We start from the raw sequence: 144,179 nt of genomic DNA, 5'->3' as shown, positions 1-144,179 counted from the left end.
GCTGTAGTGATTAGCATTAAGAGGATGGGTTAGGGCCGTGTTTCTTCATGTATTCGGTGAATGTTAATGGTAGTTAACAGGTGCAGACAGACAGAGGCTAACCGAACTTAGCTATCTCAGTAATGTTGAGGCCAAAAGTTCTTCAGAAGGTAAACGTGACAAAAAGAAAGGATGGGGTTTAGGTTGTAATGCTTTCCAGTGTCTCTGTAATGTTGGTTGACTTAATTAGATTGTGTAGAAAAAATTGGCAGTGTGGTGCTAAAGGCAGGAAAATAAATATTCACAAGTTAGCTAGATTTTCCTGGTGAGTCTACAGCACCATTTTGTTCATTAGAAGAGTGGAGGTCACATTTCCAAAATGACACAATTTGGGATTCTGTAACACAATTTCTCAGTTAAAGCCCAAAGACATTTGTCCATATTTTATAGCTAACAACCAACCAACAGTCTTTTTGCTCTTTTATAGCTTTTCCAATAAAGGGAACTCCTGTCTTCCCAGATGGCAGGGAGATTTGTAAGAAGATGCATCAACTCTTATGTAAACTCAAATGTAAAACTCCAGTTCTTACATCTGTCAAATGTTTAAATGATTTTAATAAATGTCACCTGAATTTCATGTAATTGTTTGTTTATTTTATGAGCTTTTTAGCAGAATTGTTGCATACAAACAAATAGCATTTTAGGATAATTGTAGGGAAAAAAAGTATAAACAACACATCTGTGTTATTTTGTGTTATTTTTTAACACATCTTTGTGTGGAAATGTTCTAATACACAGCATGTGTTAAATGTACTAACACACTGTGTTGAAAGCAACACAAAATATGTTGTCCATAACTAGACACGCAGCTGTGTTAAAAATTAACACATGATCGAACGAAGGTTCGTATCAATATGTTTATCCATAAAACCATTACTGTACACTAGAAAAAGCAAAAGTGTGCGATAACAATACAGTTTACAAGACACTGAACGCACCGCTATCTTCATTAGCTTTGGCTTACTTGTTTGTAATGCCCACTGGATGGTAAGTTGGTTACTCAGTTTTTTGGATGTTTTAAACATCCAAAAAACTTTCAAACATTTAATCTCCTTCGATCAAAATCTGATGTTTTCGTCTTAAATATATGACTTATTTGAGTCATTTACTTCAAAGTCTAAACATAAACACCACTTTAGCAGCTCCAGCAATACATTTCTGAAAATCTTGTTGTGTATAAATAAAGGAGATACCATGTTGACATATTTGTTTATAATGTGGTATATTTTACATTTTCAAAGGGTAAAAATAACCCTGAAAATATTAACCCATTTATGAAATAAAATGAATCCAACATTTTTGTAAAAATGTCATTATTCTTTGGGTTGAAAAACAACCCATTTGCTGGGTTAAAATTAACAACCAAACTAGATGGGTTAGTTTAGCCCAAAATGTGTTCTGTCCTATAATTTTTCCAGCCGTTAGGATAAAAGTAACTCAGTTTGGGTTGTTTTTAAGACAGTGTTTTTTAGAGTGCAGTATCAAAATACTGAATTGTTTTTATCCTCATTAGAGAATAGTATCAGGATTTTGAGTTCTTCTTATCCTCAAGAAAGTATTATTGCCCCGAGTGATTATCCACCATTATCATTAACTGGGAATAATTTCAAAGCAAATGTGAGGACAGTGCTTTGGATGCCTGAATGTATACTTTAACCACGTGGAGAAGGCTTGATGAAAATTGATCCTTTTTGGTTGGTTTGGTATTCAAGGTTTCTATGAACAATAAGGTTCATGAATGGGTGTTTGGGGTCAATTTTTTTTAATAGAATGCAAAAGGATACAGTTTAGGAAGGTTACCTTAAATTAGGAGAATATGGCACTAATAGCACTCTTGCAAACAACCACCTCCATGAAAAAAATAGTGAGGAATCTGAGGGTGCAGTGGTGCAGTAAAAAAAAAAATGGTCTAGCCAAACATGTTCCAGCTTGACAGTGCCACTGTGCAGAAAGGTTTTCCAAGGTTAGAGTGGATGAACTGGCATGCTGACTATACCCCAGGCCCCCTGGCCTGGCATTATTGCCTAATCACAATAATGTTCTTGTTTTTTTGTGCAGAATGTAGTGGAAAGCCTTCCCATAAAAGTGGAGGTTATTTTAACAGCAAAGTGGGGACTAAATCATAAACTGGATGCTCACAAACCTTTGGCCATATAGTGTATTAGCTCACCTTCTTTACAGGATATCATTTGGTTGTGTGTAGTTAGCCAGAGAGAAACCAGAACAATGGGATTCTGTAGGGGATTTTGTGTCCATGAACAAGACACATTTTTCCTGCTCCACAGCAGGTTATGAACTCTGGAAAGTACTGTATTTGGACTGTGAGCACCAAGAGAGACATACTGGAATTGTACTTTTCTTATTTTCAATTATAAGAGTAACAGGTTAGCTCACCTAGTCACATTGTGTGTCCTTGGGTTGTAGAAAACCCTTGGTTCTCAAAATATCCCTTATCTCCACAGTACAAGCATAACCCACCTTGTTTTCAGTGCTCCTTCTTCTCAAAACATAGTTTTACATTCTTGACTTCTATGTGCTCAACATTCAGGGAAATTCCTTCTGGAACTTTTGTTGTAGCTTTATAGGCCAAGTTTCTGCCCGAGGTCCGAGGTCGAAGAGACGGCCTCCCAAGCCAAGTTTCTGTCTGAGGTTGAAGAGACTGCCTCTCACGCCAAGTTCCTGTCCAAGGTCGAAGAGACAGCCTCCCAAAACATGCTCCTGTCTGATGTCAATGAGGCGACCTCCCACAACACGTTCCTGTCGGAGGTCAACGAGATTGACGATAGGACCTTCCATGCCAAGTTCCAGTCTGAGATCGACAATGTGACCTTCCACGCCAAGTTCCAGTCTGAAACTGACGTCACGACCAACCAAGTTATGCTCATGCCAGAGTCTGTTGACACGACCAACCAGTTTCTGCTCATGCCTGAAACTGACATCATTACCAACCAAGTTCTTCTTATGCCCGAAACCGACATGACGACCTACCAAGTTATGCCCACGCCAGAGTCTGTCGACATGACCAACCGAGATCTCCTCATGCCTGAAACCGACATCATGACCATCCAGGTTCTACTCATGCCTGAAGCTGACATCACGAACAACCAACCACGCCCGAGTCTGCTAACACAGACAACCAAGTTCTGATCAAGCCCGATTCTGCTGACACGGACAACCAAGTTCTGCTCACACCCGAGTCTGTTGACACGGACAACCAAGTTCTGCTCACACCCGAGTCTGTTGACACGGACAACCAAGTTCTGCTCACACCCGAGTCTGTTGACACGGACAACCAAGTTCTGCTCACGCCCGAATCTGCTGACACGAATAACCAAGTTCTGCTCACGCCCAAGTCTGTTGACACAGCCAAACAAGTTCAGCCTGCAGAGTCGATGGAGGACGACACTCCGCTTTCCTGCTCTGCTGAGGACATCGCTCTGCCTTCCTCCTCAGCTGAGGATACCACTCAGCATCCCTGCTCAGCTGAGGATGCCGCTCAGTCTCCCGGTTCAGCTGAAGACATTTTGCCCAAAGGGCCAGGACCGCCAGGGGAGGGGAGTGTGTTCTGGTGCGCACTTGGGGGGGAGTTCTGTGACGATTTCCCCTCGAGCTAGCTCTACAGTATTGCAGCGTGCTCAGAAACCCGAAGTGTGAGCTCGTTGCACGAGCTCGTTGTGCGAGCTCAAAGCGCGAGCCCGATGAGCTCTTAGCGAATGCACACTTTTGGGTCTTCAGTGACATTGACTTTGTTTACTTTGTAAACGTGCTTTTGTTATGGTTTATGTCCTGTCTCTGCCCCTCGTGTCTCTTTGCACTTCACGTAGTATTGAGTGTTATCACCATACCAAGCATTAGTACCCTATTCCTCATTTAGTTTCATGTTCTTTGACATTGTTTCTCATTTCTCGTTCTTGATTCTAGCCTTGCCCAGTTTATGCCTGTTTACCAATTGCCTGACCCATTGCCTGTTTCTTGACCTCGCCATTGTCTCCTGTTTTAGATTTGTCTGCCTGTCTCTCTCTAAATAAACTCTTATCTGCACTTGCATCTGTCCTAACCTTCATTACGTGGATTACATGACACAAACTGTTCTCATTTTATTTTATCTCTTATTTTCTCTTACTTTTTTCTTTTTATCTAAACTTTCAGTCTTGCCATGTTTTGTGTGCAATTCTAAGCTGTTTGTTCATTGTTCTCTGTCTTTGGGCTTGTATTTTGATTTGCTTTGTTAATGTTTTTATGCATAGGTCAAGGCATACCTGGGATGCAGAATGCTGATGGCTACCTCCTTGAATCTTTTTGTGTTATTGTGTTTTGTTTTGTTATTTTTACCTTTTGTTCTTCTGTCATTCTGCCAAATGAACTCTGGACTTTGATTCCCCAGTAGTCATGTTCTTTCAGTGATTTCCAAATATATGCATTTTTGTGTCTCAGTGTTCTGAAAATCTGAAAAGAGAGTTTATCATGATATTTGTGACTAGAGGTGAAGCACTGTGTAATGTTTTGTTTTGTAAAGGTTTGTGAAGTTCTTTTATAGTTTTGTTCCAGTGGCTTAAGCAAAAGCAAAATACAATGAGGTTTACTATTACTTATACCATTGTATAATAACAGTATACTGTATAAACATCTGGAAATGTCTGTAATTTAAAAAAATAATGACAAGGGCAAATTATGTTCACTTATTCTTCCTCAATTTCTGCCTTTACTTTTACACTCCCATCTTCCTCTATCATTCCCCACTGTATAGCAATACAGGAATATTTAGTTATTATTCTTCATGCCTAATAATTATTTTTTGAAAAAGCCTTGGCTGGCAGGTATAGAAATGTCATACAGTAAATGAATGTGTCTTTTTGGCGATGAGAGATTGTAATGCATAGATGCAGTATACTTTCTAAGAAGCGTAGGTGTATATCTGTGTCTTTGCTTTTGCATAATATTTTTTATTTAATTTCCTCTTCCATAGAGAGGAATGATGTTTTTCCTGCTAAGGTCAATGGCTTTGTGTTTGAGGTATTTGTAATGACAGTAAAATGTATTTAAAGGTTTGTCCCAATGGCTTAGACTAAAGGCAACTTACATGATTTAGAAATATGTGCAATAATGTAGGCAATTGTGAAAAACTGTGTAAATGGCCTTTACTTGCTCCTCTATGAGCATTAGGGCATCACAGCCATGAATAGCCAGAGTCCGTGACAGCATGTACCCCTAGGCTGCCAGACTCATAAACAACAACCACCCTCTACCACTTCCACCTCCATCTTCCCCTTGCACACACTGACACATTAAATTAATAAAATGCTGTGCCATGTACTTTACAGGATGTACCTGACATCAACAGAGTTTACATCAACACTTAATTGGCACATTGCCTTAAGTTGCATACTCCAGTCATGTAAATGTGACCTAGACTACTTTAACTATATTTTCTTACCATCACATATGTTTGAACCGTAGTTTCACAATATTACATAAAGATCTTAACACAAGTCTATACAGTCTCTGTGTAAGCCAGTGTAAAATATTTGGTCTATGAGAACTTTCTGATCTTTTTCTTTAATATTGTCTTATCTTTTATTATTTATCCCTAATTTCCTACTGAAGCATTTGCGAGAATAGGCAAACTACAATGAACTTATATGACCATAAAGTTCTTCAATCTTGAATCTAATTCAGTTCAATTCATTCATCCATCCATCTTCAACCGCTTACTCCTTTTCAGGGTCACGGGGAACCTGGAGCCTATCCCAGTTCAACTGAGAGGCAACCCACCACCTCAGTCACCCCCTCAATGAGTCCATCTCTCTCTGCAATTTCTCTGCAATCATTAACACTAATGGTACAGATCAAACACTCAGACCATGTTTCTGTCCTCCCAGCACAGATTAACTCCGGAGCAGCGGGAAACTTCATAGATCATAACACTGTTCTGAAGCTCAATGTACCCATTCAACCTCTGCAACATCCCATCAATATTTGTGCCATAGATGGAGGGGCCATTGGAAATGGAACAGTGATGTTATGTACAAAACCCTTTTGGCTTCAAGTCAGTGCTTTCCATCTGGAACACATTTCCTTCCCAGTCATGGTCACCACCAAACATCCAATTATCCTCAGGCCTTCCCTGGATGTACCTTCATGACCCTCAGGTCTCATGGAGTGACTAGGTGATCACAAGGTGGTCCTCCCACTGCCTTCATCAATATTTGCAACTTCCACATCTTGTCCTTGCTTCAACCATGGTGGAAAGCTCTGAAACCTCGTCCACTATTGGCATCCCCACAGAGCATCACGAGTTTCAAGAAGTCTTCAGCAAAGCAAAAGTGAGTGGTTTACCCCTTCACATGGCTTTGCCATTTAACTGTTACCAGGTACAAAGCCACCACACAGTTGTATTTACCCCCTCTCTTTAAAAGAACAAGAAGCTATGTAGGATTATGTTCAGGTGGCACTGCAACAAGGCTACATCCATCCCTCCACCTCTCCAGCATTTTTTTGTGGAGAAGAAGGAAGGAAGGCTCAGCCCATGTGTAGACTATTGGGGGCTTAATCAGATTACCAATAAGTACTATTATCCTCTCCCTCTGGTTTCATCCACACTAGAACAGCTCAGAGCAGCCAATATTTTCACTAAACTTGACTTTCGAAGCACGTACAGCATACCCCCTCCCTTGAAATCATTGTTCAGCATGTCAAGCAAGTCCTGTCCCATCCCCTCCCTAATCAGCTCTATGTCAAAGCAGAACAATGTGAGTTTCATGTTTCCACAATCTCATTCTTGGGATATATCATTGGCCCTGAAGGACCTGTGGACCAACCACAGTCAAAGAGCTTCAAAGATTAAAGGGTTTTGCCAACTTTTACAATAGGTTCATAAGGGGCTTCAGTACCATTGCTGCTCCCCTCATGTCTCTGCTAAAGAAGGGACTCAAGCTGTTATCCTGGTATGTCACAGCCAATGAAGCCTTCAAGAATCTTAAAATCACTTTCACCACTGCTCTAATCCTGAAGCACCCTGACCCTTTAAAACCCTTCGTCATGGAAGTGGATGCCTCGGAGTCTGGAGTCGGAGCGGTGCTTTCTAAAAAGGTTTGGGGACAAACCTAAACTCCACCCAGTGGCCATTAACTCCAAGAAACTGTCTCCAGTGGAGATGAACTATGTGAAATTCACCTTGAAGGTGATGCATCCCTGGTTGGAGGGCGCAGTTCACCCATTCATGATCTTCACAGACCATAAGAACCTTGAATACCTGAAAACTGCTAAATCTCTGAACTCATGCCAAGCCCAGTGGGCTCTGTTTTTCACTTGGTTTAATTTCACACTTTCATATTGACATGGCTCCATGAATACTAAGGCTGCCTCACTGTCCCATCTACATCCCTCCACTGACAAAGATCCAAGCCCCGAAATCATACTACCCAGCTCCTGCTTTGTTGGGACTATCACTTGGGACCTTGAAGAAGTACTCTGTCGTACACACTCCTTCCATATGATCTGTGGGGTGCAGGTTCGTACCACCCAGTCTGAGAGGTATTCTCATCATCAAAGCACACACAACACCAGCTACTGGGTATCTGGGGGCCCAAAGACCCTATCACCTGTTGATCATCTGCAAAGTACTTGTGGCCTACCATGATCACCAATTATCACTGGTTCATCTCCTCACGCACAGTTTGTGCCCACGCTAAAGTGCCATGTATGCTGCTCTGCCCTTACCCACACCTCAACCGTCCTTGTGCCACATAGCCATAGATTTCATCACTGACCTCCCTGAGTCAGACAGTAACATAGTAATAATGATCATTATAAACAGATTCTGCAGAATTAGAATTTAACCATGTGTTTCGCTATTTTAGAATTCCATAGGACATAGTAAGTGACCAGGGCAATGCAACCTTGACTAGGATAAAGCGATTAATGAAGATTAAATATTTTGCTTATTTGACATCTTTGAATTTGATCTACTCTGAACTCTGCACAAGCAATGCTTGTGCTAATAAATGTATAAATATTCAGTTATGTTGTTGCTGTGAGTGATAAATGTCCTGCAAGTTTTATATTTTAAGCCAATCAGTCCTGAAGGTGATAATTCGTGGTACAGATTGGGTTTCTCTCTTTGTCCTGTTTGCTCATAATCATTCCATGGCTGATTACATTATTGACCAGTTTGGTCTAATTTTGTTTGAAAGATGTTTTCTTTTTCTTCCTCTTTTCTTTCCCTATCTCTTACCTTATGTGCTGTTTGTTGCTCCCATTTTGTCTCTACTGAACACTTTTGTGACCTTCTGTATTGGAGAATTGAGTGAAAAAATTGACTGATTGCGTTTGTTTAGGTGAAAACTCCTGTAGTTCATTATCACTTTGAATTTTGCCACATGATTCATGCATTAGGAGAAATGGTGGTCTCACAATGACTACTGTGCTTACACACTACGAACTGTGTTGTGTTTGGCAAAATGAATGAAACTGAATTACAAACTTAGTTAGCAATTGGAGTGTGTGTCCAGTCTTGTAACTTCCTAGGGTTAGTGTATTGAACAGATCACTTTTGTGCATTTGGTCACATGGTGACATATAAACTCTAAGTAGTATGCTTAACCCTAATACAATTCCTATCTTTGCACTGCTACTTGATTAATTTATGAAATTAACAAGATCCTGGTAAAACATTCTACTTTTAAAACAGTTACAAGATGTACATAGACCAAAGAAATCACAATCCAGGAACAAATGGATAATTTATTAACATAATTTATTCAAAGGTCTAAAGGGAAATTAATAAAAAATATATATAATATATATATAATATATATAAAATATATATATATATATAATAATTTTAAAATATATTTTGATTTTTAATTTCATTACGTGATTTGACTACAGAATCATCAACTTTCCATATAAGGAACTTCTCTGGTCTACACACCCTGTGTCATTTAACTAAATTTTTATGTGTAACTGTCATGTATCAAAGAAGGAACTCGGGACTTAAGTTCCAGGCAGCCACAGCACCACACTACATCAATGTCACATGACCACCTGCACCTGAATCACGTTTCTGTTAACAAGCACTCATATATATATATATATATATATATATATATATATATATATACACATATATATATATATATATATATACACACACACATATATATATATATATATATATATATATATATATATATATATATATAACAGTGGCTATATATATATATAGCCACTGTTTGCACTGCTTCCTTGACTCATGTTGTCTTACATTACCATTGTCCATGTTACCGTGTTTTGTTTCTGTTAGTTTATGTTTAGTCCTTGCCACAGTGTTTTTCATTAGTCATAGTATCTTTTGTGTTTTATTGGTATTTAATAAAGCGTTTAAAATTCCGCACCTGCATTCGTCTCCACCTTTGAACCATGACAGTTACAGGGAAAATGTAATTTGCAGATCAACATGATTATTATTGATTTGTTTAATATTAATTTACCTGTATTTCTAATTTTACCACAATTTTACACATAATATGCTGCACTTAGAGAACCCTCTGAAAGCAACAGAAATGTCAGAGACGAATCAGAATGACAGAAATAACAACAGAATAATTTAGAAGGCCATGTAGTTTATTTTTCTACAATAGGTAAAGAAGCTGAAGCTGCCAAAGAAGTTTCTGGTCTTTGTCTACATACCACTCTTGAATCTCTGATCATGTCTTCCATCTCCATTTAGTTCAGCTGTTTAACTTCACACTTCAAGTGTAAGCTACATCTCATTGTGTTTCACAAGTGCAGTGAAAATCATTGGCTATCAGCTGTTCTCCACACAGACCTGTATTCATCTACCGTGAGAAAGAGGGTTGGGAAAATCATGGCTGAAGCGTCACACACCAGCCACCCTCTATTGTAGTATTTCTCTTCACAGGAGAAACCAAGAATAAGAGCCCTAAGTACAACCAGTTGATGCTTGCACGGCTTCCTTCCTCATGCCATAATCCTCCTGAACAACCCACCTCTCTGAAAGCAAGCCCCAATGAATTTAGATGACAGCCATGACCAACTGCAATTTTTTTGTATCTTGAGCATTTTTGCACCTGCAGAGCCTTGGTCTAACTGCAGCATAATGCTAATAATGATGTGTGAAACTCTAAAACAAGTATCCATTAAGAACATGGCTGCTCAGAATATGCACCTTTGCTGCATTGTTGCAGAAAGCATAAAAAGTGCAAAAAAAAAATTTGGCTGCTCAGCCCCCTAACGTTAAAAAATTTAATACATTTGCTGCATGGGCAAATGCTGATGGTCAACCATTGGAACATTCTGGCAATCAGAACAACATGCAAGTGTGAGCTGACAATAGCAACTAATGTGCTGCAGGCTAAAGAAAATTAAGAATGCCTTAGCAAATCCTAACACTTGACTATTCACTTGACACAACCCCTTGAATGCCTAACCTCTTTCTTTGGTGATTCACCCAAGCAAGTAACTGTGCAATCTCAAAAGGTATAGTTCAAATTTTGCAATCAAATTTGTTCAACCCCCATTGCAAATCAGGTTTATTGTCAAACAAAAGATATTGAAATAGTTCAACGCAATGAATGCTTCAAGTGGTTTCCCCAAATTCAACCTAAAAATACAACTTATAATGATTTCTCCAGTTTCAAAATTATTCACACCAGGTGCGCTTGGGCTGGAACACATGAAATACCTGAATTGGCTAAGGCCAGAAAATTTATGAAATACCTGGTCAGGGAAAAAAAAAATAAGCTATCAATGGCTAAAACCAGATTTCTGAGAAGGCAGGTTGTGAAAAACCCTTGAGTGACTGCAAAAGACCTGCAGCAAGACTTGGTGGCAACAGGCACTGAGGTTTCTGTGAGCACGGTAAGGTGTGTACTAAACGCAGAAGGTTTCCATGCCAGGACTCCAAGATGTACACCACTACTCACGAGCCAAAAGCATGAGAAAAGTCGGCTCAAAATCATATAAATAAGCCACAGAAGTTTTGAGATTCTGTTCTGTGGAGCGATGAAACAAAACTGGAACTTTTTGACATGATCAGCGGTATGTCTGGAGGAAGAAGAATGAAGAAGAACACTCTGTCCACAGTCAAGCATGGTGGTGGCTCGGTGATGCTCTGGGGCTGCTTTGCATCCCCTGGCCATGGAAATCTGCACTGTGTGGAAGGTAAGATAGATTCATTGAAGTATCAGGAAATCCTAGGAGAAAACGTCATGCCGTCTGTGAGGAAGCTGAAACTTGGCCGTTATCGGACCTTCAACAGGACAATGATCCCAAGCATACCTCAAATTCCACCAAAGCTTGGTTGCAGAAGTAGTCCTGGAAGATTCTACAGGGCCATCACAGTCTCCTGACTTGAACCCCATCGAAAATCTCTGGTGGGATTTGAAGAAGGCGATTGCAGCATGCAAACCCAAGAATATTACTGAACTGGGGTCCATTGCTCATGATGAATAAGCTATGATTCCCCAGGAATGCTGCCAGAAGCTATGCATCTCGTTTGCAGCAGGTCATAACAGCAAAAAGGTGCTCTAGTAAGTACTGAAGATGCTTGCCATGAAGGGGTCAAATAAGTTTGAAACTGGAGAAATCATTATAAGTTGCATTTTCAGTTGAATTTGGGGAAATCATTTGAAGCATTCATTGTGTTGAAATATTTCACTTGCTTTTGTTTGATTTGTTCATTGCAAACAGCAATGGCAAATAAGCAAAAAGTCTGTAAATTTTGACAATAAACCTGATTTGCAGTGGGGGTCGAATAATTTTGATTGCAACTGTAGCTACCAGTTACATCCAAGACCTATCATGTGTGTTTATAAAAGTGTCTTTTGACATGACAGTGAAGAACCTTAAAACAATCTATTTTAATATTAGGTTAGGCTATGCTACAGTTATTGAGTGCAGCCTTTCACTCCACCTCTACCACCATGCTTCATATTAGTGCCCCAAATAAGTTGGTGGATGTTTCAGAATTTCTGTTTGCCCTGGTAATTCTAGCTTTCTAAATCAAAGCACTGGTGCTACTTGATCATATCTGAGCCCTGCCTTACAATCATTAGGCAGCAGAAAAATTACATACTACTCAATCAAGTCAATGATTTAATTAAGAAATTATTGGTGTACAAAAATAGCTGATTTAGCTAATTAGCTAATTTTTCTTTCACCTTTAGCACATTTTTTATTTGATTGTTTATGTGAAAACAGGTAATAAATAAAACAGGCCAATCATGAGTCTGCAGGGCTCGACAGAAACGAAATTGTGTAATAGTGTTGCCCTATGATAAATAGGGCAACAACTAAAATAACTAAAATAGTTGTTGCTGCACTTTCATTCATGTTATTTTGGACAGATGTAGGGGGCCATTTTAAAGCAAATTCCCAGGCTGATTTTTGTTCATATTCATCTTTGGAGAGTGGGTATTTTGCATGAAATATTCTTTAAAATAAAAATAAGATGTAAGATAAACAACTGTGAAAAAATGGACTCATGTCAATAATTCAAATCACTGATATAATATTCCCTTACTAGACGTTTCTCCATTCTATTAGGCTTTGGCAATAGGTAAATGTAGCTTAGACTACTTCACTGATGTGCAATATATACTTAGTATCTAAGCAATCACTGTGAAAGAGTTAACTGATTATAGTTTTTCTCAGTTTACATTTACATTTAAGGCATTTGGCACATGCCCTTACCCAGAGTGACTTACAGGATGGCTTTGTAATATATATCAAAAACATATCCTCATGCTAGTTCACTAGGTCAGGGACTAAGAGTACCACAGTCTAATACCCTGTTGGGGGAATTTAGTACAGTATGAAAAGAAAACACAAGATTAACATTTTTAAAAAAGATTTACAAAGTGGTAATTCTAATGCTTGGTGAAGAGGTCTTTAGTCTTCATTTGACATCCAGTGACCCAGTTGTTCAGATAGCCAGGCTGAGTTCATTCCATCACTTGGGTGGCAGAGAAGAGTCTTGATGCACATCTTCATTCAGTGTGGTGCAGAGCCTGATGTGATTTAAGGCAGGTGAGCACTGGTCTGATGCTTCAGTGTTTAAAATCTGATCTGGGCAGCTATAGGAAACCAGTGGAATGGTCATAGCAGTGGAGAAGTATGGGAGAATTTGAGTGTCATCAGCATAGCAGTGTGATGATATGACCTCACTTAGAGAGAGCTATAGTGTGAGAACAGAAGAAAATCATGCACTGAGCCCTGTGGGACACCAATGGAGAGTATGCATAGAATATATGTGGACCCCTTCTATGTTACCTGATATGATCATCCCACCAGGTAAGAAGCTGAACTAGTGGCATGTAACTTCTCAGAAACAGCCACAAGGGCAGTTTCTATGGAGTATGCTGCTTTAAATATAGACTGGTTAGAATCTTGGAGGTCATACTGGGTAAGACAGAGAGACAACTAATTGTAGACAGCATATTCAAGAATTTTAGAGAAAAAAAACATTTACAAATATTATATAAAGAATATTTGGTTCCCTATGGAATGTTTATGTTGTTATAAAGAACAATGTTTTCATAATTTATCTGAATCACCTGAAAATGTTTGCCACAATGTCATGATGAACTGATTCACCTTAGGACTCACTGGAAAGGTGTTTGACATTGATCTTGTGCAGCCTGCTGATGGTGCATGTTGACTACCAGGTAATAGCAGTGCACTGTGCACAACAGATAATGTTCAAGAGGTTTGCCATCATGGATTGATTGGCTTATAAATTTAGGTAATCTGCCCTTGGGCAGTAACCCTGCATTTAACCAGAAGGTCACCACAGGTTCATCTGTCCACCAACTTATAAATGTAAATGGTAAATGGTGTGCATTTATATAAGCACCTTTTAACCTTAGCGGTTCTGCAAAGCACTTTACACTGTTTCTCATTTACTCATTCACACACCAATGGCAGCAGAGCTGCCATGCAAGGCGCTAGCCTGCCATCAGGAGCAACTTGGGGTTCAGTGTCTTGCCCAAGGACACTCTGACATGTGGAGGCATGTGGACCGGGGATCGAACTGCCAACCCTGCAATTAATGGACAACGTGCTCTACCACCTGAATCACAGCCGCACCAAAAGAAAAGCTTATTACCAAAGCATGCAGTTATTCTACTCTTTTTGCTGAAGTGATCGCTAGCAACAGCACATTTCAGTTTGAAATATTGCAAAGCTTTATAAGGAGGATCATTTAGGGACTCCAACACAAGGGAGCCAAGATGAACAATTTCAGCCAACAATTTCAGATTGTTCATACACCTAGAAGGAGACTCAGATAGCTTTCACAGCTTTGTACTTTGTTAATCAGTAGTCTTTGGACATGGAAGTTTATGATTAACAGACTGTTTAGGGTCTAAATCTTGTAGGGGATGTGGAAGCTGGGAAAGGAACCACAAAGAAAGAGAGAGAGAGAGACAAAGAGAGAGAGAGAGAATGGCACTGCAGAGAGAATCAGGGGTTAATGGAGGGAACCTGACTCCAGTGGTGTTAGCAATCAGGCTAACACAGTAAACTAGTTATGAACAAGCCTCAACACACTATTGACAATTCTGCTTCTCTTGGCAGAGCATGTGGACCAGTCTGAATGGAAATGGTGAAGGTGGGTCTGGCATGGCAGGGGAGAAGGTGTGCAGAAGGAGACCCCAGTGCAGCCCCTGTGTTGTGCATTAGTAATCCAGATAAAGTAATAATCTCAACAGTGAGCAGCACATCCCAGAGGACCAAACATTCAGCGGAAATACAAGGGGAAATGGAGAGTGAGGTAGAACCGCTCTGGCCACTCTAGCAGCACAGATTCACAGGTCTGCAGGTCATTAGATAGAGAGAGATCTGAAAAACTCAGATGGCCAAGGGAGACCACACCCCACAACTAATGATGGCCTTTTTGCCAAAACATCCTATTTCTCTGGAAACATTGTGTACTGCACTAAAAGTTTATTATATCTACTATTATTACAGGAGTATACTGCAACTGCAATTATGTAAATCATATGTTATGGCCATCAGATTCATCAGAACTCAGACCAATTTAACACATATGTGAGGTTTTGGAGTAATGAGTTAGACATTGGTTTAAACCACTATCATCAATTTCTGCAAGCATTTTCTGCAAGGGGTATATATATATGTAGTCCCTAAATGATCCTCCTTATAAAGCTTTGCAATATTTCATATATATATATATATATATATATATATATATATATATATATATATATATATATATATATATATATATATATGGGGGATGGGGGGGTGGTACAGTGCCTTCCACTAATATTGGCACCCTTGGTAAATATGACCAAAGAAGGCTGTGGAAAATTGTATTTATTGTGTAACCTTTTGATTTTTTGTTTTTGTTTTAAAAATTTACAGAAACATTCTGCTCTCATGGATATCAAACAATTGCAAACAAAACACAGGTTTATCAAAAATAATATTTGTTAAACACAGGTGTGCAACTATTATTGGAGAATACATGGCAAGGGATCTGAGACCATTCCTCCATACAGAATCACTCCAGATCCTTCAAATTTTGAGGTCCATGTTGGTGGCCTCTCCTCTTCAGTTCACCCCACAGGTTTTCTATGGGTTTCAAGTCAGGGGACCGGGATGGCCATGGCAGGACCTTAATTTTGTGGTCAGTAAACCATTTTTGTGTTGATTTTGATGTATGTTTTGGATCATTGTCCTGCTGGAAGATCCAACCATGGCCCATTTTAAGCTTTCTGGCAGAGGCAGTCAGGTTTTCATTTAATCTGTTGATATTTGAGATCTGTTGATGACGCCATGTATCCTAACAAAATGTCCAGGTCCTCTGGCAGAAAAACAGCCCTAAAACATTAAAGAGCCACCACCATATTTAACCAGGGGCAAGAGGTACATTTCCATATGGCTACCACCTCTGGTGTTTATTGCCAAAAGGCTCTATTTTGGTTTCATCTGACCATAGAACCCGATCCTATTTGAAGTTCCAGTAGTGTCTGGCAAACTGAAGACGCTTGAGTTTGTTTTTGGATGAGAGTAGAGGTGTTTTTCTTGAAACCCTTCCAAACAACTTGGATGTTTCTTCCATCAACTTGTGGTGATGTAGGTGACTTTGGAATGTAGTTTTGGAGATTTTCTGACCCCAAGACGCAACTAACTTCTGCAATTCTCCAGCTGTGATCCTTGGAGATTTTGTGGAAACTCGAACCATCCTCTTCACAGTGCGGTGAGACAATATAGACACACATCCTTTTCCAGCTTGATTCATAACATTTCCAGTTGGCTGGAACTTCTTAATTATTGCCCTGATGGTGGAAATGGCCATTTTCAGTGGTTGTGCTATTTTCTTATAGTCACTTCTCATTTTGTGAAGCTCAACAACTTTTGCCGCACATCACTTCTATATTTCTTGGTCCTACCCATTATTATCATTGGAATCCCTAAGGGAGTTTGGCCTATGTGTTACCTCATATGTATACCCCTGTGAAACAGCAAGTCATGGTTGAACAATTTCCTGTTCCTAGTCACCCAGGTGTACTAATTTTTTATTTTTTAAATATCAGTGCAAATATACTTCAAATATATTTTTCTCATATTAATTCAAAGGGGTGCCAATAATTGTTGCACACCTATATTTATTTATTTACTATCTATTTTTTTTTTACATTCCAATTAGCAGATGTTTGTATATTTTATATTTTATAAATGATTACACTCAAGCTCAAAACCTGATGGCCCTTGCTAACTAATTGGTGTTATACAAAATATCCTAGTCACTTGATAACTCTGCTTACAGCTTATTTATTTTAAATAAGCTGTAGCTATCTTAGGGTCTTTTGGGTGAGACCAAAAAAAGTAAATTTCCTTAGACATTAGTCAGCGTTTCTTTAAACTTTGTAATCCAATCAGCCACTTGCAGTTTCACAGCATGACTTAAGTACAAACAAGTACAGACAAAGTCTTTAGCTGTCTGGCCACCATAAGCCATCAAAACAGCTTCAGTGCACCTGTGCATATAGTGGATATAAAAAGTCAAAAACAATCCGAAACATTTTAGGGAAAAATAGGAGAAGAAAAAAAAAAAACTTACAATAACAGTGTTGCATAAGTTTGTACACCCTTTTATAATTGGTGATGAGGCTGTGTTCAGAATGAACCAATCACATTCAATCTCATGTTCAAAAGTAGTTATCATACAGCTGTCATCAATGAAATTATTTTCATTAATCGCAAATACAGATCAGCTATTTCTGTAGGATTTCTTCACATATTCTTGGATTTATCTGACTGCTGAAGCCATGGTCTGCACAGAGCTTACAAACCTTGAACAGGGTCTCACTGTTGAAAGATACTGATCAGGAGAGAGATCCAAAGAAATTCCAAAAAATTAGATGCACCATGGAATACCATGAAGGCCATCATCCACTAGTGGAGAAAATAGAGCACCACAGTGACATCACCAAAAACAGGATGTCCCTCCAAAATTAATTAAAATATATATATATATATATATATATATATATATATATATATATATATATATATATATATATATATATATAACAAGACAAAAACTTACCAGGGAGGCCACCAGGAAACCTACAACAACATTAAAGGAGCTGCAGGAATATCTGACAAGTACTGATTAGTCTCTGCATGTGACAACTATCTCTCATCTTCTTCAAGTGTCTGAGCTAGGGGGTAGGGAGGCTAGACATCCAAGCTCAAAACATCCAAGCTCAACTAAATCACCCCAAACTATGTGGCAAAATATGTTATGGTCTGATGAAACCAATTCCAAAAGGTATAATAATTCCATAATTAGGTATGTTTGCTGCAAAAAAAAGCACAAGGCCAAAAGTACACCATACCCACAGTAAAGCATGGTGGTGGCAGCATCATGCTTTAGGGCTGCTTTTCTTCAACCAGACCTGGGGTTTTTATCACAGTGAAGGGAATCATGGATAGCAACAAATAACAGTCGGTTTTAGTGCAAAACCTTCCGGTGTCTGTTAGTAAGCTGAAGATGAAAAGGAATTTCCCCTTTCAGCACGACAGTGACCCAAAGCATACATCCAAATCAACAAAGGAATGGCTTAACCAAAAGAAGATCAGTGTTTTTGAATGGCCTAGCCAGAGCCCAGACCTGAATCCAACAAAAATCTGTGGGGTGACCTGAAGAGCACAGGAGATGCCCTTACAATCTGACAGATCTAGAATGTTTTTGCAAGAAAGAGTGAGAAAATATTGCCAAGTCAAGTACCATGCTCACAGACTGAATGGTGTAATAAATAAAAAGGTGCTTCAACAATGTATTAGTTTAGGTGTGTGCACACTTATCCAACCAGCTTATAGTAAGTTGTTCACTTTTCCTTTTTTCCCCTAAAATGTTTCTGATTGTTTTTCACTTAATTTTTATACGTTGTATTTACACACTGAGGGTAGAAAAAGTTCTTACGGGATTTACCTTGGTTTAATGTTTTTTTTACATCACAAAAACCTGCCATATTAACAGGGGTGTGTAGAATTTTATAGCCACTATAGATTCTACAAGTCTCTCAGGCTGTACTAGAGGAATGAACACCATCCATCCATCCATCCATCCATCTTCAACCGCTTACTCCTTTTCAGGGTTGCGGGGGAGCCTGGAGCCTATCCCAGGGAGCATCGGGCACAAGGCGGGGTACACCCTGGACAGGGTGCCAGTCCATCGCAGGGCACACAATCACACACACATTCACACACCCATTCATACACTACGGACACTTTAGACACGCCAATCAGCCTACCATGCATGTCTTTGGACTGGGGGAGGAAACCGGAGTAACCGGAGGAAACCCCCGCAGCACACAGAGCCGCTGGAATCGAACCCCAGCCCTGGCGGTGTGAGGCGCACGTGCTGGAATGAACACCATTCTTCAAAAAAACTATATTCCCTCAATTGGTGTTGTGATGGTGGTGGTGGTGGACAAAGCTGTCCAAAATCTACCATAGGTTTTTTTCTATTGGGTTGTGATCTAGTGACTGGTAGGCCATAGTATACGTATGATTTACATTATTTTCATACTCATTCAGTGACTTGCTTTCTTTCTTTTTTTTTCTTTCTTTCTTTCTTTCTTTCTTTCTTTCTACCTTCTCTCATCTTTCATGATCTTCCTCTCCATTTTCTTCGCTCATTCCATTCCACCAGTTTTCTGTCTCTCTCATTCATCCCCCTGCACACAAACACACATTCTGTCCGTTCCAATCTCACTCTTGCCTTTGCTCCCCCTTTCCGGGCTTGCAGGACAACATTATATATTCCAGTCCAATGCTTTGCATGATTTGGGGAGTAGATGAAGCCATATCCCTCTCTCCTCCTCTGCTTCTGCACCCCCTCGCTCTTCTCGCCTTGTTGTTTAATGTTTCAATTTGGAGGAAGCAAACATTCAATCAGACAGATTAACTGTTTAATGCATGTCATCAGTCAAACTGTCTACAAGAGGGGGCCCTTTCACCTCACCCCCAACTCTCTCTCTCTCTCTCTCTCTGTCTCTCCACACACACACACACACACACTCACACACACAGATTTGTTCTAAGGCTTTGCTCTTCTAACTCTCGTGCTCTCAGTGGCAGCACATACCTACATACCCTCATCCAGCCTTGTCCCAGACAGCAGCAAAACACAGTATAACCTTATACATCTGGCTCATAGTTTCTCTGACACACATGTACCTGTTTTCAGATGTTTTCCTGATATATACACAAGTACTTCATTCACACTGTGCATTCAAATGCAGGTCCACTGTTGAGATGATCAACCTCATCTCTCTCTCTCTCTCTCTCTCTCTCTCTCTTTCTCTCTCTCTCTCTCTTTCTGTGTGTGTGTGTGTGTGTTTATATGAGAGAGCATAACAAATATAAATGTGTGTATCTTACACACACACACATGCAAAAACACAGGCAGCAGATGCCTGTGGATAGGGAAATCAAAGTGACAGGGAAGTAGAAAGAATCAGGGGTGAGAGATTAGAGGAAATGAAAAGAGTAAAAAGGAAAGGCAAAGAGTGAGAATGAGAGGTGGAGTGTGGAAGAGGTGGAATGGACTGTAAAATAGGTGCAGATAGAGACACATTCTTTACAGGGTGCTACGAACACGTTTCAATGTCAATACAATATAGCTATGAAGTCCCAGATGCAGTAATGATTTCCAGGACATTTTAAATTTCTCGCAATTTTATAACTGTTTCCCTAAAAACGATTAACTTAAAATACTGTTTATTCTACCATTGGTTTGCAGAGACAAAAAAAGAGTGTACAATGTATGTTGATGTATTGAACATGCATACAAAAAGCAGTAATGTAAAAGTACATGCATTTATATTGAGACATTGTTTCTCTCTGTGTATTTCTCTTACACTCTCATTTATTCATCACATCTCCAACCAACTCTTTTGGTGTCTGGATGACCACAGCTCTAAGGGTGTCTAAACCAGGTAAGTATTGACAGTTAGCTCAAATGACTCCCAGCCCAGCAGTCAATGCTAAGATAGAGGAAAAGGGGACAGAATTCAATGACAAGAAAGAGATACAAGTTGGGGGTGGGGTTAGGGGGTGTAGGAGATTAAGCAATATTTATCTCGGAACTGATTCATTATCAATTTACACCGTATTGTTCACCAGGGCTGTTGCTAAGACAATTTTAGGTAACCTTAGCCCACCCCCATTATTACAATTATCAATAGCTATAATCTTTAGCTATAAATTACTATACTGTGTCATCACATATCCAAATTCACAGTATACCTTGACTGTGTTACTGGCTAACTTTTCTGGTTGAAAAGTAGTTCTCAACTGCCAATTGCTTGTGACAGGTGTGACAGTATTGTGCCTAAACATGTATCAAGATAACCATTAGGCCTCATTCAAAATACACAGCCAGAATGAACTAGTGAGTACAGGGTGAAGACACCTATGAAAACATGAAATTGTTAGAAATTATCATCAATATAGCTATCTAATGAGTTTTGCCTTCTTTTTGACCTCATTGTTAGCATTTTAAAATACATCTTGTGATTCACTTGGGCACATCATCAGTGATGTAATCTAGGATCATCAGGTATTTTGGGTCTTTCAGCATCAGACATGCCCCACTGGCACTGTTAATGCATGCTCAGTAGCACTAGATGTGTATGGATTTCTTGTTACACTTTACTACCACACAGACATATCTGCTTAACACAACCAGAGCCATACCGGTCTCCCCAGCTAGCTAGCTAACTTTAGGTTTACATGAGGCTAAGAAAGGGGGCTATATAATAAGTTTTAGTCTTAAACTTTAACCAAATATTTGAGCAATATATAATGTCTATTCTTTGCTTTTAAATATCTCTTCAGAATCTGGAAACAGTCACATCAACAGCCGTAAATTGTTGCGTAAAATAAGATAATATCACTGAATAGGCTACAATGTGGTGTTCATAACACATTTTTACTGTTTATCCCACAATTCTTCAACCTGTAGATGGATATGAAATGTCTTTAGGAGATGTAGCAGCTCTGGCCAGTCAGGTGAGAAGATTTTGTCAGTTTAAACAAAAAAAAAAATTAACAGATTGATCTCTCATTAAGCACTGAGTTCTTGAACATCTAAGGTTTTTTTTTTTTTTTTTTAAAAAAAAAAAAAAAAGAGAGAGAGAGAGAGAGAGGAGAGAAAGAAGCTGAAGAAACTGACAAGGCTGAAGGAGCAGGGCTGATCTCTTAGTGATTAAGAAAAAAAACAGGTGGAATTTGTTTAAGCTTTCAGTTAAAATGAATACTTAATATGATGTATTGTCTCAGGCGGATGACGCGGTCACACTCTTTCTGATTGCTGGTTGTTGATGCCAGACTGTTTTTACAATGTTCACCTGTCCACTTTCAGTGAGTATGTGCCCACTGTAGCCTCATATTCCTGTTCTTGGTCGACAGGAGTGTAAGGCAATCTTCTGCTGTTGTAGACCATTCACATCAAGGTTAGATGTGTTGTGCATTCTGAGATGCTTTTCTTTTCACCATGGTTGTAAAATGTAGTTATTTGAGTTACCGTAGCCTTCCTGTCAGTTAAAACCAATCTGGTTATTCTCCGCTGTCCTCTGTCATCAATAAGACGTTTCTAATTTGTGTAAACTCTAGAGGCTGTTGTGCCTGAAAATTCCAGGAGATCAGAAATACTCAAACCAGCCCATCTGACACCAACAAGCATGCCACGGTCAAAATCACTGAGATCACTATCTTTTCACTTGTTTGATTACATTAACTGAAGCTTTGCACCTGTATCTGGAAGAGTTTCTGCATTGAGCTTTTCCACATGATTGCCTGATTAGATAATTGCACAAATGTGCAGGTGTACCGGTGTATCTAATAAAGTGGATGGTGAGTGTATATATTCCATTTACTGTATATAACTTTCTTATTAATTGTTCTTGCCTATTGCTATCCAGGGATAACTGATTGTAAAATCAATACTCACAGTTTGTTGTCACAAGAAAATCCACATCAAACATGCAAATGGACAGAGTGGCATTTACTATATATCTGATTATTGGGCTCAAAGGACAAATATACACACAGTCTCCATACAGTGGGAGTGTTAGTACAGTGGTGTGAAAAAGTATCCTGATTTCTTCTGTTTTTGTGTATATCTCATACTAAATAGTTTTAGATCTTCAAACGAAATACAACATAAAACAAAAGCAACCCGAGTAAACACAATACAGTTTTTATTTTTTTTTTAATAATTGAAGCCAAAAAAAGCTATCCAACACCTATCACCCATGTGGAAAAACTAATTGCCCCCATAAACTTCACATCTGGTTGTGCCACCTTTAGCAGCAATAACAACAACCAAACTGCTTCCAATAACTGGAGATCAGTCTTTCACTTACTTCTATTCAATTTCAATTCAATTTTATTTGTATATCGCTTTTTACAATAGATATTGTCTCAAAGCAGCTTTACAGAAATATCAACACGGTATACAGATATTAAAAGTGCGAATTTATCCCAACTGAGCAAGCTGGTGGCAACAGTGGCAAGGAAAAACTCCCTACGATGTTAAGAGGAAGAAACCTTGAGAGGAACCAGACTCAGAAGGGAACCCATCGTAATTTGGGTAACAACAGATAGTGTGGAAAAAGTTCATTATGGATTTATATGGAGTCTGTTTGGCCTTAGAAGCAGCCGTAGTCCCAGCAATCTGGAACTGGAGTAGATGAGAGCTCCATCCAGATTTAGGACATCCGAAACGGATCAGGCAGGTCCAGAGAGCAGAAAGGATCAGGATCTCTAGTATCTAAAATCGTGTGTGGCTCGACAGAAAGAGAGAGGGAGAGAAAAGATTATTAGGATTGTGCTTAGCGCAACAGAAAGTCTAGTCAGGGTAGGCTTGAGTAAACAAATACGTTTTCAGCCTAGACTTAAACACTGAGACTGTGTCTGAGTCCCGAACACTAATTGGAAGACTGTTCCATAACTGTGGGGCTCTATAAGAGAAAGCTCTTCCCCCTGCTGTAGTCTTCCCTATTTAAGGTACCGTCAAATAGCCTGCATCTTTTGATCTAAGATGCAGGCGGATCATAGAAAACCAAAAAGTCGCTTAGATACTCTGGCGCGAGACCATTTAGTGCTTTATAGGTTAATAATAGTGTTTTATAATCAATGCGAGATTTCACTGGGAGCCAATGCAGTGTTGATAAGATCGGGGTGATATGATAGTATCTTCTGGTTTTAGTTAGGACTCTAGCAGGTGCATTCTGGACTAACTGGAGTTTGTTTATGCACCTACTGGAACATCCAGACAGTAAGGCATTACAGTAATCTAGTCTAGAGGTGACGAATGCATGAACTAATATTTCTGCATCATGTAGTGACATTATATTTCTTATCTTAGAAATATTTCTGAGATGAAAGAAGTCTATCCTAGTAATATTATCTACATGAGCATCAAATGATAGGCTGGAGTCAATAATCACACCAAGATCTTTTACTGCTGCACATGATGAAACAGAAAGACCATCCAGAGTAACTATGTGATCAGAAAGCTTACTTCTAGCTACACGTGATTCTCATACAAGTACTTCTGTCTTATCAGAATTAAGTAAAAGGAAGTTAATAAGCATCTAATCTCTAATGCCCTTTACACATTCCTCAACTTTATTAAGCTGCTGTGTGTCCTATGGCTTCGCTGAAACATACAACTGTGTATCATCAGCATAACAGTGGAAGCTAATTCCATGTTTACGAATAATTTGACCTAGAGGTAGCATATATTTAGTAAAAGGCAGTGGGCCTAAAACAGAACCTTGTGGAACACCAAATTTAACCTCGGTATGCGTAGAGGAGTCTCCATTTACATCTACGAACTGATAATGATCAGTCAAATAGGACCTGAGCCAGGAGAGGACTGTTCTCTTAATGCCAACAACATTTCTAATCTATCAAGGAGAATAGTATGATCTATAATATCAAAAGCTGCACTAAGGTCAAGTAACACAAGCAGCGAGACACAACCCTGACCAGAGGCCAGTAGTAGGTCATTTACTACTTTAACTAACACTGTGTCTGTGCTATGATGAGGTCTAAATCCTGACTGATACATTTCATGAATGTTGTTCCTATGCAAGTATGAGCATAGCTGCTGTGCTACAACCTTTTCTAAGATCTTTGAGATGAAGGGGGGATTTGATATAAGTCTATAGCTGGACAGTTGAGAGGGGTCAAGGTCAGGTTTTTTAGTCAGGGGTTTAATAACTGCTAATTTAAGTGATTTAGGTACATAGCCAGTGCTAAGGGAAGAATTGATTATATTTAAAAGTGGTTCAATTACTCCAGGACAAATCTGTTTAAAGAAATATGTAGGTACAGGATCTAGTATGCAAGTTGATGAATTTGCTGAAGAGATTAATGAAGCTAGTTCGGTCTCTCTAAGAAGAGTAAAACATTCTAAACATTGATCTGATATTGCTATATTATCGTCTATAGGGTTAGTTATAATACCGTCTGATTTTAATTTAATAGCCTGAATTTCACATCTAATATTTTCTATCTTACCAATAAAAAATTCATGAAATCTTCACTGCTATGTAATGATTGAGTGCTTCTTTCTGTAGTGGTTTTATTCCTAGTTAATTTTGCTACTGTGTTGAATAGAAATCTAGAATTGTTTTTGTTATCTCCTGTTAAGGTGGAGAGATAGACTTTTCTAGCATCTCTAAGAGATTTTCTATAGTTCAGTAGGCTCTCCTTCCATGCTGTTTGAAATACTACCAATTTGGTTTGACGCCATTTATGTTCTAATTGTCGAGTGGTCTGTTTTAAGGTACGCGTTTTATCGTTATACCAGGGTGCTAGTTTTTTCTCTCTAATTAATTTTCTTTAGAGTGGAGCCTATCTATCTAGCGTGTAGCGGAGTGTTGACTCTAAGCATTCAGTCGCCTGATCGAGTTCTATCGGATCAGACGGTGATCCAAATCTAATTGATGTCTCTGCGAGGTTATTTATGAATCTCAGTGCAATAGCTGATGTGAAAGTATGTTTTACGCAGTACCGAGGCAAGGTGGAAATATTATGATCAATACGTATTATGAACGAGATAAGATAATGGTCTGAGACAACTTCAGACTGCGGAATTATTACAATATTTTCTATATTTAATCCGTATTTTAGTATGAGGTCAAGAGTGTACCCACCATTATGAGTAGGTCCGATTATGTTCTGATTAATCCCTACTGAATCTAAGATGGACACCACCGCTGTTCTCAGAGGGTCTTCTGGGTTATCAGAATGAATATTAAAATCACCGATGATTAATGCTTTATCTACAGAAACAACCAGGTTTGAGATAAAGTCTGCAAATTCACTAAGTGTTACGAATCTGGACTGGAGGCGGATGCAGGTGCAGGTCAAAGTCTTTATTAACAGTAGACAAACAAACACAGGAAATGCGGTCTTCACCAGGAAAACGAGAAACTGGTATCGTGGCTTGAAACTAGAGCAGGACATGAATCCAGACCGCTTAGTATGCTAACGCATTCACTATCATAATCAAACATAAATGGGAAACACATCAGCCGTTTGGTACAAACCATACAAACTATCCCAAGTATAATACTGCGCGAAGTGCGCAGTCACACGAGGGGTTTAAATAGCAAACATAATCAAACCAAAACATGGACACCTGGGGCAGATCAGAGACATGATCAAACTTAATTCAATGTCCAAGCGGGAAGCGAACAAAACAAAAGAGTCACGTGACCAGTCAGAAGCCGTGCCGCAGTGCCATCTGCTGGCCGTGGCATAACAGAACCCCCCCCTCCAAAGGCTCTCCTCCCGGAGCGCCAAAAAACCCCCCTCCAACAGGGGTCCTGGGCCCCGATGTAAACTGTCTGATGCTGTGTTGGAAAACAAGGCGGCCTCCGCCAGGCAGCAGACTGGCGGAGCACCACCCCCACCGGGATTGAAAGTCAGGGCACCGCCCCCGGCGGCGCTGGAACGCTGGGCGCCGCCCCCGGCGGCATTGGAACGCTGGGCACCGCCCCCAGCAGCACTGAAATGCTGGGCACCGCCCCGGCGCTGCTGGAAGGCTGGGCGGAGTCCCCAGCGGGGCTGGAAGGCTGAGGGACGTCCTCAGCAGGGCTGGAGCTCAGGGCAGCTGCCTCGGCCTGGCAGGGCAGTGGGACGGCCTCCTCAGCTGGGCTGGACAGCCGGACGGCCTCCTCAGCCGGGCAGCGGGACAGCCTCCTCTGCCGGGCAGGGCAGCGGGACGGCCTCCTCAGCCGGGCTGGACAGTGGGACGGCCTCCTCAGCCGGGCAGGGCAGCAGGACGGCCTCCTCAGCCGGGCAGGGCAGCGGGACGGCTTCTTCAGCGTACAGAAGCTCCACAGCCGAGACCTCCCCGTAGGCCTCAAGCTGTAGCTCTGAGGTCGCCATGTTGACCTCAGGCGGGAGCTCCACAGCCGAGGTCTCGCGGTAGGCCTCTGGCTGGAGCTCCAAGGTTGCCGGGTTGACCTCCGGGGGGGCTCCACAGCCGAGACCTTGCCGTAGACCTCTGGCTGGAGCTCCACTGTCCCCATTGCCCCCCCAAAAAAAAAGTTCTCGGCTGGTCTTCGGTTCCGGGCTGGGCAGCGTGGTGCAATTCCCCTGCAGTGGGAAGCTCCAGGAGTTCGGGTAGCTTTGCTGGCTGCATGGCGTTGTATAATTCCCCTGCAGTGGGAAGCTCCAGGAGTTCGAGTAGCTTTGCTGGCTGCGTAGTGCGGCGTAGCTCTCCGGGAGCAGGGGCGTGGGAACTTGCGCAGGTGGCAACGTGGCACATGGGCCGGCTTTCTGCAGCAGCTCTCGTTGCGTTATAAGGCGATCGAGCCAAGCAAGTTCCTCGGTGAGCTGTTTGCTCTGTTCCCAGAACGAACGACGCCACGCCTCAAACTCGGCCGCTTCGGCGGCGCTCATGATGACCTGCTGCTTCCGCATTATGGGCACAGTATTCTGTTAGGAATCGGGACTGGAGGCGGATGCAGGTCAAAGTCTTTATTAACAGTAGACAAACAAACACAGGAAACGCGGTCTTCACCAGGAAAACGAGAAACTGGTATCCTGGCTTGAAACTAGAGCAGGGCATGAAACCAGACCACTTAGCATGCTAACGCATTCATTATCGTAATCAAACATAACCGGGAACCACATCAGCCGTTTGGTACAAACCATACAAACTATCCCAAGTATAATACTGCGCGAAGTGCGCAGTCACACAAGGGGTTTAAATAGCAAACATAATCAAACCAAATCATGGACACCTGGGGCAAATCAGAGACATGATCAAACTTAATTCAATGTCCAAGCGGGAAGCGAACGAAAACAAAAGAGTCACGTGACCAGTCAGAAGCCGTGCCGTAGTGCCATCTGCTGGCCGTGGCGTAACACTAAGAAATTCAGTATATGGCCCTTGGGGTCTGTAAATAATAATTAGAGGAATTGACTTATTTTTTGTGGCTACTTAAGTTATACTGGTATAAAGAATTTCAAAAGAATTAAATTTATGACTAGGTTTTTGTGTGACGCCTAGATTTTGACTATGGATGAGACCAACACCTCCTCCTCTACCAGTTGAACGGGGCTGATGTATATAACTATATCCAGGAGGACTGGCTTCATTTAATGCTATGTACTCGTTTGGTTTAATTCAAGTTTCCGTTAAACACATTAAATTACATTCCTGATCGGTAATGATTTCGTTAACAATAAGAACCTTAGACGCAAGAGATCTAATGTTTAATAGTCCTAGCTTCAGATTAAAGGTGCTTGATGTGCATTCGGTATGATCTAATTTTATGTTAATTAGGTTACTAAAACAAACTTTCCGAAATTTTCTAGGTATTTGTATAGCTCAGGGAACAGACACAGTCTCTATAGAATGTACTACAAGTGTTATTGTTAATTGAACTATTAATTGAACATTGCTTATGATGAACGTTGTTATTGTAGGAAGATGTACTTACGGTAGGCAGTTACTTGGTGTGTAGCGCCTTGGAGATGTTGTCTGACAGCAGTTCCGTTCCGAGGCTGCTGGGGTGCAGGCCATGAGGACGAAACAACCTAGGACGCTCCCAGAACAGATTCCAGTTATTAACAAACAGTAGATTCTGTTCATTACACCAAGAAACTAACCAGCCATTCAAAGCAAGAAGTCTACTGAACTTTTCAGCTCCACATCTGTATGTGGGAAGAGCTCCAGAGACGATGATCTTCATGGTGGTTGATATGCCTCGTACCGTCTCAATCAGGCTGGCGAAGTCCCTCTTCAGAACCTCCATCTGCCGCAGTCTGATGTCGTTTGCCCCCGCGTGCAGCACGACTGCTCCAATGCGCTCGTCCTTCTTCAGGATCCCGGGTACCTTCGCAGCAACATCAAGGACATGAGCACCAGAAAAACAATGTGTGTGCACCTTACCCTTTGTTAAAGCGACACGGACGTTTCGCACAATGGAGTCCCAGACGATCACAGCGTTTGGTCTGGTCTGACGGAGAGGGGTGAAGCGGTTCCTGGTTGGGATCTCGAACACCAGAGGTGGGGAGGTCCTCGCGCAGGGTATGGCTCTCGCCTTTCGCTGCTGGTGCACCCAAGGTCCGTGGTGAGTCGGCGCCGGCGTGACGGAGACCTCGGCTGGAAAAGTCTTGGGTGCACGGTCCCTGCACAGAGAAACACACGGCGTAGAGAGCCTGGGAGTGGTAATACCATGCTGCGTGCTTACCTTGGATGTGTAGGCAGAAGCACAAGATGTTTCCAGCACAGTTCTTCTATCCAGCAGCTGGGCCTGCTTGTCGAGTAGGCCACAGATCTGTTTCTCCACATCCTCCAGTTCCAGCAGCACCATGTGCAGCTCGAGCGAGTCCTCATCTGCACTCAAAAGCGGAGAAACAACAGACATATTTGCTTTTACAAAACAGCACTAAATTAGATAAATGTGAAATGTAAACAAGGCTAGCGGTAAGATGATGCTAGCGGGCTACAAGCTAGTTGCGGATGTTTGTAAGAACCAATAAAACTTAGCGACAGCAAATGTTACATTTATTTTATCTAAAGTAGTATCAGTGATATTTGTAAACATTGTAAAGATAAAAAGAAATAATGTAAGGTAAAAAATATATATATATAATTTTATAGTATAGAGATTAGAAGAAAATAGCGTCAGCTCGATGGACACTGCTTCCTGCGACACTTCCTGCTTCCTCGGTCTCCATGCCACATCTAGGACTAGGACTTACTCCTATGCTTTGGATTTGCAGGGTTTGCTCCATAATCCAGTTGTGCTTGAGTTTAAATTTACGAACTGAAGACCGGAGATTCTCCTTAGGATTTTCTGGTAGAGAGCAGAATTCATGTTTCCCTCAATTATTGCAAGTTGCCCAGGCCCTGAAGCAGCAGAGCATCCCCACACAATCACACTTCCACCACCATTCTTGATCATAGGTATGATATTCTTTTTGTGGAATTCAGTGTTTGGTTTACACCAGATATAACAGGACCCCTGTCTTCCAAACAGTTCCACTTTCGACTCATCAATCCACAGAACATTCTCCCAAATGGTCTGAGGATCATCAAGGTGTTTTGGCAAAATTCAGACAAGCCTTAATGTTTTTCTGGGTTAGCAGTGGTTTTCACCTCGCCACTCTTCCCTGGATGCCATTTTTGCCCAATGCCTTTCTGATAGTGAAGTCATGAACAGTGACCTTTATTGATGCAAGAGAGGCCTGTAATTCCTTTGATGTTGTCCTTGGCTCTTTTGTGATTTGCTAGATGAGTAGTTGCTGTGCACTTGGAGGAATTTTGGAAGGTGGGACACTTCTGGGAAGGTTTACTACTGTGTTGGGTTTTCCATTTGGAGATAATGGCTCTCACTGTTGTTCTTTGTAGTCCCAGAGCCTTTGAAATAGCTTTGTAACCCTTCCCAGACTGATGTATTTCAATCACCTTCTTCTTCTTCATTTCTGGAATTTCTTTCAACTTTGGCATATTGTGCTACTGGGTAAGACCTTTTAACCAACTTCATGCTGTTGAAAAGTTCTATTTAAGTGTTGATTTGATTGAACAGGGTTTGTAGTAATCAGGCCTGGTTGTGTCTAGTTAGGTGAACCCCATTATGAATGCAGTTTAATAGATTTGGGGAATTAGTAGCTATGGGGGCAAATACATTTTCACACAGGCCCAGTTGGCATTGGATAACGTTTTTGCTTCAATAAATAACATTATCATTAAAAAACTGTCTTTTTTTAAACGTTTATTCAGTTTGCCTAGCTGTTTTATGTTAGATTTTGTTTTAATTTTTGAAATAATTTAGTATGAGATATACACACACAAAAAAAAGAAATCAGAATTGGGGCAAATACATTTTCACTCCACTATATTTAATGCCTGTTCCATCCTTACTCCACTCTCTCATTTCTTTATTTCCATCATGCCCCTGTCCCCTGTTATCGTTTCCTTCCTTCTGGGCCTGTTTCTCTTTGTAATCTACTTACATATTTGTTATCCCTTCCTCTTCACCTCCTCTCAGTCATTTCATCATCTGTATCAGTTTACATGCTACTGTATTGTTTTCCTTTTCTTGCTCCCCACAGCCATTCTCCATCTTTTGTTCTTTCTTTGCAGTGTTTAAATGTGTACAAATGCATTTGTTTTTCCTCCCCTTCTTTGAATTTTCACTGTTTACAACATCATTCTCCACTGTAAAACAACCATAACTGACAACCTGAATGTTCCTTAGTATACAACAAGATTATGAGCAGTAAAGAGAACAAACCAGCACCCCAGAAGGCACTTTAAGTACTACAAATGAAAACAAGCTTGTTCATTTTTATATTGCTTGTCTTTTGCACATCTTGTTCAAAAAGGTGTTTACTTGATTCTGTTTCAGATCATATGATAATTCTCACACCCCCCTCTCACCCATGCTACTGTACTTCTTGGCAGATTGCCTCTTTAATTAAAAGCAAAAGAATGCTGTTTTTTATACCTCACTGTAATATGCACATTTGTTCTACACTGCAAAAAATCTTAGCAAGTGAAAATATAGTTTAACTGGCAATTATAATCAAATTTAATATTTAATATTATAGGATTATTACTAATGTTTCCTATTATAAGATTACACTAAACCAAATATATGATTATTAAACTAAAAGTCTCGAAATATCTTATTTTTGCTTTATTATTATATTATAATAGGAAAAACTAGATAAACTTGACGATATTCAAGATTTTTTTTTGCATTTTTTTGCAGTGATAATAGGTAGATTTAAGCACAGGACCTGTTTTCTTGCCTTGTAGCTTATTATCATGTCTAAATATATTTACATATCCTACATGTACATAATCGCAGACCATTTTTACTTCTTTGGAGAGAATCCTGTGTCTTGACACTCCAACTGTTATTATGAAGAAGACTGGGGGAAATGTCCAACAAACAAGGAACTTATTTGCTGTAGTGATAAGTGAAATGCCTCATATTAAGACTTAGAGCAGGAACAAGCACAGGCATTTTGTCAAGAAAAAGGGAAGAGGAAAAGAACATGTTTTCTTACCTTCTGTTACTCCAAGAAGACAAATACATCAAGCAGGGCATGTTCACAGGAACAACCTCACTGGCTGACAAACACCTTTCCCCTGAAAATTTGTGAATTCAGCTTCCTGCCCCACACTCATGCTTCTGCCGGAAACAGATGGTTGCCGGAATTGTCCTCAAGCAATGTTCTAAAACTGTTTGTCAAGAACATGGTTGACAAGCAGTCAGGGTATTGAATAAATTTATTCTATTTAGCATTTTTTTGAAGACAATCACCAAACTGGAGTTGCTTTAGTCTCAGTAGAAAAAAATAACCAATAAAATATTTACAAGTCAGCCTACAATTATGTTATGTTAATATATTATGTTATATTACAGTTATGTTAATATAGTAACACTGATTGCATACCATACAGCATGCATGACTAAATATTTTAACTACTTCTGGTAAACACAAGGATAAATCATGGAAAGAAAAAGTTCTGTTTATATTTCTAAAATGGCCTGAGATGCCTATGGTCCTGAAAAATAACTTCCGACATCCACTCTTTCTCAATGGGCCTTTTACTTTTCAGATTTTACTACAATAAATATAGTCTTCAATTACAATATTTACCATTGATGGCGATCACAAGTAAGTATGAAGCAGCATGGTATTGAAATACAAAATTTGCTCTCTTTTACCATCCATCTATTTCAATTACCCTGCTGTAACCCCCAGCTCTCTGCTGTGTATGCACTGCTTATTCTAGCATGATACTGACACTCAATACTTTGATCTGGAACATGCAACCCTGACAGTCTGGCCTCTGCACAAGGGACTAATGTGAATGACCTGGCATAACCTTGACCACCTATGCCGCAGCCCTGAGTTTAGATCACAGTGACCCGGACAAACCCCGTTCCTGTGAGAATTCACTTGATCACTTCTTTAAATATCCCACTGCACATGGTCATGCTTCTTTTTTTAAGTCAAGAATTAGAACTATGTACTGTATATTAATACATGTTACCAAACCAAAACACCCACCAAAGATTTATCTTAAAACAAACAAACAAACATACATAAACAAAAGCCTAACCATATCTTTAAACTTTGCCAAACCAGCTGAGAACATTATTCCATATACATGTGTTCCCAAGAACTACTCAGAGTAATGGATGTCCAGCACCTTATGGACTTGTGGACACCTTATGGAAGATGAAACAGAGGACTAGATTTTTTTTTTTAGCAAAAACAAACAACACATATTACCAATTACTCACTTTAAAAAAGCATGCACAAATCATTTAGATTATACCACTGTTGAATGTTAGTTAGATACTTTAGGCCTATACAAACCAGGTGTTTTGGCAAATCAAAGAGTTAAACACTTTTCATAGAATTTGGTATATGCTGGAGCTTGATATTGAGGTAGCTACCAAAATATCCACACTGAACAAGTTTTATTTTCCTATTTAGTACTGTATATACATGTCTCTAGTACAAAATACAGCCTATGTGTCTTAAATTGTACATATATTATTGTGTCTAGTGTCTGTATTGTCTGTAATGCACATTCCCTAATCAGATCTGATTATAGACCACCAGTAGACTATTTGATTTCCTCTTTGCTTTTAATTGTTGCCCAAATATTCTAGTGTGTCCATATACATTAGAAATTCACACAAGTGGATGACATCGATGGAAAATAGGCAAAAAGAAAAAAAATGACAGCATTTTATTTGTATAGCGCTTTTCATAATGGACACTGCCACAAAGCACTTTTACAGAAATATATCAATTTCAGATCTAAAATTAAAATTTGTCCCTATGCACGGTGGCTTAGTGGTTAGCACGTTCACCTCACACCTCCAGGGTCAGGGGTTCAATTCTCACCGTGGCCCTGTGTGTGCAGAGTTTGCAGGTTCTCCCCATGCTGCAGGGGTTACCTCCGGGTACTCCGGTTTCCTCCCCCAGTCCAAAGACATGCATGGTAGGCGGATTGGTGTTTCCAAAGTGTCCGTAGTGTATGAATGGGTGTGTGAATGTGTATGTGATTGTGCCCTGTGATGGATTTGGCACCCTGTCCAGGGTTTACCCCGCCTTGTGCCTGATGCTCTCTGGGATAGGCTCCAGGTTTCCCCGTGACCCTGAGAAGGATAAGCGGTATAGAAGATGGATGGATGGATGGAAATTTGTCCTTAATGAGTAAGCCAGAGGCGACGGTGGTAAGGAAAAACTCCCTGAGATGACCTGAGGAAGAAACCTTGATAGGAACCAGACTCTTCATCTGGGTGACACTTGATAGTGTAATTATAAACAATTACCTTATATAACTGTATGCTACACGATAAAACAAACAGTGCAACTGTTTAATCAGGGAATTCACCACAGTCTCAACACAAAGTCTGTTCTGCTGAAATCATGAACTGTCTACCGATGGAGACCAGAGCGCAAAGTCTGTTTGTACAACTGTAGTTCAAAACTGTCACCGCAACCGCAGTCCCAAGACACCGCACCAGAACTGCCTGCACCAATTGCAGTCTAGTGCCATCTCCATGGATTCCAAGTGTCCGCAGGCTGTCCATATGGGGCCATCTTCAACAACAGTGACTGGCCTCCAAGCGACAAGAACCCCAGAAGCAGGGTACCAGGATAGTCCAGGCTGGCCTGGAGAGCAGAAAAGGTCAGACCCACTGCTATCCCAGGAGCAACATGTAGAGCACTATGTGTGTTTGTGGGGGCATGGTTTTTTATGTCTTGGTAGGGGTCAAAAGTCCCAATAAGAATGACAGTTTTGACCTTGTGGGGATAATTGACTGGTCCCCATGAAGAAAACTGCTTTAAAAAAAAACAAACATAACACAAAAACACAAAAACTGTAGCTTTAATACAAATTTAAAAAAATAAAAGAAACAAACGGTTTCCTTTTGGTTACTGAGTTTAAGGTCAGGGTTAGATTTAGGCGAAAGCATACTGTAGGATTAATTAGCTCAGTCAGTGGAAGTGTAAGGTCCTCACAAGGATAGTAAGACGTGTGTGTGTTTGTGTGTGTGTGTGTGTGTGTGTGTGTGTGTGTGTGCGTGCGTGCGTGCGTGCGTGTGTGTGTGTGAGAGAGAGAGAGAGAGAGAGAGAGAGAGAGAGCTCTTTCCCCTCCACCTCCTCTTTGCAAACACCTCTGTTACTCTCATTCTCCGCTGAAAAAAAACGGCAAGGAACCGCGACGCGCAGGGCCGCACATAGCTGATCAATATTCGATTTAGTTGCTAATTTAGGGCCTTTCTATAGCTGTCATCCCGTGATGTATGAGTCCTAACCCGAGGTCGCCGTGGAAAAGAAGAAGAAGGGGAAAAGAAAAAAAATCAAACACCAGTCAACTTTTCACTTAACAATAGACCGGCTTGAATATTATTTATGGACGAAAGCGCCACTTTATGGGTGAATAGCTCCTATCGCTGAATGATGAACCAGACTTGTAGGCCTAAATGCACAACATACAGTGACATGGTCTTACACAGACACAATGGAGCGAAGTAATGTAAACAACAGCCTGGGATGGTGAGAATGTGCAGAAAAGATTGAAAACACTGATTTTCTTCTGTTTTTAAGCGACATTTAGTGTTACTGTCACGTGCGGGAGCCTATTATTTCCCATAGCTAACATGCTTTTGAAGGAATGCAAACAGCAGGTCAAATACGACTGGAACCGTCCTGCTGAACGCACACGCTGAGAGTGCATAAGCATGCACACATGCAAACATAACATTAAAGTATTATCAGATAGATCGAGTGCAATATCTACACAGGACGCACTCTCTCTCTCTCTCTCTCTCTCTCTCTCTCTCACTCACACACACACACACATACACACACACTCTCTCTCTCTCTCTCTCTCTCTCACTCACACACACACACACACACACACACTCATTCACTCTCTCGCGCTCTCTCTCTCTCACACACACACACACATACACACATACATAAAACAAGCGCGCGGCTAGACACGCACGCGCACGCACGCTGCTTTATTTCGTTTATTTTGCCCCCTAATGTCTTCCCGATCGATCACTGTTCTCAGGATGTTATCAATAATTTGAAAGCTTGATTAACTTCAGAGTTTCCATAACAATTCTCGGCGTTCATACTCCCTAGAATTTTTAATTAACACTTGCTTAATTAGTTCGAGATCGTTTAGGACTAAGATGCTTCGCGGAGGCGGGGTGGTGATGGGGGGATTAACATAAAATCTCGGCTGATAAATTGATATATTATCGGGAAAGAAATGTTGTAGGAATTTCTTAGCGGAACGAATCATAAACAGACATCAATCAAAGAAACAGCTCAAGACAATGTAGACAATGTGTAATAAAGAAGTGGCCCGTTATTTAATTATTTCACGCCTTTGCGGCAATTTCATGAACTGGAATCATTAGGACGGAGTTTTACAGCATAATTTTTCTCCTCTGAATAAACATTAATATAACTAATTAATATCAGACAAGCACAGATCATTAACAAATGGCTTAAGTATTACTGCCCGTGTTAGTGTTAGAAATAATTTGTCTATCATTGTTATTGTAGTGCTTGAGGCCTTCCTAGTCCCATTGACAATAAAAAGCTCTAACCTCTGCTAAATGGTCAAATTGTCATTAGATTTTAATTGTGATTAAACCTTCCTGCTCATTCATCTTAATTGCTGTGCACATAACACCTATGCCTCCAAGAAAGCAGTAATATGGAGACCTGTTTGTTGTGTTATTGGGTGCTCAAGCAAATCAATGGCTCAGCCTGGCTTTCAGACTGAGGTTTCAATCAAGTGTATCAATCAAACTGGATTATAATAATTCTACTTAGGCTAATTAGGTCTTATCAGACAGCAGCTTTAAGTATATTAATGATGATATTGCAAGTGATACACAAGAATGTCTCAATGTCAGTCTAATTAATAGGTTGCACAAAAGAACAAGGCTCCATCTTCTATCTGTCTTTAAGGTGGGGATCACATGTTATTCAAATATACTTATTTGCACAAGACAGGCTTTAGGGGCCATCTGTGGTCCTTGACTCATTAGTATAATGACATGAAAGAGTTAATCATTCAGTTATTAAAAATGGAGAGAAAAAAAGGTTGTTTTAATGACACTATGGAATACTACTATTGGTCAAAACATATACAGTATTATGGAAATTATCTCTCTTTATGCCTGTATAAAACTCACAGGCACAGAGTGAACATATTTAACTGTACTTACATTGAATGAATGCAGGTGGTTATATTGCGTGTGGTCTTTGATTGATACTGTTCAGACACATGGGCATGTCAAACCTGGACGTTTGATTACACTCTATATTGCCTTCAAATAGTGTAGAACAGATGCCAGCATAATAGAATGTTAATGAGGTGGGAATTAAATGAATGGGAAAGAAGGAATGGGGCATTGAAGGGGTTGACTAGTGAAATGGACTGACCAGACCTTCACATCTCACTCATGCTCATTCACCATCGAGGGCATCTGCAGCGGCAAAAAGCCTACAGGTAATGATATTCAAGTAGCCTAGATGAGCTGGCAGTCAGAGAAACATATCAAATTAGGAAAGGAGTGGTAAAAGATATATGGTACATGCATAATGAATACATTTAGCATTAAAAAAGAAAAATAAGAACAGTTAGGTGCAGGGATAGGCTACTTAGTAGAACCTAGAAGACTTTTAAAAACCTATAAAGTACTTGATGTTTTATTGGAGCAAAGCAACAATTATTTTTACTTTGTGATTGTATTTTGCATGTTTGGTTTTTTTTTTAGAAAAAAAAATGATAATGTTTTTCCCAATCCTCCACCAACATTAACCCTTGGGGCTCTGAGAGAGTGAGCTTTGGTGTGAGAAAGTGAGAGAAAAGCTAGGCATGGGATAGAAATGGAGGTGAGAGAGAGCGAGAGAGAGAGAGAGAGAGAGAGAGAGAGAGAGCGAGAGAGAGAGAGAGAGAATAGGGGGTTTAAAGTGTTGATAATTTAAATAAACCCTTTGGCAGACTAAAACTGGCAGCTAGCTTCCCCTCTGCACACATGAAGAGGAAGCAAAACAAAGAAAAGGGAAAAGAATAAGGGCAGAAGGAAGGGTGAAATAAATAGATATGTAGAGGTGTCTCCACGTGTGTTTGGCACCAGTGGGTGAGTGAACTAAAGGTGGCAGCAGATCATGGAAAGGTGGAAAGAGAGATATATGCTGGAAGACAGAATAGGAAGGCAAGTGGGAGCTGGTAAATCAGGCAAAGTGAGGTACGCTATAGTAGCAGAGATATCAAGGAGGCACTGATAAGACATTCTAAAGGGTTAGATTAGACTTGTTAGAAATACAATTTTTCAGTGCATTCATACAAATAAATGAAGAAATCCTGTAGTGTCCCAGATCATAGAAAGGTTTTTCAAGTTCTATAGGTTTAAAGTGCCATGTTATTGGTATTTATAAATGTTTGCACTTTGTAAGTCTAGGCAGTGATAAAGATAAGATAAGGAAAGATAAGTGGTAAACTTTAATAAACTGATTTTGTATATGAGTGAGTGTAGCAAGTCTATTGTCTTTGGTGCCAGCATTCGTTGGTCTCTTTCAACAACAATCTACTCTTAACCAGAGGACAAAATTAGCAAGTATTCATGAATGCTTTTATATGTTAACATACATATATATGACAATATAAAGATAAAGCAGATAAGACAAAGCAGATTTCTGATTGGTCAGAAAGTGTTAATTAATTTTTTTTTATAACCGCAGCTCTGAGCTGGCAGTATTTCGAATCTCAGGTTTATATTAAAGCACTCATTTTAATTCATCATTGTTCCTATAGTGACAATTCATTCAGAAATTTGTACGCTGGTTGCTCCACAACATCTCAGGCTAATAATAAAATCATTAAAATTTATTGTTATTTAACAAAGAAAATGTATGGTGAATTATATGGTGAAATGTAAGGAGACATTTATTTAACATTTATGGAAACAGTCTAAGACACTTTATAGCAGTCAATTTGTTTTCCACCATGTGAAAGTCTTCAGGAAAGAAGACTTTGCACTTTCCAGATTCTCAGTAACATGACCAACTGCATTTTTTATCTTATTCATTTCCAGTGAGAGAAAAGAGAGAGGCTGCTGAGGGAACGACTATTTATACTGTAGCTGCTATTAAGTGATAACAGGAACTAACCTGTCTCACAGATGCTGCCTATTATTAAATGTAACTATAAACAGTTAAAGTGCAATATGTCTGACTAATAAACTAAAAATTGTAATCATTGGCAAATTGCTGTTGTATAAGAAGAATAAAATATATATCACACCACCCTATGTAGATTATTTTATATAACAACATGGCTTGTGGTGGTTTATTCCTTACTTGTTTCTACCTTGATGTGGGCATACTGTACATTCAAACTCTTGAGCTCAAACAAACCTGTTGTAGTAGGCTACTCACAATTTATTATAGACAGGTGAAGTGCACTTAGGAACCAGTGTTTGATTTAATTGAGGCTTTATTGGTAACATATATATTATAACACAGTAAAATTCTTCACATACCCCAGCATGTCAGGAAGCTGGGGTCAGAGTGCAGAGTCAGCCATGATACAGCGCCCCTGGAGCAGACAGGGTTAAGGGCCTTGCTCAAGGGCCCAACAGTGGCAGCTTGGCAGTGCTGGGGCTTGAACCCCCGACCTTCTGATCAGTAACCCAGAGCCTTAACCACCAAGTCACCACTGCCCTTCTATTTAGCTATTCTTCTCCCGATTTCTTCTGTTTTTGTGTATATCTCATACTAAATTGTTTCATAAATTAAAACAAAATCTAAGACAGTAAGGTCTACGCAGAACTCCAATTCCCAGAATACACCGCTGCCTACAAACATGGCGGCCACGGACTACAACTCCCAACTCCGCACACCTGCACGCTCCAGGTCTCCAGAGTATTAAGGATAATCAGCTGTTGCCAATCACACACACGCCAGCCTTTGTAAGGAACTTTAGTCACATTGAACTTTGTGAAGTAATGCTCAGTTGTATTTATGCTGACTTACCATGCTGTTAAATATCTTTCTTTTCTGGTGTTTGACTTTGCTGGTATCATGGTTTTTGTATTCTGGTTCGCCTTTGATATCCTGTTTGCTGATCGCTTGACCTTTTGTGCCTGCCTTGACTCTGAATCAGCCTTTCTATTCGGAATTGTTTGCTGGACATTGTTTTAATAAACTGTCTAAACTGCACTTCCATCCATTTCCGCCTCTCCATCGTGACACAAAGGCAACCTGAGTAAATACAACACACAGTTTTTAAATGATAATGTTATTAATTGTAGCAAAAAAGATATCGAATACCAACTGGGTCTGTTTGAAAATGTATTTGCCCCCATAGTTATTAATACCTCAAAACTATGAAACTGCATTCATAATGGTGTTCAGCTGGACTAGATGCAAACAGGCCTGATTATTGCAAACCCTGTTGAATCAAATCAACACTTCAAAATAGAACATTTTCAACAGCATGAAGTTCATTAAATGGTCTTAACTAGTAACAGACTATGGCATAATTGAAAGAAATTCCAAAAATGATGAGGAAGAAGGTGATTGAAATACATCAGTCTGGGAAGGGTTACAAAGCTATTTCAAAGGCTCTGGGACTCCAAAGAACCACAGTGAGAGCCATTATCTCCAGAAGTGGCCGACCTTCCAAAATTCCTCCAAGAGCACAGCAACTACTCATCCAGCAAGTCACAAAAGAGCCAAGGACAACATCACAGGAACTACAGGCCTCTCTTACATCAATAAAGGTCACTGTTCATGACTCCACTATCAGAAAGACACTGGGCAAAAATGGCAGCCATGAAATAGTGGCGAGGCAAAAACCACTACTGGCTGTGGACTTATGAGTCTAAAGTGGAACTGTTTAGAAGACAGGGGTCCCGTTACATCTGGCACAAAGCAAAATAAAGAATTCCACAAAAAGAACAGCATACCTACAGTCAAGCATGGTGATGGCAGTGTGATGGTGTGGGGATGTTTTGCTGCTTCAGGGCCTGGGCAACTTGCAATAATTGAGGGAAACATGAATTCTGCTCTCTACCAGAAAATCCTAAGGGAGAATGTCTGGTCTTCAGTCCATTGGTTAAAACTCAAGCACAACTGGATTATGCAGCAAAACGATCAGTACGTTTACATGGACAACAATAATCTGATATTAACCCGATTAAGACAATACTCTGATTAAGAAACTACCACATAAACAGCAATTTACTTATTAACTTAATCCAACTAAAGTCATACTCGAAGTAAACACAAATGGAATTAAGACATGTGGAGTATTCCTGTTTTAGTCGCATTACGTGCATTACAGACATGTACACACCTTAATCACACTATTAACGTTGTGTGTGAGTTTTCACCGCATTTTGTGACAGGACACGTACACACACGGCAGTGCTCAACCGTTTGACGGCAAACAAGAGAGCACAGCTGCGTCCCAAACTGCGTACTTACCTACCATACAGTAGGCAAGATTCATGTATTTCAGCTACTATATAGTAGGTAAGTACGTAGTTTCGGACGCAGCCCATGGCTTCAAGCAGTCATCTATTTGCACGTATAGTATGACAAATAATTGTCTGCACTTGAAGCTTACGTAAAATTAAAAATGAACCACCCAAAACTGTATACGGTACAATAACAAAGATGAACTGTATTTTAATACATGAAATTCTGGAGGGAACGTCGGACGGAGTGGCGTGGGGACGTAATGACGTGTGCCGTTAATCGATCATTGTTCTATAACATGTAAAACCTGAACATGAAAGGAATAATCTAAAAGCAACTCATGTAAACACCTTAATCACAATATTGTCTTATTCAGAATAAGGTCAATAATTAGATTGTTGTTGTCCATGTAAATGTAGTCAATGATCCAAAGCATAGGAGTAAGTCCTAGTCATAGAAGTAAGTGAAAGACTGATCTCCAGTTATCAGAAGTGTTTGTTTGTAGTTATTGCTGCTAAAGGTGGCAGAACCAGATTTTAAGTTTAAGAGGGCAATTAGTTTTTCACATGGGTGAAAGGAGATGGATAACTTTTTTTGCTTCAATAAAAATAATAAATAATAAAATATAAATAAATAAATAAAAACTGTATTGTGTGTTTACTCAGGTTGCCTTTGTTTTATGTCATATTTCTTATAAGATATACACAAACACAGACGAAATACTTTTTCACAGGACTGTAAATGTCTACACATTACTACATGTTATACTAAAATTATTCTGAAACATGCATGGTGTTTTTTATTGTAAAACATTCAGTTACTATATATTTATAACATTATTTTGTATACTTATGCAAAACATTCAGCCAATATCTGCTGTCAATCATGCAAGAGACAAGCAGACTGAAATGACCTGCTCAGTATACAATAAATGCTAGAAAGTGAAATCTAGGGGATATTTTCAAAGTATGCGGATACGAATTAGTTGGTTCAGTTTTTATGTTGACACTACTTCCTAACAGGTAGGTAGTGCACTAACTCACTGCAGAATGAGTCACAGAGAGCAAGAGAAAGGCAAGGTAAATGACCAGATTGTTCTTCAAAAACTATACAACAGCTGCTTCCCAAAAGTAAGGAACTCTAATTTGCTTGATAGTTTTGCATTGCTTAATAATTTGCCAGCTACCCAAGTGAAGTTACTACAAATAATCTAGTCCTAATTGATTATTAGGTAGCTATTTAACTATATCTAACTAGATAACATTTGCTTGTTATAGCTCTGTTCTGGTCATGAATTTAATTAATATTGTTCCTGATGGGTCATTTGATTAAACAGCAGGGGCACCAATGGGAATTTCAAGCTTCCTTCCCCCCTTTGGTCCCTTTGGTCCCTCAAATGGTATTTGGTATTTTGAGATAATCCCTCCTGCTCCTTTATGGTACCTCTGTTAACCAGTTTATATTTGCTAAATTACTGATGAAAATTTTAACCAGTGGTCCAAAAAAAAATGCTACAAAATAAAAATAACATTGTAAGGATTTTGTGAACACACTATCAGAAAATTTAGTGCTTTGTTCATACTGAGTTTGAGAAATTCAACTTGAATTTGCTTTTTCCTTTGTTCTGTGTCACTAACCAAAAATTCTGCTAGCCCAGCCCACAGGTAACACAGTATTAAACAGTGTCAAATGTGAAAAGCACAGCTTTAGCTTAATGTAAAAGGCCCTAAGTGGTGGTGTGGACACTGGTGTGTATGGAGTGATGGGAGATGGTCAGCTGTGGGATGAGGGGTCACCAAGAGACCTACTTTGCTTCAAAGTAAAGAAATAAAGACCCTTCATTTTTCCATATTTGAATGAATTTAAGATACCTTGTAAAACTTAGCTATTGATTTAGCTTAGAATCTCTAAGAAAATTGTGTTGACTAATGTTAAGAAACCATGTTTGCCTCACACCTCCAGGGTTGGGGGTTCAAATCCTGCCTCCGCTTGTGTGCATGGAGTTTGCATGTTCTCCTTGTGCTTTGGGGGTTACCTCCGGGTACTCCGGTTTCCTCCCCCAGTCCAAAGACATGCCTTGTAGGCTGATTGGCATTTCCAAATTGTCCGTCGTGTGTGAATATGTGTGTGGTTGTGCCCCATGATGGGTTGGTACCTTGTCCCGGGTACCCCCCACCTTGTGCCCATGAGTCCTTGGGATAGACTCCAGGCTCCCCTCCGACCCTGTGTAGGATAAGTGGTATGGAAAATGGATGGATAGACCTCCTGAGGATCTACTATTGAATTCTACATGCACATGAACCTTTGTCTCCAGTACTCTCAGGAAGTTTTTCCTTGCCACCATCACCTCCTGCATGCTCATTAGAGATACATATATAAATGTCAAATTTATATCCAGAATATATATATTTCTGTGAAGCTGCTTTGTATTAAAAGCGCTATACAAATAAAATGTAATTGAACAGGAACCTTTGTGCAATCCTACGCTTTAGTAAAGAAGTAGAATCCAAATAGCGAAAGATATGAGTTATCAAAAACATTTTCGCCTTATTTGCTAAATTGATATATTTAAAATATGGTTTAAGCCAGAATCCACGTGACATGACAGAGAGTATGATATGTGCCAGGGTAGGATTACACAGCGTTTCCTGTATAAACAAGAACGCACGAGAAGCGACACGAGCATTCTCTTTAGACAGAGATAGTAGGCCTGTAAGAAAAAAGCAGCTGGCTCTCTCTCTCTCTCACACACACACACACACACACACACACACGACCTGGCTCAGGCTTCTGCGGCGCTGAAGTGAAGCGGCGACGCGGAGAACCATAAATCTTCATATAGCGGCTGTTTTGATTAATGCAGCCGAGTCGAGCTAGGGGGCTGGACCTATCCCATTACGCCCTAATGGAAGATGGAGCGCCGCTGTCTCCACCACTAGGCCCCTGTCATTTGTTCCACTTTGCAGTCCATTTGGCCGAGAGACTACAAGCCACTCCATCAAAAATATTTTCAGAGTTAATTTCCGCCCGCTTAATTCGCCTTGATTCGGATTGCGTATCGAATGGCAGGATCGATTTTCGCCTGGCGTCTAAATTAAATAAAAGAGAGGGGGGAGGGTGGGGGGGGGGGTATGCTTTAAGACTGCATTTCTTTCTTTTCTCTTTTCCATTCGTCCCCCGTGCCCCCACCCGCGTTTCCACCCATCTTCCACTTCGGGTTTCCCCCCCTCTTTATTTTCTCTTCCTTCACTGCATCCAGGTTCCCTCCTTCTTTTGGTTTGTTATGAGGTTAGATTCTTAGAGAAGTCACAGCTACACACACACACACGGAAGACTAATTAAACGGCTGGACAGGTTCATGGGTCATTTACAGACATACGCAAGGAAGACATCATGACTATGCATTTGTAATTGGTTGTAGATGTTATTCCTAACGTTTGCTTGATAAGGACAGTTCTCAGGTTATCAACAGACTCACTGGAAATTGTTTACAGGGGGATATGAGAGCGCGTGCGTCAAGAGAAATAGCAGGATGCTGAAGAAAAGTATCGGGAGAGAGAGAAAAAAAAGAAACTGGCTACAAACGTAAAAAGAGCAGTGACAAATTGGTCGAGTGTGTCGCGAATTCCCTTTTAGATTTAAAGCCGCATGTAGCCCACCGTCATATCTTTCCAGAGTAATTTATTTTCTCATCTCTCTCTCTCGCGCGCGCGCGCTCCCTCTGTGTGAATTTATCGGTCGGCCCCCGCGCGCGAGCGACAGTCACGTGCTCCAAAGTGGAAAGACAATAAAAGTCTCAAGAGATAACTGTTTCCCCCTCGGACTTTTGTTTTCTTTCTGTTTGTTTATTTCTAATGCATTCTCTGCCTTCTGGCCTCGGTGCACACTGAGTGGTCGGCCACTAATTTCCAACAGAAAACTACTAGCTAAAAGTGAGGAATGTTAAAAGTTTTAATGAATGTGATGCTGTAGGATATATGTAGCTAACCTTGGTGCTGAAGTTCTACACGTTTCAGTGTGTTCCCTGCTCTAAGATGTGATTCGACTAATCAGCTAATTAGCAACCTTTCCTGAGTTGAAATATGTGTTTTAGAGCAGGGACAACACTAAAAGGTGCAGGATATGGGGTACCTCAGGACCTGGGCTGGGAACCAATGCTGTAGGAGAGGTGCGGATTTGCCCCTTTGCCGCTTGATGTTTTTGAAAGGCCTTTTTGTCAGGGCTGTGCAGAATGAGATCTATCCAAATGCTATACTTTCAAGTCCTAGTACTCATGGTACTTGTACTGATTCCCTAACCACTTTATCCTTGTCAGAATAAAGACTATCTCGGATTCACTAGTTGTGAGGTGGGGTAACCTGAATGGATGTAACTTGTATTTATGCTGTGTTTGTTGTGCCTTGTAAGTGGTTATTTGCAAGTTATAATAATGTCATTTCCGTTATTATGGAATTAAATTAGTGCCAATAGTAATGCACATAACTTTTCAAGAAACAAACAAAAATATACAATGAGAAATAAGAAAAATAGTATGAAAATGAAAACAGTGAACACAGTGGCAAAAAATGTGCAACTTCAAATAAACTGTTTTTGTTAACAGTTTTCTAAGCTTAGTTTTTGCTAATAATGGTTTATGAACGTTCTGCCAGAGTTTTCATTTACGCTTTCAAACTTTTCGTTTACGCTCCATTTTACATTTGCCATTCTGCCACAAATCTCGTGTGGGTGGGGATTAACAGCGATTTACTCTCATTGGCCAGTGAGATTTGGATCAATAGCTCTCTGACCAGGAAGTAGAGATTTCAGTGTCGCAAATTTTGGAGTGTGTTCTGGATGCGGTTCTCTGTATAGTTATAGTACTTTGTAGTGGAAATTACTTACTTAGTCAGTAAATAAGTTCATAATTAATATTTAAGGTTTGGGTAGTCTCATACGACTTTTTAATTTTTTTCGAGATGAGCTCACAGCAGCATTGTTGTCGTCAGCATCATCGTCATCATCCTCCTCCTCAGCTGGACACTCGAGCTGTCGCTCCAAGTCTCACTAGCCATTAAGAGTAACTCGCTGTTAAGCCCGCCCACACGAGAGATTTGTGCCAGAATGGCAAACGCAAACTTGTGGAGCTTAAACGAGAAGTTTGAAAGTGTAAACAAAAACAAAGCTTAGAAAACAGCAATCACACTATAACGTGTGAAGTGGAAAAAAACATGGAAACCTCTACAAAAGCATGTCTTTTGTTTGCTCTGTTAGACCACGTAAAGCTCATAAAAAGCTACTTTAACTGCACTTTCGTGTATGCCAGCACCACGTCGGTTGTGCATTCATCAGTGGATATTTGTGGACATCCACTTATCAGTCGTCAAATTGTCTTTTTGAATTTGTTAATAAGTTTGGCAACAGTGTCGTGTGTGATGTGCTTGCCATGTTTCATGTTGCCATGAGAATGATTTCAATGCATTCTTTTTTTGTCAAAGGCATTCTTAAAGGCTATTTGAAAAAATTATATAAACTAAGTATGAAAAATGTTCAAAGACATTTTGCTAAGAAGCGTTCATTTCTCCTATGTATGGACACCTTGGGACACCCTGTATATTGCTTTTATTTCTAGCTACCTAGTAGTTTTGCTGCTGCAACATCACTGCATAAAACTGAAAGCTACTTTCTGTTGGGGATTATCAATTGACAGACGAGATGCAAAAAATTAGAAGAATCTTATATATATATATACACCAACCAGCCATAACATTAAAAACCAATTTGCTATTATTGTGTAGGTCCCCTTGTACCTCCAAAACAGCTCCGACCCATCGAGGCACAGACTCTATAAGACCTATGAATGTGTGCTGTGGTTTCTGGGACCACGATGTTAGCAGCAGATCCTTTGAGTCCTGTAAGTTGTGTGAGGTGGGGCCTCCACGGATCAGACCTGTTTGTCCAACACATCCCACAGGTGCATGATCAGATTGACATCTAGGAAGTTTGGAGTGGAAGTCAACACCTGGAACTCTTTGTCATATTCTTCAAACCATTTCTGAGCAATTTTTGCTGTGTGGCAGTGCGCATTATCCTGCTTAAAGAGGCCACTGCCATTAGGGAATACCGCTGCCATTAAGGGGTGTACTTGGTCAGAACTTGGTGAACACCGAACAATACCTGCAATGTTTTTCACTTCACCCATCAATGGTTTTATTGTTATGGCTGATTATATATATATATATATATATATATATATATATATATATATATATATGTACACACACATATATATATATACAAGGGCAGAATTATAACACTGCAAAGGGTGCATCAACATTCGGGCCCACAACCCAGGTGGGGCCAGGTGCTGACATCACTGAGTGGCTAATTGCTTCATCTAAACTGTGGATGCATGGCTAAAGGCTCTATCTAACAGTTAATTCCTCCATTTAGCCAACCACTTTAGTGCCTTCCTCCCACCTTTTAGTAGCAGGCAGTAACTATGTTTACATGCACATCAAATTCCATTTAAGGTCTGTATTTGGGTTGTAGCCATATTCTGAATACAATGTTTATGTACATACATACGGGCATCAGAATATTCCTGTATGTATGTAATATGTAAGTATGCCTGAGTTGCCATTCCTAAATACCTAGCCTACAGCTAAGTATCTGTTTGCACCCACAATTCCTTGAGGACTGAGCATGTGCATATATCTCCTTTCAGTGGATTTTCTGAATAAGGTGTTTACATGCAACACATTTCTGATTAAAACCGGCATATCCCAGAGGTGGGATTCAGAATTTGGGGAATCAGAATATTGTCTTAATCTGAATTGGGCAATCAGATTGCAGCGTTTACACGACTCAGTACTAATACAAATATTGCCAAATTCCAATTTGTAAACGTAGTCAATGAAAGCCAAATGAAATCTATTTCACTGTCACTCCAGTGTCACTCCAGTTCACATCTCTGGGACCCATGTCATTTTGGTCTCATGTCTCTGGTTTGAGTCACACAGAAATTAAATAGTGGGGATTTTCCTATCATCATTATCAGTTAAAACTGCAGGAATCCTCTCATAAGTGGAGAAATCTTCATGACTGAAGTCACCAAAACTCTGCTGAGAGATATCTATTGCCTTGTTCTTTGTATAGTAGTTTATGTATTTTGTCATTTTCATTGTTTTATCTAATTTCATGACATTTAAGTGATAATTAAATATGTATTTATGTTATCACCATGTGTGTGTGCATGGTAACCTGCAATGGGCTGGCATCCCATTCAACACGTATTCTCTTCCAATGTTCCCAGGATAGACTCTGGATCTACTGCAAGTCTGATCAGGATAAAGCAGTTACTAAAGATGAATGAAAGTATTGTCTGGCTGTTTTGTTTAATTATGTAAATAAAATTAAGCAGTATGTTAGTATACACTGCTTAATATAATACAAAAAATGTTGGTGCTTAAACTCAACTGGATTATTTAACAAACAGCTCAGATGTAAGGGTTAAAAATGACGTGAATCATAATGAACCAGGTTTTAGTTACAGCAACACAGTACGTTGGGTTCTATACATAATCTGACAGTGTGTGGACAAATTAACCCAATGTGTGTTCTATAATTTATATATGGAATCAGCCTTGAATTCCATGAATAACCTAAATTTGGCTACATTTAACCCAGCATATGGATGATTTTTAGGAGGAAAAGCCCATCCCACAATGCCTATCCCACAATGGGCTTGAAATATTGGAATAGCAAATTCACGTTCAGTGTGCACATACTGTCAACATGGCTTTTCCTTATCCAGTAAGCTTAATATAATTTTAATATAAAAATACTATTTAAAAAATTTACTTAAAATAAATAAAAGTGAATTTTTAAAAGTATGCTTAAATACATTACTTTAGTAATTGTTTATGACACACTGCAAAAATATAAGTAATTTGTTTAAAAAGATTTATGAAACTAAACTTGAAAAATTTACAAGTATAATACACAATAATGAATTTATTAAGATATAAATATAAGTATACTATAATACAATTTTATTTAAAGTATGCTAGCATTTGAGAGTAATATATTTTAATTAAGTAGATACATTTGTTATTATATTTAGAGCAACTAAGACAAAGGTTAGTATATTTTAAATACCATTAAGTGCATTTATTTTATTCCTAGGGATGTGTCTGCATCTCTGAAGGTCTCTGCATCACCCTATTTTGGGGTGCTTTTGCTTCATGTGTGAAAGTCACCATTGGTCTGTGTTTGTACATATATAGTTGCATTTATGTGCTCAAAGACATCTGATTCAACATACCATTTAATTAGCAGTAGGGGTGTCTGTCTGAGTCCCCTGACAACACAATGCCACTCATCAGCATCACTGTGCCAACTCACTGTTGGAGGTCCCATTGGGCCCCCTATCTACTTTGGCCCCTTATAATTTACATTTAGCACTCCCATACTGGAGTTGGACACATCTGCTTAATAAAACATTATTTGTGGATGGTGCATGTTGAAAAGAGTAGTAAAGTGGAAAAAAGTTTAGTGTCTAGATTAAATGAAAATTAATGTGAATGTTTGTTGTTACCTACACTATTTAAAAAAAAAATCCTTTTCATATCTTCCATCTTTGGTTTCTTTTATAATGTGAAAACGTAAATTGAGGGTAGTTTCTTTGTGGACAAAAAAAGGCAATGGTAAATACATCTCTTGGTTTGACTGTATTGACTATATTGTCCCAGGCCACAATACACTCTATCAATTTCAGGCTACACATCAGTTACCATCTGATTCTTAAGAAAAACTGCCCCAACCCCAAGTAATGAAATAAATACACATCACACACAGTCAAATAGCCCGTGGTAAAATACTCATTGTGTCAATATTAATCTTTCTGACAGAAGATCGAAATATGGCAACTGTCACACATCATCTTCCCTCTGAGTTGTCTCTTTCTGAAATTGGGAAATATAGAACGAGAAAGAGGCAGACAGAAGCAGAGCAAGGCCTAGGTCAGATATGAACACTATGGAAATGGGCTTCATTTGCAAATGGAAAAATATTATAGGAAAAATTAATAAGAGAGTCTATGAGAGAAAAGGAAAGGGGTTAAGGAAGAAAAGAAGAGCAATCAAACGGCGGGCAGGGAAATAGATATGGAAGACCCAGCAGAGATCATATTACGAGCATACAATTGCTTTCATTGGGCACCATGGTTGCTATTATTTAATTTATAGACCTGGTTCAAGTATCTCAGCTCTTATTGTAATATGGCTGTCCATGGCAGACACAGCGGCCACATAAACTGGCTCTCAAAAACTAAAAACACTTTCTTCACTCATTCTACCCATTGGCAAATAAAAAGGGACATTCCATAAATACTACAAAATATTTTCTCTGTCATATAACTGTTCTGTTAACTGATAAATGAACATGTTAAAAAAGGTTTAGGGTATAAAATGTCTTTCTAGTGGCATAATTAACACTAGAAGAAACAGCACTGAAAACACAAGGCAAACAAAGCACTCTTCAAGTCTCTAAAGGGCCCTATTTATGTTCTGGGAACACCTCAGAGGATGTTAATCCATGTATCATAAATCTGCCAATTGGTCCTCAGGGAATGTTGAGGTCACACGGGCAAGACTGAGGATTAAAGAGAACTGTATTTAGTGCCTATTGACAGACAATTAGCACTGATGTTGTAGTTATTAGTGTTAATTATATGATATTAGCCCATAAGGGGGTGTAAGCTACGTACAAGAATCTATAATTATAAAGCTTTTTAAAAGTGAAATGTAATTAGTGGGATTTGACTCAGATTTTAAAATTTTCTGTAATATGCTGACTTTCCTATGGATTACAAAGCCTGGTTAGAGTCTCTTAAGTTATCTTAATTTTACTTTTAAAATACTGTGGAAAAATTAGTACTCTAATGTCATCACCTAGCTGAAATTATTTTCCTGTTCCTAAATTCAACTTTGAAACGTTTAGTTTGCTGTATGCTGAACATTATACCCCTCATGTGACAGTAAAACCCTAAAATCAAACCCCACGGTCACATTACATACACTTTCACATATTTTCACATCGATGTACCTTCCAACAATCATTTATTTTTCTTCACACTATGGCAAATTTATTAGATCCCTACACCAAATTTCACAAGATGTCTAGCGTATTTCTGCACTGATCATCAACTAACTGATGTGGAGGAGCAATATGGAGGAGGCTTATATTAGCTTTCAAACATCTGTTCGAGTATCTATTTGATAATGGGAGTATTTGATTTATTTGGCATTCTGTGTAATTCTCTGCCAATACAGGTAGTCTACATTGGTTTACTGCTTTTTGATTGGACCCTGACTGAGAAATTATTTTCAGTGTAAATGATTGTGAATTGAATGCAGTTTATTCAGTCCCTCTAGGACTTCACGAGTTTGTGATTGCAGAAATGAATGCAAAATCAAGAAAACTGCGATATTCATAGCAGCTTGCAGTTTTTCAAAATTACCACGTTTTCTGCAGATTTGGGCCAAGATGTGTCATGTGACGTTATCACAACCCACATTCAACCAAAGCCCTCTTTGATTCACATGAGTCAAACATGAGTACAGCTAAAAGGTCTGATTTACCAATAAACATCACTGTGAAAGACTGTGCAAAACAATTCAATACAGTTGCAATTTTGCCAATTCAAGTTTTCCGCAAAAAAAAAAGCACAAAATTTTATTTTTTTTAAAAAAAAAGCAAAATCTAGCATTTTTGGCCACAACAATCACAAAATAGCTCTGCAAAATCCTGTATGGACTGTTTATACATAGAAATGGGTTCTTAAAAATTCATATAGTGGCGTCCAACTAGTATTGAATAAAATGACAGTATCTGAAATGGAATTTTACCAACTGCAGCCTTTTTTTTACCAACCTTCAATGCAAATATCACATGTCCTCCAATGGGATTTCAAAATACATACAATCGTGAATACAAATGACAAAAAAGTTACAATTTGATTATTAAAATGTCCACAAAATAACAGGAATTTTGAGTTACCCAAACATTTGCCCAGAAGTTCCTGTGTAATGTGGAACTCCCTTGCAAGAAAAGTCAGAATAAAGAATCTAAAATGTGATGTTTCACATTTTTTATGCAATAATGATCAGCACAATAATCTTAACCACAGAGCATTTTAATAGACTCATGTTCCTTGCACACATGCACACACACATTCACACGAGGGGCAATTTAGAGTAGCCAATCCACCAACCAGCAAGTTCTGGGGAGTTGTGAGGAAACCACAGAACCGTCTGAAAACATCTGAAACTTCACACAGATACAGTAGTAACACAAGCTCAGGATTGAAATGAGGACCCTGGAGCTGTGATACACCAACACTACCCACTGTTTCACTGTGTCACCTACCAAACCAAAGAGTTGCTTACAGTATATTAAAATAGGGGATCACTGCACTGCAGAGTTTTGGGTTTTCCTGAACCAACATACATGACCAAACTCATAATTAGCTGATGAGCTAATGAGGTGGACCTGGTGTGCTAGTAGAGGATGTACTCAAAACTTTGTTAAATCTTTACATCCCTGTTCAATGATTTTTTTTAATGATCCGCCATGAACAGCATCCAGTCTTTAATACAAACAGCCATTATCCTTTAACTAACTTTTTCAATTATTTCAGCCATACTTTAATGATTTCATTCTGCGAACTATTTTCTGAAATTTAAACTATTCTAGACATTGTCTTTTGCACAGCTTACACAAAAACAAATATGCTATTTATTGATTTGTTTGTTTGTTTTGTAATGAATCAATGGATTTAGCACCCTTGTAGCCAGGTGGAGCCTGACTGAATCCTGGCTTTAATGACTTCATCCTTTTAGAGCTCAATTACGTGTGGTCTTAACGGTTGTGTTCAGTAGTGAGGATTAGCCTTATCGGCTACAGAAGCACAATCAGGAGCAGATTACATGTTTTGATCTACATCCACCACAATTTGACTTGAGATTAAGTGAACCTTCCTCATAGTACCAATTGAACTGAACCTGCTTTTGTCTATTGTTCTGCTGTTGTCTTGGACCTTAACCTGGACACTAATGTTCTTACCCAGCTTACTGCCTTTCCAGCATCCTAAAGCCATGTTGTTCTTCACAGTTACTCATTCCCTCACTCCCTCCCTCCCCCTGGCTCTCTTCCTCCTGTGATAAATGAGGCTGTCTGTTTGGGTGCAGTTCATATTTACTGAGCAGGGGAGCGCCGAGTGTCAGTCTCGCTCTCCATTGATATCTCTATCCCCACACTAAACAGACATTCAAAGCCAAAGGTTAGGCCATGGGCCAGCAGAGGAAGGAAAAGGAAGGAGAGGAAAAAGAAGAGAGAAGAGATGTGGGGACTGTCACCAGATTAAAAGCACTGGCTGCAGCTGGTCAGTGGTTACAGAGAAAAGTGAGAGCAGAGGCATTCCAGCAGCAGGGCTGAGTGCAAAGTGTTATACAATTGATGAAAGCAAGCTGACAACAATTGCCGATGCAGTAAAGCTAATGGAATATGAGAAGCTCCTCATTTTTACTTTGACAGCACCAACCCCATTCACTAACAACACTAAGCAGCATCCCTGAAGCTCTTCTCAACAAAACACACCACATTTCTTTGTGCCCGTCTGTGGTTTAAGGCATTTTGGAAAGCCATATGTGCCAAGAAATTACTATGACAAGCCCAAAAACATGTCCATCTAAAAATACACAGTTTCTTCTACACCCACACAAACCCTCCCTCACACATACGATGTGGGTTATTCGGGGGAGCAGAAAAGCGGTGATTTGACCCACGTTCTGACCCCTTCATGAATGAGAGAAGTGGATCCAGGCTTGGCTGAGCCCAAAGGGACACGGGTGAAGACGCCCCAAAGCCCTGCAAAGACCCCGAGAGCCGCCAGCTCTTCCCACACACTGACCTCCAGGGCCAATGAGCAGCAAAACCACTGCAGTGTGACGACACCATGACACCAAAACACCAAAGCCAACAATGTGTTCCTCCATTAAATTGACAAACATATAGACAGTAAATATGGTCCAAATTGAGCTGCTCAAATAACACTGGGAGAAAGCCCATGGTAGAAAAAAAATTACAAGTGGACAGCTACTGGATCCAACATGAGTATAATTAAATTTTTTAAAAATAGACAAAGGTCTATGGTTGGCAGTTCAGAAAATGGTTCAGAAAATGGTTTAGAAAATGGCAATAGAATTTAAGTGTGGAAATATCACTGCTATAGTTTGTGGGTTGATTTTTACAGTTATGTTGTAAGACTGTGATAGAAATCTGTCACATAAAGCATTATATCATTTAAGACGTCATAAAAACTATTAAAAAATAAAATCAAATAAAAATCACTTGTACATCTGTAATTTCTATTTACACATTAAATTACACCTACTTAATCCATTGAAACCATAGTCTACTAAATTGTTACTAAACTGTAACGATATGAAAATTTCATATCACGATTATCACAACCAAAACTATCACAGTTATCGGTATTATGACGGTATTGTTAAAATGTGCTGAAAATGTACAAAAAATACAGTGCCCTGGAGATTTTCCAACCTTCCAAGTGGAACAAATCTGAAGTGTGGTCATAATTTGGTTTTTATAAAAATGCTGAGAGAAACTTAATAGAAGATGGAAGAACCCTGTCTGCAGAGCTTGCCAGAAGTAAGTTGGTGTGAAAGGAGGCTTTGGCGCTTTGTTGGCGCTTTTTCCTATTTTCCTCCTTGCTTTTAAATCGCTTATGAATGCTCATGCGGCCGTGCGCATTTCACTTTCGCTTTTGCATTAGTGGCAATTCGGGGCAGCAGTTGTTTGAATGGTGAGTTCATTATTATTCTTAATGAAAAACACACAACAACAAAACAGTACAATGACAAACTCACTTATATTAAACAAATGTTCCGCCATCATCTTGTCAGTCAGCTCACCTCACTCTTCCTGTCGGTCAACTCGCCTCACTCTTCCTGTCGGTCAGCTCGCCTCACTCTTCCTGTCGGTCAGCTCGCCTCACTCTCCCTGTCGGTCAGCTCGCCTCACTCTTCCTGTCGGTCAGCTCGCCTCACTCTTCCTGTCGGTCAGCTTACCTCACTCTTCCTGTCAGTCAGCTCGCCTCACTCTCCCTGTCGGTCAACTCGCTTCACTCTTCCTGTCAGTCAGCTCGCCTCACTCTTCCTGTCAGTCAGCTCGCCTCACTCTCGTCACGTGATAAATGAAATCTGACTCCTGCTGATCTGTGCTACGACTCTGACTCATTCGGCTCATGTTGAATTGAGCAGACTCGTTCAGTTGTTATAATTGTAGTATCTGTTTTCACACTCAAAAAACAACGCTGCATGCTGCACCTGCGTCGGACTCATGCTGGATGTGTGTGCAAGTTTTACAAATCACGAGAATTGTACACGGTTTTACTGATAATTAAATGTGACATGGTATTACTAACTGTCAGGGAATTTATCATGGTTTATCATGAAACCGGCAACGTTTCATCCCTAATTGTCATACATTTCAACGGCAGATATGTTTGACACTGGATCACATGAGGTTCCCTTCCGTAGGGAATAGTCAAAGGCCAAGATGGATGGTTAAATAAATAAATAAATAAATAAAAAGAAATAGAAAAAAAATAGTTCTTTCCCCTCTTTAAATATTATTAGGGTATTACATGATTACTCAGCTGACACTTGCCTGTTTGCGGGTCTCTTCCTACTGTATAGTGTTATTTATAACTGTGTGTTGTTTTTCCCAACATCTACTATATTTCTTTAAACAGTGGCATTTAACTATAGCAAAGTGGTTGTGGATGTAATCCAGAGGCAATCATTTCTACATTATTTTCACTGCATTCAAGTATTGATAGTCAACAAACTGAGGTATGTGTCCACTTTTTAAAATTCAGCTTTAATCTCTATTAGATCTCTGGTGAACTGTAAATATTGATTAATTGATTTTTTATTTAAATGCAACTAAAGATGATACACAGGTACAAGATTGAGAGAATGACAGTGAGGCTAATACTTAGAGAAAGGGAATAATGAAAGGCATTGCGCACACACACACGCGCGCGCGCGCACACACACACACACACGGGTCTAGACTAGAATTCCCAAAGCACCTATCGACAGCTATCTGTTTCCCCCTGGTGCCTCAAAAGAGGAACTGCTGAAACATCAGCATTAGTATGGTATTAGCACCGACACTGTTACATATTTGTTGGCTATTTCAGTAAAGAGCTATTTTTAAAAGTAGAACCTTTGTGTATTAACATAAGCTTCACATATCAGCGTAGTTTCCTAATTTTTTTCCTGTAGTCACCCTTTCGATCATGAGTATCCCAGCCAAAAATAAATAAACACTTCACTCCAAACGTAGCTGATCTGCCAAGATATGTTTGGTGTTAATTTGCTTCTTAACTTTTGCATTGGAGCTACGAGACTAATGTGGCTAAGAAGTAAAGGTATCATATACATCCTGGTTTAGCAATGCATAAAACATCACACTGTTAAATAATCTCAGAAACTATATAAGCAGATTATAACATGGTTAATTTATAAATATTGATGAAGCAACAGTGACTCAGGTGATAATATAGTTACATTTTTTTCTACATATAATGGAAGGAGTAAATTGTAATGGTTTGCAAATTGCTGTGGTATTAGAGGAATAAAACACTTCGGGATGTGCTGTTATAGGAAAATAATTAGAAATGGGGTGGTGTGATGCAGTGGGACCACCCCGAAGCTGATTATTTTCCTATAACAGCACATCCAGAAGTGTTTTATTCCTCTAATACCACAGCAATTTGCAAACCATTACAATTTATTCCTTCCATAAAACATACAAAACAAATGTGAACTTTATTATCATTAGAGTTACCGTGGCTTCATTTTCCAATAACATCATGTCCTGAAGTGTTTTATTCCTCTAATACCACAGCAATTTGATCAGTATTACAATTTATCAGTAATTAAAGAATTAAGAATATATATATATATATATATATATATATATATATATATATATATATATATATATATATATATATTATCCATTGATAGTTACATTTAGTATTGTGGAATGTCCATGAAACAATTACAGTTGTTCTCTCACCATCATCTTGTTTTCTCTCTTGAACTCAGTCAGACTTAAAGTTACAACTTTACCTTTGACTGTTCCAAGTCAAATCAAGTGGCTTTATTTTCATTTCAACCATGTACAGCTTGTGCAGTACAGAGTGAAACGAAACAACGTTTTTCCAGGACCATGGTGCTACATAAAACAACACAGGACTACATGAGACGACACAGAACTAAATAAGACCTACACATTTCTACATAAAGTGCACCTGCAAACGTGTCCAAACAGCACAAGACAGTACAGTAACTACTAAAACAGGACAATAGGCACAGTAAGTGACAGTGTAGCGCCGACTAGTTTGCAGTTCTAGTGTGGAGTGTCCGATATAACTGGTGGTGCAAAAGTATAGCAATATAATAAAAATGAAATGTAAAAATAATGTACAATTACATAGTATTTAGCAGATAAGCTTATAGGCTACCATGTATGGACATAGCAGTTATTACAATAGCAGCCAGGTAGAGACTATAGTAGTGACAAGAAATATAATATAGTAGCAGAAAAAATACAGGGAAAAAAAAAAGAAGAAGTGCTGACACTGGAGACTCCTTCCAAAATGATAAATAAGTGTATTCACATGTTGAATTTTTTTTTTTAAATTGTGTTTAAAAAAATGCACAATTTCTAAAAAACATATTTATGTGAAGCATCTGCCATACCAGTCGTTATCCCTTGTTGCTATAGAAACGATAACATAATAAAATGAGCACATTACTATAAACTTTGTAGGGGGAACTATTGTCAGAGCTGCTGTTATAGAAAATGAATCAACACCGTCAAACAAATCATAACTGAGCATACAATCGTTATGTGTGTAATTTATTAATGTGGATTTATTCTTCTATGTTATGGCGCTGTTTATGTACAATGTTTGCACAATGCTAGCCTGCTATCCATAAACTTCCCTCACTTAATATCAACATTGTAGCTCCAACACAAAAATAAAGAAGTAAACTTCAGATATCAAACATGTATTGGCTTCTAAGATGGGAAATTTGTGTAAATGTAATTTTTGGCCAAACTATTCCTTTTAATTCTAAAGTTTGTCCTCTGGGGTTATTATTGCTATGGCAACAGCAAGAATGACTCACCGCATCCATTCATCTCCATGCCCCTCCCCTAACAGACAGACCCACTTGCTAAATGAAAAATGGACATGTTTAAAGAAGTATTGATTCCAGCTTTAAACAGAGGTACACTCAATATTATTTAGCCCTAAATACATCTTTGTTATCTGTGTTGCTGCACCAGTTGCACTGCTGTCCTAGTAATTGTAGACATAAAAATAATAGAGCAATTCTCCCAACATTGACTGAAGCAAACCTGTTCTGTGGGCCTTGACCAAGCGAGTGATCCATCTGTTGTCTCTAAGTGTTGGTTTAATCCTAATGCTTGTAAGCACACCTTGGTGTAAGTATGAGTGGTGTTATAAAACAGTGAGAAATTCAAAATCTATAAAGATAACATAAATGAAGCTAAATCAGTCATTAATTATTATTTATAAGATAAATTGAGATAAAGCAGCCATCTCATTTCCGTCACTATTTAAATTAGAAAACAAATGTAAGCATGAGCAAAACAATATAAATGCAGGTATTTTCACAACTTAAACCAACTGAACTAACTGAATGTTGAAATAAAGCGTTTTATCTGAACAAGAATTTTAATTAAACTATTTAATACACCAACTGGGACCTCAAACCCAGTATTAAAATTCATTTCAATACATCAATAAAAGACTCTGTATTTAATTTGGTAAAACCTGCATTAACAGTATTTTCACGATATTTGATTCAGTGATGACTACATAAAAAAAAATTCCAAACTACTTGCAAAACAACTTTACTTGATGGCATGGCTAACTATATAGTGCTTGTATATTTTGCATTTAAAAAATAAAGGTCAGACTGTTTGTTGGGCATGTATTTGCAATCACTATCAACCTGCTAATAAAAGTCAGTGTATAATGAGATACTTACAGTTGGAATCAAAATTATTCAACCCCCATGGTAAATCAGGTTTATTGTCAAAATTTACAGTCTTTGATTTGTTTTGACTTTGATTTGTTTGCGATTAACAAATCAAACAAAAGCAATTGAAATAGTTTAACACAACGAATGCTTCAAGCGGTTTCCCCAGATTCAACTGAAAATGCAACTTATAATGATTTCCCCCGTTTCAAATTTATTCAACCCTCTGAATAGAATCCCTCACAACAGCACAAATATGCAAAACAGGTGTTGTCTCAAGCACACCTGATGCAACTAATCAAGGGCTTCATTAGATGTACAGGAGTGCTTGAGCTGGAACATGAACATGGAACATGAAATACCTGAACTGGCTAGGGGTAGAAAATGTATTAAATACCTGGACAGGGCAGAAAAAGGAAGCTATCAGTGGCTGCAACCAGATTTCTGAGAAGCCAGGTTGTGAAAAGCCATCGAGTGACTGCAAAAGACCTGCAGCAGGACTTGGTGGCAACAGGCACTGAGGTTTCAGTGAGCACAGTAAGGTGTGTACTAAACGCAGAAGGTTTCCATGCCAGAACTCCAAGATGTACACCACTACTGAACCAAAAGCACAAGAAAAGTCGGCTCAAAATCATATAAATAAGCCACAGAAGTTTTGGGATTCTGTTCTGTGGAGAAATGAAAGAAAACTGGAACTTTTCGGCATGATGGATTAGCGGAGGAAGAAAAATGAAGAAAGAACACTCTGTCCACAGTCAAGCATGGTGGTGGCTCAGTGATGCTCTGGGGCTGCTTTGCATTCTCTGGCACTGGAAACCTGCAGCGTGTGGAAGGCAAGATGGATTCATTGAAGTATCGGGAAATCCTAGGAGAAAACATCATGCCATCTGTGAGGAAGTTTAAACTTGGGCATCATTGCACCCTTCAACAGGACAATGATCCAAAGCATACCTCAAATTCCACCAAGGCTTGGTTGCAGAAGTCCTGGAAGATTCTACAGGGCCATCACAGTCACCTGACTTGAGCCCCATAGAAAATCTCTGGTGGGATTTGAAGAAGGTGGTTGCAGCACGCAAACCCAAGTATATTACTGAACTGGAGGCCGTTGCTCATGATGAATAAGCTACGATTCCTCAGGAACGCTGCCAGAAGCTATGCATCTCGTTTGCAGCAGGTCATAACAGCAAAAGGGTGCTCTACTAAGTGCTAAAGATGTTTGCCATGAAGGGGTTGAATAATTTTGAAAATAGAGAAATTTGGGGAAACCACTTGAAACTTTCCTTCTGTTGAACTATTTCAATTGCTTTTGTTTGATTTGTTCATTGCAAACAGCTGCAAGTCTGTAAATTTTGACAATAAACCTGATTTGCAATGGGGGTTGAATAATTTTGATTGCAATTGTATATACCTAACATGGCTTTGGAAGGCCCTCAGATCAATGTTTTTTGAGCCTCTCATACTGGCTGTGCATTCCAATATCCTTTTAATACACCCTCACTGACTCTCCTAACAACCTGGAGTAACGAAGGGTGACTGGCCTGATGTAGTTTTTTTGTTTTGAACTTTGCACTTTGTTAGAAGACACAGAGAAACTATTTTAATTCAGCGTGTCTATAAGACAGAACTGCAAGTCATATTGCATTGCTAATTACACATTATAAAAACAATACAGAAATGTAGCTTCAGTCTCAGTCAGAAGAAGAAGACAAAATAAACAGACTTCTTTCCACTGGAATACTGGTACCAGAACTTCTCATTCCTGGAGTTTGTGATCAGATAAATCTCATACACAATAAGCTAAGAAAAGCAAGTGAAAAAGCAAGACTCACTTGCTTTATATCACTGTGGAAAGGTTTAAAAGGAGGAGGGGGGTATCTAAATAAAGTAACTGCTTTTAACTATAAGCCAGCCATCAAACAAACTATTCCACAAGTAACAAGAAAGCATATTCTGCTTTGAGATATTGAATCTCATTAATGATATATGAGATATAAGAGCTACAAAACAAGGGAAGCTTTTGATTTTTTCATTGTAGTGTGTCATCTGTTTATCCTTCTCTAGCCTAATTTTGATTTACATTTAAATTCAGACAATACAGCCATAAGCCGTTCTCTACAATGATGTGGCATATCAACAGAAAGCAGAAACAAATCTCAGTAAATTTGAGAGTTAAAAGAATATGTTTATACTAGTTAAATGGATCATTTCATGTGTATTATGCAGCATTCTGCAATATGTCTATATTTGTAGACTCAGCGTGACGTGAATCTTCATTGGGAAACAATAATTCTGTGTAAATTTGGTTAAGAAAAGACATTTAAATGTTTTCTTGAAGACAGTCATGTCAGAGCAAATGCCACTAAGAAAGATTTTTAAACAAATTTATTGTTTCATAAGAAAAACCTATTATGTTTGTATTTTTGATTTAATATAAGCTGTTGTGTTGCAATTGCCTCACAGATGAATGCTACAATTAATTTAGCTTTTTGATGGACTGCGTTTACTTGTAATCAGCGATATGGATTCTTAATTAATTAGCAATTATATGCACTATGCTTGAGCTTGCTAGAAAAATACATATTAAGCTAATGACATTTGATGAAATTAGACTCACATTCTCAATGAAACATGGTTCCTATGATGAGAAACTTCTAGTCAATTTTCAGAGAATGTTAGAAGGCACTGGAAAACTATTTAAAGCAGCTTGTCTGTAAGACAAAATTGCAAATTACCTACGGACTATACACTGATCAGCCATAACATTGAAACCACTGACAGGTGAAGTGAGTACCATTGATTATCTTGTTACAATGGTACCTGTCAGGGGTGGGATATATTAGGCAGCAAGTGAACAGTCAGTTCTCGAAGCAATGTTGGAAGCTGGAAAAATGGGCAAGTGTAAGAATCTGAGCTACTCTGACAAGGGCCAAACTGTGATGGCTATATGACTGGGTACAAAGCATTTCCAAAACAGCAAATTCTGTGGGGTGCTCCCGGTTTGCAGTGGTGTTTCCCGGTTTGAAAACGTTCATGCTGGCTATGATACAAAGGTGTCAGAACACACAGTGCATCACAGCTTGCTGTATATGGGGCTGCGTATCCACAGACCAGTCAGAGGGTCCACGCTGACTCTTGTCCACCACTGAAAATGCCTAAAATAGGCACGAGATTCAGAACTGGACCATTGAGCAATGGAAGACGTAGGGCTGGTCAGATGAATCACGTTTTCTTTAACATCATGTGTACAGCCAGGTGCGTGTGCGCTGCTTACCTGGGAAAGAGATGGCGCCAGGATGGGAAGAAGGCAAGCCAGCAGAGGCAGTGTGATGCTCTAGGCAATGTTCTGCTGGGAAACATTTCCCAATGTTCCATTGGTAAACAATGTCTTGGCAATCATGTGGATGTTACTTTGACACATACCACCTACCTAAACATTGCTGCAACATATGAAATGACAACCATTATAGTGTTGACAGCGATACTAGCATGAAATATCTGTTTACCTTTTTTTTTATTTCCAGTGTTTACACACAAAACAAGTATAATAGTAACAATAGTAATACTAATATGCGATTGAATGTGGTGGTTAAAAAAAAAAAACTCACAAGAACACACATTTTCAATTGACCTTTATTTTAAGTAAGTTAATCTAACATTTTATTTAAACACAAATTTTCAAAATAAAATAAAGACTGCAATTTTTCTTTTTTTTACTTTAGTCCATGGCACTTTCAGTTCAATCAACTTGACTTGTAAGCAGTGTTAAATGGTGAGTGAGGGGAGAGTAACTGCACATGACTCAATACTCAGTGTTCGCAGAACTGCACGCTCACTTCACTGCCCCACGCTCATACAGTAGATATCTTTGTGTGTGCACAATTCATAGCACCTCAAGCTCATTTTAAATGACTACACTCACAGATACTGCTCAGCACTTTTCTGTCAGCCATCTTTGCACTCTTTCCTGTTCAAATAACCTAGACTACTTAAGACCATTGGATGCTTTTTGTAAAGGCTTGATATATCTGTCTACTGTACCGTAACAGCATACACTGCTACGTCTTATGTTAAACATCTATGATAGGTAAAATAAATATGGTAGTAATGAAGGATTTCACATCACCCAATATGTTTAAAAGTCAGTTATATTCATGTGTGGGAATTCTAGTTCCATGCTATGATTTACATGAAATAAATCAATAAATTAACTTTTTTTTATTAACTGCTGGTAAACAGGATTTTACCATCACTTTAAGTACTCTGTTACTCACCAGATACAGGCCTACAGGACATCATGGAAATCACATGTTAATTACAAAGATTAATAAAAAATAATTGAGGGTGGATTAAGTATTTGAAAATAAATATCTTATTAACTGTTTTAAAGTTGCAAGTCTCTTGACAATGACAACTGTTAGCTTGCTCATGTATGTAACTCACGTAACGCAAAAGGGCATAATCAAGTACTACTGACATTATTCTCCATAATCCACATTACATGCTGGTGTGTCTGTTTTATTTTTTTATGTACAGTCACGTTATCCATTATGCTTAAATTGCCTTAGCATATCCACACTTTGGTCTTGCTTTTGTGCTACAAAATTTGGCATCTGGTGCTTTTTCCATACCATTTATCCTACTCAGGACCCTATCCCAGAACTGGGCGGGAGACACCGTGGACAGGGTGCCAACCCATCGCACGGCACACAATCGCACACACATTCCCACCCTACAGACAATTTGGAAATGCCAATCAGCCTACAGTGCATGTCTTTGGACTGGGGGAGGAAACTGGAGTACCCAGAGGAAACACCCGAAGTGTTTCGAAACGGGAAGAACAAGCAAACTGTGTGTGCACAGGGCCGAGGTCAGATTCAAACCCCCAACCCTGTGTTGGGGCAAACGTGCTAACCACTAAGCCACAGTGTCCCCCTATTACATGTAAATCTTTTTCATTCTTATTAATAATCCTGTAAACTAATTTAAAATAATAATTCACATGCTCATTAGATGGTCCTATTTACCACTCCCAAAGTTGTACTTACAAAATTACAATGTCACGTGCACTGCTAACATTCGGTAGTTAGTTAAAGTCCAACCTAAAATCGTCTGTTCCTTTGACATGATAACAGGGTCACTTCTTATCTAAAGAGACATGCACACAACTTTTAGGTCAGGAAGTTGATCATTTTGACAGCACATATGCCATCCAAATAAAATGTATGGATAATTCGCCTATAAATCACACCAGCTATATTAGTCATATGGGCATTCACATTATTTAATTCAATGAAACAGGAACTGGCTAGAGAAAGATACACGCTTAATTTGAATAGTTGACTTTATGGAAGCTTTGAATGATGCGGGTCAGTGATGCAGGAATAATGACATAAATACCATTTATTACTCTGTACTTTCATTTTATAGGGGGTACTATTTCAACGGACGAGCACAATCAGAACCATGTACAAGCAGTCAGTACTCTTTAAAAAACAAACACTCTTTCAATGAGTTATTTAGGATGTTAGACACTAAATGTGATGTGTATTCAGGTGCTGGGTGAGGTGGTGCGCCCGTATAAAGGTGCGTTGACACTTTGGGCAGATATGCGGCCGTTCTCCAGTGTGTGTAAGAATATGTGTTTTCAAATGCTGTGGCATGAGGAATGCCTTGTCACATTGCTGACACCTGTAAGGCCTCTGGCCACTGTGAGTGCGCCTGTGCTTGCCCAGGTCCCCAGAATTACTGTAGCACCGGTTGCACTCAGGACACGCGTAGGGCTTTTCCCCTGTGTGCCCACGCACATGTTTGGTCAAATCGCCTGACTGTGCGAAGCTTGCACCGCACTCGTCACAGCGGTATGGCCTCTCGCCTGTGTGTGTGCGCTGGTGGTTGGTGAGGTGCTGGATGCGATTGAATCTCTTGCTGCAGACAGTGCACACATATGGCCTCTCGCCGTTGTGAATCCGGAGGTGCTTCTTCAGCACGTCGGGCCTGGAAAACGTCTTCCTGCACTCATTACACTTGTGGATCCTCTCCTGGTTGTGTGTCAGGAGGTGCACTTTCAGGTTGCTCAGTGTTGCGAACGTCTTCTCGCAATCCACACAAGAGAACGGCTTTTCTCCGGAGTGAACGCGTCGATGTAGACGCAGCGTTGACCTGTGACTGAACCTCATACCACACTCAGGACATGGGTACGGCCTCTCGCCTGTGTGTGTGCGCAGGTGTGTGCTCAGGTGGCTCATTCGAGCAAAGCTCTTCTTACACTCAGGGCACGAGTACGGCTTGACGCCAGTGTGGATGACCATGTGCTTGCGCAAGCTGCCCATCTCTTTGAAGCTATTCCCACAGTCAGTGCAGATATATGGCTTCTCACCTGTATGTGTGCGTGTGTGTATGGTTAAACACTGCAGCGTAGCACAGTTCTTTCCGCAGTGTTGACACAGATAACCGCGGTCTGTACAGAGCGGTTCGTTTCCATCTATTTGTGGTTTTTGTTCTTCTTCTAGCTTGTTGCACTGATGTGGTCCGAGGCCCCACATACCTGCAAAGTTTTCGCCACATGATGCACAGCTCAGCTCTCCGTCAGTACACACAGTGGACAAATTGTGGCACCGACGACAGTGGTTTTGCAGATTGCCGATGTAGTCAAAGCTGCGGTCGCACTGTGGACATGTGTAGCGCTTCCGGGTCGGTGCGGGCGTGGGAAGGTGGGCGCGCCGCATATGGACCTTCAGCTGCTCCTGGGTGAAGAAGTGAAGGTTGCAAGAAGTGCAGCTGAGCATCTGGGAGGATATTTTGATGCATTGTGGTGCTTTTTGAGTTTTTAGCCAAACAAGGTAATTACTCCGATGGGTCCATTTGAGGTGCTTCTCGAGGTAAGAGGAGTCAGTGAAGGACACAGCACAGTAAGGGCAGGAAAAGAAAGACTCTCGGCCTGGGGATGGAAACAAATTAAATACAAAAATATATATATATATATATATATATATATATATATATATATATATATATATATATATTTATTTTAGGACTTGTTTAACATTGTGTTGAAAGACCCGTTAGGTTAGTGTAGTTACAACTTGTTGTAGTTTCTCAGAAACATAAGTTACGTTTTTTTTGTTGTTAACTGTTTATAGGTTAAGTGATTACAGCAACAAACTTGTCTCCCAGATGTTCCACAGCATTAAATGCTATTATAAACAAATAAAAAGCACAACACATCATTAAACAATTATACATTTCAAATCACTGACAAACTGGTGTAGTATAAGAGATACTGTACCACGGTCTGTCCGAATACTCGATTCTGATTGGCTGGAAGGTGTGTATTAAAACCGTATATACCACAGATCATTCCGGTCAGTTTAATCACTGGTCTAAATTGATGCGCTACCTATAAAGAACCATATAAATAACCATAGTAACATACAGTTAAACTCACAGCTAGAACCGCAGCACAGACGCAGGTAATTCACACACGCATCATCTCTCTCTCTCTCCATTTATTTGAATTATGTATTTGAATATTTATTTGAATTAATTTTTTATTATAATTCATTCAAATAAATGTAATCTTATCACACTACTTTATCTGTGTGTATGATTTAGAGCAGGCAGAATTCTACATCTAACGACTCGTAAATAAATTAACTAACGGAAATTAATCATTTCAGTCAAACATTTAACTCGTCAATGCTGGCAAGTGACTATGGTATAAACGGGATAATCCACAGCTAGGTGTGCATTACACAATTTTAATGCACTCTGTGGAGGTAACCAATGGTTCTTTGTCTCCACGTCGTGCATTAAAATCATGTATCGCACACCTAGCTGTGGATTATCCCTTACTAAAACACTGCAGGACATGTAGTTATAGAAATAAGCAACTTCAGGGTGGTAAAAGTACCCCTTCAGGGAAAGTACAACTTGTCATGGAATATTTTTCTATAATGGCATATCCCATTGTGTTGCATTCCTTATGTAATGTCTATCCATTCTCTGTACCATTTATCCTTAACAGGGTAGTGGGGAGACCCCTGGGGACTCGGGATACAAAGCGGGGGACACCCTGAACGGGGTGCCAACCCATCGCAGGGCCCAGTTGCACACACTCACACACACGCACACACTCGCACACTAAGAGATGCCAATCAGCCTACAATGCATGTCTTTGGACTGGCGGAGGAAACCGGACTACCCAGAGGAAACCCCCAAAGCATGTGGAGAACATGCACACTCCACGCACACAGGGCAGAGGCGGGACTCGAACCCCCAACCCCGGAGTTGCTAACCACTAAGCCACCGTGCATACTTACATAACGTCTCACTGAAATTAAATACAATTTATTAAATAAAAGAAATCTGATCCATTTTAGTGATCGATCATTATTTCTAAAACATGTCTGATTAAATTTTAACTAGGTCAATATTTTGTCCCAGTCACCAATGAAACGTTGTGTTTAAATTACCTGCTTCTTCATCCTGTCTGGGATCACTCTCCTCTTCTGCTGTCTCTAGCTTGATCTTTGTCACATCCTCTTCTTCCTCCTCCTCCTTCAAGGGGAAATGTGCCTCACCACTTCCCACATCATGGATTTCAGACTCGGTCTTTAGACCAACACTCAAATTTACTGAAACACATTCCGGCTCTGTCTTTGTAGATACTCTGAAGTCTATGGATTCAGGCTGTACATTTCTGCTCCCTGTTCGCATTAAGTCTGTCTCAGAGTGCTCTTGCTTTATCTGCTGAAGCTCTGAAGAGAGGTTATCAGAAACAAAGTCTTCAGCTCCATCACATGAATAAAGTAGATGTTTGTCTGGTTCCACATCATTTAAAGGCTCTTCTGTAGGACACGGCTCTGTTTTGATGTGTGTGCCTGGTGCCCTGTTGGAGGATGAGCTTGCTGAGCTGATTTTCACCATGACGTCACACTGCACCAGCAACGCACGCTACATGTCCGTGTATCAGAAGAACATGGATGAATTCTCTTGATAACGGAAATAGTTTCTACTTACACTGAAATACCAACGCTAATGCATTAGTTAATACACACTACTTATATACAGCAAAGGTGGAAGTGCATCTGTCTCGAGATAACCTTTAGCATTATGATGCTAAGTGGTCAAAACAGGCCTGTAACGTTATTTATTTTATTCCCCAGTAGATACCTTCTTCACATTTACTCTCCTATAATGCGTCACCTTGTGAAGAATTAGCCTGTTCGAAGCTATTCACCAAAAACATACAGTTACGACTAAACAGCTTGCATGAGCGATTTGTTTAAAATAAAAATAAAAAGCCTGTCATTCAGTTAGCAATTAGCACAACTCTAACATAACTACACGAGCGCATCTGTTCCTGTGAATTCAAACAGTCGTTTGTTTCTGACGCAGCGGGTATAGCTAATAAACCGGGTTGTTTTGACACAAAAACAAGGTGTGCAAAGTAAAACCAGAGAAACAATTTAAGTTGTAGTGAAGACGGAATCAAGCAGCCTGCCTAAACATGGCCGGCGTTGGCCTGTTTTTCAAAATAACTGTAGCACGTCGATGTTTGCTTCAGGTTTCACTGACCGCATAGTTCTCATGAATAAACACTTAAAGCAGCCTATTTAAAATACCTATCACTGGGGTCATGAAACCTGTAAATAATCCCATCAAAGAGTTACAAGACTTGTTTAGTGGTATACTGGACTGGTATCCTTGCTGAAAAATCCAGCTTGGTCTGATCAGCTGACAAAGGACAGGTTGAGCTGGTCAAACTAAACTGGTAGACCATCTTTGCTGAGGTTCTGCTGTATTGTCCTACACACTGAGATGTCCTATCAAGCGCTTCTGAACACTTCTCTCAAGCATGTTCCTATATTTCATTGTTTGTTTCATATGATCATATACATGTAGTTATACACTATATGGCCAAAAGTTTGCGAAAACCTGACCATCACTGTGGTTCCCCACAGCCACGCTCCAAAATCTAGTGGAAAGTCTTCCCAGAAGAGTGGCAGTTATTATAACAGCAAGGGTGGGGTGTTGGGGGTATATAATTATATATAAAGATATATAAATGCACACTAGGGTAGGGCAGTTTGATAAAGTATGACAAATCATTAGAATTATTTTCCAGCTTCCTCATTAGTTGACTAAACTGATAAATAAACACTTGAGATCTTCTAAATGTCTTACTATTCATATTATTTAAAAAAAAAAAAAAAAAAAAAAGATCCTATTGCACTATTAGCATTAATTCAGAAACTGTTCCCACAGTTCTGCCTGTGTTTTGGTAGCTGGTCAGACTAATTTTCAGCAGCGATATACCATATACTAAGGCTGCACGATTATGGCCAAAATGATAATCCCGATTATTTTGATCAATATTGAGATCTTGATTATTTATCACGATTATTAATTGATTTTACTGACAACATATTTTTATTGCACTTTCACATTTATTGAGTTTTCTCATGCCACAACAAAACACACAAGTAGGCATGAGAAAACTTGAGCTGGTCAATTATGACAGAATTTAGGAACATAGTGTGAGCCATGACAAATTAATTTACATTCTGATGAACTAAATGTAATATTTTCATTTAAGTTTATAGACTGTATGTAGAAAAAAACGTTAACCTGTTCCACCTTGTAAACAAATATAATAAACATCAATGTTCAGTGTTTGAAATCTGCTCCTCTTAAATATATTTAAAGCTATACTATTAGACATTTTCCACTGTCATGGTTCTGGGCTGGAGTCAGTTCTCAAACCACTCTGTGTATATTGTGTATATATCTGAATAATCTCATATAGGATATGATTGGGTGAGTTCATTTACCCATCAGATGCAAAGCATTTTAGTTTAATGGTGTTCATTACTGGTGCTCCAATCAGGATTGTCACAGATGATTCTGATCCAGATACCAATCTTTTTTTGTTTAAACTTTAATCAGGAGGCCCGTCATAAACAGTAAGCTCTCTGCTCATGGTCACTGTTAATTGAGTTAAAATAATAACAATGAGATACTGTTGGTTAATTGAAATGGTCACACTGTAGAGCCCTGAGTTTATCTGCAAAGTTTTTTCCCGTTCGGCGCGATGATGTTTAATGTCCCCGACAGCCTCTGTAGTGCCATTTAGCATCATGTTAATGTATGATTTCTCCACGCGCAAGGCGCTGGAGCTCGAAGCGAAGATGACAGCTTGAGCACTAAAATGCTAACTCCATTTCGGGGTTTTGACAGTACAAAATGACGTCATCCCTGCGCCGCTCTATGGTGATTGGCTGTAAGTGTAGGAAGCGCTTGATTTGAGTTTTCTATTAGCGGAGGTTGAATTTTAAACGTTAATATCACAGTCGATCATGTTCATTTAATCGTGGGCAGTCAAAATCATAATCGCGATCGATATTCGATTAATTGTGCAGCCCTACCATATACTATACAATTCACTGTACTAGTAATCAGCATGGTGTGTGTATGTGAGAATTATCATTTGATATCATGTGACTGATTAACAGATTCACTTGTTGAAGCAGTTCCCTCAGAATTACTTTAGACTGTTTTATTTTTGTGCAATATTTTAATAATTTCCATTAATGAATTACAAATAATGACAAATTTTTAAAAAGCAGACTAATCACCTATTTATTTGTTGAAAAAATTTAACGGCTTATCTAAGGAAACTTGTTTGGTTAAATGCAAAATTTTAGAAGAAAATATACAATGTACTGTATTATAGGCAAGGTCTTTAATGTATGATTGTGGCCTTTGTTACCTTCTTTACCACTGATTTCAAGCTTTTATTTTGAAAATGAAATGAACACATTGCATTGTGGGAATGCAGCTATGATAGCTCTGGTTGCATACTTGGGGTGCATGTCATTTCTTATTTGTGCATCCTCGTTACCTTTCCTTGCTTCCTTTCCTTGCATCTTAGCGCCACCCTGTAGGATGTGAGAGAAGGATGCAAGGATGAGATGCGAGGAGAGAACAGAAGCAAGTTGAATGGAATATCCTCGCTCTCTCAAGCATACTTCAAAGCAACATTGATTAATGATGACTGCGCTTCAGGGATGTGCCGTTACAGTGAGGGAAAAAAGTATTTGATCCCCTGCTGATTTTGTACGTTTGCTCACTGACAAAGATTTTTAACATTTTTAACATGCGTTTTTCTGGATTTTCTTGTTGTTATTCTGTCTCTCACTGTTCAAATAAATCTACCATTAAAATTATAGAATGATCATTTCTTTGTCAGTGAGCAAACGTACAAAATCAGCAGGGGATCAAATACTTTTTTCCCTCATTGTATGTTGTCGGAGCTTGATTAATAACAACATTCTTAATAATACAAAATGCACTGATAGTATGTGAAATGTCTGGGTTATTCAACAATGATTTAATGAACAATACATAAAGTATTGAATATTTTGTGCAGCTTTGCATATCTAAACATGCAAGGATCAATTAATTACAATACTCATTGTAAGCATATTATTATTTAATTATATTTCACACAAAATTCCATCACATCATCAAAGGACTTTTTGTTGGAGATTGTGGCAGATGTAAAGGAGATGGGGAATTTATACGTGCTTCAGGTTTTTCGACAAGAAACACTTTCTCATAGGATACACTGGTGTATCCTAGCTCCACTGGAAGCTTCCTCACTCCTCGCTCCTCAACTCCTTGCAGTGCAATTACATAATTGAGATGTCCTTCAAGATGGTTGACATCGATCAATTTCCGGATCATGGGCTTTAGGACGTATGAGCGAGGAAACGAGGGAGCATCAGTTTGAGTGTTGAGAAGCACCCCTGGAAAGCAGCCAAAGCAGGACATCACCAGGGTATACACTCACCAAGCACTTTATTAGGAACACCTGTACACCTACTCATTCATGGAATTATCTAATCAGTCACTTTTGTGCCAGCAGTGCAATGTATAAAATCATGCAGATACGGGCTAGCAGCTTCAGGTAATGTTTACATCATCACAAAAATGTGATCCCTGTGATTTTGACCATGGCATGAATGTTGGTGTCAGACGGGCTTGAATATTTCTACAACCGCTGATCTCCTTGCTGTACCAAGTAAGATTATTAACAATCTGTAATGCAGAACTTTACAGTCATGTGTTGGCTATGAGAGCACAAATTCTTTCTCATCACCTCTCAGTGCTCGTCAAACAGAAATATTCCCATGTACAAATCTTTTGGTTTCTATAAAGCCCATGTTCATAATTCCTTATAACGGTGCTTATAATTATGACAACTGACTGCAATCTCCCAAACATTAGACATGCCTAAGTCTTGTTTGCTTTGGATTTTGCTGTCTGGGGAGGTTCTGACAGAGAAGTAGTGTTACATTATTGAAATTTCTATCCCAGCTGTTTGATGATTCCAGAATACCACATGAACATGAAAAAGAAATCAAATGCAGCATTACAGTATTAACCACTATTAGTTGAAGTTTAATAGGGTCAAACTGGTATATTCACAGAATGCATGAATCACATAATATAAAAGCATGTGTGCAGTATTGAACAGAATACATAGATAGCATCCACATATTTCAAGACATTTGTACACATTTTGGTCTTTAATTCCTTTTAAACACTTTGTTTTATAACAGCACCAAAATAAATCCAGAACAGTAAAAACTTGACATTGGAATTGAATTGCCAGCATAGGCTGTTGCTGTTTCAGGTTCTTGTGGCATTTTTACAAGATACAATACTGTTACAGTCCCCTCTGAAACTACTGGAATGGCAAGGTCAATTTATATGTTTTTGCTGTAGACTGAAGACATTTAGGTTTGAGATTGAGTTTAGAATTTCAGCTTTTAGTTCCTGGTATTTATATGTAGATGTGTTAAACAACAAGGAACATAGCACATTTTGTATCAGACCACACAATTTGTAGGTTAACAAAAATATTGGAATAAGTGACTGACAGGTGTTTCTTGCTACCCAGGTGTGTACTGTTAGACTGCTCTGAACATCTACTCTTGGTTTTAGCCTTCGGTTTCACCTGTGAAGACTGCATTTGTTCAGACAGCTGTCTATGGGAGAAAAGCAAGCCGTTTTGAAGCTGAGAAAAGAGGGAAAATCAGTCAGAGGCATTCCACAAACATTGGGAATAGCCAATACAACAATTTGGAAAGTCCTGAAAAAGAAAGAAACCACTGATGTACTGAGCAACAGACACAGAATGGGTTGGTCAAGAACAACAACAGCTGATGACAAACATTGTGAGAGTTGTGAAGGAAAACCCAAAAACAACAGTCAGTGACATCATCAACATACTTTGAAAACTTTGAGAGCAGAAAATAGAGGCCATACCACAAGATGCAAACCACTCATCAGCAGTAAACCAGATTGGAATTCAAAAAGAACTACAGAGATGAACCAGAAAAGTTCTGGACCGAAATTAACCTCTACCAAAGTGATAGAAAAGCCAAAATGTGGAGAAAGTAAGGATCTGCTCAAAACATACAAGCTCATCTGTGACACTTAGTAGAGGTAGTGTCATGGCTTGGGTTTGCATGGCTGCTTCTGGAACAGGCTCATTAATCTTTATTGATGATGTAACTCATGATGGTAGCAGCAGAATGTTTCAGAAGTTTACAGGAACATATTGTTGACAATTTACAGAGAAATACATCGGGAGGAACTTCATCATGCAGCAAGACAATGCTTTAAAACACACTGCCAACTCAACAAAGGACTTTATCAGGGAAAAAAAGTGAAAGGTTTTAGACTGGCCAAGTCAATCACCAAACATTAACCCAACTGAGCAGCATTTCACCTCCTGAAGAGGAGACTCAAGGGAGAAACCCCTGAAACTAACTGAAAGAGGCTGCAGTAAAAGCCTGGAAAAGCATCACAAAACAAGAAACTGACAATTTGGAGATGTCAGTGAGTCGCAGGCTTGATGCAGTTATTATAAGCAAGGGGTATGCAACCAAATATTAAGCGTGATTTACTTTGAATTACTTTAAGGATGATTGGTTCCTTTACTTTTGCTCGCCTAAAAATTGGGTGGTCTGATACAAAAGGCTCCATGTTCTATGTTGTTTAACACAGCTAGATGTAAATATATAAAAGTGGAAATCCTCAACTCTCATCTCATATCCATCTTTTGGTCTCAAACCCAAATGTCTTTGGTGTATAGCACAAATAAATAAATTGGCCATTCCAACAGTTTCGGAAGGGACTGTATATGAGTGTACAACTTTTCATAATTCAACATTCATTCATTCATTCATTTACAGTAACTGCTTTATCCAAGTAAGGGGCAAAATGAATCCAGAAGATATCCCAGAAACACTGGATAAATGTCAAGGACAAACCCTGGAATGCCAGCTCATCGCAGGACATCACACACAAACAAATTAATTCACAGCTAGGGTGAATTTAGTGTCACCTATGTTTTTGGACAGTGAGACAGAACCCATGTGGACATGGACAGAATATGCAAAACTCCACGCATATTGAACCCAGGACCATGGAAGTGTGAGGAGAACATTACCTCCTGTGCTACCTTTATACTCAAAAGAGCCTCTCTATGGTAGGACACAAAAAATAACACAAACTTCAAACAAAAATACTGACAAAGGCTTGTCATGGTCTTGTTTTTCCCTCTGTTACTTTATTAACTAAAATCTTACTAAAATATACAAATTTTTTCCACTCTTGACATTTTTCATTGCGTTGTTCATTCCATTAAGATGGAGAAGACAAATTTTATTTAATTCAATACTTTCCACCAAGAAGCCCTTTTCTGACAATTATTAAACCATTAGAAATAAATACTGTTCAGTCAACAAAATGTAGCTGGATTAAAATCTATGACTGCATCATCCATTTTTAAATAGTGTTAAATATTAAAGCATGTCCATTACTGTACACAAACATTGACCAAATGTAACAGTGACCAGATAGCAGGTGATTCCTTCATTTGTAGGCCTTGAGTTAACATTATAGCACACCAGTCAACATAAATCCCATTGCAATTAAAATCTGATAAAGATATTAAACAAAATGACTACAGGAACAAACCATTAAAATACTGTGAGTGGGAAAATGTTTAGTGCAGAAACACTAAAATGCCATTTTTACCAGGATAAATATGTGTAAAACTAAGCACATGGTTCAACATTCAACAGAGATACAGCTTTAAACCATTGTTTCTGATCATTTTACATGGTTGCAGTACATTGTCAATTGATGAACATATTACAAATATTTTCAGCCAACTGTCCATTTTAATAGATGGTCGATTTTTTATTTATTTTTTATTTAGTTGAACCAGTTGCAGTGATCTTGTAAATGGTAGTTCAGATTGTCATTAGTGTTTTAAAGCACATTTTGGTTCTGTAACCAGGCCATCATTCTCAGTGGGCAATAATACACTGTATAATTCAATCCAAAGTCTTTCTCTGTGACAGCGTGTCACTTTAACTTCACTGGTGTATATAGGACAAAGGGAGGCTGCAGCAAGAAAACTTGTGCATTTCCTAAATGCTTATGCCAAGCTCACAGAAAGCTTTCCACAAACAGCAGAAGATAAATTAATGAAAGATGCTTAATACAGCGTATATGTACAAGAATAATCATATCTATTCCACATAATCTTGATAATCTGTTCCATTGTTTCAATAAATACATCCTTTATAAAACACCCACACACATTCTTCAAGTAACTTGGCCCTTTCAAGAACATTCAGTTCTGAGTTTTCAGATATTGTCCGTCCTGTTCCATTCTTTTCTCATATTAACTTAACCATCCCCCACTTGAAATTCCCATCTTCCCATCACGCTCTCTTCCACCTTTCTTCTTGCTCCTCACATGGCCATTGTGGTAAGATGTTGGTGGCCCAGGAGGCCCTTTCGGCCAACACCAACCCCTGGATGTGTGCCTGCTCCACCGTGCCCACAGTACTCTTGCAGGTTCTGTCTTAGGGTGACCAGGGCAGAGCCCAGACAGGCTCGATTAGGTGCCAGGATACCGCCAGGTAGCTGAAAAAGGACAGTGGCAACTCCCGCCATGCCATCGTCAGTGGGCTCTAGGGTGATGGGTCCCACCTTGAAGGAGGAGTAGGAGAAGCCCAAGAGCTGTGAGAGGAAGGGGTCAGAGCGGCAGAACTGCTGGTAGCTGCCATGCGAAGCTGGATGGTGGTGGTGGTGGTGGTGTGATGTTGGATTGGTGGCAGAGCTGGGAACATACTGATGCGTATTCAGGTAGTGCAAGGAAAGATGCTGCCCACTGTTGCCTCCGCCGAGGGCAGGATGGTGGTGATGGTGGCGAGTCACACCAGGATCATGTTTGTAGGACGGAGCTCCAGGTCTTCCTCGACAAACCATACCACCTATTTTGCCTGTCCTAACATGTGCCAGTGAGACGGCGCTTCCTCCTCCGGCTGAGGGCAAATAGATGAGCTGTGGCTCATCGGGCTCCAAGTAGACAGTGAGCTTGGCAAAGGGACGTGATGCCATCTTTGTCATCTCTTGAATGTGACGCCGCTGTTCACGCCTGAAGTCCAGGAATTGTTTGACCTTCCAGAGCAGCACACACACAGACAGGAAGAGGAAGAAGCAGGAAAAGAAGACAGAGAAGAAAACAAACAGGTCTATGTGCGCCTGGTCTTGGCGCAGGAACAGCAGGCCTTGCGACTCTCCACCATGGCTGTCTGTACCAACACCGCGCAGTGCGATGAAGAAGCGGCTAGATTTGAGCGAGTGCACTTCATGTGGGAAGGTGATGACGACGCGATCACGCACACCACGCACAATCAGCACTGTCTGAGGCTTCCAAACTGTGATGTATGTGATGAGGCCCTCTGCTCGCTCTTCACGCACTTCCCGTTCGGCACTGTGTTGTTTAGTGTGCAGAGCAAGGATGGCAGGGGAAGACGAATTTGCATTCACTTTTAACGGTGACAGCGCTAAAGGGACCTCTTTGTCTCCTCGAGTCATGGGCACAGAGGCAACATCGTCTGCTATTTTAATAGTGTGTACACCCATCTGGCGGTCAACATCCACAATAAAAGTGTCATGGGAATTAGACACATACACTTCCACCTCGCCGAAAGTAACATCGATAGTGACGCGGATGTCCACATTAGTGAATTTGGGCTGGGCTGCAAAAAACACTGTGCGTCCCATAGGCAGATTGCGAATATTAGGCTCATGGAAGCAGTTGACCTGTGATGTTGGGTCAAAGCAGCACTCGTTGTCCACATTGAACTGCCGGTAACACTGACGGCCATTGATCGGTGTGCCATTGAAGGCGTCTTTGCATTTGGCACACTAGGAAAACAACAGCATTGCAGAGAAAATGGTTTGAAATTCTTCCAGTTCAACTACACTTCTTCCTCTGTATGTTAAGTGCTACAATGGTTTTTATCAGGTAACCAACAAAATTTATTAAACTGTTACAGTACATGCCTTTGAATATGATTTGGAATGTTTGAGACACTAGGAAAGTAGTGTCTTTAAATTTGCAATAAAATGAAATGTAAACATTATTAATAGTGGAAACTAATGGAACAAACTAATGGAACTAATAATACCTGCTGTCTGTAACACTCCTTGCGATCACTCTGTGAACTGCTAAGACATGATGATGTTTCCGTGTTGTTTTGGCAGGGGCAGCCTGTTCCATCATGCTCATTACAAGTGTCTGCATGGCCATTACACTGACACCTAAAGACATAAAAATACACTTTCAAGGCCTGAGGTTTGCTTTCTATAGGAGGTCATTTGTACCATAAATTTAATTTACATTTAAATCTGAAAATCACTCATTTGTCATTTCCGTTCACATATCTGTGTGCAAAGATGGTGCCAAAATGAAAAATGAAATGAAATAAGTGAATGAAATAATAACGTGCGGCTGGGATGGTAATTGGGTGCTTGATTTGATCTCCCGCAAAAGGAGGAAAAATGACAAAGTTAATAAAAGAAAATATTCATTCTGACAATCTGCTAAATCCATTAATTCCCTAGCCATTTCCTGCATGTGACTGTAAGCTGCACTCCCATCCTCCATTTTGTTTTAAGCGCTGCACGCAGCATCCAGAGAATAAATTTGAGCAAGTCTTAACTACATCCATAGCTACAACCCCTGGCAAAATTATGGAATCACCACACTTAGAGGATCCTCACCTGGCTTTTTTACTTCGTAGCAAATATACAAATTACAGATATGACACAAAACAATTTTTGTTTAATAGCACTCTGGCTTCATGAAACATACCTCAAACAAATTAAATGATCTTTTTTCCCAGATCAAGTAGAGGAAAAATTATGGAAATCACTCAATGTTGAGGAAATTACACAATTACTACTTTACTCAATTAGTACTTTGTTGCTCCTCCTCTGGCTTTTATGATTGCCTGAATTCTCTGAGGCATGGACTTCACTAATGAAAAACAATATTCTCCATCGTGCTGCTTCCAGCTTTCTCGAATAGCTGTTGACAGAGCAGCTGTGCAGGATGGAGCCTTGTCATGAACCAAATTTTTTTTTTATTTTCACCATAAATTTTTCAATCGGATTGAGATCCAGACTGTTTGCTGGCCATGTCGTTGAGTTGATATGCCTTTCCTGAAGAAAAGCTTGAACACTTTTTGCTCTGTGGCATGATGCAGTATCATCCTGAAAAATGATTTTATCATCACCAAATCTATTTTCTATCGATGGAATGAGAAAAGTGTTCAAAATTTCAATGTACACCTGTGCATTAACTGTTGAGATAATGATTGCCATCTCCCCTGGTCCTTTACCCGTTTCATCTTTATATGTCTATACATCTATATACGTTCATTAGAACGGCAGCAGAAACAAAAGTTCCAGCATCATCTCCTTGGACAAAGCAGATTCATGATTTATCAATGAATATCACTTTCATCTCTTTATACTTGCACCAAATTTTAGACACAGATGTCTGGGAACATCCAACATCTTTTGCAACACTCCATGTTGGATTTCCTTCTTGAAGGAGTTTTATAATCCCTTCCATTGTTTCAATTGTCAACTCTCTTGTTGGGGCCATGTTTCCTTTAAAAAAAAAGTCCAAGGTTAAGATCTGTAAGTTCTACTTTAAGGTCTGTAAGCATGCTCTTTTAACTGCAGACTAATTAGCATTTTTAGATTTGTGCTGGTATTTGTTTTAGAAATGCAAATTACAAGGTGATTCCATAATTTCTTCCCCAACATTGAGTGATTCCATAATTTTTCCTCTTCTTGATATGCGAAAAAAATATGCCATTAATTAAAATCATTTAATTTAACTTGTTTGAGGTGCCACAATGTTCAGCTATTACACAAAAATTGGTTTGTGTCATTTCCCTTTTCATTTCAAGTACTGTGCTCACTGAAACCTCAGTGCCTGTTTCCACCAAGTCTTGCTACAGGTCTTTTGCAGTCACTCAAGAGTCAGAAATCTGGTTGCAGCCATTGATAGATTGATTTTTCTGCCCCATCCAGGTATTTCATACATTTTCTACCCCTAGCCAGTTCAGGTATTTCATGTGTTCCAGCTCAAGCACACCTAGTGCAACTAATGAAGCCTTTGTGTAATTGAGACAGCACCTGTTTTGCATATTTGTGCTGTTGTGAGGGATTCTATTCAGGGGGTTGAATAATTCTGAAACTGGAGAAATCATAAGTTGCATTATCAGTTGAATTTGTGGAAACCACTTGAAGCATTCACTGTGTTGAACTGTTCCAATTGCTTTTTTTTTATTATTTATTCATTTCAAAGAGCTGAAAGTCTGTAAATTTTGACAAGAAACCTGATTTGTGACCCCCCCCCCCCCCCATGTCACAAACGACTCGTTCAATGAGCCGTTCTAAAGGATTCATTCTGAACTCCTCCTTTCAGAGGGCATACTCTGCTGTGATTGGTCTACTGCTGTCAGCGTGTGTCGAAAAGGAAACGTCTACTACCATAACGACTTTCAGCTCTGTCTATTCGCGAGCAGCCAATGAAGACCTACATTGGTTTGTACAGGAAGTAAGTCTGGAATTACTAACGACTTGTTTCAGCTGTTCAGAATCGGGTCCTTCTTTTGGGAGTCAATAACTCTGTTTGTCGTGTGCTTTTTTGATTTTTTAAACTTTGCAGACGTTTTTACATTCACAAAAAGCTATATAACACTACATGAAAGGTAATATTTGAAAAACCATAATAGGTGCACTTTAATGTTAATTTTCATGTTATAAAATAATTTTATTTTTGGCACAAAATACCTCTGATATGCTTTCATCTTCCTACAGTATTAACTTGTTGTAAACAGTGACTCGTCATTTATATGTTTTAGTGTTTGTCACTCCTTACTCACTTTTCACACTTGCCCTGCAGCAGAAAGTAGCCGCTAAGACAGCTCTCACATTTGTCCCCAACACTGTTGTTCTGACAGTTCACACACACAGCATTATCCTCAGAGGGGCCCTCCGTTACCCAATGGGCAATCTGAAAGACATTTTACAGCGTTAAAGCAACATCAAGAAAGAAAGGAGGAGATAAAAAAAATTTTAAAAAAGGAAAAAGAGAGAACAGACTTACACCATCAGGATCTAGTGGACGGTCATTGGGGTCAACTAGTGCCACCTTGAGTTCTTCTTTGGTTAAACATACATCACTGTTTCCTCTACAAAACTCCCGACAGGGACGACACACTCCACCACCTACTGCAGAGCCTACATACAGCGGCTTACACTTCTCACAGTGCTGACCCTGAGAGAAAGAGAGAAAGGATTGGATAGATTAATTAATCATAGCTGAGGAAATAATCTCACATTTCTCATGAAAAAAGGTTGTTTAAAAATATTATATATAGGATCCATCAAACCAACCAATTTAACCATTTACCCAACTAAGAAACTGGCAACAGATGAGAAAATTTGCAATACCTTAGTGTGGTTATGGCACTCCAGACACGTATCCAGTTGAGTGACGCCCTTACAGTTGCTATGCTTGTTACAACGGCACTGAGATGAGCAGTTCTCACCGACGAAGCCAAAATGACACTGGCACACTCCTGGTGACACACATGTGCCATTAACACAACCCTGTATACATACTGGTTCACACTGCCCAGATACACTGAAAAATAGAGAAAAAAGAGACAGACTTTATATATACACCCTGTGTTTGTGTGTGTGTGTGTGTGTGTGTGTGTGTGTGAGAGAGAGAGAGAGAATAAACATGATTTGGGCCCCACCTTTGTTACTATTAAAAACAACTTTTCTCTCATTAAATCATATTGCGTATATGTGATAATATGTGTCTCATATACTTCTGCACTGTTCACCATTATGAATAAATTTGAGTTTAAGAAATCACCGTCCAATGCAAAATGTATTTGGTGCACTAAATTAAAACCAAAATACAAAACAGGCTGTACATTACCAACACACACACATACACACACACATAATTACAATACAAGTACATAAACGCAATGACCTAAGCTTTCGAGTTTACCTGCTGAGTATGTAGCCGTTTCTGCAGGTGCAATGGTAGCCATCAGGTAGGTCATGGCAGTCCTGCGTAACATTACAACGATGGTGCCCATTGGCACACTCATCCTCTTCTGGACAGTGCAGGAAGGACCAGCTGCTGTTCCAGTGGGGACAGAGAGATTCGCTAACACCTACAAAAGAGGTCCAGCAGAAGCCTTGATGACTACATAGTGAAAAACTAGGTAGGTGACTACTGCGTTGTGACTTCTTTTAGAGGCACATATTTCAGACAAAAAAAGTACTGAAATGTGAACTGAAATTAAAACACTGAAATGTGCAAAAAATATGTGGAAAATGTGAATCCTTGATTTATTTAGACAAAAAGGCATGCAGTACAATTTCACAAAAAAGTTCACACTAAATGGAGTATACATACCATCCAGCCCTCCCTGCAGGCAGTGTCCTGCACCGTTAGCCCCGCGGGTCGCACACCAGCCACATTGTGGCCGGGCAATGCACTGGGAGCACTGGGTAAGCTGGGAGCACTGGGGAGAGCAAGAGTCTCCACCAGAGAGCAGACGACCACACTGACCAGCTTCACAGCGCAACGGAATAAACGAAGGACTCATACACTGACACACAGAGACAGAAGAATATTTTGAGGGAAGCAAAAGTTACATTTTATTACGCTTTTCAAGGTTACATTCTTTAATACATTTATTTTGTCCAGTCAATTAGGGCATCCATTTTGTTCATATCAGAGGTCATTTTCAAACAATTGATTGGAGACAGATTTAGTTCAACTCTAATTTACTATACATCAAGCCTGGAAGAAGTGTTTAGAGGGAAAGAATGTGTCGCAACGCACAGGTCTCCCACATGGTGAAACGCAGGAGGACCTGGGCCCGGAAGCACCCCATATAGCCCAGCGCCTCCGTGTGGCATTATCAGTCCCTCCGAGCCAGCCCCAGGCAAGGGGTCAAATCAAGTGGCCACATGCTTGCAAGACGGCCGACTGGGAGCAATTCGATGAGGATGTTGATAAGGTGCTTGAAGTGCCTGTGAAAGGAGAGGTGGATAGGAGGCTGCAGGCAATGACGACCATCATCACCAGTCTAGGCTTGGAGAGATTTGTCACATAGGAGGAAAGGTCAGAGGGCAGAGAAGATCCATGACATCCGGAAGGAGCTGAAGTTCCTTAAAAAGCAGCATAAGGAAGCCTGTGAGGAACAGCGGCCCCGGCTGGCAGAGCTGTGGACCATTTTGAGAAGGTTAATGACTCTGCACAGAGCAAAGGAGGCATCAGAAGGAGAGAGCCAGGAAGCAAGCCTCCTTTATAGCAAATCCCTTCAGCTTCACTAAAAAGCTTCTGTGGCAGAAGAGGAAGGGAAGCCTGACCTGCTCTAAGGAGGAAATTGACCTGTACATGCAGAACACCTATAACAACCACAACAGGCACGAGGAGCTAGGGAAGTGGGACCTCCTTGTAGACCCACCACCTCCTACCAATGGCTTTGACATCAGGGAGCCACTCCTGAGAGAAGTCCAGGAGGTTGTGAAGAAGGCAAGATCCAGCTCAGCCCCTGGACTTAGTGTAGTTCCATACAAGGTCTACAAGAGTTGTCCAAGGCTACTCAAGTGACTCTGGAAGATCTTGAGTGATCTGGAGGAGAGAAAAGGTGGTGCAGCAGGGTCTGAGGGGGTCTGGATCCCTAAGGAGGAGGTTTCCAAGACCATCAACCAGTTCAGGATAACCTCACTGCTAAGTGTGGAAGGAAAGATCTTCTTCAGCATTGCAGCCAAGTGGCTGTCAGACTTCCTAGCAAGTAACAACTACATAGACAAAGTGGTGCAGAAGGGAGGGGTCTCTGGAGTTGCAGGGTGTCTTGAACACACTGGAGTGGTGACCCAGCTCATCCGGGAAGCCCGGGAGAATAAAGGGGACCTCACAGTGCTTTGGGTAGACCTAGCGAATGCTTATGGTTCCATCCCCCACAAGCTGGTCCAGACTACCATGAGAAGTACCATGTGCCATGTGCCATGTTGTGGACCCAATCCTGGATTACTATGATTAGTTCAAGATGAGAGTCTCAGCTGGGCCAGTAACATCAGAGTTGCATAATTTGGAGGTTGGGATAGTTACAGGCTGCACCATCTCTGTGTTGCTGTCCCTGGCAATGAATATGATTGTCAAATCTGCAGAACCAGAGTGCTGTGGCCCACGGACACAAACAGGGACACGTCAGCCTCCGATCAGGGCTTTCATGGATGACAGTAGTAGTAGGTGGATCCTGCAAGGGCTAGACAAGCTTATCCATTGGACTTGGTTGGGCTTCAAGCCAGCAAAATCAAGATATCGTGTGCTGAAGAGGGGCAGAGTTATGGACAGGTTCCGCTTCAGCATCGAAGGACTACTGCTCCCAACCATCTCAGAGAAACCAGTGAAGAGCCTGGGCAAGGTTTTCAGCAGCAGTCACAAGGATACCACGTCTGTCCAGTCTATGTGCCAGGATCTGGTCAGTTGGCTGAAAGTTGTTGATCGGTTGGGGCTCCCAGGCAAGTTCAAGGCGTGGATATACCAACATGGTATACTCCCAAGGATACTCTGGCCGAAACTTGTGTATGAAGTCTGCATCTCAACTGTGGAAACCTTGGAGAAGAAAGTCAGTGGCTATCTAAGGAGATGGCTATGTCTGCCTAGAAGCCTCAGCAGCTTTATCCTCTATAGCAGGGGTGTCCAATCTTATCTGGAAAGGGCCGGTGTGGGTGCAGGTTTTCATTCCAACCAAGCAGGAGCCACACCTGATTCCACCGGTTTAATCAGTTGATCTTGCCTTTCAATAGACTCAGGTGTGGCTTTTGCTCGGTTGGAATGAAACCTGCACCCACACCGGCCCTTTCCAGAGAAGATTGGACACCCTTGCTCTATAGGAACAACAGAAAGCTCTGATTGCCATTGACAGCTTTGGAGGAGGTAACACGGACAAGAGTGGTGTAGATGTACAGAGACTCTAGTGACCCGAAGATGGCCCAGGCAGGAGTGGCGGTGAGGACTGGAAGGAAGTGGAGAGCAGACATGGCTGTGCTGGAGGCAGAGTCATGGCTGCGCCACAGAGCTCTGCTGGGAGCAGTTACTCGAGAAAAAACGGGCTTGGGAGTCTTTCCAGCACCACGGTACAAGGAGGGCAAGGAGAAGCGAAGGTGGATTCAGGAGGAAGTGGAGTCGAGCAGAGTGGCCAGTATGAATCAGCAGGGGGCTTGGATGAGGTGGGAGCGAGCCATGGACCGAATGGTCAGACCTATGGCGGGCAGAGCCACATCGTATCACCTTCCTGATTCGAGCAGTTTACGACGTCTTGCCAAGTCAGTCAAAACACTTCAGTTGGGGCAAATTTGAGGCTCCCAACTACCCACTGAGAAAAAGGTACTGAAAGCCCCCCTCCCCCCCATCAGATTAATCGAGTAATCAAAAACTACACTGCAACTACACGAAAACAAAAAAGTAGAACTCCACAAGTTTTCTTCCCCATTAGGAGCAATTTCCAAATAACTGAAGGTGCCACAAGCATTGGTGCAAACAACTGTATGCAAATATAAAAATCTTAGGTCAACACAAACCCTGCATTGTTCAGGAACAAGGCACAAAATAGCTACCAGGGACGAACAAACTTTGTTCTGAAATGTTCAACTGAACCACATAACATCAACAAAGGAAGTGGTGATTGAGTTGGAGGCATCAGGTACCAAATATCTACATCCACCATTAAGTCCTTCATCACCATAGCATGCCAACAAATCCAGATTGAAGTTTGCAGGTGATCCATTGGCTTTTTGGAGGAGTGTTCTCTGGTCAGATTAAATTAAATAATAGCCAAACAGTTCAGTTTATCAGTGCTATGTGTGGAGGAAAAAGGGTGAGGCTTTTAATCCAAAGAACACCATCCCAACTGTGAAGGATGGGGGTGGCAACATCATGCTGTCGGGTGTTTTTGCTGGGAAAAGGGACTGGTGCACTTCAGCAAATGGATGACATCATGACAAAGGAGGACTATCTAAAAATACTGAAGCAACACCTCAGCCAGAAAGTTAAAACCTGGTCATAACTGGGTCTTACAGCAAGATAATGATCCTAAGCATACCTCCAAAGTTCTAAGAAAATGACTTATAGACAACAAAGTGAAAGTACTGGAGTGGTAAATCGCTAAGCCCTGACTCAAGTCCCAAAGAAAACTTGTGAACTGAATTAAAAAGTGTGTCTGAGCAATGAGGCCCACAAACCTGACTGAGTTACACCAGTTCTGTCAGGATGAATGGGAAAAAAAATTCATAAGAAGCTTGTGGAAAACTACCCCAAGTATTTTAATTAATTTCAAGCAATTAAAAGCCAATGGCACCAAATACTAACCCAGTGTATGTAAACTTTTGACCCACTGAAAATCTGATATAATAAATAAAAGATGAAAAAAATCTGTCTCTTTTATTAATTTGAAATGACCTCTTATGGAAACAAAGTAGATACCCTAAGTGAGTTGAATGTATTTTGAATGTCTTGAATGTAATTGACAGAGGAAATGTATAGTAACATGAAATGGGTGGAGTTGTAAAAAATATTTTGATTATTAACTGGCTCCACTAAAGCATCATCAGTACATTTGATAAAATAAAATAATCTCTATATAGTGAACTCTTGACACTTAGACCTGACTGTAGCCACCTGGGAAAGCAGCTGATGTGGTCGGTCTGGTAAGTGGTAAGTGTGGGTTGCCTCTCACCTGCTGCAGAGCCATGCTCCAAAGACAGTGCTGCCAACCCCCATCTGAACCATGGGAGCTGAGACACTGGCTGCAGGTCTGGATTTGGTGGCAGGGCTCAGGGCAGGGCATAGGGGGAGATGATTCCACCTGCATGGGTGACACATTCAGTAGCGCATAGCTAAAACACGTCCAGTCATATGTTGGATTGACACTCAGAATGCGTCTGGTCTCCCCTGAGAAGAAAATGGATTTTTTTAAAAATATAAACAAACAAATAAAAAAAAAAACCATTGTGGTACATAACATCAAGGATATATAAAACTGATATTAATATTCATTCCAAAAAATGGTACAATATAATGGCAAGTTAAACTTTGTAGCATAAGGATCAGGAAACAGGAAAGAACCATACAGAGCTACAGAAATTAATTTCTCATTGCATCTTGAATGAATAAACAAACTCTTATTATTTCATTCGCATTTTAATTAATTCAGCTCCCTTAACCTGGTTAACACTATAGCTGATAATCTTGTCAGCAACAGAACAGTTCCAGTTAATTATAAGATGATATAAATGATACAAATTCAAGCTAAGTTGAGTTGCCAACTTAGAGCTGAAATGCAGTTTCTACAAAATCTTTCTAAAGGCCTTCCAATTTTATTCTATTATATTCTATTTATCCTCTCATTTAGAAAACAAATAAATAAATTATTATTTTTATTATTAATTAATTATTATTATATAATAAATAAACATTTTCAGAGTAATTTTTATTTTTTAAACAGAAGTTCGGTGTGCTATGTCCAGATTGTAATAATGCAATGTCATATTAAAACTTGTCTAACTTCACTTGCCAGGATCCAATGATTTTCTTAAAACTTTTGAAAATCTGTATGTAGCCCTGAATATCCGAGTGAGCCATTATTCATTAATGCTTGAGAACAGCACTGTTCCATAAATATTAACTTACATTACATAGCATGCATTTTTAATGTAAGTAATATCAAATCTGACACATAGATGCACTTTAAAAACGTCCTAATTTGATGGTAATCTGACTGATGATACAAAAAAAACCCCATTATGCATACACCTAAATCAGATTAAAGTAAACTGAAATTGACTGGAAATATCTATCCTAAAATATTTATCCAACTATCCAAATAATGAAATAATCATCATGCAAAATTTGACGACTGAAATCTCATACCAATATAGCATGTGCAAGACAACTAGAGAAAACAAAAATTGTATTTTATATATATATATATATATATATATATATATATATATATATATATATATATATATATATATATAAAACTACAAAAGCTTCTTAAATGTTATGATAATGTTGACACTAAATGCATTTTGGTTCGAAATACATGCAACAAATAAGGTGGGGGAAATAAGGATTAGATGCGTCAACATTTTTTTCAGTAAATATATTTGCAATGAGGCTATTCACATCAAATTTTCACCGAACATCAGTATTAACTCAAGAAATCCGGAAATATAAAGAATTCACAACATTAAAGTCAGTTATATAAATAAACAAATAAAGTTATGTGTAAAAAGTGGAATGACACAGGAAAAAAGTATTGAACACACTAAGAAAAGGCATTCTCCAAGGCAAGGTACGGCAAGGAACCAGCTGAAACCCGTAAATAATTATGCCTCCTATCTGTGCAAATTAATATCAGCTGGGTTTGTAAATTGATGGTCTATAAAAAGGCTTTTCGTTACCAAGGTGTCACACAAGAAACATCTCATGATGGGTAAAAGCAAAGAGCTCTCCCAAGACCTTCACAACCTGATTGTTGCAAAACATATTAATGGATTCTTAATACAGGCATATTTCAAAACTTCTGAATCCTTCAGTAAGCACCATTGGGGCCATTATGCACAAGTGGAAGCAACAACACTCCGTCATCAACCGGCCACGCACAGGAGCTCCTCACAAGATTTCTGACCAGGGAGTCAGAAGAATAGTCAGAAGAGTGACCCAAGAGCTAAGGACCACTCGGAAAGAGCTCCAGAAACACTTGGAGGTAGCAGGTGCCATCCTCACACAGAAAACAATAGGCAATGCACTCAACTGTTCACGCTCACGCCACAAGGCACCATTACTAAAGAAAAGGCATGTCGAAGCTCATTTAAAGTTTGCTACAACTCATTTGGACAAGCCTATGAAATACTGGGAGAGTGCAGTCTGGTCAGACGAGAGCAAAATTGAACATGTTTGGAGAAGAAATGGAACTGCACATCACCCTAAAAACACTATACCATCATACTGGCAGACTTTATATAATTGAAGGAACGATGAATGGAGTCCTTTACCAGAAGATTCTTCAGAAGAATCTGCTGCCATCCAGCAGGATGATGAAGATGAGACGTGGGTGGACCTTCCAGTATCACAATGATCCAAAGCATACAGCAAAGCAAACTCTCAACTGGTTTCAGCGAGAAAAAATAAAGGCGTTAGAATGGCCCAGTCAATCATCTGACTTGAATCCATTTGAACAAGATTTAAAGACAATAGATTTAGAAGAATGGGCCAAAATCACACCTGAATACTGTGGCCAATTAATTTATTCATACAGGAAGCATCTTGAAGCTGTCATTACAAACAAAGGTTTCTCCACTAAGTATTAAATACATTTCAGTTAGCGTGTTCAATATTTTTTTCCTATGCCATTCCTCTTTATTACACATAACTTCATTTATGGACTTTAATGTTGTCAGTTCTTTATGTTTCCGGATTTCTTGAGTTAATATTGATGTCAGGTGAAAACGTCATGTGAATAGCCTCATTGGAAATATATTTACTGAAAAAAATGTTGACGCGTTCAATACTCATTTCCCCCACTGTATCGAAATGGAGATTTTCCACAAATTCATGTTTATAAGTAGTTCAAGATATTGTTCAGTTCGTTGCTTTAAAACATAGCCTGAGAAAGGTACCAATGAAACTGGTTAGATTAGATAAAAATCACATTACACTATCTGACAATTATTATTAGTTAAATCAGGGGTGTCAAACCAATTTTAGGTAACGTGTCAAATGGGCTGGGCCACATAATAGCAGTTTAGTAGAATGATACCAAATCAACAACTCTTCTTAAATATGTTAATTTATTAGATTTTATCTGAAAGGTACATATACAGTATCATCTACAAAATGCATAAATACATAGATCAGCCATAACATTAAAACAACCTGCCTAATAGGCAGTTGGACTCATTGAGACTTGGACTACAAGACCTCTGAAGGTGTGCCGTGGTATCTGGCACCACATCGTTAGAAGCAGTTTCTTTAATTTCTGTAAGTTTGAATTGAGGCCTCAATGGATCGGACTTGTTTGTCCAGCGCATCCCACAGATGCTCGATTGGATTAAGATCTGGGGAATTTGGAGGCCAAGTCAACACCCTGAACATCCTGTCATGTTCCTCAAACCGTTCCTGAACAATTTTTTGCAGTGTGACAAGGCGCATTATCCTGCTGAAAGAGACCTAGGTATTAGAGAATACCACTGCCAGGAAGGGTTGTACTTGGTCTGCAGCAGTGTTTAGGTAGGTGCTACGTGTCAAAATAACATCCACATGAATGCCAGGACTCAAGGTTTCCCAGCAGAACATTGCTCAGAGCATCACACTGCATCCACTGGCTTGCCTTCTTCCCTCAGTGCATCCTGGGGCCATCTTTACCCAATGAAAGCGACGCACATGCACCTGTCCACAGGTGTAAAGGAAAATGTGACCAGGCCACCTTCTTTCATTGCTCCCTGGTCTAGTTCTGATGCTCCTGTGCCCATTGTATGCACCTGGCCCGAGACGCAGCAAGTTATAATGCACTGTGTGTTCTGACATCATAGCCAGCATGAATTTTTCAGCAATTTGTGCTACAGTAACTCTTCTGGGGGATTGGGCTAGACAGGCTGGCATTTGCCACCCAGGGGCATCACTGAGACTTGGGTGCCCATGACTTTGTCGCTGGTTCACTGGTTGTCCTTCCTTGGACCACTTTTGGTACAGTGAGGGAAAAAAGTATTTGATCCCCTGCTGATTTTGTCCGTTTGCTCAATGACAAAGAAATGATCATTCTATAATTTTAATGGTAGATTTATTTGAACAGTGAGAGACAGAATAACAACAAAAAAAATCCAGAAAAACGCATATCAAAAATGTTATAAATTGATTTGCATTTTAATGAGGGAAATATGTATTTGACCCCTCTGCAAAACATGACTTAGTACTTGGTGGCAAAACCCTTGTTGGCAATCACAGAGGTCAGACGTTTCTTGTAGTTGGCCACCAGGTTTGCACACATCTCAGGAGGGATTTTGTCCCACTCCTCTTTGCAGATCTTGTCCAAGTCATCAAGGTTTCGAAGCTGACGTTTGGCAACTCGAACCTTCAGCTCCCTCCACAGATTTTCTATGGGATTAAGGTCTGGAGACTGGCTAGGCCACTCCAGGACCTTAATGTGCTTCTTCTTGAGCCACTCCTTTGTTGCCTTGGCCGTGTGTTTTGGGTCATTGTCATGCTGGAATACCCATCCACGACCCATTTTCAATGCCCTGGCTGAGGGAAGGAGGTTCTCACCCAAGATTTGACGGTGCATGGCCCCGTCCATCGTCCCTTTGATGCGGTGAAGTTGTCCTGTCCCCTTAGCAGAAAAACACCCCCAAAGCATAATGTTTCCACCTCCATGTTTGACGGTGGGGATGGTGTTCTTGGGGTCATAGGCAGCATTCCTCCTCCTCCAAACACGGCGAGTTGAGTTGATGCCAAAGAGCTCCATTTTGGTCTCATCTGACCACAACACTTTCACCCAGTTGTCCTCTGAATCATTCAGATGTTCATTGGCAAACTTCAGACGGGCATGTATATGTGCTTTCTTGAGCAGGGGGACATTGCGGGCGCTGCAGGATTTCAGTCCTTCATGGCGTAGTGTGTTACCAATTGTTTTCTTGGTGACTATGGTCCCAGCTGCCTTGAGATCATTGACAAGATCCTCCTGTGTAGTTCTGGGCTGATTCCTCACTGTTCTCATGATCATTGCAACTCCACGAGGTGAGATCTTGCATGGAGCCCCAGGCCGAGGGAGATTGACAGTTCTTTTGTGTTTCTTCCATTTGCGAATAATCGCACCAACTGTTGTCACCTTCTCACCAAGCTGCTTGGCAATGGTCTTGCAGCCCATTCCAGACTTGTGTACGTCTACAATCTTGTCCCTGACATCCTTGGAGAGCTCTTTGGTCTTGGCCATGGTGGAGCGTTTGGAATCTGATTGATTGATTGCTTCTGTGGACAGGTGTCTTTTATACAGGTAACGAGCTGAGATTAGGAGCACTCCCTTTAAGAGTGTGCTCCTAATCTCAGCTCGTTACCTGTATAAAAGACACCTGGGAGCCAGAAATCTTTCTGATTGAGAGGGGGTCAAATACTTATTTCCATCATTAAAATGCAAATCAATTTATAACATTTTTGACATGCGTTTTTCTGGATTTTTTTTGTTGTTATTCTGTCTCTCACTGTTCAAATAAATCTACCATTAAAATTATAGACTGATCATTTCTTTGTCAGTGGGCAAACGTACAAAATCAGCAGGGGATCAAATACTTTTTTCCCTCACTGTAGGTACTCACCACTGCATACTGGGAACACCCCACAAGATCTGCTGTTTTGTAGATGCTTTGACCCAGTCATCTAGCCGTCAAAATTTGGCCCTTGTCAAAGTCCTTACAGTTGCTCATTTTTCCTGCTTCCAACACATCAACTTCAAGCACAGACTATTCACTTGCTGCCTAATATATCCCATCCCTTGACAGGTGCCATTGTAACGAGATTTTCAATGTTATTCATGTCACATGCCAGTGGTTTTTATGTTATGGCTGATAAGTGTAGACTTCAAGTCATAAGCAATTTTTGGTTTAACTACCGTAGTGTTACAACCTTTGTGTCACGAATCTACAAAAATAGCCCATGATACTGAAGTGCTGAATTAAAATCAATGTAGTCTGCAAAATTATTTACAAATGAAAAATGTGAAAGTTGTGATTGTATAAGTATTCACACCCATTTCTCTTAAAACCCAAAATTAGCTCTTTTGGAAAGAAACATGGTAACAGTGTCAAATTCTTAAAATTACATCATTGGCACATTTTGTCAGTAGTGGCGTGTATGGCCCCGAGTTTACAGCGCTATTTTGACCCCTAGTACAGAGAGAACAGAACAGAGACTAGCTCTTTTTAGAATTTTTAAATTAAATTACGGCAGTGGCAAAGTTATGGGGGAGTCAGGGGGGCCTGGAGCCACCCATTTGGAAGTCTTGTTAACACTGTTCACAAAAACCAGTTCTCGCTTACTAGGAGCTGCAGAATTGAGTGACATTGCTCAGCAACTGGTATAAAATTTTGTGAGCAATGTGTAGCCGTGTAGCAGGCTAGTTCAGTAAAGAATTTACCTTCTCTGAAACGGATGCCATGCCATGCCTTTTCCCCCTGCCACTCGTACACTGTAATTAGAGGATATAATAACATGAAATGTATTTGTTTCTGTTAAAACTGGAATGCGTTGTCAGAGTGGTGATTAGACTCATCCGAAAGTTAGCTGAGGAATATGCATGTCGCAATAATAAAACTGACAACATAAAAATGCTAACAATAATATCTGTGTACTGTAGACAGTGATTATCTTTAATCACAGGAATTAGAGTAGGCTTGGTTTCCTTTTTTGTCAGTCGAAATCTGAAGGCTTGTGCTGTAGTTTGTGTATGAATGAAGTAATTTAATAAAAATCTGATGAGGCAGTGGGCCATACAGACCTTTTCTTCTGTTAAAATCCTCACTTGAATAAAAGTTGCTTAAATGTCATCACAACCAAAGATTAATCAGACAGACTGTTATAATATTTCTCCTAACATTTAAAAGAAATGTTAGCTAAAATAATTTGTGTGAGTTGTTAGTTTCTCCTGAAGCAATATTTAGTCCTATTTTCATCAGCTTTATGTTCACTGGCAATTTAAAATCATCAGCTGCTGGATTTAGCTGACTACTCAGTGCACTTGTGACAGCCCATTTTTGTGTTCATGTTAAGCCTATAGACTGGCAATTGTGATAGCAGTCAACTGAAGTGAATTAGGCCACAAGTAGACTCACAGAACTAGCAAAAGAACCTCTTGAATCATAATCTTTCAACTCAGACTTGCAGTCGTGCAAGTTCTTTTCAGTTACTGCTGGTATTTAAGTTAAGTTTTCTTTTCAAATCCTTACACACCCTGTTTTACCCAGGCCCACCAATCGTTTGTTTCTGGCCTCGCCACTGAATTAGAGTCCAGAGGAAGATTTTAATTTAGAACACAATTTCTAAATGAATTTGGTGGGCCAGATTAGAATACTATGTTTGACACCCCTGTGTTATTTAGTCTAATACAATCATTGTGTGTTCATACATACCTGTGCGTTTAAACTGACGGGTCCACATACACTTCCCTGACGCTGTGCACTTGGGGCAGTCAGACGCCTCACAGCTGGTTTCAGTGCAGTTGCTGGAGAGGAAAATCTCCCTTTGGTTTATCCTGCAGTCATGTTCTGAGGTGCAACTCACAGAGCTGCTAATACATGCTCCTTCAGGACAGTTAGTGCACCACTTACACTGTAGAGTGCTCTATGTATATAATAGAATGAGAGAGAGAGAAAAAAAAAGACTTTACACTTGATACACTCAACATGTTATGTAGTCCAATGTGTTGTCTTGTACAGTCCCTGCTAAAAGTACTGGATTGGCAAGTCCAATTCTTTTGTTATTGCTATACACTGAAAAAATCTGGGTCACTGTCTGGATGTAGTTATTGCAAGCAAGGGACAGGGTTGGGAGGGTTACTTTAAAAATGTATTCCATTACAGTTACAAATTACTTCATAAAAAATATAGTCCAATGTAATCCAAGTATCACAATATGAAAGTAATGCAATCTGATTATTTTTGGATTACTTAATAGCGTTACTATGAATGCAGACTTTAATACACGAAAAAAGACACTATTAAGATCATATAAATATATATAAATAAGACTAGCTTCACTCTGCCCACGTTTTACATTTTTTCCTACATTCTTTTGAATGTCCATGGAATAAAATAAAATTCTGCCATAAATTCTGCCATCATTTACACATTTGAACGACCATTTAATATAAAACAATGTGATAACTTGAAATTAAAAATGATCTTTCCCATGGGCCATATGGCCATGGGCATTGTTTAGACTCAAGACAGCTGTCATTTGCTGCTATTGTCAAACAACGTACACAACAGCACATCACCTTCGCGTGCTCACTGAGAGTAGGCTAATGGTTCAGAGGCAGGAATTTGGCCAATAGTTGCTGCAAGCTTTTTATAATTGACCAATTGGTGTGCGAGAAGGCGGGAATTACAGAGAGGGGTTTAAGCTATGCAAATATGCACACACATGCTGCAGTATTACACCATAAGCACATCATAATGAAACTAAAGCCGAATCCTTGACGTTTTCTCAAATTTAGAAATCCCGGCCGAAAAAGAGGACATGTGGTCACCGTAACAAAAGCATTTCCGAGAACAATGTGTGTTCATTTCTACCAAATTTACTTTGTGCAAAACGTATTTATTTTTCTACAAAACGTACCTGTAATCTGATTACTTTGTTTTTTGACACAACTGTAATGGATTACAGTTACCAGTTTTTTGTATCCTGATTACGTAATGCCATTACATGTATTCCGTTACTCCCCAAGCCTGGCAAGGGATATGGAACCAAATATTCAGTGTTATTTACTTTAATTTACTAAGACCATCTGCTCCAATATTTTGCTCCCTAATAAATTAGGTGGTTTGCCGACAAACACATGTAGATGTAAATATCAGGAAATGAAAGCTGAACGAGACGATCTGATCTATGGTCTAGTATTCATCTTTTGATCTCAAACCCAAATGCCTTCAATGTATAGCAAAAATAAAAGAACTGGCCTTGCCGTTCCAATACTTTCAGAGGGGACTGGATGTTGGAATGTAGAGAACTACAGAACTCCTGTGAGCCACATCTGCGTTACCTGTCCAGTGCTGGAAAATGTTTTGGGGTGTCGGGCCAGACATTCACTGCATGTTTTTAGCCTTCGACATTGATCAGGGACACGGGGAGTGGGAAAGCATGGGGAATGGCCAATAGGACAGCCAATTCTGGGAGGGGACAAAAAAAAAAAAGACATAAAAGAACAGTAACAACATAGGCATATTGAGTGAATGTTTTGACTCCCAGTGGGCCTTTAAAAATGAACTCATTCAGTATTCAAAGTTTCAATACTTCAATTCAAACTTCTCTAATCTTCAATCTGTACCTCTCTGCTGTGTCTGAGGAAGTGCAGCTACCCCTGCACCACACACAGCTGCCTGTGCTGTTGTTACAGGCCTCGAGTGTAGGCAGAATAACACAGGGATCAGATGGTACAGTGAGGGTGATCAAACGCCCCAGCATGACCCCGTTAAATCCACCTGATAAGAACAGGCGATTCCCCCAACTGGTCATGGCCAAGGAGATGGATTGATTAACAGGTTCACCGACTGAAGATACTGCAGCAAGAAAAGAGCAAATAAAAAAATGTCAATTCAGTGAGAAGAATCATTTGCATTTGTCTGCAGGTAGTGTATGGTACAACTGATGCCAGAAAAACATATCAATATCAGTTATCAACTTGTAAGTGCACTTCAAAAGGGTGGCATCATTAGCAAGTGACTACTGATTTCCTAAGTAAATATTTGTAAACGAGTAGATAGAGAGAGAAAGTGATTGGTACATGAACAGTTTAACAATTGGTTTAACAGATACCCACTAGGACTTATTGCCGAAACTGAAAAGCATTTACACTCATCGAACAGTTTATTAGGAACAATTTACTAATACTGGGTATAGTATACAGTGCTAACACTACACTAATACTCCCTTTGCTCTCAAAACCACCTTAATTCTTCATAGCATGCATTCCACAAGATGTTGGAAACATTCCTTTGAGATTCTGGTCCATGTTAACATGATTGCACCATGCAGTTCCTGTAGATTTTTCAGGTGCACTTTCATGCTATATGGTAGAATCACCGATTCTACCACATCCCAAAGGTGTTCTACTGGATTCAGATCCGGTGATGTGGGAAGGCCACTGAAGAACAATGAACTCATTGATTGAGTCGACTTTTCTTTATAACATGGTGCATTATCATGCTGGAAGTAGCCATTAGAAGATGGATAAATTGGTGCCATGAAGGGATGCACATGGTCCGCAACAATAATCAAGGCTGTGGCATTCAAGCAATTGAGATTCATGAGACCAGGCTACATTTTTACAGTCTTCGACTGTCCAGTTTTGGTAAGCCTGTGCCCTCTGCAGCCTCAGCCGTCTGTTCTTGGTTGATGGAGGTGGAACCCGACGTGGTCTTCTGCTGTTGTAACCCATCTGCCTCATTGTTTGACGTGCTGTGCATTCTGAGATGTTTTTCAGCTCCCAACAATTGTACAGAATGTTCATCTAAGTTACTGTTCCCTCTCGGTCAGCTCGAACCAGTCTGGCCATTCTCCATTGACCTCTCTCATCAACAAGGTGCTTCTGTCCACAGAAAAGCCACTCACTGGATGTTTTTTTTTCTTTATTGCACCATTCTGAGTAAACTCTTTTGTATGTGAAAATCCCAGGAGATGAGAAGATACAGAAATACTCAAACCAGCCCATCTGGCACCAACAATCATGCCACGAGCAAAATCACTGAGATCACATTTTTTCCCATTCTGATGGTTGATGTGAACATGACCTGAAGCTGCTGGCCCATATCTGCATGATTTTATGCATTGCACTGCTGCCCCATGATTGGCTGATTAGATAATTGCATGAATGAGTAGGTGTACAGGTGTTCCTAATAAAGTGCTCAGTGAGTGTATATGTATTACAAGTAGAACAGCTGTATAGTGTGTGTATGTGTGTATAAGGATGTTTGTGATAAGTCACCTGGCTGTATCCATGTGTTGCAATTGATCTGATAGAGGTACACACTGTTGCTGTAATCTTCTGCTCCTGTCCGCCCTCCAACAATCACCATTGTGTCTTTCAGAAGGGCTGCCGCATGGAAGAAATGCGAGGGAGGCTGTAGGGGGAAAAGCACACTAATTAGGCCAAGGATGACCTTATTCTCAGACATTGCTAATGGGCGAAAGGTGAATTTCTTTAGACTTGTCTGTTCAGTAACCTTGTTTCCCCGGGATGGGACCAGTAAAGACCAGGTGAGGTTGGGGTAGTAAAGGGTGTAAAGTTCTCCAGAAGGTTCTACTGCCTCCACATGGAAACGGTAACCTCCAAACACATATACAGCATCAGTCTGCTCATGATAGACTGCAGAATGTCCGTAAAGACCTGCGGGGAAAAACAATTTACTCCAGATTAAAACTTGTATCCACGCCAAGAGAGTGACCATCATGCCCAAGGATATTCAGCTGGAAACATTCAAGACAAGATATAGTCTAGCTTCAAATTCAGACATGATCTTTTAGTGTCCAGTGTCAAGATTTTACCTGTAGGTGGTGTGCCGGTGTGTGGCAATACAGTCCAGTTCCCAGACTGTGAATTAAACTCTAGTAAGTGGTGATTGAAACCATTCTCTTCAGAGTATCCTCCAATCAGTAGCACAGAGGAGACTCTGCGCACTGTCAGAGTGTGACCAGCCACAGGGGGCAGCACTGAACTCTAAAAACAAAATTATCAGTTGAAAACAGATTTTTTTTAAATAATGGAAAAGCTGGAAACCTTTTAAAACATATCTAATGTTCCATACCTTGTACTCTGTCCACATCAGACTACTAAGATTGAGGCTCCATGTGTCATTCATAACACTGTTTGGTGTTACCCCCCCCACCACAATCATTAAGTGGTGATTGTCTGTCTGAGTATTAGACATATGGTCATGAATGGCTACCACAACAGAGGCATGATGGTAGCGGGGCAAGGGTCCAGATCCATCCTCCCCTGAACTGGTAAGCATCTGAGTCCAGCGGTGCTCTTGTACAAAGTACCTAAGCCAATCCACACATGATTTTAGAATACACATGCAAACAAAGGATAAACCAATGAGTAATCACCATTATGCCATAGTGCTGTTGAATTCTCCAATCTTATTTATCAGAAGTTGTTGATTAATTTTCAGTAATAGTCTGACAGTAGTGTAAAGGTTAAAAATAGGCTGTGTCTTTCATTATTAAATAATGATGTGTAAATCATTATTAAAAGGAATGAAACACTTGGAAAAGAATCAACTTTCAGGGTGGTAACAGTAACTTCACTTCGCACCAGGCCACATCACACATCCTAATTACATCATATTACAATCTACTTTGTCACATATCTTAAAATTGTTCATACCTGTAAACATTTCCCAGAATTCCCTCTGAGAGAGAGAGGCCACCATACAACCAGAGTGTGCCCTGGGGCCCAGAAACTAGCGAGTGCCCCATTCTCTGGAGAAACCTGTAAGATGGATTCTGTGGGCATGGAGGAGGGAAAAAAAAAAAAAGGTAATTTGAAGATGGCCTGAACAATGTTAATATCTATGCAGTTTTAGCACTGTTCATCATAAAAAATATCAACTTACTGTAGAAAATTGAATGACCAAATCAATGAAATATAATACATAATACAGCTATTCATGTTTTTCATATGATACTTGTTAGACACAGTTACATATACACATACACACACACACACACACACACACACACACACATACACATATACAGTTATATATATATATATATATATATATATATATATATATATATATATATATATATAACTGTATATATATATGTAACTGTGTGTATATATATATATATATATACATACATATAGACACTCTAAGTGCTTTACATAGTACTGGGGTGTAGCATCCCCCTGGATGATGCGATGACAGCCATAGTGCATCAGAACACCCACCACACACCAGCTATTGGTGGAGAGGAGAGGAGAGTGATGTAGCCAATTTAGGGATGGAGATTATTAGGGGGACATGATAGATAAGGGCCAGTGGGGGAATTTCACCTACTTAATGGGATTTTTAACGACCACAGAGAGCCAGGACTTCGGTTTAACGTCTCATCCGAAAGACAGAGCTGTTTTTACAGTACAGTGTCCCCATCACTATAGGCCCCACACAGACCACAGGGTGAGCACCTCCTGCTGGCCTCCCTAATACCATTTCCAACAGCAACCTTAGTTTCCCCCAGGAGGTCTCCCATCCAGGTACTGGCCAGGCTCAACCATGCTTCGCTTCAGTGGGAAACCAGGCAAGAACTGCAACTTTCAGGGTTAGTCTCTCTTTTGTCAAAGCAATCCAGTATGCAAATTCACACTCTCTCTGTGTTTAGCTAACATGCAGGAATAGGTATGCAGATCATCATGAATACGGCAATGAACTTATAATGGAGTCATAGATAAATTGAGGGAACACATCAGGGTTCACTCCATCTCTTCATAGAAAGGGTTTGAGTGAGATGTCTCACCACTGTGAGCTGTGTATCCAGCAGATTCTCCCACACCAGGCTGCTTGCATCTGCGACAGACGAGCAGTCAGATCCGGCCCAGCCAGGAGTGCAAACACACACTCCAAGAGTCTGCAAGAATATAGGAGAATAAGGTCACCTAAAATTATCATCAGTGGCCTGACAATTAGCTGTTCCTCAAGAACACATTGACAAGGTTTATTCGCAAAATCTGCAGGTAGACGTACTTAGATTTTAAGATTCCAGATCTTACCATAAGATTTTCCTTACCATAGAAAGGCTTACGTGTAGCACCTAAGTGTTTTTCACCTTAAACTGAACGAACGTAAAAAGGCATTTATTTTCATTAAATCTCAAACATGTTATTTGGTGAACTGAACACACTTTTGACTACAATTACAATAAAGGTTACCAGCTTTCTTTCACAAATATGGAAAAGACAAGGGCCGAAAAAGAGGGGTCATAACATCTTGTCACAATGCTTCCAGAGACAACATTGCTTTTCCATACACAAATTCAAAAGCACATCAGCCATCAATATGCTTAAACTCTGTGTGTCATGACACAAATGTGCTTCAGAGCAAAAATATAAACCAGGCTTCACACACTCATTCACAAATTTTACACAATAATCAATGCTACACAGACAGTAACCAGAATTCAGAATCAAACCGCCACTACCTGCTGCACTACCATGCCATCTTGGTCTTCTGCTGCTCTTATTAATTTCTACACTTTAAATCATTGATTGTTCATGAGCTACATATACTGCAATTGAATATTCCCCTTTAACATATCAGTTAATAAACAATGGATTGCTCCTAAAAAGAAAGTTAGATTGTTTCTACTTCAGTGCAATTTTATGGTGTTTTACTATTCATCATGGTACCCGTGCAGACATTAACAAAAAAAAACCATTAAACTCATCCCAGGAAAGTAAAAATCTAAATGGACAGGTAATTTTCTTGCAAGGACAGTTGCAATACTGCGGTAGCTGTTTATCTACTGTAAAACAAGGCACTTGTTAACATTCAATCTCACCAAGTTACAGATGCCTCGTCCCTCTCTAGTGCCACAATCCCCTGGGCAGATGGGCCAATCACAGAGTGGTCCACCGTATCCATTGGGACACTGGCAGATCCCGCCTCGGCACTGAGCAAAGCCCTGGCATTCTGATGACCCATCAAGGCCCTCACCAAGTACTTCCTCAGTGCAACGCCGCACCCAGAAGGAGGCATTAAAACCCTGAGGATGAACCGAAGACACATTCGCCTCAAAGTAGACTGAGATCACACCTGAAATGATTGACAGAAGTTATTATAATTATAAAAAAATATTTTTTACAGCAAATTTAAAGCAGATTCAAAGACAAAAATAGATCTTCCATGCAACTTAAAAGGTATGAAAATGTAGCAAAATTAATTACCAGATGTGGCTTCTACAGTGATTGGTTGATTACGGGTTGTGCCACAAAAAGCTCCAATCAGGTTGTGATCCGAATGCATCACACCATTGCTGAGAAAACGTGGCAGGCCATCGAATATGTACACGTATGAGTTCTGTGCAATTTTTTAAAAAAACATGCACATAATTTAGAACATTTTACAATGTTATATCTTTTCTGATGCAGCATTTAATTCACGTGTTGCTTTGATATAGGATATTGCACTTACTGTGCAATGTGTATAAGAGTCTGGATGCAGGGTCAATGCCACAGGTGGGCACATCTGGCTTGGCAGGCATGGTGCCAGATCCTCAGAGACAGAGAGAACCCACAGGCAGTGTGAGAGACCATCCTGGCCTCCTGCTGATCCATGCCAACCAAGAGAGGACGAGAGGGGCAGTAAGGAGGAAGACGACGAAGAAAGGGCAACTGAGCGACCTTGACACTGCCTGAAACATGTGCCATTGTTCCTGAAAAAAAAATGAAAGATGACATTTTAAATATGGCTTTAAATTAAGTTGTATTGAATTTCTTATCCAGAAAAACCTAAGAAAAAAACATGAAATTCCTTGCCCTTATTTCCTCTGCCCTTTAGTCGAATATTACTAGCTGTGTACCTGTTAGCTTTTTATTTATCTTGTGAAAACTGTCAAAAATTGTCAATTGACAATCATGAGATAATGCTGGTGTCTCACCGGGGGTCTCCGTAGTAGCCAGGCAAGCAGAACTCGCAGTGTACTCCATGGGTATGGTGCGTACAGTAGCACTGGCCTGTTTGATTGTGGCAGAATCCCTGCAGTGGGTCACCATGCCCATTACACTCGCATTGCACACAGCCTCCTCCGCCGGCCACTGCTGAACCAAAGCTACCGGGCCGACAGTATTCACAGTGCAGTCCTGTGGTCCAATCTGGAAATAAATAAATAAATAAAATAAAGGATGCCCAGTGAAGGTTCACTAATGTACACACATCATAAGAGGGCAGAGAACAGAATAGAGTAGGTATTCACCCTGGCATTGGTCGCAGATTCCTGGTGCCGTGATGCAGGTGCTGTGGAAGTTACAGCCGCAATCAACGTCACACTCCACACCACTCAATACCAAAGTGGCCGGGTCCGAAGTCCAACCCAGAGAGCACTCGCACTCAAAAATTGGACTGCCACTGCACTTGCCCTCACGACATTCATTATAACATCTAAGAAGCAGGAAGACAACCAAACATAGCCATAAACACATGGTGATACTAATTCCCTTATTATATCTTAGAAGGGCTTAGCATTGGGATGACACACAACGCTAACACACCATACATCTGGGATACAAACAAACTTGGCATGATAACTAGCCAACTAGCCATAACTGGCTAAACTAACTTAACAATCTTCCTGTGTGGTGTAAAATAAGAAAGGACAAACATTTAATGGCTTGAGTTTTGGGTAGTTCAAATTCTCTCAAATGTCTTGAACTCATACTACAGAGAATATCAAATGGCAGCATGTTTTCTCTTGCTGCAACCCATTCTCAAACATGTTTTACAACAGGGGTGGACAAATCCCTAGCCTAGCAAGTTTTTTCGAAGTTGTGTGGCAGACAAGTGTGTGATGCCTTCTCTCCGGTCTGCTGCTCGTCAAAGTATCCATCAACGCTTCAGTGTCCCCAGACTCTGGTAGTTAAACTTAGCCTCCCAGATTAAAAAAAAAAAAAAAAGATATAATAATAATAATTTCCTAATAATAATAACAAATTCCTGAAGCTCTCTGGTTGAAATAATAAATAATATAAATAAAAAGGTTTGAACACAAGGGCTCTGTCTAGACTCAATCTCTCACTATTCAGTATATAGACTGTTTTGTTCAGAATACAGCAGCCGTGAAGGAAACACCAAACACACAAAAAAACAAAAATACAGCAGTGTTACATGTGAAACACTGAACACTAAAAGAACTCAGAACAACTTCCTGTTGAGTTTAAATAGCCAGTAAATGGGGTTTTCTGCATTTAATAATAATAATAATAATAATAATAATAATAATAACGTTTAATTTATATAGTGCCTTTCCAGAGGTCAAGGACGCTTAACAATAGTGACAGAGTAGCACGTAAACAATGAACTAATAAACATTAATGGACAGATAAACAATGAACAGTCATGGACAGACACATAGTACAATCCGTGAAGACAATTACATGGCAGCACATTAGGACAAAACACTGAGAAAAGTTTTAAAATAAGGTCAGCTGCTTTGGTTTCTATTTGGTTTCATTTTTTGTAACTCTCCATTAAAAATAAATGACTCGCAGTCTATCGTTTGTCTGAATCAAAAACCGCTCGTGTTTCCTCACTGAGCAAAACTTTTCATATTCAATGCTTATGCAAACATATTACTTATGAATTCACTATTTTTACCTGCTTGTTAAATTTTTTAATGAAATTGAAACAGATCTTCAAGTCCCTGTTCACACCCAATCTGCTTCATTTTCGACTTAGGACATGCATTTGATTTAAATGTTAACATGCATATTCTCCTAGTTGTCATATAACACCTGATATTGACTTCGTCCACTGCCACTGCTGTTACGCGTTAGAAATTAAAAATAAAGCCTCTTTGCTCAAATGGAAGAATGAAATTGTGTTTGAGGAAATATTATTTAACTAAATAGCTGTTGTTTTTTTTGCAGTTTTTTGTGTATTATATTAATTTTATTAAATTATCTTAATTGACTTCAGATCTCAACCAATTGAACACTTACGGGAGGTTTTTTTTTTTTTTTTGGAAGAATGGTGTTCATCGCTCCAGGTCGGCTCCAAAGACTTGCAGAATCTACGCCTTACTAATTAATTAACTAAGGTGCTTACTAAATAATTAACACATTACTTTGGTTTTTCCTTTTAATTTGGCACATATCTATATTTCATGACCTCTGATGTCTGATGTACTGTACTTCACGTCAACATCCATCCAAAAGAAAAAGAAGTCTAAGAAATTCATATGCTCAGTGTAAGAATTGTCTACTTAAATAGGCATTCAGTAAACACAATGACATTTTAAAGACACTTTAGAAGCAAAATCATAATAGGTGTCTACAAATTATCTCACACACATTTAATCAGAATTGTAATTAATGAGAGTAATTTTATATATAATTAGTTTCCTTTGAGTCGCGTTGCATCCTCATTCATTCGGATCAGTTTCAGCCTGGAATTGTGTACGCACATCATGGATATACCTTAGAAGGAAGTGTGGCTTTGCACAGAGCTGACTGTAGGGAGTTAGCCAGATAATGTCAGCTAGTTAACTCAAAGTCAGGCTGAAGAACATAAACCACATAAAACAAAGTGGGCATAATCAAACAGAAGGTAAGTAATGTGATAATGACTCACGTCTGATTGCAGTAATGCTCTCCATCTCCGGTGAAACCCCTCTCACAGTGGCACTCATAGGAGATGGGTGTGTTCACACAGGTGGCTGAGGGATGGCAGGTGTGGAGGCCCAGCCTGCACTCCTCCACATCAGGGCATGACGCATAGGACCACACAGCATCTCCATTAACGTCTACCCCCTCCAGCAGATCCATCTCCAAATCCAGCTCCATGGGTCGTGGTGGGGAAAGGGTACGAGGCTCAGGGCTAACAGTCAAAAGATGGTATGGATGTTTTACTCTTATTCTTAAAGGAGAAATCCACCCTGATTGACTTATACCAGTTTAATGTTGTTTACGATCATCCTCATACCACTGTATCACTACTTGCGCAACACTGTAAACCTTAAATCTTAAATGCACTATTCATTCCACAGCAATTTCACTTGTACACTATCATTACATTACTGTCTTTTCTGTTCATTTGTTTTATAAACTTGCGTGCCACTGCAGTAGAAGCATTTCACTGTTTCTCATTTCAGTTTTTACTCATCTTTATTCATCATTTATACTATCTCACAATAAGGCAAACTTGAATTTGAACTTGATAAAAAAAATTTAAAAAAAACATTTAATCTTCAGTGGCATCCAAGACTAATTACGAATAAAATTCTGAGGTGGTTTTCACACTTTGTACATTTGTTGCGGTCTGAATCCGAATGCGAGACTCACCTGATTCTATCGAACCCCGGTGCATTTGTGTTCATTTTACATCATCACTAATGTGCATGGAGAACACAACACGACTTGCCATATTTTTTATATTATTTTTATTTATATATATATATATATATATATATATATATATTTATATATATATATATATACACACATACACACACACACACACACACACACACGTATAAATACATATTTCAGTTCACAGTAATTGCGGCTCAGTTCAAGTGCAACTGAACTCCTACAGGTAGTCTCAGGTTCGGTACTGCGGTGCACTTCCCAGTCCGCATGACAGATTTCACATTAGCAATTTTCCATGCAAACCATGCTCTGTTTCAGACTAAACTGCTAATGTGAAAGCCCCCTGAGATGCCGCTTTCATGAACATGTCGCTCAATTTTCACTTTGGTTAGAAATTGCCTACATCACCCACAATGCTATTCGACTACCTGCTGATAGTGGTGCCAGTGGAATTTAGTCCTTGTTTGATGTCTACCTAAAGAGAGCAATGCACCAGAGCTGATACCCCTTTAATTTGTTCAGCTCTCTCACCTCTTTATCCATACACTCTGCTCAAACTGATGACTGCTGGTCATTGTGTAGATTGTCAAGTAGCCAAGACGAGTCTCTGCCATAAGTCGGCACAACTGCATCACACTGTATTCTGCACAACATTCTGGAGCTACCTTTGCCATCTCGACTACTTCAATGTTGGATTTCTCATTAATATGATATTGAACATGGCTGGAAATAGTGAGAAATGAAACCTGACTCTTATCACCTATGTTTGAGCTTGTTGGAGTTTTTCTTCTATTAAAAGCCACTGTAAAAAGCATAGCAATTCTCCCTGTGACATCGGCATGGCAGACAATCACAAACCCTGGCGGGAACACAGAAATGTGCTGTAGCTTTACCTTGAGGCCTTCACTTCAGCAACAGCAACAGTGCAGTTAGTCACAGATGAGTCAATTATTCCTCCCCAGTCTCCTTTCAGACACCTGCCATAAAACAGGGTTTATAAAGCAAATGGGAAAAGGTAGACAAACGTGGATATGTTATGATTAGTTATTTACTTTTTACAAAAAGTATACTTTACTATATACTTCCTTAACTGCTACATCATATCTGATGAAAAAATGTGACAAAATTAGCCACAAGCACTATCACATAACAAGCATTATGGTCACTATCAATGACTATGTTTACATGGACAGCAGTAATCTAATTATTGACCTTGTTCTGAAGACGACAATATTCTGATTACGGTGTTTACTTCAAGTATGACTTTAGCCGGATTAAGATAATCAATAATCGCTGTTTACATGGTAGTTTCTTAATCAGAGTATCGTCTTAATCGAGTTAATATCGGATTATTGTTGTCCATGTAAATGTACTGTATGTGGCTTTTTCCAGGTCCACTTTGAAGAATTTATTTCAAATGTACTGGTTTCTATGTGTTGATTTACTGTTTAATTTGTATATACAAGAAATAGTAAAATGCCAGCATTAGCACAGGAGCAATCACATTTATATTTATAAGTCAATAATGTTTATACAAGTATTTTAATAACCATATGATCACAAAAACACAAAATTAATCAAATCTTTTTCCTGTTGTGTTTTCACCATCAAACAGATGGATCAGAAATATCACTTTTATTGGATATGTTGGAAGGATGAAGCAGTTTAACACTTGAATACCACAGAACTAACATTTCTACTGGTTTCATCATGAATGATTCAAAACCTCACAAGTGTGTGATATTTCTAATGAAACCCTCATGAAGTGCAACAAGAGTGATTTTAGAAAACATTTCTGCAGTTAATGAAAATGTGTCCTACCTGCCAAAGGTAGGGTTGCTGTAATCCCCACACCAGCCACACTGAAAGGTCTGCAGGCATTCTGTACATGTGGCTAAAGCAGAGCACTGCTTACACTGGGGAACCGAGTGCACACTATAAGTGGAAACAAGGAATTATAACAACTTACAATTAAGAGCAAAATGTATTGTTTCTCATCATATTTTGTGGATTTGTTCATATTATTATGTAAAAATAATATGTACAAACTAGCTAACTAACTTGTTTTAGCTCAAGTTAAAGCAACCTAGTCTTGAGTATGCATGAAGATTGGGATTCTGCCCATCGAACTCAGACAATTATAGCACATGATAAAGAGAAAGAAAGCAAATAGCCTACTTTGCCAGAAATTTATATTTAGCAGCTCTTCTTTTCTTTTAAAAGTAATATAACACATTTTTATTTGCTCTGTGTTGCCTCATGCATTACAAATCAACAAAGAAAGACTACTCACTACTGGCTATTTTTTCATTCCTACAGTATCTCCTCTTCCATTCATATGAATTGAGTTTTTTCCAAGGCAAATTTTATTCTTCTATCTGAACACTCCTAACTTATGTAGCTAAATGTATCTCCTTTCAGTGTGTTACAACCAAGTTTAATATCTCTCACTCATATTTGTTCAGCTGCCTACAGTTCTGTAGCTTCATGTCATTACTCACAAAGAACTGATGGGAAGCGATTATAAATTTAAATTCTTTTCATCATCTACACTGGTCTAAAGTAAAGTTAGCTAAAGATAAACCAGGCACTGATCAATTGTATGAAAGGTTTATGATGTAGCCAAGTCCCTTACATGCTCTGGTCATGTTTAAAACTGAATTTCTGGCCATTCATTTTTTTTTTTCACAGGCTTTAGGCGTGATCCTTGAGCCCATTGCTACCACTTCAATATTTAGATAAGTCCCAGAGGAACACATGTAATTCTGTTAAAGTCATGAGAGCATTTGCTACCCTCAGAAAAGCATCTTCACAAGCCAAGACGATGTCAAGAAAATCCTACAGAAACAACTGATTTTATATATATATATATATATATATATATATATATATATATATATATATATATATATATATACACATACACACACACACACACACACACACACACATACATATATATATATATATATATTTAAAAAATTTTGAATATATATTTGCTGATGCAGCATCATCTTACCTGTCATACCAGTCTCTGCACTCCCCATAGGGGAACTTGGTGAGATAAGCAGCAAAGTAAAAGCAGGTCTGAGCAGACTCGCACCACGCACACTGGCTAGAGTTTGACAAACACTCCCCACATGTTGTCCTCCTTTTACAGACAGAAAAGAAGAAGAGAAATGTTTAAAATATATTTTATATATATCATAGTTTAGAGCAATCTGGCACTTCGTAGTAATGCTAATGAAATGGTCCATGGCAATAAGGTTTTGGAAATGATGTCATGCCACTATGCATTTTGGGATATTGGGATATGAGTATTTCTCAGTCTGTTTGTGACAAATATTGATTCCAAACATGCATAGATAGAATTCAAAAGAAGGACTTTTTTTTTCATTTAACTTTTAAAGGATGCAAAAGTCTGACATTTTGAGATTGGATAGTCCAATCTATGCATTCAACAAACAGTCAACAAGCCATCTATAGACTTGCAACAACCTGTCAGGGATACATTTACATTTATGGCATTTGGCAGACTATCCCCTATCCAATTATCCCATGTTTTATACAACTGAGCAGTTGAGGACTAAGGGCTATGCCTGGCTCAAGGCATAACAAGTGGCGGCTTGGCGGTACTGGGATTTGAACTCATGACCTTCCAATCACAAGTCCAATGTCCTAACCACTGAGCTAAATAGCTATGATGGGGGTTTTTTTTTTTTAGCAGAAACAAGTGAACACGAGCAAGAGAGCACGAGATAGATAGATAGATAGATAGATCTACAGAGAGTGGGGTAGTGATGGAAAGTGTAATGAACTCAACATTTTAATTAGATCTTTTAATCTAGCTGAGGAACATCAAGTAAATTTCCAACTCAGAGCGAAAATACTGGGCATATGCTGCAGAATAAGGTTATAATAATCAAACACAAACTTTGGCATCTCTGGGACTTTCCTGCTCCCCTCTTTTTTTCCTGTATCCATGAAAAAATTACATTTTTCACTGTCCATTTTTTAAAAATCATTTTTTGACCCTGAATTTGAACAATAACTATACCTAGAGCAGAACATGTAAGGAACATGTAAGGATAAGGAAGACTAGTGATCTTATTTGACAGGATGGATCACTCCACAGTGGCATAACAGCCCTATACAAGAACAATCAGTTCAGGTGATGAATTCACACTCACTGGTTACAGACTTTAGGACATCCCAACGGATCCCGAATGGAGCCTTCCAGTCTCCCACGGCGACTGCATAAGTAATCCCCCTTCTTACTGGAGTTGATTTGCCACTCACAGTAAGGGTCCTATGGGGAAACAATAAAAATGATAATTTATTGAAGCATCATTATATACTATATGGCCAAAGGATTGTGGACACCAGACCATCACACCCATATATGGGTCTTCCCCAAACTGTTGCCGCAAAGTTTGAAACACACAATTGAATAGCGTGCATTTGAATTCTGTAGCATTAAAACTTCCCTTGACTGGAACTAAGGACCCCAACCCTGTTTCAGCATGACAGTGCACAAAGTGAGCTCCATGAAGGCATGGTTTGCCAAATACCCACAGCTATGATCCAAACTCTAGTGGAAAGCCTTCCCAGAAGATTAGAGGCTATTATAACAGCAAAGGAGGACCAAATCTGGAATAGGATGTTTAACAAGCAGATTCGGGTATGATGACAAACTTTTGTGTCCACAACCTTTTAGCCAGATAGTGAAGTTCCAATGGCCCACATTTAGAAACAAGCAACTACATATCTCTTCTGATAAAACACCAGTGTAATTTTGCATCATATGCCACCTGTGCTGTACCTGAGTGCAGGCTCTGCAGTCTCTGTACTCCTCACACAGTGTGCAGTGTTGGGGGTTGAGCAACAGGTGGTGCTCTTCTCCCTGTGGCTCTAGGCACCACTCGTGGCTGATGTTGGAGCGCAGCATGCATACGTTTGTGGTTGGGCACCAGCCACAGGACTGATCGGACAGACAGGCCAAACAGGAGTGGTACGCTGAACACGAGCCTGAGCGATATGGCTCCAAGAACAGAAATGAGATCTCCTGATGAACAATGAAAGAAACTGGATAAGTGGACATGAGTTAAGGCAAACTGGACTTATGGTACTAGAGCCATGATGAAAATGTTTTGCTACTCATCAGCTGCACTGCCTTATTACTACATTTTATAATACTGAAATGCCAGAAAATTTTGAATGGTTGAAAGCCTCCATAGTTGTACTTCTTTCCACAATTGCAGAATTTTGTTTCCAAATCAATGTTTCCCCCAGAGGTAGATGATACTGTAGCACAACACCCAAGTATACTGACAACCAGTATATTTTTTCCCATTAAAAAAAAAGCACATTTAATGGGACAATTTCTTTCAATAACACACATTTCTATTCAGAAATTCACTGGAAGCCGGGAAGACGGGAAGCCTTTATGATATCAGCTTGTACCCATATACTGGAAATACTGGAAGCTCCTTATTTGCAGTTAATATGCTACAGTAAAAATCTTCCTGAATTTTCATCAGTCCAGACCCTGGACTCAACTGCCAGAGTTATGATAAACAAAGCCCTTACACTTCCACCAGGTATGGCAGTTCGGTTCCAGGTAAGGGCCATCTCACTGGTCTGGCCTGAGGCGGAGCTGTTCAGGTAGCCCTCTGCCTGCACCAGATAACGATTCCCCCGCGTGAGATTCTGAAACAGACGAGAACCATCCGGACGAGACAAGAGGCGGCTCTCCTTTTCCTCCTGAGCTGACCAGCGTCCAAGAACATCAGTCTGCGTGCACAAAAGAGTTTGTATAAAAAATTTAAATCAAAGTCATGTCGTTTTGACACTGATGCCTCCATCTTTTCCCCTAATCATGTCTAGCACATCTACTTTTTTTACGTAAGACATGGATTTGGATTAGCATAGGCGGAAACTGATACATGGGTACAAATTAGGGATGTCACGAGAACCGATACTTCGGTACCAACATTCTTAAAACGTGACGGTACTTGTGACGGTACTTGTTTTTCAATTTTTCCGGACCTGATGGGGTCAGCAAATACGTGCAAGTGTTTTAGTCGGCCCACAAGTGGTGAAGAACAACAACAACAACTACAAGCACACCGGAAAAACTACAGAAGTTTAGCTCGGCCCCAACTCGTTGAGAGGAAAGGTGGTATGGAATATGGAAATACTTCGCATTCGAGGCGGATGATAACAAACATATAATTCATGCTCTGAAGCCGGTGTGCAACCGATGCTGTTGTTCATTTCAAACAAAGCGAGGAAACACCTGGAATTTGGCGAAGCACCTGAAAGACGGTCCCTATATTATGTTTGTTTGAGGCAGCTGCATTGTGGCCGAGAAACTAGCTAACGTTATGCTCCATGTAATATTTGCAATAGCCAGTTATGTGTTAACGATGCTAACACATTGCAATGTTATAAACTACCTCCGAATGGACCACCATGCATTGCCATTCAGCCCGTGTCCTGTCAGCTAAATGTAGCCTAATGTCACTAATAATTATTCAAATGTTCATGCTTTTAATAAATCTTTTTGGCCAGTCACCTTATCAGTGAATTTAAACTAATGCTTGCATTCAGAGTATAAGGGGTGTGTGTGTGTGTGTTTGTGCGTGCGTTTAGGAACGCTGCACCTCCACTGTAGCCTCCACTCACTGTCAGACAGTGTTTGATAACTAAAATCTCTCTCTCTCTCTCTTTTTGCCAGTATCCTTTTGCCAGAGGAGGATGTCCTCCAGGAGAGTTTTTAATTTAATTTTATTTTATTTTTATACCACAGCGTGGTATCGACTTTGGTATCGAGTATCGTGTACTTTTGGTGGTATCGGTACTGACTACTAGATTTTTGGTATCGTGACATCCCTAGTACAAATTAAGTCAAACGCTTATATTAATGGAATAGAATAGGTGCTATTGGCTTGAAAGGAACACCGGTGCAGACATCAGAGTAGACTGTCCTCTTACCAGGTGGACCGAGTTCGGCCCTGCAGCCATCTTCACTGTAAAGTGAAACTTCTGAATCCTGGCCCACATGGCAACAGTCTCTTGGGGAGGAGGTGCTGGAGGTGGAGCCCCTAACAGTGGGTGAATAAAACCACGAAACTGCAGAGTAACATCCATCTCAGTTGAGGGGTTGAGTATTATGGAGGCGCTCCTCAGAATGGTCACCTGTAGAGGAGACACAGAAGTAGACAAGTAGAGTCCAATCAAACTGATTTTCTTTTCTTTTTTATAAATTAAAAGATGAAAAATAAACAACTTAAGGTGAAAAATATTAATACAGTAAGAAGGATATAAAAGAACACAAAACCATACCATACCAACCAAACTTTGTCTATAGGAAAGTCAGAAATTAGAGTTGAGTTCTAACGTACCTTGTCGGGCTGCGAGTGGTTGCGCGGGTGCTGAAAGGTGAGCAGGTGCAGTCCTGGGACATAGTTCTCGGTGCGACAGGAGGGGAGGGAAGTCAGGAAACTCGTCCGCTCCCCCCACCAGCCGTACGCCCCAGAGATCTGGTCCACACGGCATGCACTACGCTCTGCGAGGGGTCAGAATTGGTTGTTACACAGGACTCTATGACTGTTAGATCAGCTGACACATAGCTGACACACTTGGCTATATATAGAAAAAGATCAAGAAAACCAACCTACAACCACAGAAAAATTAAACAAGCCAGTATTTCACAGACACAGGAAATTAGGCATGTCATGAGATACTGATTTGCTACAAAAACTGTGGTTGCACATGGTTGTATTGTAATCACTCACTCATGCTGCTCTCTTCTCCCCTGTTCATACCTGAGACCGGTAAACAGGAATCGTTCTGGACACACCAGCCAAAATCACCAGGGGCACGAGGGAGAGAGTTGGGCACACCACTGAATACTAGACATGACTGGCAGTCAGAAAGGAAGCGCGCCAGACCCAAACAGCCAGTGCTGCCACACTGTGGGCACACACAAAGATAATACTATAAGACGTAATAGATTGATAATGAGGAAAGCAGTTTGAAAAGGAACAAAAGAGAAATGAAAGTAAAGGAAAAGAAGCAAGTAGGTATGCATCGTTTTACTGGATTAGTTGGTTGGTATTCCCGACAGCGACCCTCACACCAACTGCATTCTGGGTTTTTTAGACACATTCTCTCATCTGGGGCCTCAGCACACACTGCATCCTGTCACACAGGAACACACACAAGAAATCCTCATTTTCATCACTGACTAGATGGAAACAGTGTGACTGCTTTCAGATGGCTCTACCATAATTCTTTAGTATCAGTGTATATTAATGCTGGTCAAAGCACAAAAGTTTCATTTCTGTTCCACAGGAGGAGTCAGTGTAGCCTGCCTTGGACTGCATGGCTGATACAACTTCAATCAGATTGGACATGCTAAGGGACTGTTGTGTGAGATCAGCAGTTTCTGAAATCCTCAAACCAGCCCATCTGGCACCAATAACCATGCAGTTAAAGTTACAGGGATCACATTTTCCCCCATTCTGATGTTTGATGTGGCCATTAACTGAAGCTCTTGACCTGCATCTACATGATTTTAGGCACTGTGCTGCAGCCATATGATTGTCACAATTTACAGACTTGCAGCTGTTTGCAATGAACAAATCAAACAAAAGCAACTGAAATAGTTAAACACAACGACTGCTTCAAGTGGTTTCCCCAAATTCAACTGAAAATGCAACTTATAATGATTTCTCCAGTTTCAAAATTATTCAACCCCTTCGTGGCAAGCATCTTTAGTACTTAATGGAGCATCTTTTTGCTGTTATGGCCTGGTGCAAATGAGATGTATAGCTTCTGGCAGAGTTCCTGAGGAATCTTGGCTCATTCATGAACAATGGCCTCCAGTTCAGTAATATTCTTGGGTTTGTGTGCTGCAACTATCTTCTTCAAATCCCACCAGAGATTTTCTATGGGGCTCAAGTCAGGAGACTGTGATGGCCCTGTAGAATCTTCCAGGATGACTTCTGCAACCAAGCCTTGGTCCATGGAATCTGAGGTATGCTTGGGATCATTGTCCTGTTGGAAGGTCCAATAACGGCCAAGCTTCAGCTTATTGACAGACGGCATGATGTTTTCTCCTAGGATTTCCTGATACTTCAATGAATCCATCTTGCCTTCCATACGCTGCAGGTTTCCAGTGCCAGAGGATACAAAGCAGCCCCAGAGCATCACCGAGTCACCACCATGCTTGACTGTGGACAGAGTGTTCTTTCTTCATTTCTCCAGAAATACCGCCGAGCCATCGTGCCGAAAAGTTCCAGTTTTGTTTCATCTCTCCACAGAACAGAATCCCAAAACTTCTGTGGCTTATTTATATGATTTTGAGCCGACTTTTCTTGTGGTTTTGGATCAGTACTGATGTACGTCTTGGAGTTCTGGCATGGAAACCGTCTGCGTTTAGTACATACCTTACTGTGCTCACTGAAACCTCAGTGCCTGTTGCCACCATGTCTTGCTGCAGGTTTTTTGCAGTCACTCGAGGGTTTCCCATAGTTCCATTGTGTGGAATAACACAAATGGAACTATGGGAATTATGCTTTGATGAAAAAATCCAAAATAAATAAAAGTAATTGAATATTTTAGCTCTTCAAAGTAGATACCCTTTTTGCCTAGAATTTCCAGAAATGAATTCTTGGCATTTTCTCAACCGATTTCTTGAGGAATCTCTGAGATGCTTTTTAAACGGTATTAAAGGAGTTCCCACCTATGCTGGACGCTTATTGGCTGCTTTTCCGAATATTTTGCTCCAAGTCATCCATTTGAAAAAATATTATTTTGTAAATAACAATTATATACAAAACTGATTTCAAACATTTAATCATACACCTTCAGATCAAAAGGTTTTTAAGATCATGAGAAACATTTCTGTCAAGTGTCTCCAAAATCGGTAGTGTGGTCAAAATAGTCTTTGTATTTTACATGTTAGGTTTTATTTCCTAAATCAACTCACTCGGTCACCAGGGTCACTGCTGACAAACAGTGGGACTTTGTATGCCACCAGGTCACCAAGGGCAACACCACTGTAACCACCGGCAACAAGCAGCACACGGCCATCCATGACAGCAGCAACATGAGAGTAACGGCCTCTCACAGATCGGCTTCCTAATGGAAAATAAACAAAAGAGTTTGAGTGCGGACACATAAACTGGTCCCACCGATAGTCAGTTGTGGTCAAGGAATTTATATAGCACCATAAGAATAATCTCTTATGCAAGAGATATTCTTATGTTAGAAGCTCATACAGTAAACAAAACAACTTCCACTGCAACTGGCAAATTGTTCAGAACTGTAAAAAAAAAAAATTATTAAAAAAAGTCAATTTATAGTCAAGTGAGGCTAAGACTGCTTTCTTGTCCTTTATTTATTCTCTCCTCAGCCTTCTTTATTTGTATGGTGGACTGCACAGCAGTGACACCAACATTGTAATGCGGTATTAAGGTACTTGGTGCAACAGCACGTCCATAATGTCCTGTGGTCAGAAACTGACACTTACGGCTCTCTGGTTGTTAAAACACTTACGGTGTGTGAGACTTTCTCCTGCAGAAACCCACTGGTGGCAGCCCAGGTGGTAGAAGAAGATCTCCTCATCATAACATTTCTCCTCCAGATAATGGATATGCACATTTCCACCTTTAATAAAAAAAATTATTTAAATGCTAGTGTGATTCATTCTCTGCTGCTGTGGATGGTCCCGTATGGATACACTAAAGACTGCACTTCCCAAAGTCAGTTTATGCCCAAGCCTCACATTGCTTCAGTGGATAATCTCTCCTAGATACTGTAGACTTGTCCCCAAGATCTAATTACACTGCAAAAAAGTCATCTTAGCAAGTGAAAATATCTTTAATATAGTTAAATATATCTAGCATATCTTATTATAAGATTAAAATAAACCAATTGACGTTTTCTTATTCCATTGGCAGATCCTTTTGCGTCTTTTTAGAAATAAATGCTTAAAATGAGTAAAATTATCTGCCAATAGAAAAGACTATTTCAAGATTGAAATAAGTACAAATGGCTTGAAATAGGTTTCATAATCTTAGATTTGGTTTATTGTGATCTTATAATAGGAAATACTAGATATATTTAACTATATTCAAGGCATTTCCATCTGCTAAGATGTCATATTTTTGCAAAGCATAAAGACTATGTTTTGAGGATAAACGAAAGTCTTATGGGTTTGGAATGACATGAGGGTGAGTAACTGATGACAGAAATTGAATTTTTTGGCGAACTATCACTTCAAACAAAAGCTGTTAAATTAGTTAAATCACACCACATTCACCGTATATTTCAACATATATTCCAAATCTTGTTACTGATCAGCTTTGAAATAATAAAACCAAGACTCACCGTATACCACCATGTAATTGCCAATTATGGTGGCGGAATGAAAGGCTCTTTCCCGAGGTCCGTTAGCAGGGTAACGTGAGCGAAGGGAGGTCCAGAAACGCTTATCCACATGGAAAATATCTGTAGAGTTTACCCTCACACTGAACCTGTAAAAGAGATAACAGAGATAAGGGCATGCCATTAAAAAAACACTTGGGCATCTTGAACAACTCCAAAATCTATCCAGAACAAGTATTCCACCTTACACGATCTTTATCAAAAAGTAAACATCCATTGCTGCTGATCTAGACCAGGCGAGGCAGAAATCCCGTTGTCAGTCGCAGTGAGTTGTAATAGTCTTACTCCAAGTCTACATCTCAAGCAGAAAGTCTGTGATAACATGGCTTACTGACACATCACCCTGTTGTTGTACCTGGCAGTAGTAGGTCTGTGTCCTCCATATACCAGCAGAGTCCTGGATGGAGAGTGGAAGACCATGCTGTGACCTGCAGTGGCAGGGGGCTTTCCCCCATGAGGCTCGACTTCCTCCCAAACCATGTCTCCCAGTCGAAAACGATACAGAGAGGAGGAGAACATGTCCTTCTCTGTGCGCCCTAAAGACAGAGATACACACAGGAAACAAGATAAGTGATAGAGTGATAATTCATAATCTGTAAGTTATAAGTGGGTCTTAGCTAAAGACATCAGATTTTGTGTTTTCCAAATTGCCCAATGGACGAAATATCAAAAAACAGAAAAAAAGAAAAGAAAAAAACCCTACTTCTTATTGACTTTTGCAAAAGAAAGGTTTTCATTTGGTGTGTAGCCAGCTGCTGCACTACATACACATCGGCCAAGGCTTGATCTTCCTGTCCGTAGAGCATATTTTACTAGGTGGATTAATAAGCATGAACAGATGACAGACAATCTTTTCGGAATCAAGAACATGAAAAGTATGTGAAAACGCTGAAGAAACTGAAGAAAATAAAGTTCAATGCAAATCCATCGAGTAACTCTCCTACATACTGCATGTGGTCACCTTGCATTTGACCTTGTCAAAAGAAAATAAAGATGCTATTTAGACTCAAATAATAAGTGCAATAATAATCATATACTCATTCATATTAGTTAGACTGCATTAATGCACTTAACTAACTAACTAACTAGTGTACCATACACTATTGCATTACTTTATCTTCCACTTTTTAGCCTAATCGATTAGGTTTCCAGGCAACCCAAACATGAGACTGGGCAAGCACACTTGAGCTTTTCCTTGCCTGCTGGGCTAGCTAATGAATTTATCATTTGTCCACCCATACACAACCAGTGAATATACTGTACATACTGACCATGAAGCCATCTATTTTTTTCTTAAAGGCTTATTATGTGTTCTCTCACAGATATTAGACATCAACTCTCAGGTGCTGAAGGCTGTTACTTACCCCCAAACACATACAGATCATTGTCCACCAGAGCTGCTGCATGATTTGCTAGCCTGGGAGCACCTGGAGCATCTGACTGGCCTAGCTGTTGCCAATCATTTTGCTGTGGGCGGTACATCCAGACATCACTAGCCAGCGAGTGGTTAGAAAGCTCACCACCGTATATGACCATGTTACCCTGCCATTCCACTGCTGCATGAGAGTGTCTTGGGGCCTTGAGCAAGGAAAGACAGAGAGAAAACTCAAAGTAGATCAATAAACATGTATAAAAATCAATGCAACTGAAAAAGGCTAATTGAACAGAAAGCATCTTACAGGGGCAACGGAGTGTAACAACTTCTCCCACTGATTCGTTGAAAAGTCGTATTCCACAAGGTCTCCTAGTGCTTTGTTTAAGTCAAAACCTGAAAGGCAGAAAGACAATTCAGTGTGTCACCTGAAAGACAATTTTGTGGGTCACTGCTTAGATTAACAATAAATAAATTTAAACACAAAGACTAATGTAAGGTCTGTGGACAAACTCTACCTGATAAATATTAAAATGTCATCTTATGTTTCAAAAAAACAGATCTGGGGTCTAATTTATCAAATGCTCCATAAAACAAGCAGTAAATTGGTGCGCAAAATGCGCCAATTTATTACATTTAAATCACACGATGGCCATTGATAAATCCCACACATTTTAAATTGATGTGCTTGTGCATGGCCACACTCACTTGCATAAAGAAATGCCCTCAAATACCTATATATGGTGATATAGTGTGCTTTTTAACTTCCCTTCAAAAAGTATAGTAGCCTGCTTGTTTCAGATGACATGGAACATGCCAAAACGTTTAAGATGAACTTCACTGACAATGAAGTAAAGATGAAGTAGAGCGAAACAAAAATGGTGTATTTCGCACATTTACAAGTGTCTAATTTGCTCATCTAATAAATAAATAAATAAGATTTTAAAATATAAAATGTGTGTGTGCATTCTATTTCCCCAATTGCTTGAAACACTGCGATGGTAAGAAAATGAATTTTTTTCTGTCCGTTCCAGTTGTGGTTTTGGAAATGAAATATATTGCAGTGCGAGAGATATTAATGAAGGTAAGCTGCGTCATCATTCAACTCGTAGTTGGTTGGGAAATGCCAGTACCGTCTCCAAATTCTCTTTGGAATGTACCCATAGCTAAAAGCCCTAGAATAGAGATCAACTAAAATTGCACTGGGCAAACGAAATCAACCGAGGATCGACTTCTCACTCTTCTCACTCTCAGCATAGAGTTTCCAGTGGTGCTAAAAAGACATTCCCTCCTCAAAGCTACATGAACCAAGTCTTCAAACGAACCATAATCCTAATCAATCTTTAAGCATTCCTTTTAAACAATTTTACTTTACATTGCATCTGTGTCATCTGTCTGTATTTTATGAGCACTGAACTCAGTAATTACACTGTCAATTATGATGATATATTACAGTGCGTGATATAGATGCTCCACGTAGTCAGCGTACCTGCTCTTGCACTTTTCTACCACTAGGGGTTTTTGCATACACATGTTCAGGAGTGTACTGAAATATACACTCACCATCCACTTTATTAGGAACACCTGTACATTCATGCACTTATCTACTCAGCCAATCATGTGGCAGCAGTGCAATGCAAAGCATCATGCAGATACAGGTAAAGATATAGGTTATTTTCCACATCAAACATCAGAATGAAGAAAAAGTATGATCTCTGTGACTTGGCATGGATGTTGGTACCAGAACGTCTGGTTTGAGTGTTTCAGAAACTGCTGATCTCCTGGGAGTTTCACACTTAACAGCCTCTAGAGTTGCCTCTAACAATGTGTATGCATGATTGATAAATGAGGCCCCTGATCACAAGCAATTTTTTAAATTTGAAAGATTTTCTCATTGGTGATTGATTGCTAGATTCGCATATAGATTATCTGGCAAAAAAGTCACGTCCCTGTTTTCCGAATTCCATAATGTTCGCCTCACATTAGAAAATAAATCTTCAGTACGACAAAATCCATCTCATGGATTAGCATGTTATAACCGTTACAAATATTCACCTAAGTGAACTTATGTAACCTTTAAAAATAAACATCCCTGCTTAATTCTATGTATTCTCTCACCTCCGAACATGTAGAAGGTTCTGGTGGAGGACAGGTAGACACCGCCTGATGCAGTCCGTGGAGAAAATCTCACATCCCTGGTGTTCACCTCCCACCACTGTCCCACACCACTGTTATCATGCAGGCCAAGCTGACAGCTCTGCCCCACAAAGCCAGAACTGCATAAGCAATGGTCTCCCTTCTGAGAGGACAGCGAGAGAAAACTCATGTTAAATGAGACTCAGAAACTAGTCTTACTTCGATTTCATTAAATATCAAGGACATTGAAACTGACATCCTGAAATATAATAAACATAATATTTGCTGCCTCACTATACCAAGCCAGGATAACACCCAACATGTAATTTTAGGATATGTAAAGTAATGCATACAACTCATCAGGAGGAAAACTAAATAGGACCTGTAACAGAATTCAATTTTCAGTTGCTGTAAAATAACAAAAAAAATTATATAATAAATTAAAAGTCTTTCATCAAAACTTTTAAATCAAAACTGGAAATTGAAAATATCACTGCCTACATCACAAATTTGCAACAAAAAACCACCTTATCACAGTGCCCATGTCCATGTTGTGTGCAGTCTGTGGAGCAGACAGGCAAGGAACAGTCTGGCCCTCCCCAACCCTGGTGGCACTGACAGCGAGATGAGCCTACATCACAGCGCCCATGACCTCCGCAGTCCCCAGGGCACAGCGAGAATGTGTAGGTGGCATTGAAGCCTAGCAGGTTGTAGTTGGCATCACTGAAGAGGTGAAGCAGCATCTGAAAGAAGAAAATCAAAGGCAAGAAGCTGAAAGAAGAGTAGAAAACTTTATAATTCATTAAACTGTCTTCAGTAACCCCTTTGTCTTAACCACTTTGTTAGGACCATGATGTCCTAGAGCTTATCCTGAGGGACACAACCAGGATGGGACGCCAGTCCTTCACCCACATGAACACAGGGAGAACCAGCAAAACTCCTCAAAGAACCCGGGAGCTGTAAGGTCACAATGCTACCCACTGTGCCACAACTTGTGGGTGTCCCAAAAGTCTCCATACAGAAAGAAAATTAACACATTTTAGCAAAATGTCTTCATAAGCCATCTATTTATAAACTAACTATCATACTTAGTTTATATCATACATTTCATATTTTTTTCCAGATAGCCTTTAAGAATGCCTTTGACAAAAGAAGAACGTATTAAAATCATTCTCATGGCTGGATCAGGAAGCTGTTGCGATGCACTTTAACAGGAAATATGGCAAGCACCTCACACATGACACTGTTGTCAAACTTATAACTAATTCAAAAAGAAAGGATGTGTTGCAGACCAACCAAGAATGTGAACATCCACTGACGACGGCACAAATGACATGGTGCTCGTGTATATACAGGGCCCTCCACTAATATTGGCACCTTTGGTAAATATGAGCAAAGAAGGCTGTGAAAAATTGTCTTTACTGATTAACCTTTTGATATTTTGTTTAAAAAAATATCATCATAAAATACTCTGCTGTCATGGATATCAAACAATTGCAAACAAAACACAGGTTTATCCCAAAAAAATAATCTTTGTTAAATATAGGTGTGCAACAAGTATTGGCACCCTTTTAGTCAATACTTTGTGCTACATCCCTTTGCCAAGATAACAGCTCGGAGTCTTCTCCTATAATGCCTGATGAGGTTGGAGAATACATGGCAAGGGATCAGAGACCATTCCTCCATACAGAATCTCTCCAGATCCTTCAAATTTTGAGGTCCATGTTGGTAGAATCTCCTCTTCAGTTCACCCCACAGGGTTTCTATGGGTTTCAGGTCAGGGGACTGGGATGGCCATGGCAGGACCTTGAGTTTGTGGTCAGTAAACCATTTTTGTGTTGATTTGGATTCATGTTTTAGATCATTGTCCTGCTGAAAGAGCCAACCACTGCCCATTTTAAGCTTTCTGGCAGAGGCAGTCAGGTTTTCATTTAATATATGTTGATATTTAACAGTGTCCATGATGCCATGTATCCTAACAAAATGTCCAGGTCCTCTGGCAGAAAAACAGCCCCAAAACATTAAAGAGCCACCACCATATTTAACCATGGGCATGAGGTACTTTTCCATATGGCTACCTCTCTGTGTGTGCCAAAACCACCTCTGGTGTTTATTGCTAAAGAGCTCTATTTTGGTTTCATCTGACCATAGAACCCGATCCCATTTGAAGTTCCAGTAGTGTCTGGCAAAAAGAAGATGCTTGAGTTTGTTTTTGGATGAGAGTAGAGGCGTTTTTCTTGAAACCCTTCCAAACTACTTGTGGTGATGTAGGTGACCGGATTGTAGTTTTGGAGAATTTCTGACCCCAAGACCCTAACTTCTACAATTCTCCAGCTGTGATTCTTGGAGATTTTTTGGCCACTCGAACCATCCTCTTCACAGTGCGTTGAGACAATATAGACACACGTCCAATTCCAGGTTGATTCATAACATTTCCAGTTGACTGGAACTTCTTAATTATTGCCTTGATGGCGAAATCGGCATTTTTGATGCTTTTGATATGTTCTTATAGCCACTTCCCATTTTGTTAAGCTCAACAACCTTTTGCTGCACATCACAGCTATATTCCTTGGTCTTACCCATTGTTATGAATGACTAAGGGAATCAGAACTACCATAGAGAGGCCATAAATGCATACTTTAAAGTGAAATATATGTACTAAGGCTGAATCACAAGTCAAATCCACACCCTTTTAATATTCAATTATACTACAAGCAAAAACACACAGTCAATGTTTTGGAAACAGGTCCAATAGGAGTAAATTATCTTGTTCTTATTTTTTAACAGACATTTATACTGTGGTATAAGAAGAATAAAACATTCCAGAGCATGCTGGTATTGGAAAATAATCAACTTCACAACACCCCATCACTGATTATTTTCCTATAACATCACGTTGTGTTTTATGCCTATATATTTTAAATGCATATATTCCTGCTAAAAAGCAGGAACCTTCTTTATGCTTGTCAGCGGGTTTAACTGCACTTGCCAACTTATTAGCCTTTTTTTTTCCCCAATATGTTTTAGAATAGAGCATAACGGCTACTTAACTGACACCGAACCAGAGTTAAAAAGTTCTATGTAGACTTCTTGTGTCCTCTAAAGGTTTTGAATAGAATTAGCCAAAATGACAATGTTGTATACTAATGAGAGGACTAAGTAACTTATACCCAGATTGCACTCTTCACCATGTAATCTAATCTGAAGCACACCTCTTCGATTCACATTTCTGCGATTGTAAATCAAGATCAATGGTCACTGGGCCCTTTGAAACATTTATCAACTGATAAGGTGTCCAAAATAAGAAATCCATGCTAATAAACAACCAAGGTTTTGTGTAAGCCTTTGTACCAATGCCAATGCCTCATGAAGCTGTTTCATTAGCATTATTTTATTTACTTATATAACTCAATGCAGCATTATGTTCAGCAATACAGAAGAAGAAAGCACAGTTAAATAGAACTGTGTACATTTCTGGAGTAGGGAATGGAGAACCAATGTACAATGTCTATACTGCACATTCACACAATTAAATGCTTCAAACGTGTCCATGCACTGAGCGAAGTAGAAGTATAACTGTGGAAAACGTAAAAATCACCACAGTGCTTTAAACTAGATATACAATATACAGGCAGCAACTACCCCTGCCTGGAATTGTATTCTATTTCCTTTTCTAACACAATGTTTAAAACCCACCCTGAATGACTTGCATACCAATATTTATAGGGATGCACCGAAATGACAATTCTTGGCCGAAGCGAAACCGAATATAATGAAAAACTTGGCTGAAAGCCAATGGCCGAATACCGAACACGTTTTTTTTCGCATTTTTTCCATTTATTTTACCATTTTTTTCACCATTGCTTAAATTAAATAGTCAAAATGTGCTTTTTACTATTTTGTTTTGCTTTTCAAAGAAAAAAATCAATTACAAAAACTACAATTTCAAAATATTTATTTTTGAAATAACACTGAATTTTTTTCTAATTCCAGCAGGCATAGGCTACCAACAAAGCACAATATAACTTTAAATAAATAAATGAGTAAAATAAAAATATTTTTAGGTGGTCATCTTTGAGCCCCCCATGAATAGCCCAAGTTAGGCCTATACCTGACTGCTGAAAGAATATAACACTCTGTAGCCTACAGCAAAAACATGCATTAAAAAGTGCATTGACAAGAGTGCAAAAAATGGTTCTATACGGCTGATAATATGGGGGATATATATACCGCTCGCGTCCCTGTACACCTCGCGGAGTATTATAGTAGATATAGTATAGTTAGATACGTTGTTAACGTTATGTTCCTTGATGGATTTAGTTAGTTTAAACGATAGATTAGTTCATTTAGTCCCCGCTGGTTTTTCCGCTCCCAGTCCATAGTACTAGTTCATATTTCTTGTTTTGTGTTTTGACCCTGTTTTCTGTGACCGCGACTTTGATTCCTGCTTTGCCCCGTTTATGCCCGTTTGCCGATCGCCCGACCCTCTGCCTGTTTTGACTACGTTTTTTGGATTACGATGTGGATTTGTCTGCCTGCCCTTAAATAAATACGTCTTTACCTGCTTCCGTACTCTACTCCCTTACGTCTCGCGACGTGACAGAATACTCTGGAACAGAAACGAAACAAACGCACGTGTCCACAGTAAACAATGTCACGGTTGTCAACATCCGAAGAGCATGCTCTCGTGCATGCGTGCACCCCCTCATCTCTCCGAGCGCGCTGCCGGAAGTGGAGGTCATGAAATTTGCACGTCTCACTCTGGTTGCTAGGCTATTTGGCGCGTCATCAAACGCGTCATTGTTCGGTCAAATTTATTATTTTCGGTTGCCAAACATTCAGTGCATCCCTAAATATTTATAATTAATATTCAACAGTGTCCAAAACTTATTTTAACAAATTCCTAAGTTTACTTTTTTCTTGTCTCTATACTCAGCTCATATTGATCAGCTTTCAAAGCTTCAACTTTCATACGAATAGTACAGTCTTCCATCAAAGCCATCGTGCTGATCAGCTCACAGATCGTTAACTTGCCAAGAGCGCTGTTGACCACACCCCCCAGCTCAGCGCAACTGTGTCGCATACCTGCACTGCATTCTGGAACTTTGAGTCCAGGGTTTGCGGTCTATGTTGGATTTCTCATTAATATGACACTGAAAGTTGCTGGAAAATGGTGAGTGAGAAAAGAAGTTCTTGTTCTTTTAAGAGAGAAACCTGACTGTTATCAATTATATTTAAGATTGTTTAATGTTTTCTCCAATTAAACACCACTAGCACTAACAACACTAGCAATTTCCCCATGACCAAACACGAGCAATAACTTATCGTACGAACCATGAAAATACAGCAGCAAGCAACAAATCAGTACCAGACTCACTAATAACTTCAGAAAAAATTTCAATAGACATATTTAATGTGTTTCAATGTGGACTTTACTGGAAGTTAAATCTAGCTGGCTACCTGATTTAGGACAAAACTGTAAATAAAAGGTATGGGACTGAATTTCCATTATCATTCTATACAAAACAACTGACCAACAATCCCCAATGCTTTATCTGTTCATTAAGCAGCACTGATTCAGTAATCTAGAAGGGGTGTAATGATATACTCAGCTCACAATTCGATACGTATCACGATACGATACACATCACGATATTTTGAACAAAATTAAAAAATTAAACTGAAATTCAAATAACATTTATTTCCAAAATATTAACAATCTTCAATAACTTTCTTTGGTGTACATAAAACTTACAATATTTCCAAATTTAATTTAACCAGTTCAAGCGATTTCTGTGAATGCAGTGAATGTACGCGTGACACAGGTGCAGAATAGGTCGTGTGTTGGTAGCTCAACCAATAGCTTGTTTGCACATGACGTCACGTCACTGCGTTGCTGTGGTGCAAAATGCAGATGGAGGGCACGAAGTGATTTTCTACATAGAAAGCACTATCATAAACTCAAAATGCCTATGTTTTGCGTCGTTTATGGTTGCTCAAATCGATCAAACCTAGAAACCACAAGCAGCTTTTATCGTGTACCAAAAGTTGTTGTTCATAAGGGGGGAAAAAAATGCAAGAAACTGACTGAAAAATGCAGGAATAAGTGGCTTGAAAACCTGCGTCTGCGGTCGGGAGGAGCCGACATCGGATAATGCTCATGTGTGCAGTGACCACTTTTATTACAGTTAATACAACTTACATATGCTATGTTTGTTTTGTTAGTTGCTTCCATACTTTGTAAAGTTAAAGTAATTGGTTCGCGATGATAAATGCCTTTAGTGTCGTTTCGGCGGACCTTTGAGGGTGGTTAACCTAATAACGTAAAGTAAACGACCGTAACGCTAACATCAAGAGGTGCAGCAGCGTTGAATGTTTGTCGCTAGGTTTATTCACAGGACAAAAAAAAGAAATGCCACTCACCCAGGTGAAAACCAAACTTTAATCATTGTGGAGCACCTTGTTACCGAGGTCACTGACCCAACCACTAACAAATTAGTTGTATGCCTCCAACTTTTGTATGCTTTCATTTGTTTTCTGGAGTAGAAGGATGTCTGGAGGGCAAGGTAGTTTCTTATATCTACTGCCTCGATGGCAGGCAAGTATTTCAATTCAGTAGGAAAAAATCCGCTCCTCTTCATAACAAAGGATCTCGTGTGATTTTCTGTTTATACCTTTCTCTTGTAATAGTATCTAAATCGGTACAGTAAGGACTTTCCTCAATCTCGTCCATTCTGCTTTTCACTTCCTGCCCATCATCTGAATTTCGCACATCATCAGAATCAAGTGACTGCAAACAAGCTACAGGATAAAACAGTGTCATATCAAATAAAATTTAAAAATACCCATAACTCTATGATAACATTTTTGCATCGTGATATATTGTACTACGATATATCGTTACACCCCTATTATCCAGAAAATTTTTGTAGATTTTTCAATTATTTAGATGACATTTTTTAATGCTTGAACATACTGTCAACTTTGTGCACAGAGCAATGAGACAGAGACCAGAGAGTTCTGTAAAGTAAAGAAATAGAACAAGTGCATTATCTCACAATTCCACCAAAAAACAGCAGTCCTTGGTGTAGTAAGAAATTCTGCATGTTGCCTTTATTTTAACTCACCTTGCCAGATCTTGCCTCTATCGGCTGGGGTAGGGTGTTGCCACTCAGACTTGCGAGGAGGGGACTTTGATAGGAGTCTCCATCATACACAAACAGGTAATCATAGGTGCATTCTGTGTCCATGAATGTGAAGTTGAGCACAATGCGATAATTGCTGCCAGGAGCTGAAAACAGGATTTGTATTGTTTTCAATCATTTCATGCCATACTTAACAACTCAACGGTCAGCACTGTTACACCATTTGACTTCTGGGCTAGGGGTGTTACGGTCTTTTACTGTGTGAACTGTTCACGGTATGACAACCTAGTCTAAAATTTATCAAAGTGCTAACAATTAAAGGAAAAATTCATTATGAAATCTTTGTACAAACCTGTCTTTCCATATCCTTGTGTGTATGTGTATATATATATATATATATATATATATATATATATATATATATATATATATATATATATATATATATGTGTGTGTGTGTGTGTGTGTGTGTGTATATATATATATATATATACACACATACACACAAGGATATGGAAAGACAGGTTTGTACAAAGATTTCATGTACGTATATATATATATACATATATATGTATATATATATATACGTACATGAAATCTTTGTACAAACCTGTCTTTCCATATCCTTGTGTGTGTGTGTGTATATATATATATATATATATACACACATACACACAAGGATATGGAAAGACAGGTTTGTACAAAGATTTCATGTACGTATATATATATATACATATATATGTATATGTGTATATATATATATATATATATATATATATATATATATATATATATATATATATATATATATATAAAACAAAACTGAACTAAAGAAAACAAACAGCCTATTGCTCCTCTAATACATATACATGTCTGACAAATCAACATGCTCCCAATTTTGATTCTAAACAGTCCAGGGAAATACCTTAATGACTCATTCTTTGAAGAGAACTGCTGTAAGAACTGTTGTGAAGTAATACATGTGACGTAAGATACAGTGGGGGAAATAAGCATTGAACGAGTCAACATTTTTTTTAGTAAATATATTTCCAATGAGGCTATTCACATGAAATTTTCACCAGACATCAGTGTTAACTCAAGAAACACGGAAATATAAAGAATTCACAACATTAAAGTCTATAAATAAAGTTATGTGTAATAAAGTGGATTGGCATAGGAAAAAAATATTGAACACGCTAAGAAAAAGCAGTTCTTTCATGTTATCATTATTGAGGTAAAGTTAATCCACGCTATGCCTTTTCTACTGTTCAACGATTATGCTAATTGCTCCAGATGCACCCCTGGCGGATATAAGCGGTTGATTCAATTCACTTTCCTTTGACACTCACCTGTGATGAGCCATTCACAGTTGCCATTCACGGAGTAGTTTCCTGGGCCGTCTGTAACGTAGCCCGGTGGCCCTCGCAAAATTTGCCTATGGCCCTTACAATCTCCTGCCCAGCATCCAGGGGCCAGAAAAAGCAGAAACAGGAAAAGGGCAGGCACAGCCAAACCCATCCTCTCCCTCATCTGCATGTGATGGAGGAAAACAGTGGGAGTTGGAGATCTTTCTTGCTCACAGGCCAAGAGCTTTGATAGAGAATGTGAAAAAGCTTGCAGGTGCCAAAACATATTCTAGTATTTGGAGTTCAAAAATGCATATACAATACAATACAATAAGATGTATGATGAACACTGTGTGGCGTTTATAACATTATAACCACATTTTATGCTGTTAAATATATGTAAAATACTACAACAGTGATACCAGTTACCAATCTCTCACTTTTCTGCAAATACGACATTACTTAGGAACTCGACACCTCAACATGCAGTGATGATGTATTCATAGAAATCATCACCAGGCTCAATACAGCAGACTTGGGAGGAAGAATTTGTGGGATATAAAAATATATTATTTTAATATATTTTGAAAATAGCCCACAGTTTTCCTCTTTTTCTTTAAAAAACTACATAAATTACATCCAAGTATTTCACAGTTTTGCGTAAAGTGTTCCACAGATATAGGGAGGCTATGCAATCATTTTCTTAAATGACTCTTGTGTAAGCACTTTTGAAGCCTTTCAATTAATTATTTATCAAGAAAGAGATCAGTCCAGAGCCTCTGACTGCCTAATTCGGTAGATCTGAGGCAGTAGCCCACATTATGGGCTAGAAAACTGATTTTATAACACTGGAAATCAGAAATAGTCCCAACTTTGGAGATGTAGCTCATAGACTTTGGGATTGTTTTAAGACTACATAACCTCCAAAAAACAAAAAGTAGAACCATTTAGGTGTTTATACTGTATATATCTGTTGTGTGCAGATGTTGCATTTATACTACACTGTAGTGTGTACAGATGTTGCGTTTATACTGTATAAATCAGTTGCGTGCAGATGTTGCATTTATAATGTATAAATCAGTTGAGTGCAGATGTTGCATTTATATACACTGTAGTGCGTTCAGATGCTGTGTTTATACTGTATACATAAGTTGCATGCAGATGTTGCATTTATACTGTATAAATCAGTTGTGTGCAAATGTATTTATATACACTAGTACGTGCAGATGCTGCGTTTATACTGTATAAATCAGTTGCGTGCAGATGTTGCATTTATATACACTGTAGTGCGTGCAGATGTTGTGTTTATACTGTAACCAGTTGCGTGCAGATGTTGCATTTATAGACACTAGTGCATGCAAATGTTGCGTTTATACTGCATAAATCAGTTGTGTGCAGATGTTGCGTTTATATACACTAGTGCGTGCAGATGTTGCGTTTATATACACTAGTGCGTGCCGATGTTGCGTTTATATACACTAGTGCGTGCCGATGTTGCGTTTATATACGCTAGGGCGTGCCGATGTCGCGTTTATATACACTGTAGTGTGTGCAGATGTTGCGTTTATACTGTATAAATCAGTTGCGTGCAGATGTTGTGTTTATACTGTATAAATGAGTTGCGTGCAGATGTTGCATTTATACTGTATAAATCAGTTGCGTGCAGATGTTGCATTTATACTGTATAAATCAGTTGTGTGCAGATGTTGCATTTATATATATTAGTGCGGGCAGATGTTGCATTTATATATACTAGTGCATGCAGATGTTGCATTTATATACACTAGTATGTGCAGATGTTGCGTTTATATACACTAGTGCGTGCCGATGTTGCGTTTATATATCCAAGAGCGTGCCGATGTTGCGTTTATATATACAAGAGCGTGCAGATGTTGCGTTTATATACACTAGTGCGTGCAGATGTTGCGTTTATATACACTGTAGTGTGCGCAGATGTATTTATATACACTGTAGTGTGTGCAGATGTTGCGTTTATACTGTATAAATCAGTTGCGTGCAGATGTTGCGTTTATACTGTATAAATCAGTTGTGTGCAGATGTTGCGTTTATACTGTATAAATCAGTTGCGTGCAGATGTTGCGTTTATACTGTATAAATCAGTTGCGTGCAGACGTTGCGTTTATACTGCATAAATCAGTTGCGTGCAGATGTTGCGTTTATATACACTGTAGTGCATGCAGGTGTTGCGTTTATACTGCATAAATCAGTTGCGTGCAGATGTTGCATTTATACTGTATAAATCAGTTGCGTGCAGATGCTGCATTTATATACACTGTAGTGCGTGCAGGTGTTAAGTTTATACTGTAATCAGTTGCGTGCAGATGTTGCATTTATAGACACTAGTGCATGCAGATGTTGCGTTTATACTGCATAAATCAGTTGCGTGCAGATGTTGCGTTTATACTGTATAAATCAGTTGTGTGCAAATGTTGCATTTATATATACTAGTGCGGGCAGATGTTGCATTTATATATACTAGTGCGGGCAGATGTTGCATTTATATACACCAGTGCGTGCAGATGTTGCGTTTATACTCTATAAATCAGTTGCGTGCAGATGTTTATTGGCTTTAGATTTTATTAGGTTGTATCATTCCTCCAACAAACCATATTTTAACTTACTCAAAAATTAGACCAATTTTTGGTCCTTTTTGTCAGTGAATTAGATCATTTAGTATTTACTGAATGAAACTGACCAATGCTATGAGCGAGCCCAGAGAAGAGTTAACGGCTGTTCAGGAAGGTTAGTTTACATTAAGCTTGCTAGCTAGCTTGCTAACGTGCGAGACGAATATAAAACCCTCGTCGTCGTATTTTAGTCAGGGTTTCATTAACCTAATTCCAAAAACCGAGTCTTTTTTAACGAATAAACGCAGCCCTCCGGTTAGCATTAACAAAGCAACACAATACGCTAACGTCGCACATTGTTGTTATTATTTATCCAGCTAGCCACATCTACCTTAACAACACGAACACTGTGGTTCCGGTTAACTTACCAGAGCCCGGAGCTTTATCTCCATCTTTCATAAGTACACATATGCTGATGGGTTACATTCTGGAATAATAGTAAGACTACACATCCACAGAAGTCCTCCAGGAGCTGAGCTGTTATTGTTGTGGCTGTGTGTAGCTCCAGCCAGGCGGACAGGGGAAGTGAGACAGCGCTGCTGCCCAGACGGCGGCCTTTAATAAAAATAATTTTAAAAACCTCCTCTTGAAGTTTAGCTTAGCTAGCAGCCGTGAAATGTCTCCACTTTTCTGGATTCACGACGGGAAAATAGAGCGTAAATAATAACAATCGTTGACGAAGGCTGCACAAAAATATTATCACAGTTCTCCGCACACCTACTTCAACTCGACAACGGCGTTAAAAACCGTTCAGGCTTTAAACGAAATTAGCAACACTAGCCTTGATTGTGTTTCCAGAGACCCCCAACTACAGCATCACTGGTTACAGACAAGGACGCATAAAAAGAGTCCCTGCATCGCTTCTACTCAGAAATATCAGTACCATATCGGGGAAAAGAGAAGAAAAGAAAGACAGAAATTAATTAAATTGAATGATAAAAAAGCACAAGCAGTATTTCAAAATGTCAAAATTTTTTTCACAGTTCAAAAAAGCCCCTAACCAAACTAATTCACATAATTATTTCCACAATAAATAAATTTTGAAAATAGATTTTTATTTAAAGTAACAATATTAACACACTTGTGAATACATGTTAAGGGGTATAAGGTATATAATTGATAACATCAATAAATAAATGCACACAAATGTAGTCTTATATGCCCTCCAGAATAAGTGGCACCTGAAAGTGTTTTTTTCCATTTCAATTTGTGATGCAAATAGAGTTTTTTCTTGTTTTGGTGTTTTTCTTCACAACTCCCGCAATGTTTCTGTCATCAGCTGTTTTCCTTGGCCGAACCATTCAGTGTCTGCTGCTCAGTACACCAGTGGTTTCTTTCTTTTTCAGGACATTACAAATTGTTGTACTTCCTATGCCCAATGTTTGTGCAATGTCCCTGATTGATTTTCTCTCTTTTCTCAGCTTAAAAACAGCTGGCTTTTCTCCCATAGACAGCTCTCATTGTATGTTCCAGTTTTAATAGCTGATAATGGGAAATTAATGGAATTTAAAATTACATCAAGTTTAATCAATTCCATTGAATTCCCAAGCATTAATAAAGTTTATACTAGAATGTAAAGTATACAGTGCATTTCATATGTATTCCCTCCTTTGAACTTTTCCACATTTTGTACTTTGGCATAACCTGGAATTGAAATGGAATTAATTTGTATTTCTACCACTTGTTTAACATATTAAGTTTTATTGTTGATGTAGTTTATAGTTTTAAGTTGGGGTTTTATTGTGGGGCCGAGGTTAATTAAACAAAAAAAAGCAGACATTTGTTGGTTCTTGGTCAATACTTACAGCTGCAAGTCTTTTGGGATATATTACTATTAGCTTTGCAGAGCTGGATCCTTATAGTTTTGCCTGTTCTTGGCAAAATTGCTTCAGCTCAGTCAGGTTAGACTGAGGTTGATGGTTTACAGCAATTTTCAAGTCTCGTCACAGTCACTCTCAACGATTTACAGTGGTTGAGGATGAGGGATTCAGGGGGCTCATCCATGCCCTGAACCCTTCCTGCATACTCCCAACCAGGTGAGTATGAATACTCCATTACCATTACTTTTTTGTTGTGTTCTTTAGGCTTTAAATAAAATGGTGGCTTCAAAATATGAAGAAGCAAGGAGAAGGCCAAGGCCCAGATGGAAAACGCTACAACTGTGTCTCTAACATCAGATATGTGGACTTCAATTAACATGGATACATATCTCGCCATTACCAGCCATTATACTGATGACAGTGATAAGCTGACCATGGTTTTGTTGGAGGTTGAAAAGTTCCCAAATAGACACACAGCTGAAAATATGGCCTTGGTGAAAAAGAATGTTATGGAGGAGTGGGCAATCAAGGCCAAAGTGAAGTGCCTTGTCACAGATGCAGCAGCAAACACGATCGCTTGTGCAAGAATTTTGCAAGTGAGACATTCAGTTTGCATTGCACATGCCCTAAACACCATGGCTAAAAAATCCTGTGATCAGGTTCCTACTCTCTGTGACATCCGGAACAAAGCGAAGAAAGTGGTCACCTATTTTTGAAACAGCGCCTCCGCTAGAGAAATGTTAACCCAGATGCAACAGGAGATGCACCGACCAGTTCTTAAACTGGTCAGTAAAGTGGAAACACACTGGAACAGCTATTTTCACATGCTTCAACACCTGTAAGATGAAAGACAAACTTTGGGGGCATCCCTTGCTTCGCTTAAAGCTGATGTCACACCACTTCATGCACAGGAGTATGAAGCCTTAGAGCAAATCCTATGTGTTCTCTCCCTATTCCACCAGGCCACAGTAGAGTCTGAGGAAAAACAAGTGTCTGGCTCCAAAGTCATTCCTTTATTGAAAATGATTCACCATTCTTTACAGGGTGAACAAATCAGGTATTTATTTGTATTTATTTAGACTACTCCTTAACAAAAGTAATCAATGTTTTGGGAATTACTTTTTTGCAGCTTTGAGTAACTCATTTTGTATTCCATAGATTAACCATGGACATCTCAAAGGAATTAACTGAAAACCTCATCAAGAGTCTGAGGGGACATATCTGGAATATGGAGTCGCTCAGCATAATCACCATGGCAACTTTGCTTTTACCAAGGTTTAAAACCTTGGGTTTCCTCAACCAAAATAAAATGACAGGCTGTCAAATGGCTAAAAGCAGAATGTACAAATGTCATCAGGGCCGAAGATGAAAGCCCATCGATATCAACAAGCACTCGGTCAACAGAACCACCATCCGCAGCTCAACAGCCTACACCAAGCTCAAGTATGTATTTATTAATTTGTTTTTTCAAAATATTTTTTTTTTATAGTTGATTGTTGGTGTGTGTTACAGTATATTCAGTCGCTGTACATGTACAGTAACTCCCATTCAAATTCTTGGACAGTGCTGTGGACCAGAGCAAACAAAGTTCAAATGCCACAGCTGATGCAATAGTAGAAGTTGAGAGATACCTTACAGAGACAAACATTCAAAGAGCTGAAGATCCACTAGAACACTGGAAAATATGTGTACTGTACACTCATCTATACACTTTGTCATTGCAGTTTCTTTGTACACTGGCCTCTTCTATACCATGTGAAAGAGTGTTCTCTAACGCAGGGGAAGTATTGTCAAAGAGGAGAAATAGACTCAAGCACAACACGGTCAAACACCTCTTATTTCTCAATAAAAATAATTTAAAACTTCATCCTCAACTTTCTGTCATTCCCTCGGTTACACAAGCACTATCAATGCCAAGTCTCATAAGCACATTTAATAACATTTAATTATCGTTTTATCCATGTCAAAATTAATGATTTTCATTCAAACTTATTCAACTCCATTTTTAAATATCCAGTCACACAAGTAATATTGTCACAAGAATACAAATATTGTCAGACAAAATACATACACAACTCTGTTAGTCATATATGTGTACATTATTCTTCTATTACATCATATTGAATTATATTAGTTCATACTGGCATTTATTGCAACACTTTAATGGGTAAAATAATTTATCAGAGGGAGAAATTCAACAAAGTCAACATGTTATGTGCTCTTATTTGTGCAGATAACATTGAAACTATCTCTGGAGTGTGGCGTTCCACAGGCTTTTGTCCGCTTTATTTTTCACTAACCACTAGATGGCGCTGTTACGACACTCCCGAAACTTTGAATCTTTTCCCGGAACAGTCAGGGGAAATTTGAGCTTTATGAGGCTTCATTTCCCTATTCCTACCGTGAATAAGCGAATGCCTTCAAACATCAATGAACTGAAACAATATTGTAAAGAAGAGTGGGCCAAAATGTCTCCAAAAAACGATTCTGTGGTAATCCTGTATCTAACAAAATGCACATACTTTTAGATACGGTATATTTCTAAATGTCACAAAATGTGCTATAATGTCGTGAAAAGCCATTTCACATCGGTCAGAGTCGCAAAGCAACAACAAAATGTGTGCGCATGCTCGGGAAGGGGACGCTGATTGGGTAAGCAAAGGAACAGGACGTGTAATACACGGAACTTCGAAATGTGGATATTTGCCGAAATTACGCTAGATACGGAAGCAAAAAAACAGTAATCTTTATCTTTTGAGATTCAAGCAGTGAGATTTTGAGCAGTGGTGTGTGGGAAAAAAAAACAGTAAACGTCCCTGCTTGTAGTTATTGGCGCTCAGCTGAAAGTGAAAATAAACGCAAGGTTTGTGTAAGTTCAAACATGGCGTCCGCGATGGACGAGGATATTACCGACAGACCGTCTCTTCTCGAGTCTGATCTGAGCTGTCCGGTGTGTAAGGACCTTTTCCAAGACCCCATGCTACTCTCATGCGGTCACAGCTTTTGCCAAGCGTGTCTGGAGTCCAGCTGGAAGCACAACCGCTCGAAGATGTGTCCCGTGTGTCGGAGAAACTGTGAAGGAGAGACTCCGATCCTGAACCGGGCCCTTAAAAGCACAGCCGAGTCTTTTCAGAAAGAGAGAGGATGGCGCGTTACCAGAGCTCCAGATGTGATCTGCGGCCTACACCTACGCGAGCTGCAGCTGTTCTGTGTTCATGATGAGGAGCCCATATGTGCGGAGTGTGTTAGCCTGCATTCCAGCCATGACGTCAGGCCTGTAGACCATGGAGTTAAATACTGCCAGGTTGACCAACTTCCTTTTATTTACACTAACTTACTGATTCCAGTGTACTCTTGGGCCCAATTGTGTCCTACATTTTGTATTTTGAATCTGTCCCAATTGTGCCATTTTCCTGGTATGGTTTGGGGACACTTGTCTTTTTAGAGCAGAGGTTCATGCATGTTCAAAAAGTCGTTGGAATGCACAGTTTAAGAAATCAAAAAAAGAACATACACAGAATAGATTCTATCTTATTTCATATCAACAGAAATTGTCTTTGCCAATGGCACCAAAAACTAATGGTTTATGTATATACACAAAATGTAGTCTATCAAATTAATGTATATATCTACAAAATACTACAAATTCTATCAAGAAAGTAGATGATCTGTGATTGGTCATTGGGACAATGGTGATCAGTGAGGAGAGCGTCTCAGTCAGACTTTACACACTGGTGGTGAGTCAACTGAACCTGCTATACAATAACCAATAACTGTTATGTGAGCTGGAGATCTGTGCAGGACAGTCATTAACATCTGATCAAAATACACTATATGGCCACACTATACACCCCAATCCCCACAGCCGTGCTCCAAAATCTAATGGAAAGCCTTCCTGGAAGAGATGAGTTTATAATAATAGCAAAGGAGTAAATCTGGAATGGGACGTTCAGAAGTCAGGTGTCCACATACCTTTGATCATATAGTGTAGGTACTGAAGTTCTTTTTTTATTTATTTATTTTTTTTTAATAAATGTTGCCAATTCAGACAATTGGCAACGTGGATCCTATGATGAAACGTTTCTATTCTGATGGGTGTTGTCTCTTCCAGGATGGAAATGACCCCATCCACAGGGTTCAGTGGGATACTGAACCATTTTATGAGTGTAAAAATGACATAAATCAATTGCTATGGCCTTCACAGTAATGCTAATAAAACACATATTTAATGCAAGCTCATTTCCTTCACCTTTGTGAAAGCACTTGTTGTAGGGAGTGTGTCGGCTCCCGGGCCTATAATGATTTAACCATGTGGTTTTGGTCTAGGAAATGCTTGACTTAAAAGTCAAGATACTTGCTGACAAATTGGAGTATTTTAAGAAGATGAAGAAACGATGCAACGAGACAATCGGTTATATTCAGGTAATTGATATTCGCCGTCAACTTTTACTGTCTTTGCTTTCAAACGCACAATCCTAATGCTGTTCGTGGTGTATGAGGAGACTTTTGAGAATATAAAACTTGTCACTTTACAGAGCCAGTCAGTGGAAGCAGAGAAGCAAATCAGACAGCTGTTTGAGAGGCTCCATAAGATTCTGAATGAAGAAGAAGCTTCCAGAATTACAGCCCTAAAGAAAGAAGAGGAACAGAAGAAAAAGATGCTGAATGAGAAGGTTGAAAGCATCAGCCGTGATATCACCTCTCTCACTGAGCTGATTCAGTCACTGAGGAAGGAGATGATTGCAGAGGATTTGGTTGTACTACAAGTATGGAATTTATGTATATAAATGGAAATTAGTGTTCATTAAGAACAGTATATGCCGTCTGAATTGACTTATCTTGGTTGCTGAATAATAAAAACAATTCTTTTTACTTCCAGAACTACCAGAATCTTAAACTTAGGTAAGTGTTGAGCTTATCCATCGTGCTTCAGAAGTTCATTTGAACTTGCAACATTGTGATTCTTCTTTGTGCTTCCTAATGTGTCCTAGAGCCCAGTGGACAGATGAACAATCCCAGAAGTTTCCTCCTGGAGCTCTCATCGATGTGGCCTTGCATGTTGGAGCACTGGATTACAAAGTTTGGGAGAGCATGCGGTCACAGATCAAATGCTGTAAGTGTGCCTTTTTGTGTGAGAATGCATGCCCTTAAAGGAAAAATCCACCCTGAATGACTTGCATATTAACCTTTATCATTAACACGTAATCTTTAATGTGTCCAAGATTTATTTTGCAATGAAATCATGAGTTGACATTTTCAGTCTAAACTCTTTTCATGGACATGTTGGACACATCTATTTGCTTAATGGTTACCTACATTACCCACAATTCTTACTGATGGTGGTGCCCGTGGTATACCCTCGCTTTATCTCTACCTTAAGAGAGCGATGCAGCAGTGCTTTAGTCCTTTAGTTTGTCTTTCTCTCCGCATCTATACAGTCTGCTCAAACCGATAAAGTTCCAAAGCTTCAACTTTAATGCTGATTCCACTATCAGTGACATTGTGCTTGCCATTTCATAGATCGCTAACTAGCCGAGTCGATTCTCTGCCATAACTGTGCAGCTGCATTGTATAGATGCATTGCATTCTGGAACTTTGAGTCCAGTGTTTGCTGTCTCCGCTACTCCTATATTGGATTTTTTATTAATATGACATTGAATGTTGCCCGAAAATGGTGAGTGAGGAAACCTTCTTGAAGGAGTAGCAAGAAATGTAGCACCAACCAACAAATTAGCACCAGGATCGTTAAGCACATCACAAATACATCGTACGGCCAAAAGTATGTGGACAGCTGACCTTCACACCTGTGTGTGATCCTTCCTAAAACCTGTGCCACAAAGTTGGAAGTTCCCAATTGTTTAAAATGTATCTGTGAGCTGTAGCATTAAGATTTCTCTAAGAGGCTCAAACATGTTCCAGCATGACCATTCCCCTGTGCGCAAGGTGAGCTCCATGAAGACATGGTTTGCCAAGGTTGGAGTGGAAGAACTCGAGTGTCCTGGACAGAGCCCTGACCTCAACCCAAAATCTCAAGCCAAAATCTAGTGGAAAGCCTTCTCAGATGACTGGAGGTTATTATAACAGCAAAGGGGAGTAAATCTGGAATGAGATGTTTAACAAGCAGACATATGGGTGTGCTGTATCTGGTGTCCACATACTTTTGGCTGTATAGTGTATTTCAATATAAAGAAATATATAAACACATTTAATGTGTTTCAGACTGGAGATTTTCCTTAACAAAAAAAAACAGCTAAAACTCATAACACCAGCTCTTTGTGTATTGGTATTGTATATGTTGTTTTGATTATTTTGTAGACATAAGAATATGACAATTAATAGATGCATGTCATATAGACATTCCTATACCCAGTCCATACAGGATTTCACTGAGTGTTTTTGTGATTGTTGTTGCCAAAAATGCTTGATTCTGCTGTGGCTTTAAAAAAAAAAATTATGATAAAGGGTTTTTTGTGGGGTTTTTTTTTTTTTGCGAGAAAGCCACTTGAATTGGCGAAATTGCAAATAAACTAAATTGTTTTGCATGGTCCTAAGCAGTGACTGTTGTTGGTAAATGAGATCTTTTAGCTGTACTCATGTTCGACACTCGTGAGTCGATGAGGGATTTGGCTGAATGCATTTTGTGACACATGATGCATCTTGGCCCAAACTGCTGAAACCGCAAAATCCTGGAGGGACTGAATACCTCTTTATACAATTATACCATTATCAGAGCTGTGATTATTGGCTGATATCCAATACTTGACATTTTTGCAGAAAACAAGCCACTTCTCTATAACTTATGTGAAACATCAGAGGTCCTGAGCATTCCATAGTAATAGAGAATGGAAAATGTCTTGTACTGGAGAAAAGACCACAGACACAGAGAGATCATACGAGATATCACGTAGACATGAACACACATTCAGATTCTAAGAAAAGTGGTAGCCTGCATTTGAATGTATACACTTCTTTTTTCTATTTACCTACCATTGCCTAAAAGCTAGTCTCCGATATAAGAATAAATGTATGCACTGATTTTACAACACAATGTTTAATTTGAGTCTGTAGACAAATTCAGTGTCTAAATCTCTTGTCTTCTCTGTAGTTCCAGTGCTGATGGATCCAAACACTGTTTCACCATGGCTCTCCATGTCCCCTGACTATGCAAGTGTGAAAGAGAGCACAGAGAGGCAATCAGTCCCAGACAACCCTGAGCGCTTTGACCCCTGTGTCTTTGTCCTGGGCTCAGAGGGTTTTGTGTCAGGTCGCCACCGCTGGGAGGTCAATGTAGGTGATAACCCAAAGTGGGTCCTCGGAGTGTGTAAAGAGTCTGTGGCCCGCAAGAGGAAGTTCACAGTGACTACATCAGGAGGCGTGTGGAGCATCGGCTTAAGTAAAGGCGTGTACAGCGGTCTGACTTCTCCTCGCACCACACTAACTGTGGCGAAGAGGCCAGAGACAATCAGGGTGAAAGTCAACATGGAAAAAGGAGAGGTGTCCTTCTGGGATGCAGACAGTGGGGCACACCTCATCACCTACAACGACACATTCCGTGGGAGGCTCTTCCCTCTCTTTGGCCCTGGGCTCCACAAAACTCCTATGGCTATCCAGCCTGCCAAACTCACCATCCATAAGTAGCAATGATATGCATGGGGGAGTAACGATACAGTGTGACATATCGTATTGTTGAATACATGGCTCTTGATTTGATATATTTGCATATTAAACAGAGTTCATATTGAATTGAATACCACTGCATCTGTGCCAACAACATCATGGAGATGACGACTCTCGCTCTCGCTCGCCCTTTTTCTCTCTGCTGCTTTACGATAGCATTTCCCAGTTGATCTGGGTTAAAGAAATTTGTGGGGCTATTGGGAAGTTTGTAGCTGCAAATATAAGACTTTGTATATTTCAGAATGCAGTACTTCAAAAAAAAAAAAAAAACAGCAGGGTTGCCAGGTTTGTGGATTTTAAAACAAAATTGGGATGGTTTTGAAACGACGTTGCAGGTGGAAAAATTAAGTCGGTGAAGGCACAAGGACTGAGAAAAAGAAGAAATAAGGTGGAACTGCACACCAGTGTAAGATTGACCACAGCACTACTGTTTAATTAGTCATGCTTAACCACTGTGTCAATATAAAGTTTCAGTGAATTTTATATTGTTGAATGTTCGAAAATGGCGCCTGTATCGAAAATGTCACATCAAGACGCCGCTGTATTGTATCGTATTTGGGTTTTGTGTATCGTTACCCCTGCAGGGTAAACATATTTTGTGTATATAAACATAAACAAGTGTGGTGTGGAAATGGCAAGAGAACTCTGTGAAAGATGGGGAAGTGGGTAAAAAGGGACTGGGGAGACTCACTACAGTTTTGGATGTGATACTGAGGCTATTCTTTGAGTATATTGTAAGCTTGGGAAGACTAAATCTAGAAAATATACCGGCATATTAATTTATCACAGAACTGGTCAAATATCTTACTAATTTGTTTCACTGGGTTGGAGTTATAAACATATGTTATTTATTCTTGGAGTCCTTAAAATTGTTTAAACTTCTATAAGCGATTGCCATTTAGCAAACTTACAACTTTCTTTATTTTATTTTCATTTTTTTGCTGGTAAATTTTATTTCCATAAATTGCTATAGCTGAAGTGTGAACGCATTCATGTTATTAATGTAATTCTAAAAAGCTGCTGACTTTTAAAGCTGAAAATATTTTGAATGTTCTGTTTAAAAAAAATCATTTTAGCTTGCATGCAAAGAATTCTCTTGGACGGCATCGGATGGAATAAAATTTATTTTTCACCTTGTCTATAATAAAAATTTAATTTCCATTCTATAATATAAAGCCAAACAACTGAGTAATATGATTTTATGTGTCATAAAATTGACTAGTAGGTAAACTGACCTGTATTACTTAATTATCAAAACAGTAAGCCAGAATTGTAATCCTTCATAAATAAGATGCCCTGCCTGCCCTCGCACTACAGCTGTAACCTACATCCCTACACTACACTCTAATAAGAGATGGAGAGTTTATTCTGTTTAAATTCATTCAGGTTGACTGTATTTATAGTGTTGCATTTCACAGGGCTGTCATGAGCGCAGTATACTATAAAGCCTAAAGCAGAGATGGCTAAATAAATCTATATTTGATTATTTGCTGGTTTGGATTCATTTGTTGTGATTACAGTTAGGAGGAAACTCTACAGGGTGTCCCAAAAGTCTCCATGCATAGAGGAAATTAACACTTTTTAGCAAAATGCTTTCAAAATTTTAGATCGACCTTAGGAATGCCTTTGACAAAAGAAGAACGTATTGAGATCATTCTTATGGCTGGATTGGGAAGCTGTCACAAGTTTTCAGAGGTCTTTATCAGGAAACATGGCAAGCACCTCACACTCGACACTGTGGCTAAGCTTATTAACAAATTCAAAAAGACAAAGCGTCCACAAACATCCACTGACAGCTGAAGTGGTCCTGGCGAACATAGTCCCCTATGTACAGAGATTTGTGGGACACCCTGTACATACAAGAATCTACAACAGGGGTATCCAGAGTCTGGCCCAGGGCCAAATGTGGGCCACAGCTTCTCTATTAAACCCAAGTTCTATCCTGGTGAAGCCCTTTAGAAATTAATCATAATAATAATAGTAATAATAATAATATATGCATGCACAAAAACACACTGAACAGAGTTTTTGGGGATTTTTTCAGGATAAATTACAACTTTGCTTGTTTTATGTACAGGTAGGATTAAATGCAGTTTTTCTATATTAATATTTGAAGATACTTTGAATGGAAAAAATTTTGTAGTGTGAGTTTGTGCTTAATTTATTAAGCTCCTTGGGATGAGAAGGAATGAGTGTTCTGGGAATTGCTGTCCATGTCGGCCATGTTTGTAGGCCGCAGTGCAGGTTGGGAAATGTAGTCACTGGTTTGCTGTGATATGACAGAACCCTCTCCCAAGGGCGCTTCTCCAGAAGCACCAAAATACACTCCCTCCCCCGGCAGTCCTGGCCCTCAGGGCAAAATGTCTTCACAGCCCCTCAGGTTCCAATGCAGGCATTGTCCGATAAGTAACAGGTTCCTCGAGGAGTAGACATGAGGCTG

At 39.5% G+C, this 144,179-nt stretch overlaps 3 protein-coding genes across 4 annotated transcripts; 1 reads left to right on the top strand and 2 right to left on the bottom strand.

Moving 5' to 3' along the window:
* Positions 1 to 63,399: 63,399 nt before the first annotated feature.
* On the bottom strand, positions 63,400 to 69,933 carry LOC128599378 (zinc finger protein 883). Its single transcript, XM_053610906.1, has 2 exons — positions 68,255 to 69,933; positions 63,400 to 66,720 (listed from the first exon to the last, which is right to left on the bottom strand). The coding sequence occupies exons 1-2, from the start codon at positions 68,706 to 68,708 to the stop codon at positions 65,315 to 65,317; spliced, it is 1,860 nt and encodes a 619-aa protein (XP_053466881.1). The 5' UTR covers positions 68,709 to 69,933; the 3' UTR covers positions 63,400 to 65,314.
* Positions 69,934 to 75,238: 5,305 nt separating this feature from the next.
* Positions 75,239 to 133,157, bottom strand: megf8 (multiple EGF-like-domains 8). 2 transcript variants are annotated; one of them, XM_053610905.1, is made up of 44 exons: positions 132,611 to 133,157; positions 129,598 to 129,778; positions 128,231 to 128,394; positions 121,631 to 121,846; positions 121,086 to 121,266; positions 119,275 to 119,363; positions 118,960 to 119,173; positions 117,951 to 118,131; positions 117,539 to 117,684; positions 116,705 to 116,815; positions 116,136 to 116,287; positions 114,242 to 114,343; positions 113,968 to 114,115; positions 113,545 to 113,708; positions 113,135 to 113,338; positions 111,728 to 111,931; positions 110,961 to 111,203; positions 110,329 to 110,447; positions 109,158 to 109,289; positions 107,960 to 108,073; positions 107,032 to 107,115; positions 105,402 to 105,647; positions 103,030 to 103,214; positions 102,715 to 102,928; positions 102,249 to 102,489; positions 102,002 to 102,134; positions 101,617 to 101,870; positions 100,576 to 100,686; positions 99,440 to 99,558; positions 98,856 to 99,093; positions 98,596 to 98,767; positions 98,274 to 98,437; positions 98,036 to 98,171; positions 96,380 to 96,611; positions 96,095 to 96,221; positions 94,464 to 94,674; positions 87,020 to 87,234; positions 82,684 to 82,879; positions 82,270 to 82,438; positions 81,696 to 81,888; positions 81,349 to 81,519; positions 81,125 to 81,255; positions 78,350 to 78,482; positions 75,239 to 78,086 (listed from the first exon to the last, which is right to left on the bottom strand). In XM_053610905.1, exons 1-44 carry the CDS (start codon positions 132,632 to 132,634, stop codon positions 76,623 to 76,625), a joined length of 8,628 nt encoding a protein of 2,875 aa, XP_053466880.1. In that variant the 5' UTR covers positions 132,635 to 133,157; the 3' UTR covers positions 75,239 to 76,622. The 2 variants fall into 2 exon arrangements, with proteins under 2 accessions (XP_053466880.1, XP_053466879.1); XM_053610904.1 differs by lacking the exon at positions 132,611 to 133,157 and having other exon boundaries at positions 129,598 to 130,107.
* A 3,544-nt stretch (positions 133,158 to 136,701) lies between these two features.
* On the top strand, positions 136,702 to 142,876 carry trim35-28 (tripartite motif containing 35-28). Its single transcript, XM_053610907.1, has 6 exons — positions 136,702 to 137,366; positions 138,389 to 138,484; positions 138,598 to 138,828; positions 138,942 to 138,964; positions 139,054 to 139,175; positions 141,168 to 142,876. Exons 1-6 carry the CDS (start codon positions 136,944 to 136,946, stop codon positions 141,698 to 141,700), a joined length of 1,428 nt encoding a protein of 475 aa, XP_053466882.1. The 5' UTR covers positions 136,702 to 136,943; the 3' UTR covers positions 141,701 to 142,876.
* Positions 142,877 to 144,179: the final 1,303 nt, after the last annotated feature.

Source organism: Ictalurus furcatus, chromosome 23 (genome assembly GCF_023375685.1).
Source record: "Ictalurus furcatus strain D&B chromosome 23, Billie_1.0, whole genome shotgun sequence".
Taxonomy (NCBI): Eukaryota; Metazoa; Chordata; class Actinopteri; order Siluriformes; family Ictaluridae; genus Ictalurus; species Ictalurus furcatus.
The sequence above is the reverse complement of the archived record's forward strand: the minus strand, read 5'-3'. Positions and strand labels throughout refer to the sequence as shown.

Coding starts and splice junctions, on each gene's coding strand:
- LOC128599378 (XM_053610906.1), bottom strand. CDS start 68,708: ATGGTGAAAATCAGCTCAGCAAGCTCATCCTCCAACAGGGCACCAGGC. Junction 66,721..68,254: donor CAGACAGGATGAAGAAGCAG/GTAATTTAAACA, acceptor TTCCATCCCCAG/GCCGAGAGTCTTTCTTTTCC.
- megf8 (XM_053610904.1), bottom strand. CDS start 129,880: ATGTTTTGGCACCTGCAAGCTTTTTCACATTCTCTATCAAAGCTCTTG. Junction 107,116..107,959: donor AGCAACCCTACCTTTGGCAG/GTAGGACACATT, acceptor GTTTTATGGCAG/GTGTCTGAAAGGAGACTGGG. Junction 81,520..81,695: donor AGTGCCATAACCACACTAAG/GTATTGCAAATT, acceptor TCTTTCTCTCAG/GGTCAGCACTGTGAGAAGTG.
- trim35-28 (XM_053610907.1), top strand. CDS start 136,944: ATGGCGTCCGCGATGGACGAGGATATTACCGACAGACCGTCTCTTCTC. Junction 138,829..138,941: donor AGGATTTGGTTGTACTACAA/GTATGGAATTTA, acceptor TTTTACTTCCAG/AACTACCAGAATCTTAAACT. Junction 138,965..139,053: donor TACCAGAATCTTAAACTTAG/GTAAGTGTTGAG, acceptor AATGTGTCCTAG/AGCCCAGTGGACAGATGAAC.